The sequence below is a fragment of the Taudactylus pleione genome, unplaced genomic scaffold (assembly GCF_031769625.1).
Source record: "Taudactylus pleione unplaced genomic scaffold, aTauple2 ptg000903l, whole genome shotgun sequence".
NCBI classification, from domain to species: Eukaryota; Metazoa; Chordata; class Amphibia; order Anura; family Myobatrachidae; genus Taudactylus; species Taudactylus pleione.
In genome coordinates this window covers 4,258,958-4,403,136 of record NW_028285304.1, presented here as the reverse complement: position 1 = coordinate 4,403,136, position 144,179 = coordinate 4,258,958, and the positions used below count along the sequence as shown (strand labels likewise).

The 144,179-nt window shown below is 46.9% G+C and overlaps 1 protein-coding gene across 1 annotated transcript; it reads left to right on the top strand.

Moving 5' to 3' along the window:
* Window positions 1-39,144: 39,144 nt before the first annotated feature.
* On the top strand, window positions 39,145-141,938 carry FAM180A (family with sequence similarity 180 member A). Its single transcript, XM_088459237.1, has 4 exons — window positions 39,145-39,280; window positions 101,596-101,885; window positions 134,795-134,895; window positions 141,086-141,938. Exons 2-4 carry the CDS (start codon window positions 101,810-101,812, stop codon window positions 141,431-141,433), a joined length of 525 nt encoding a protein of 174 aa, XP_088315363.1. The 5' UTR covers window positions 39,145-39,280; window positions 101,596-101,809; the 3' UTR covers window positions 141,434-141,938.
* Window positions 141,939-144,179: the final 2,241 nt, after the last annotated feature.

The following is a 144,179-nucleotide window of genomic DNA, read 5'->3' as shown; positions in this document are numbered from 1 at the left end:
TAGTCAGGATCGGAAGTAGTCCTGCAGGCCATGTCACTGGCATGACTGACTCTCCTATCCGGGATTCCTCTGGAGGATCCTGCATTGCTACGCCTACTGCTGCCGCTGCTGCTGTTGCTGCTGCTGGGAGTCGTTCATCATCCCAGAGAGGAAGTAGGAACACCACTACTTTTACTAAACAATTGACCCTCCAACAGTCCTTAGCGAGGAGGATGAAGTACGACAGCAGTCATCCTGAAGCAAAACGTATCACTGAGGCCTTGACTGCTATGTTGGTGTTAGACGTGCGTCCGGTATCCGCCATTAGTGCAGTGGGATTTAGACAATTGATGGAGGTAGTGTGTCCCCGGTTCCAAATCCCGTCTAGATTCCACTTCACTAGGCAGGCGATACCGAGACTGTACAGAAACGTCAGAAAAAGTGTCCTCAGTGTCCTGAAAAATGCCGTTGTACACAATGTCCACTTAACCACGGACATGTGGACAAGTGGAACAGGGCAGACTAAGGACTATATGACTGTGACAGCCCACTGGGTAGATGTATCACCTTACGCAGCAACAGCAGCAGCGTCACCAGTAGCAGCATCTCAGAAACGCCAGCTCGTTACAAGGCAGGCTACGCTGTGTATCACCGGTTTCAGTAAGAGGCACACCGCCGACAACCTCTTAGAGAAACTGAGGGAAATCATCGCCCAGTGGCTTACCCCACTTAGACTCTCCTGGGGATTTGTGATATCTGACAACGCCACCAATATTGTGCGGGCATTACATCTGGGCAAATTCCAGCACGTCCCATGTTTTGCTCACACAATAAACTTGGTGGTGCAGAATTTTCTGAAAAGCGACAGGGGCGTGCAGGAGACGCTTTGGGTGGCCCGAAAAATTTCTGGCCACTTTCGCCATTCAGCGACTGCGTGCCGAAGACTGGAGCGCCAGCAAACACTCTTGAACCTGCCCCGCCATCACCTGAAGCAAGAGGTTGTGACGCGGTGGAACTCAACCCTCTATATGCTTCAGAGGATGGAGGAGCAGCAAAAGGCCATACAAGCCTATACATCCACCTATGACATAGGCAAAGGAGGGGGTATGCACCTGACTCAAGCGCAGTGGAGAATGATTTCCGTGTTGTGCAAGGTTCTCCAGCCCTTCGAACTTGCCACACGTGAAGTCAGTTCAGACACAGCCAGCTTGAGTCAGGTCATTCCCCTCATCAGGCTTTTGCAGAAGCAGCTGGAGAAAGTGAAGGAGGAGCTAAGACGGAGCGATTCCGCTCGGCATGTGGGACTTGTGGATGAAGCCCTTCATTCGCTTTGCCAGGATTCCAGGGTGGTCAATCTGTTGAAATCAGACCACTACATTTTGGCCACCGTGCTCGATCCTAGGTTTAAAGCCTATGTGGTGTCTCTCTTTCCGGCCGACACAAGCCTGCAGAGGTGCAAAGACCTGCTGGTGAACACACTGTCAGCTGAAGCGGAACGTGACACGTCAACGGCTCCTTCTTCATTTTCTCCCGCAACTGGGGCTGCCAGGAAAAAACTTAGGTATCCTAAGCAACCCGCTGGCGGTGATGCAGGGCAGGCAGGACCAAGTTTGGACATCTGGTCTGGACTGAAGGACCTGGCAACAATTTCTGACATGTCTACTGTCACTGCATATGATACTGTCACCATTGACAGAATGGTGGAGGATTACATCGGTGACAGCATCCAAGTAGGCATGTCAGACAGTCCATACCTGTACTGGCAGGAAAAAGAGGCAATTTGGAGGCCCCTGTACAAACTGGCTCTATTTTACCTGAGTTGCCCCCCCTCCAGTGTGTACTCCGAAAGAGTGTTTAGTGCAGCCGGGAACCTTGTCAGCGAAAGGCGTAGGAGGTTGCTTCCACAGAATGTGGAGAAGATGATGTTCATCAAAATGAATTATCAGCTCTTCCAGGGAGACCAGCCTCCAGAAGGTACAGAGGGACCTGTGGTGGTGGATTCAAGTGGGGACGAGTTAATACTTTGTGAGGATGAGGATGTACACACTGAAGAGGGTGAGGAATCGGTGGATGAGGAGGATGAGGATGACATCTTGCCTCCGTAGAGCCAGTTTGTGCAGGGACACATTAATTGCCAGCTTGTTTTGTGGGGGCCCAAACGAACCAATCATTTCAGCCACAGTTGTGTGGCAGACCCTGGCGCTGAAATGATTGATTTGTTAAAGTGTGCATGTCCTGTTTATACAACATAAGGGTGGGTGGGAGGGCCCAAGGACAATTCCATCTTGCACCTCTTTTTTTCTTTGCATTATGTACAGTTTGGGGCCTAGTTTTTCTAACTGCCATCCTGCCTGCCACTGCAGTGTCACTCCTAGATGGGTCACGTGTTTGTGCCGCCCACTCGTGTCGCTTAGCATAGTCATCCAGCTACCTCGGTGCAACCTTTTGGACATAAAAACACTATTGTGAGGTGTGAGGTGTTCAGAATAGACTGGAAATGAGTGGAAATTAAGGTTATTGAGGTTAATAATAGCATAGGAGCAGAAAAACCTACAAATTCTGTGATTTTAGCTGTTTTTATGCTTTTTTTCAAAAAAATACAGATCCAAAACACAAAACCCAGAACCCAAAACACGGAAGGGTGGTTTTGGCAAAACCAATCCAGATCCAAAACACGAAGAAAGATCCAGATCCAAAACCAAAACACAAAACACGAAAAGTGGCCGGTGCACACCCCTAATGCGAATACCCACACAGAAATGTGCAATTTATTATTTCTCCACTCCCAGCTTGCCAAACACTTAGCAACCGGCTTATAGCAGCAGACCGAAATGAAAACCATTACCCCTCATTACCTGGACATCCTTTCCGTGGACGGGGGTCCGTGACATGAGCAGCGGGACAGACCCTGTGTGAGAAAGATCAAAGAATACCGTGTAAAATAAATAATCAGTATTTTGGAGCAATGGATTCGGTAACAGTGAAACATCTGAGGTAATTATTATTCATGACTCGCCAAAGTCGCTCACAGACTGTACATTTCAAACTTTCTTTGGCTTGGGAATGCCAGGAACAGGCTGGCACTTGAGGAGGATTTAAGCAATATGGCAGGACGTGGTCCCCAAGTGGCAGCCATTGACGAAAAGTCGAAAACATGACTAAGGTGGCATCAGATATCAGCAGGGGGAGTGATTGTAATTATACTGTCTCTGACAACATTTATCAAATCAACTAGAGAATTCCTCTTCTGGCATTTAAACTAGAGAAAAATCCTTGGCAGACCATTAAGCCTGACGATGATACTCAGGGGTCTATTTACTAAGCAGTGTTAGGAGACAGAGTGAAAAAGTGATAAGAAAGTGATAAGGTGCCAGCCAATCAGCTCCCAACTGTCATCTCACAGGCTGTGTTTGAAAAATGACAGTTGGGAGTCTCCTAACACTGCTTAGTAAATAGACCCCTTATTGATGACACCGATAACGGTTGAAGTTACTGTTAAGACTTTTGGGGCCTTTTACAATCTGGGGTCCCCCGTCCATCCAGCCTGAGCATCCCGGAAACCAACCATATTTGACTACTCGTCCGGAATGTATGGGAAACTCCCGAATTCTCACGCACTCCCGGGAGAGCAGTGACGGAAAAATTGTTCCTGACACCGGGAAGCAAAGTATCCTACATCTCCCCCTTCCCCCCCTATTTCACATAACATATGGGGCAATGGGCCCGATTCAGAAATGTGAGAAAACCCGATGTTTACGGACATCGTCAATGTTTTTAGATCTGCTCGTGCGCCATACTGTGCGTGCGCAGAACCGGGGCTGCGATGATGCTTGCAGGGCCCCAAACGCTGCAGCATGATTGACAGGCTGCGAACATTTGGGGACGGCAACAGGCAGCATTAATCGGTGGTATGTCGACCCAGGTTTCTGGGCGTGCTGAACCAATGGCTGTTTCCTTGGACACGGCTTCACTGGCCCTGGCAGTGTGATTTTGCCAGACACCTTGAGTAAGCTGAGGGGTCACTCAGATGTCCTATTGGTCATGCGGTTAATCCGATGTTGCTGCATTAACATTAGACACAGCTGCTGTGTGTAATTCTTCCTACCCTCCAACATGACCCCTTCCTTCAGGTACAAAAATGCTCTGCTCCTGGGCTTCCAATTGCAGCCACCTGTGTTGAACTAGATAAGACGGGTGTTTCAAGTCAACACAGGTGGCTGCAATCACTAATTAAGAAGGAAGACCAGGAGCAGAGCATTTTGTCCTAATGGAATGGGTCATGTTGGAGGGTCTGATATGTACAACATTGATTAAGGACCAATGTGCCCTACACCGACCCATGTTTTCCCCCTCCCCATTTCTCTTACCTGTCTAAAGCTGGCCACACATCTAAAGATTATCTGTCCAACCAGCCAACTAGTTGATTGGTTGGAATGAAAATCTGGTAAGGAATACAGGGGCCTATTCATTAAACCTAAAAATTCTCTAGAGATAATTAGGTTTAGAACTCGCATGGAGTTCTACCTAATTATAGGTGGAATTCATCATTCCTCCTCTCCATAAGTATCTATTCCGAAAAGCTGTCATTTTTGCGATGACAGCTTTTCGGGAAATAGATACTTTTCCCTGCCTACACTACCTTATCGCATCTGGAAACAGTGCTGCGCATGCGCTGTTACATCTGTAAAACCAGCGCATGCGCAGCACTGCCTACAGATGCGTTAAGTTTGTGTACCCCCCGACTCCCCCACTTCCCCCGCTCACCTTACCCCCCCCCCCCCCGACTTACCTGTCCGCGCAGCAGCCTCCGGCTCCGTCCTGCTGGTCTGTCATGTGGTTTCCCAGCAGACCACATGACAGATTAGAAGAAAAAAAAACTTTTTTTCTTTTTAAACTTTCTTGTTCTCTGCTGGGGAGCACACATGTCCGACCAGCCTCCGGAGCCTGAGGACGGAGCAGAGCGCCGGAGGGACTCGTCGGGGGACCTGCACACGCGGATACAGGTAAGTCGATTCTGCTATTCGCCACCTCACAGTGGCGAATAGTAACTGCATCAAATTCCGAAAATTCATAATTTTCGGAAATGATGAATACCACAATTTCCACATCCCCATACTAATGTACTAATGTACTAATGTACTAATGTATGGGGAGTGTGGAAATTAACGCAGGGGAACTTAGCAAGGAGATATCTGTGATATCTCCTGTGCTAAGTCTGAATAGCAAAATAACGTTATTTAAGGAAAATGTCCTTAAAAACGTTATTTTAGTGTTGATGAATAGGCCCCACAATCAGCAATTTGCTCCCAAACGCGGGAAAATGGACCAAAACTGTTGTTTGAACAAATTGTTTAGATCAAACATTTAACAAACTTGTCTGAACGACCATTTTCATCTGTTTTCTGACATTTAGGAGCAAATTGCTGATCATCAGTTACTCCCAATCAACAAGTTGGCTGGTTGAATGTAAGTTGGTCTAGTGTGTGGCCAGCTTAAGGAACTGCAGAAAGAGGCAGGGATGTACAGATGCACAATGCCTCTCTAACGCTACAGGCAGTGTGCGGCTCCCCTGTCTCTTTAGGCCCCCAGGTCAGGGTCGGTGACTCCATTAGGCAGCTGCCTAAGGGCGTCAGCACCTGAGGGGGCAGCACTGAGGCTACTGGGATAATAATAAGGATGTCTCTCAAAGAGACATCTTTAATTTACTTAACACTGGCAGCGGATCCTACTAGCCGTGGCTGCCGTCCCCACACTCATCAGCTGCTGTCTGGTTGAGACTGCAGACATGTCATGGACTGACAGTAGCAGCAGCGCCCGACGCTCCGCCTCTTCCCTCTCTGCAATAGGGCTGCTCCCTCCCCCACGACCAACCACCAATGTACTGCTATCTATCTATCCATCCCTTCTCCCATCCCTATATGTCACTTGTGAGCAGGCCCGTCAAGAGCTGCGGCGGGCCCGGGTAAAAAGGGGGTGTGGCCTAATCGCAGGAGGTGTGGGCACGCCCCCTTAGGTTAAAAAAATGAAAAGTTTTGCAGTGCCGAACGCTGGCGAGGGGGTCGCAGTGAGCCCCCTCAGCCTAGCGCATAACCAGTGGGGGCATCGGAGACTGCTTTGGCGAGCAGTCTCCCAGTGCAGCCCAGCACACAGCAGCATGGGCTGCTATGATGGAAGAGGAGGGGGGGATCGGTGCCGGACCCATGCCCCTGCAGGGCCCCTCCAGCAAGCCCGGGCCCGGGTAATTATTACCCACTCCCCCCCCTCTCGGCGCCCCTACTTGTGAGGGTATTTGAGGAGTGGTAGGCTAAAATTTTGCCTAAGGCGCCATGACACCTTGCACGACCCTGCCTCTGCATACCTACCCCCAACGCCTGGCACCCATAGGCCAGCATTTCCATTGCCTCCGTGAGTAACGCCACTGCAGGAGACTTTATCATCTTCCCATTACCCCGGCCACTCCTCATTTGCAGTAATGAGCAATCCTGAGGCGTACAGTACTGTATGCTGCAACTAATGAACAGTTCCATCTACAAGTAGATACGTTGTTTTAGTGGAGTGTTCTTAGCAGGCACAGCAAATAACATAACAATATATTACAGTCATGGCCGGTACACACTAGACGATGTCTAGTGTGTACCAACATCGTGCGCGACGGGACCCGGCGGGGTGCCTGCATCCGCAAGTGCGTACAGACTTGCCGATGCCGGCAGCGACGGCCAGAGGCCATGCTGCATGCAGGTATGACGGGCGATGTCACTGACTGGAGCGTGCACCGTTAGCGGCATAGAGGGTACACACAGACAGTGTGCCCGACATGTCGACCGTTCCGGGTGAATCGGACGACATATCGTATAGTGTGTACCCGGCATTAGACTTTAAAAACACTAGTAATTTAGCATTCCCCTTAAAGAGGTTACAGTCACCTATATCCTCCCCCCTCGTCCCCAGCCCCCAAAGCTGCAATGACTACTCACAAAGTTTCCAGGACTTATTGCACCAGTAGGTGGCCTTGTTGTGCTGGAAGTCTTGGTTGGTCCAGAACACAAAACCACTGGAAAAGACTGCAGAGAGATGTCATTCATGTGCGATGTTTGAGAGGGAGGGTGCATCTTCCTGGCTAGACTCTGATAAGTGGGCACCAATCTCAGGCAGATGAGTGATCTAGCTACCTCCCTGCTGACCCCACAACATCATGGGAACCAGACCAGGCATAAAAGTGGTCATCGCCCCATCCCCAGAGTTACGCATCAGCAGTTCTGACTAGGGATTGTCACTCCTGTAGGACTGATTGGTGGATTATGCCGATTTGCTTGGGCTGCGGAGGGCTGGCAGTCTGCTAAAATGGGGAGACATTGGACTGGGTCCCTATCAAGCTGGGAGAGGAGTAGAAGACCATGGGGGTAAGCAGCCGGGACAGCAGCATTGATTAGAGGGAAGTATAGCGCTTTTTATATACCATTATATGATAGGTTTGGTGCGGTGACCCATATACATATATATATATATATATCAATAATAAAAAGTGCAAAAAATCAGCCATTTGATACCTTTTAAGAATCTCCAGTACTTTCCTTATTTCCACCATCAGCCTTCTGTATTATTATTATTATTACTTTTTATTTATAGGGCGCCACAAGAGGTCAGCAGCGCCGTACATACAGTACAGGGTACACAGGACATTACAATACAGTAGCCAACTTATAAACAGAACACAAGTAACAATTAGCAACACAATTCTCCATAGAGGTGCTAGAGAAGAAGGCTGTGACAGTGGGGAGGAGGACCCTGCTCCTAGGAGCTTACAATCTAGGGATGGTCCTGCTATCTCAGTTGTCACTTTTTTGGGGTCCAGGGTGGTTTCCCCACTTTTTCATGCACTTCTCCAAGGATCTCGCAACCTCGCCACCATTGGATCTCGCGTTTCTCGGTTGCATACATTTGTGCGTTGTCTGCGAGAGAGTTTCATGGAACAAACTTGATTGGGTTGAGCCCAACGTCTGATGTTATCGCCGCACACACTGCGCAGAGTTAATGAATCCCATCTGCCCTCTTTTTGCCATATTTCAGGACCTGAACTCAAACCACCCCAGTGATGCAAAACTCAGCCACTATGATGTCACGTGCCCCTTTTTATTTAGGTCTTTAAAGCTATTGTATTGTATTTTTCTTTTAAATGGTGTCTGCAACTTTATTAGATGTCAGTGGGCCTGATACAGCTTAGGGCGGAATTGCAAAGCCGCACGCAGGCAGTATCGCAATTCCGTCCTTGGGATTATGGTATTCCAGCAGGAGGGAACACGCCTCGCATGCATTTATCCGAGCTGTGTTGTACAACGCAGCATCGGATAATCTGCGTGAATACCGGCCAGCTAAGTGACCCATGGGTTCACACATGCCAGCTTCCGCAGAAGAGAGATAGAGACCAGGATATGTCCGTCTTCCCTCCCTCCCAATGGCGGCGACATGCCTCCGTTTTGGGAAACAGAGGGCATCGCCTCCCCCTCCCGCCCACAAACGGCAGCAGACTGTCATTCCCTAACAGTCTGCTCCTGGACTGTGGGCCTGATTCAGACCCGCTCACGAGCGCATAGTGCTCGCAAGCGGGTCGATGTTTGGCCACTGCTCACGCGCCGCCTCCGGCGTACGCATGCATGAGCCCCAGCGTGCTCACTACAAGACAGGGCGGCTGTCGATGTTGATTGACAGCTCGCCCCGTTTTATAGGCGGGGAAGGGGGGTGACTGCACAAACGCAGGCATTCCCTTAGGAACGCCTGCCGTTTGTGGGCGGCCCTACTCACATCACCCGTGAGGTCAGTAGTGGACTTCCTGCTCTATTAGAGTAGGGAGTCCAATCTGGCTTGCAGGAGCCGAGACCCTCCCGCAGGGTCTCGCCGCAAGCCCGATGGTCGTGATAATCGCGACCATTGCCAGGCCACTCGCACAAGCTGTGGGTGGTCACCCACAGTTGTGCGAGTGGCCTGGAGGCCGGAAAAAAGAAAAACAGAAAAGGAACGCCCTGATTCAGAGCGAGCACACGCAAACAGCGCTGCACCTCTGAATCAGGCCCTGTATGCGATTACACAGGACCCTGCACGTTCCCACTACAGGTCGGCTGCCTGCGCAGAATCCCGACCTTTGAGAATCTGCGTTCAACAGGGCACGCTGAATCAGGCTCAGCATCCGCAGAAGAGAAGGAGACACATATGCTAGCCTCGCCAAGTTGTCCTCATCTTGGGCTTAAGCGCGCACATTTGTTTCGGAACGCATTTGCTCTTGCGAGCCAGATGCCAATGCTGTCCAACTCGATGTGAGCACCAAAGGGTTTATCTCGCACAGCCCATCGCTACCTAGAAGCAGCCAAAGTGATGAGGGAGAAGGGTGGGATCGGCAGCAGGCTGATCTGAGCTACAATGCAGGATAAACTAACTAAATAGGAAGCGTTCTGTTTGCTACACAATACTGATGCTTTAGATCGGATCCGTACTCGGACGAGCGATGCTGATAATGGCACACTGTCGTTCACTGTTAATTATGATGTGATTAGGATTAAACTAAAGTTTTCTGGCAAAACTTTCCCAAAAGTAAAAAAAAAAAAAAAATCAGACTGAAATTCTCTTTTAAATTTCCAACCACACAGGTGGGCCAAATGTTAGGTAGACGTGTGAAGATCCCGGCTGCCGTGGAGGGTACAGGACACTGAGGTGTAAGCTAGCTGCGCTCCTAAAATCATTTGGCAGAGATTAGAGGTACTGAAAAGACATCTCTGGATGATTAGAGCTGTGTTTCAATCCGCTGATGGATTAAGTTAAGGGAGAAGGATCGTCTGACCCATGGTGACAGACTACACAGTTTATCCAGACTTAAGACTGCTGCCTTAGACATTACATTAAATTAACCTTTCTTTCATTTTTGTGTCCTTAGCACCATTATTAAGACGGTCAGCGCTGTTGGAAATATTTGTGTGTACAGGTTGATGATGTAGCAGAGATTCTGGGCCTGATTCAAACCCGCTCGCTAGATGCGGACGTTCGCTCCCTGCGTATGCAAATTCAGCTAAGTGATGTCAAGGCAGATGATCGCACGGCAAGGCATAAGCACGCCCACTATGTATTGGCGAGCGATCACTTTGTGTATGCAGACGCCTATAAGCGTATGGTGAGACACCCACTAGCGCACGTCATTTCCAGGAAGTGTATTAAAATACTGGTACATCGAAGGGCCAGCGGAAGCGTTTGTGGTTGCCTCTACCCTACCGCAAGCACTGCGAGGATTTTAGTGTAAAAAAAAAAGCTGGTGACGTGTACTATGACGCTGCCTGTTAATTATGCACGCCTGTGAAACGGCGTTGAGACACTCAGGCACGCCTGCGTTCGCTCCTCCGCTCCCCCGTTTTCACTGGACTGCCCCTGTTACCACCCACAAATGGCATCTCCTGTCACTCATTACACTGGGCTGTCTTTGCTGGGCGAGCGAGTGGGTCCCTAATGCTATGAGTACTGCGATGTATGCGCAGATTAGCGAACATCGGCAGCAGAGAGCTGACGCTTTCTAGCGACCGGGTCTGAATCAGGTCCTCTGTGCACTCCTGGGGATGCCCTGAGACTACGAACAGCCTAGAGGCTTAACCAGTGGAGTGGTTTTATTGAAGGAATAATTGGTACAGCCGTACTCACTGTTACACACTTACCGGTACATGAAGTGGACAACTGTCTCCCACTGTGACACTCCAGACAGTAAACAAGATGGCGCCGCACATGCATTGTACTTAGGTCAGGGGCCATCTTGGAATAGGGAATGAAACCTCCCTGGAGGATCAACAGGATGCATCAGTCTTACATCATGCCCATCAGATAAACACAGCACCTGTTTTGTGGACTGAACCAATATTAATCTATTTTCTCCAGGGACCCTTAACAGGTACTGAATGCTCTGGGATGTCATTAGTTCCTAGGGATTTTATAGGCTAATAAGTTTAGTGCCTTATGCCTCAGTGATGTCACTAGTTCCGAGTGATTATATAAGTGGAATATTGATTCAGTGCCTCATGCCTCTGTAATTTTAAAGGTATAATATTAGTTATATCAATTCCTCAGGTCTCAGAGAGGCCACTAGTTCCTAGTGATTTTCTAAACACAATATAGGTTCAGTGCCTCATGCCTCAGTGATGTCACTAGATTCTAGAGAAATAATAGCTGTAATATGGGTTCAGTGCAGTGGCGTCACAAGGGGGGCCTGGGGTGGGGGCTGCACTCGGGTGTCACTTGCCGAGGGGTGACACCAAAGTGCAGACTCCCCCTCAGGGGGATGAGCTGGGTGCTGCACTGTAGAATGACATGCAGCACCCGGCTCCTGTCACAGTAAGGGAGCCAGCACTACAAGTACACAGGTCCCCGGGGGCAGCCTGCAACGGGACCCCCGGAGGGACTAAAACCGAGGTTTGGGTGTGTGGCCTCACCCCACACAACCGAGGCCACGTCCCCTTGTCACAAGGTCACGCCCCCATTTGCTGGCGCATGGCGGTTCCGCGCACACTGCTGAGCTACCCGCACCGGGTGTATCAGAATGTAGGGACGCCACTGGTTCAGTGCCTCATACCTCAGTGATGTCACTAGTTCCTAGTGAATTGACAGATATTGGCTTCAGCGAGAGACCAGTTTTTATTTAAAAATATACTTCATACCTAATTGGGGGTTTTTATCAACGTATTTTACTATTACATACATATTTAACATTTGCAAAATGCATGTAAATGGGTTGACACAAGAAATCAATAGGTCAAAAATTTATATATTCATTGTCATCCTCACCTCAAACATGCGTTGAGAACATGTGTTTTTGCGAGTTTTATTCTAATTCATTTGTTTGCTAGTAGTAAAAAAACTCATGTAAAATACTATACCCTAAAAGGTGCAATTGAAATCCAAAAATTATGAACATTCTGAGCTGTGCAAACTCATTTTATACATTCAGGCGCCGTTTGTATTCCAGATGTCATTTTCCCTTTAAAAATTGGCTGCAGGGGTGAAAAGTCAGAGATTGGTGAGAAAAAAAAAATCAGTTCTGATAGCACCACAAAACCCAATGCAGCCCAAGGTGGTGACTAACTTCGGCTCTATCCCAGGGCTGTTTCTTCTATTTGTGTTTCTCGCCATTGCGAAGGTGCAGCTACAGCTCTAGCCTAGAGGACAGAGTAAGATCTAGCAGTCCCTGTACAATCTCTGCCGCGGATCTGCAACACAGAACTTGTCAGGATATTTAAAGTAGGGATACATTTCGAGAAATCAAAAAATCCAGAACTGACAGAGGACAGCATGACTTTCAGGAATAAATTCCAAGCAGTTGCCTTTTATTCCGCCAGCCTCTCTCTCTCTGCAGGTCCTTTTATCTGCTCTCCATGCTCAGTATTTATCACGCTCCCTGGGTATATTCAATTGCGGTTGAGCTCCTTTAAAGATGGACTGCTGTCTATTTCTTATCTCATTGTGTGACAGTGTAGAATTATCACTTTAAAACCGAGACCCGCTATTTATGACCCCACACCAAACAAACGTACTACTGTGTATAGCTAGGCTGAATCTTTGTTTTCGTGAGTTTTGTGGCATTTAAAGAAAATTTTCTTTTTTTGTTATGGGTTTTTGTTTCCACTAAATCATGTACAAAAAAAACAGGGCTGCAATTTGTAAGACTAATGTATTTCTGTTGCTGTTTTTAGTGATCGAACATGGGGCCTGATTCAGACCCACTCGCGAGCGGCTGTCCGCTCGCAAGTGGGTCGATGTTATGGACTGAGCATGCGCACGACGGAGGGAGCTCCGTCGTGCGCATGCGCCAGACGCGACGAGCGAAGGAAAGTCCTTCGCTCGTTGTGTCCGATCAAAGGGGGCGTGCTGTCAATGTTGATTGACAGCACGCCCCCTTTGGTGGGCGTGCCAGGGGCGTGCCTCCCTGACGGGGGCGTTCCCACGGGAACGCCTCCCGTCAAAAGCCGGCCCACTGACATCACTAGTGATGTCAGTGGGAGTGATTTTGGCTCTGATAGAGCCAAAATCACTCCGGAGCTTGCGGTTGAAAACCTCAACCGCAGGCTCCGGCTCGCAATTTCGATGGTCGCGATGGTCTCGACCATCGCGACCATCACAATGCACGCTCGTATAGCCTGTGGGTGGTGACCCACAGCTATACGAGCGTCCAGGAGGACGCTCCATGAAAATGGAGCCCGGCCCTCATTCAGAGCGTGCGCTCTGCTCAGAGCGTACGGCTCTGAATGAGGGCGATGTGGTTTTTAAGTAACATATTTCACCCAGACTATAACATTATACTTCTAAAAACAGAGATACATCTAACATATCCATAATCCGAGTCTCTCTCCTGTTTTATATTCAGATCAGTTTGTTTGGGTGGTTGTTACAGATAAATCATTCAGCCCTTGTTCAAAACCTTACAGAATAGAGATCTGGAACATGGCTAGTAAGATATATACACAGGGCCGTAACTAGCTTTGGGCGACCGATGCCGTTGCACAGAAGCTCTGTGGGCGGCAACGGTCAACCTCGCCCCCCCCCCCCCCGGGCCTTGCTCCCGGCTAGCAGTGTACACCCTCAGTGGCGTCCCTCCTCGCGGTGTCACCCGGTGCAGGGAGGGATTCTGTGTGCGTGGTGAAGCCGCGTGCTGTTGAAAAAGGGGGCATGGCCTCGTGGGCATGGGAGTGGCCTCATGGGAAGGGGCATGGTCTCGCAGCCGAACCCCCGTGGTCCCATCACCCTGTTTATTACTGGGGGCCAGGAGTGTGGAGGAGGTGCGGACTGCCGGGCCGGCTCCCTCACAGTGTCAGGAGACAAGTGCTGCACTTAATTATACAGTGCAGCACCCGGCTCCTGTCACTGAGGGGAAGTCTGCACCTTGGTGTCACCCCTCGGCAGGTGACACACGGGTGCGGCTCGCGCCCCCCTTGTGATGCCACTGTGCACACTGCAACCAGGATTGCTGCAGCAGAATCCGCCATGCGCAGTATATCTAGCTGATTGGACATGCTGAGGACGCCCAGTCAGTGCTGCACTTATCGGAGCAGCCGGTCACGCCCCCTTCTGTGCCACATAATAACTTCCAGCACGCTACGTCATGACATCACACGCTCAGTGAGCAGGGCCGACACAGAGCGCAACGGTGCGTGCTGTTACGGCTCTACCTGTTCCAATAGGCAGGAGGTCACAAAGACGTTTTGAAGACCTTTCAGAACTTCTACACATGCTCCAACTATCTATAAATGACACAAAAGATTGGTATGGGTGGTGGGCGCTGCATGTAGGGTGGAGACGACTGCCCACAGGCCAGGGGCGGTACAGGAGAGGGTAGGGCCTGTGTGCAGCCTTCGTGTGCCCATCACCCCTTCACCACCACTCTTGCCAATGCATGCCCTCAGTAGACTCTGGCGCTGTGACAGAACCAACTGCGCATGCGCTGGTCTCCAAAAAAATGGCACAGGCACCATTTCCCCAGCGATTTCTGCCGCTATGTTCCTGGTGATATCTGCGGCACCTGCGATAATATCGCCGATTTTTCACCAATATTATTGATTTTTCTACATTTTAAAAAAAAGAGAAAATGTGCAAAATCCCTATTTTTGTGTAAAAATGTGGGGATTTCTTTCTTACAGAACCCTTTGGACAGCCCCCCCAATGATACTTTAGCGGAAAAATGCGTTTAACGTATTGGGGCTGGTATTTCGGCAGACCATAGAGATGCGCCAAGTGTTCTAAACATCGCACGTGGCTGGCGCATGTATTTTTTTTTGCAGTTTTAAAAAACCACCTGCGCCAGCCACGTACTATATTTAAAACACTTGGCGCATCCTTATGGCACTCCAAAATACCAGACCCAATACGTTAAACGCATTTTTCACGAGCCCTAGGCTGGAGAAAAGTTTTTTGCCGTCGTTGGTGAAATTGGCCGCAAATCGGCTGATCGCAGCCGATACATCGGCCGATCGGATGTCCGATTCGCAAATGACGGTGAAAACGGACGATATCGTCACAGGCCCTAGATCACTACTTACTGGACATGGACATTCTTCATAGCAGATCTACTCACGCATGCAAAGAAGAAACCATGCAATACATCTATACAGGCTAGCCTAAAGAGCATTCACATGTGTCTATCACACTGGCCTCTTAACATGAGCCCTTGTGTGGTTGGTGATTTTGGACACTTTACCATTGCCGATTTTTCAAAATACATATTGCACAAAATATTAACCCTTCCAGGCATCCTTCATACGTATATATGGCTAAATCCATGTATTTGTGTGCAAATGAGCCCTGTTGTCACCGGCACACACACCGGTATTTATGTAGGTTATGGTTAGAGAGGAATGCCGGCAGCAATATGTAAAGCTCGGCAGTAAATGAAGCATTGTGCTGTGTCCTCTTCAGTCAGTTTATAAACTTACTTTAGTTAATTCACTCTTAATACTTAATAATTTAAGCCGATCTCAGCTGCAAAACGGTCTTTTTGTTGCCCATGCAAACATACAGTATGGTGGCACCTAAACTTGTTGACTCTATGGGCGGTATTTCGCACCCGGTGGTGCTATTCAATTGGCGCTCCTGACGGGCGCGATTAGCTGCCGCCGCACTATTTCAGGTTGCACCTTCCAGGGGGGCGAGCTGAAATGGGCAAAAAGTGACCCGTTTGGCCATCCAATCTGCACTTTTCGAAATCGCGCCCGGCACTTTGGTCGGGGGTAGCCGGCCTCTATGGGCAAGATCAGCACGATAATCGGCATCAATTGAATAGCACCCTGCAATCTACCATCACTTTAGACTGCCCGGGGGCTTGATAAAGAGTTTGGCTTTGAATGACTTACCTATTCACTATTCCCTGAGGAGTGCATTATGAGGTATTTAAGTTGTTTATTTGTTGTGTGTTTATATATTAATATCAGCTCCTCATCCAGGTTTAATGCTAGGTACACACTGTCCGATTTTTTTGATCGGGCCCACAAACAGGGCGATTTTTCTCCAAATCGAAAGCCCCGATATCTGTGCAATTTTTCATTAGAAGTTACCGATTTTTGGTCACAACAGGCATTTTGCATAAGTACGCCCACAAGAAGGCTGACGTAGTCACGGGAGAATGTAGGAAATACGGGCAGATTATCGAGAATGCACAAACGCTGCTCGTTATCGGGAGATTGAGGCCCAGATCTTCTGCCTTGGCCGACCAATCAGATAATCGAAGGAACGTGTTTGTCGATGTTTTTTAACCATTTGAATGAACCACTGAAACGCTCATGCATACACAATTTGCACTAAATCAGGCTGATCCACTATTTAATGGCAAATTGGACCAATATTTGCATAGTGTGTACCTAGCTTAAGGGGCCCATACATCGGCAATCACAAAAAAATATTAACAGATTCTGTGATTTCCCCCCCCCCCAAAATTTAAAGATTCCCCAATCCACCCATCCGCCCCCATACGTTACAGATCATTATCAGCGATTTGCAGATCATTTTCAGGAAAGACGGATCGGCAAATCTTGAAAGACCCATACTTTTACTAGCAATGGTCGGCCAATCTGCTGATTGTTATTGTTACCATACACTAGCAATACACAGCCCAGATTGTTTTGTGTTGGTCTGATTTTTTTACACAATCATCTGCAAAATGCAAAATTGCCCCAATTGATTGCTGATGTATGGGGGTCTTAACGTGTTAGTCTGTCTTCCTCTGAACCCCCCCCCCCTCAGAAAGATAATATGCAATCACCATGCATCATTAGGCCACAGCTGAGCGGACACCTGGTAGAGGGGCTGGCAGCATTATAGAGAATGAGGGTGCAAGTTTTGTTCTTGCGAGATCCAGGAATTGCTGTCCAGCTACGTTATGGACATAGGTATGTCCATCAACCGCTCTGCATCTAATAATCAATGGTTTTAAACCATTGACAAGTAATCATCAATATTTTAACCATCAATGGTTTATCTATGTGCATGCACAGATGGTGCCTATGCATACACAGACCGCGGCCGGCACTAATCAGCGGGACTCCACTATGGATGTTCACCATATGGCCTCTCATCGATGGTGAAGCTAGCCACCATCACCAACCAGGGGCGTTTCTAGAGAGGAGGGGGCCCATGTGCAGTCTCCGACACGGGCCACCTCCTCTCTAGAGTTATAGACTCTGGGCACTAGAGTGCGCCCAGAGTCTATAGAGTATGCGCAGGTCACCGGGAAACTTGCTGCGGCGTCCATATTCCCTGTACTGGGCATGCGCAAACGACGGTAAAATGGCCGTGGCGGCCATTTTCCAGTCATTATTATAGCGCCGGAGCCCCGCGCTGACGTGGGACTCCGGAGAGGTAAGTTATACTATGGGAGCAGGGTGTGCGGTGCGGGGCCCCCCTGGACCCAGGGGCTCGTGTGCCCCGCACACCCTGCACCCATTATAGATACGCACCTGTCACCAAGGGACCATCAATGGTTGCTAATCATTGATGATCGATGACCAACCCTACATGGAAATGCTGAGAAAATGTTGGGACAGCTAATGCCATTAGCTTTTTATCGATGTAGGTGTCAGGGTGGTGGCCACCAAAGACTGGGGCAGGTACTGTAGCAATGCACCATTAAACGTGATATGACACTGAAAAGGGATAAAGTACCTCTGTAAGGTGTAAAAGTCATCCTATTGAAAGTAGGGGTGTGCACCGGCCACTTTTCGTGTTTTGGTTTTGGATCTGGATCTTTCTTCGTGTTTTGGATCTGGATTGGTTTTGCCAAAACCACCCTTCCGTGTTTTGGGTTCTGGGTTTTGTGTTTTGGATCTGTATTTTTTTGAAAAAAAGCATAAAAACAGCTAAAATCACAGAATTTGTGGGTTTTTCTGCTCCTATGCTATTATTAACCTCAATAACCTTAATTTCCACTCATTTCCAGTCTATTCTGAACACCTCACACCTCACAATAGTGTTTTTATGTCCAAAAGGTTGCATCGAGGTAGCTGGATGACTATGCTAAGAGATACGAGTGGGCGGCACAAACACGTGGTCCATCTAGGAGTGGCACTGCAGTGGCAGACAGGATGGCAGTTTGAAAAACTAGGCCCCAAACTATACATAATGCAAAGAAAAAAAAGAGGTGCAAGATGGAATTGTCCTTGGGCCCTCCCACCCACCCTTATGTTGTATAAACAGGACATGCACACTTTAACAAACCAAACATTTCAGCGCCAGGGTCTGCCACATGACTGTGGCTGAAATGATTGGTTCGTTTGGGCCCCCACAAAACAAGCTGGCAATTAATCTGTCCCTGCACAAACTGGCTCTACGGAGGCAAGATGTCGTCCTCATCCTCCTCATCCACCGATTCCTCACCCTCTTCAGTGTTGTGTACATCCTCATCCTCACAGAGTATTAATTCGTCCCCGCTGGAATCCACAACCACAGGTCCCTCTGTACATTCTGGAGGCTGGTCTCCCTGGAAGAGCTGATAATTAATTTTATGAACATCATCTTCTCCACATTTTGTGGAAGCAACCTCCTACGCCTTTTGCTGACAAGGTTCCCGGCTGCACTAAACACTCTTTCGGAGTACACACTGGAGGGGGGGCAACTCAGGTAAAATAGAGCCAGTTTGTACATGGACCTCCAAATCGCTTCTTTTTCCTGCCAGTACAGGTACGGACTGTCTGACATGCCTACTTGGATGCTGTCACCGATGTAATCCTTTAACAGACAGACGCACGCTTGTCGCTGCTGCTTTGAGGATGTAAGTGCAGCTACAGCCCACACAATTCACAAAGACAGAAAAAAGAAGAATATTTTTATTGTTTGTGTAGCACACTTTGAGGGTGTCACCACCCTTTAACAGACAGACGCACGCTTGTCATTGCTGCTTTGAGGATGCAAGTGCAGCTACAGCCCACACAATTCACAAAGACAGAAAAAAAAAGAACAATATTTTTATTGTTTGTGTAGCACACTTTGAGGGTGTCACCACCCTTTAACAGACAGACGCACGCTTGTCGCTGCTGCTTTGAGGATGCAGGTGGAATCTAGACGGGATTTGGAACCGGGGACACACTACCTCCATCAATTGTCTAAATCCCACTGCACTAATGGCGGATACCGGACGCACGTCTAACACCAACATAGCAGTCAAGGCCTCAGTTATACGTTTTGCTTCAGGATGACTGCTGTCGTACTTCATCCTCATCGCTAGGGACTGTTGGAGGGTCAATTGTTTAGTAAAAGTAGTGATGTTCCTACGTCCTCTCTGGGATGATGAACAACTCCCAGCAGCAGCAACAGCACTAGGAGGAAGTGGTTCTTGATCTTTCCCTATTTTATTTTTATCGGAGAAAGTTTGGTCCTCCATTTATGTTATATTGATATATACGTGCGGCTAAGGCGCACACAAACACAGAAAATATTTTTTTATTTTTGCTGGAGAGTAGTGCACTTTGTGGGTTACACCACCCTTTAAGAAATGAGCCAGCCGGCTCTTTACTTAAGGGACACAGGCGCACGCTTGGCGCTGCTCCTTTGTTGATGCACGTGCAGCCACAGTGCACACAATTCACAAACACAGAAAATATTATTTTTTTTGGTTTGGACTGGAGTGTACTTTGGGGGTTACAGCACCCTTTAATGGTCAAGCCAGCCGGCCCTTTACTTATGACACAGGCGCACGCTTGGCACTACTTTGTTGATGCACGTGCGGCTACTGCGCACACAATTCACAAACACAGAAAATATATATTTTTTTGGTTTGGACTGGAGTGTACTTTGGGGGTTACAGCACCCTTTAACGGTCAAGCCAGCTGGCCCTTTACTTATGACACAGGCGCACGCTTGGCACTACTTTGTTGATGCACGTGCGGCTACTGCGCACAGAATTCACAAACACAGAAAATATATATTTTTTTTGGTTTGGACTGGAGTGTACTTTGGGGGTTACAGCACCCTTTAATGGTCAAGCCAGCCGGCCCTTTACTTATGACACAGGCGCACGCTTGGCACTACTTTGTTGATGCACGTGCGGCTACTGCGCATACAATTCACAAACAGAAAATATATATTTTTTTGGTTTGGACTGGAGTGTACTTTGGGGGATACAGCACCCTTTAACGGTCAAGCCAGCCGGCCTTTTACTTATGACACAGGCGCACGCTTGGCACTACTTTGTTGATGCAAGTGCGGCTACTGCGCACACAATTCCCAAACACAGAAAATAATTTATTTTTTGGTTTGGACTGGAGTGTACTTTGGGGGCTACAGCACACTTTAACGGTCAAGCCAGCCGGCCCTTTACTTATGACACAGGCGCACGCTTGGCACTACTTTGTTGATGCACGTGCGGCTACTGCGCACACAATTCACAAACACAGAAAATAATTTTTTTTTTGGTTTGGACTGGAGTGTACTTTGGGGGTTACAGCACCCTTTAATGGTCAAGCCAGCCGGCCCTTTACTTATGACACAGGCGCACGCTTGGCACTACTTTGTTGATGCAAGTGCGGCTACTGCGCACACAATTCACAAACACAGAAAATATATATTTTTTTGGTTTGGACTGGAGTGTACTTTGGGGTTACAGCACCCTTTAATGGTCAAGCCAGCCGGCCCTTTACTTATGACACAGGCGCACGCTTGGCACTACTTTGTTGATGCACGTGCGGCTACTGCGCACACAATTCACAAACACAGAAAATTTATATTTTTTTGTTTTGGACTGGAGTGTACTTTGGGGGTTACAGCACCCTTTAATGGTCAAGCCAGCCGGCCCTTTACTTATGACACAGGCGCACGCTTGGCACTACTTTGTTGATGCACGTGCGGCTACTGCGCACACAATTCCCAAACACAGAAAATATTTTTTTTTTTGGTTTGGACTGGAGTGTACTTTGGGGGTTACAGCACCCTTTAACAGTCAAGCCAGCTGGCCCTTTACTTATGACACAGGCGCACGCTTGGCACTACTTTGTTGATGCACGTGCGGCTACTGCGCACACAATTCACAAACACAGAAAATATTTTTTTTTTGGTTTGGACTGGAGTGTACTTTGGGGGTTACAGCACCCTTTAACGGTCAAGCCAGCCGGCCCTTTACTTATGACACAGGCGCACGCTTGGCACTACTTTGTTGATGCACGTGCGGCTACTGCGCACACAATTCACAAACACAGAAAATATATATATTTTTTTGTTTGGACTGGAGTGTACTTTGGGGGTTACAGCACCCTTTAATGGTCAAGCCAGCCGGCCCTTTACTTATGACACAGGCGCATGCTTGGCACTACTTTGTTGATGCACGTGCGGCTACTGCGCACACAATTCACAAACACAGAAAATTTATATTTTTTTGTTTTGGACTGGAGTGTACTTTGGGGGTTACAGCACCCTTTAATGGTCAAGCCAGTCGGCCCTTTACTTATGACACAGGCGCACGCTTGGCACTACTTTGTTGATGCACGTGCGGCTACTGCGCACACAATTCACAAACACAGAAAATAATTATTTTTTTGGTTTGGACTGGAGTGTACTTTGGGGGTTACAGCACCCTTTAACGGTCAAGCCAGCCGGCCCTTTACTTATGACACAGGCGCACGCTTGGCACTACTTTGTTGATGCACGTGCGGCTACTGCGCACACAATTCACAAACACAGAAAATATATATTTTTTTGGTTTGGACTGGAGTGTACTTTGGGGGTTACAGCACCCTTTAACGGTCAAGCCAGCCGGCCCTTTACTTATGACACAGGCGCACGCTTGGCACTACTTTGTTGATGCACGTGCGGCTACTGTGCACACAATTCACAAACACAGAAAATAATTTTTTTTTTGGTTTGGACTGGAGTGTACTTTGGGGGTTACAGCACCCTTTAACGGTCAAGCCAGCCGGCCCTTTACTTATGACACAGGCGCACGCTTGGCACTACTTTGTTGATGCACGTGCGGCTTTTGCGCACACAATTCACAAACACAGAAAATATATTATTTTTTTAGCACTTGGGGGGAGCACCCCTGATGGACAGAGCACCCCCTGGACAACACTACAACACCCCTTTAGGACTGGGATACTGCACAGGACTTTGGAGTGGACACAGCCCCTATGGAGAACTGACTGCACAACACAGTCCAGCCAGCCCCTATGGACTTTGAAGTAGTGGACACAGCCCCTATTAACAACAGCAGCACAGCACAACACAGCCAGCCCCTATGGACTTTGAAGTAGTGGACAACAGCAGCACTACACTACACTACACTACGCAGCCCAGCCAGCCCTAACTCCCACCCTCCCTCTTCACTGTCCACAGCCGAGTGAGAAAATGGCACCGACGCGGGTACCTTATATAGGATCCAAAACCCGCGAGACTCGGAAGGCGGGATGATGACGTTTTGCCTCGATTTCAGATCCGAGTCAGGCGGGAAAAGTCGAGCCTGACTCGGATCGGACTCGGATCGGGGGGGCTCGGGGGGGTTCGGATTTCAGAAATCCGAACCCGCTCACCCCTAATTGAAAGTATTTAGCAAATGTCAAATAACAATACACCCGAAAACACAAGAATATCCACCCCTGCAATCTCATTTAAATAATATTAGGCATGATTCAGAGGTGTTTTAAACCTCCCATCGTCTGAGGATTGACCAGTGCGTGAATCATTGACAATAAAACATACTCAATTGAAATAAAGACACAGAGACTTGTATTTGGCAGAATTGTTAGCTATTTTATTTAATTAACAGATAATGAATTAATTGCTAAAATTAATTAAATTAATTTAAATATGGTGGCAAAGAAAGAACGGCTAACAAAAGCCCAAGCCTAACACTATAAACACTCTAACCACAACACATACACTCAAGCCTTCTACCTTGACTACCCACCCGGAAAGGTGATGATGCTGCCCCCGGCGGGGTGGTCCAGCAGACTTTAACAGTCAACGAAGGTGAGCGAAACAAAGAGTAAACCAATATTCACAGTGCTAATAGGTAACCTGCCATTCTTTACCGCCTAAAATAGCAAACGAAGAAATCACCAAACCCAAATCAAAGAGAGCCCGTAACGTAAAATTTAGGGAGGGAGGGTGGGAAGACAGGAACAAAAGAGGCTGACTCCGCCTCCAACAATCTCTGATATCCCTGCTAAAACCTGCAATCCTAAGAACCCATAGGCCCTAATTATCACATGATTCCCCACACTGGTCCGCCCCCAGCCTAGGAGGTTTAACCCCCTCCACTCCTATACAGTCATTTAGTTTATCAAATCTGCGCTTGCGTCCGTGACACACTGTGCATGCACCGTGGGACACATATTGGAATTCCATGGAGATCCATGCAATTCCGATAGGCGTTCCTGAGCAGTGACTGGGGGTGGCATTTGCCAGCGGGCGTGTCGGCGGCGTGCCGGTGTCAGGGAATGCGTCGGAAGATGCGGTTCCACTGGCACTGGCTGCCATGTACCTCCTGACCTAGGGTTGCTCTAAACTACGATGGCGTGGCTGACGATCGATAAGGCGACTATTTGCGCTCCACAGCAGATCACAGTCGCAGCCTGTGAGCGTCTCAGTGGCGGCATTAGCATAAATTTTCAGTAGCGGCATCCACCCTGAATCAGGACCATTGTCCTTCAAAAACGAAATCTCGTTTTAAATGTCTCTCGATCGAACTCGGCAAGGAAGACCCCTAAGTGTCCGGATACCCTGCTCAAACCTCAAACATACTACGCTTTGCATTTCTAAAGGCTCACATTTGCGCTTTTACACTATGTAGACAAAAGTGATTGGACACTGCCAGCAAATAGATCAATGAGAGGTTATTGACGTCAGTACTTTGTAGGTCCACCACGTGCAGTGATTACTGCAGACACCCTTCTTGGAAACCTGTCCACAAGTTCCTGTACAGGAGCAGGCGGTATGTTCTGCCATTCCGCCTTATGTACAGTGACCAACTGTGACACTGAGGAAGGTCGAGTCGAGCTAGAACGCCCCCGTCGCTCCAATTTGTCCCAGAGGTTCTCAATGGGTTTAGGATCTGGACAGTCCATCCGGGTCACCGAATTTTCTGTATACCAGTCCAGCGTCACCCTGGAAACATAACAGGTGGCATTGTCGTCCTGATAAAAACATTCATTGTTTCCGTAGAACTGCTACAATGTAGGGAGCACAGAGTTATCTATACTTCTCAGAGTTAATGTAACCATGTAATACAACAAGTGGAACCATGCCAAACCAGCTGAAATGTGGGGTTGCCAATCACTTTTGTCTACTGTGGTGAGAGGGGCTGTCTCTCACCTGAATTGCCCACATTCTGGTGGCATAAGCACCCTCCAAGGGAGAGGAAAACAAGACTGGCACATTCTGCAGTTACAATAGAAGTTTGAAATTCCAGGTTTTGTGGGCTGCACAGCTCCAAGTGGAGATATGGAACTCCTTGTTTTCCAGGTCGCCCAGAGCCAGCAGGAAGTCAGCAGCACAGGAAGGGTTTAAAACTCTCACACACCTGTTGCTCATTGCTCCTGATGCCGGACAAACTGGCCAAGCGATAGGCCGGGGGTGGTGGTCAGCATTAGGGTGCCAGGATGTGGAGGGTCCACAGATTTTGTAGCCGCTGACTGTTAAGCACAAGGAGTGCTGAGACATTTACTTTTATGTTGTTTGCTTATTTTCTCTTATGTGCTTTGTGTATCCAGACCTATGCTCACATATGCTAAGGGTCAGAGGGTCTGATTCAGAGCCGGACACTATTTGCGCTCGCTCGTCCAGAAAAAGGGGCTGGCTATTTAAATTGACCATTCGCTCTTTGCGGTCTGTTGACGCATCTATGTCTGAACGAGCGAGCAAAACTTGCGGTTGTTATTTTGTAAAAAACGCCCCCTGGCCGCTCGCATCATACGTCATCTCCGCTAGATTAATCGAGTACATCGAAAGGCGTATGAGCTGCTCGCTATTCTTGTGGTAGCATTTTCCTACCGCAATCATGCGAGCAGTTCAGGCTAAAAGACAACCAAGTGACGTGGTCGATGACGCTGCTTTGTTAATTATGCACACCCATTAAACGCCCGTTTTGACCGTTTGGCACGCCTGCGTTTGGATCTCTACTCCCCGTTTTCAAGCACCTTCCCCTGTTACCACCCACAAACGCCTCACTCTGTCACTCAAATTAGCAGGCATTCGCTATATTGCGAGCACACGATTTCTGACCGCACTGACTGGTTCGCACATGCGTACTAAAACCCATACGCATGCGCAGATGTGCGAGCATCGCTCGGAACAAACGAGCGGCCGCTTACGAGCGGCTCTGAATCAGGCCCAGTGTTTGCTTCTATTAAAAACCACTGAAGTATTAAAAACCAAGTACCTGCCTGTCTTGAGTACTCATATCAACACCCCGTGTTATACTACATAGTGTAGAAAAATACCTTTTCAGACAGAGAGCTAGCCCTATTTTTGCCACACACGGTTTACGGGGTTCTGCAGGCTACAAAAAGGCACCATCATAAAACAATGTTGTAAATATTATTTTAATAACACTTTCCGCTTCCCCCACAGCTGGAAGATTTTTATAACAAGGTCAGAACCTTTCTCTCTGCTTCATGTGAGTGTGATCCCTGCCTGCGTCTTTGGTCCCTGGTCGATGACTCACCGTCCTTTCTCTGCGCTGTTTATGATGTCGCAGATCAGTCAGGCTGATCAGATTGCAACATGGCTGCTTGCCAGAGAGCATGGGGGACACCATATGCACTGCTATTCTCCCCTCCGGGGTCCCTTGCCCTGTGACAACACAGTCCAGAAGCTGGAGCTCCTGTGTGTCTGTACTGGGTTCTCCTGTATGCCAGAACCGTACCAGGTATGACCGAGAGGGATAACTGATGCGTTACCGGGGACTCAGGCAGTGCTTTGGTTAATCTCCCTTTTTATATAGAGTATTCTACTTAGAACCAGGAGCTGTGCTGAAGCCTGAATAATCTCTTCTGCCATGATGTAGATATTTCCTTATACAGGATGGAGAAAACCAGTATGAGCCTTAGGGGTCTATTTACTAAGCAGTGTTAGGAGACAGAGTGAAAAGTGATAAGGTACCAGCCAATCAGCTCCTAACTGCCATCTCACAGGCTGTGTTTGAAAAATGACAGTTAGGAGCTGATTGGCTGGCACCTTATCACTTTTCACTCTGTCTCCTAACACTGTAAATAGACCCCTTATTCTGAGTTGCACGCAATGCCGATATTCACGGAAATGGTCAATGTTTTTTTTAAACTGCGCATGTGTCTAAGATGCTAAAAGGTCGCATGATGCACGCGTCCCACAGTGTGTGCACACAGAGGCGCAGTAGTGATTGAGAGGCGCGGTCTCGGGAATATATTGGAAATGTATTGGGCGTTCCTGGGCGGTGACTGTGGGGGTGGTTAGTCAGACCCTCGGAGATGCACTGTCTTATAGGCGTGTTATGGGAATTTTGCGGGGCCTGCTGCTTAACTGTTTGTGTGATCAGATGCTTATTCGCTTATATTGGAGGCCATTGTCTGATGGAGAATCTGAACCTAGCATGGAGGCTGGTGCCAGTTTTGATGGCATGACTGATGATTGCACCTAAAGATGCACAAAGTGGGCGTCCCAGTGCTTGCACATTCAGACGCACGGCTGTACACCAGGGGAAGGGCTGATAATAGCATCAGCATAGACTCGCAGACATGACTACGGCAAAACACGCTAAAATGGTTGCCGCACCGTGTAAGTCTGAATCGGGCCTTGGGCGGGATGTACTAAGGCTGCGTTGAACGTTCCGCCAGTTACCACAACCTTCTAATCGCATATGTACTAAGTATCACAAAGGACAGCTCCTGCGATAAGAGCTGCCCTTTGCGAAGCAGCCGATGCCGGGTGAGGGGGTCTCCGTGGGACCCCGCCCTCTCCGAGCCCCGGGAGCTTCCTGCTGGTCACATGTGCAGGAAGTCCCGGGCTCCTCCTCCTCCTCCCTGCACCCGAGAGAAGATTAGGAGGAGGAGACGGAGGACCCAGGAGGAGTACGGGCCGGCATGCAGGAGACTGAGGTGAGTGGGGGCCAGTGCTGGGCGACTGTGGGGCAGCAGCAAAGCATCGGATGCGGTAAGAAGCCCATAGGCTTCTATTTGGTAACGCCAAGTTACCCTCCGCGCCAATAATAGGGTGGCTGGGGCTTAGCACATATGGAAATGTGGTAAAAACCCAGAAAATTGGGTTTTTACTGCATTTTTCCTTTAGTACATCCCGCCCCCTACCATTCCTGTTATATATGGGCCTAATTCAGAGATGTGCGCTAACTCTGATTGTGCCGGCCTGCGCCAGCGCAAGACCCGTACTGCGCATGTGCAGTATGGGTCCTGCGTGTTCGCACGCAGAGCGGCAGCAGACTGTCAGTGATTGACAGTCTGCTGCCATTTGTGGGCGTGGAGGGGGGGGAGGAAAAAAGCCAGGATCTCCGTCGACTGTCCCCATGGTTACTTAGCTGGCACAGGATCACGCAGTTGTTCCGATGGACGCAGTTTGAAACAGAGATACAGCACAAAGCATGACACCTCCTGCTGCATTACCATAATATAGTGCTATCGCAGGTGCAGCAGCTATCATGGTAGCAGCTGCGATAGCAATACCGTGGAACCTTGAATCACCTCCTATCTCCACTATATATTATATACCATGTACTGTGTATACAGAGCCTGATTAGGACCCCACTGCTCCTAGGCAAGATACCGGATACTGGTTTGGAGCCCCATCCCCTTTACCTTTGTCAAAAAACAAACAGGTTTCCTACTTTTGTAAAATAATTTCAGGGAGATTGGGAAAGTAGCACCTATGAGCGTGGCGGTACAGTGGGTGTGTACGGCTAAATCTGAGAGGCGTGTCATAAAAGTGACTTACATCCACGTGTAAATAAGCCCCAAAGCGGTTAGTAATATCTACTTCTTTCAGAAAATGCATGTAGCCATAGGGATCATCTCAGGATGCTTTACTGTTGGCATGACACAGGACGAAGACTTTTGGAGGATGGCCTGGTGTCAAGAAGGGCAGCAAAGAAGCCACTTCTCTACAGGAAAAACATCAGGGACAGACTGATATTCTGCAAAAGGTACAGGGATTGGACTGCTGAGGACTGGGGTAAAGTTATTTTCTCTGATGAATCCCCTTTCAGATTGTTTGGGGCATCTGGAAAAACGCTTGTCCGGAGAAGGAAAGGTGAGCGCTACCATCCGTCCTGTGTCATGCCAACAGTAAAGCATCCTGAGACCATTCGTGTGTGGGGTTGCTTCTCAGCCAAGGGAGTGGGCTCACTCACAATTTTGCCTAAGAACACAGCCATGAATAAAGAATGGCACCAAAACATCCTCCAAGAGCAACTTCTCAAAAAACCATCCAAGAACAGTTTGGTGAGGAACAATGCCTTTTTCAGCATGATGGAACACCTTGCCATAAGGCAAAAGTGATAACTAAGTGGCTCGGGGAACAAAACATCAACAATTTTAGGTCCATGGCCAGGAAACTCCCCAGACCTTAATCCCATTGAGAAATTGTGGTCAATCCTCAAGAGGCAGGTGGACAAACAAAAAACCTACAAATTCTGACAAACTCCAAGCACTGATTAGGAAAGAATGGGCGGCCATCAGTCAGTATGTGGCCCAGAAGTTGATTGACAGCATGCCAGGGCGAATTGCAGAGGTCTTGAATAAGAAGGGTCAACACTGCAAATATTCACTCTTTGCATAAACTTATTGTAACTGTCAGTAAAAGCCTTTGGGCTCTATTTACTACAATCCGCATTAGTAATGCAGATTGTAGTGTGATATTACCGACTGAATTTGCATTGCGAATTCCGGCAATATCACAGGGATTTACTATAAATCCCTTGCAGGGACAGAGCTTGCGATAAAGCTCTGTCCCTGCGGATCCCATTCGCACCCATGCGCCGACCGACCACCGCTACTACCCCCCCACCGACGCTAAGCCCCACCCCTTGGCGCTAAGCACCGCCCCCCGCGACCCCCCCCTCCCTTCATTACACTTACCTGCATCCTCCTGGCCTCCGGTGATCTTCTCCGGGCTTCCCGATCAGGTGATCTCCCATACTGCACTGGGACCCGATCACCTGATGACCGGGCCCCAGTGTGCTATGGGAGACCAGCTGACCGGAGAGGAGCCATCACCGGAGGCCCGATCACCGGTCCCTGGATTCAGGTAAGTAAAAAAAAAATATTTAATTTTTTTTTTTCTTTTTTTTACAGCAATCAGCTTGCGGTCTGCTTAGACCACATAGCTGATTACTAGTACCGGCTCCCGCCTCTGCTCTCCCCGTTAGGGCAGAGTGGGAGCCCGTTAACCGGGGGAGACCCTGGATAACGACACCTCCAGGTGGCGTTATTATCACAGGGCTTCCCCCGGTATTTTTTTACAATTTATTTTTAGTAACTTAGGTCGGATCACATTTCCCATTACAATTATGGGAAATGCGATCTGCTTTACTAAAAATAAGTGATACTGGGGGTTGGAGTAGAATTTTACTAATTCTACTCCAATTGCCCTGTAATAACTACAGGTGAAACTAAAATAATGTGAAAAGGGTGTGAAAACACCCTTTTTCACTTTATTTTAGTAAAAATAATGTTAATAAATAGAGCCCTTTAACACTTATGAAATGCCTGTAATTTTACTTCAGTATACCATAGTAACATCTGACCAAAAGGGCTAAAAACACTGAAGCAGCAAAGTTGTGAAAACCAATACTTGTGTAATTCTCAAAACTTTTGGCCATGGCTGTATATTTTCGGAGCTTGATGAATTCTGTCCCCATAGTAGTGTATGGGGACAGTGGGCCATTCCACAAAAGGAAGGTAATCAGGAGATATCTGTGATACTAGTGTATGAAGTAGAGATGAGCGGTTCGGATTCTGTGGAATCCGAACCGCTCCGAACATTGGGGATCCGAGTCAACCCGAACCCTGTTCGGGTGTTCACCGCCTGACTCGGATCCCCGTTCGGGGCCGAACGGCGGCCGCCTGATGTCGGATTCTCACTAGAGAATCCAACATCAGGTCTCCTCGCGTGTAGGGCAGAGCGCAGTGATAGCGCTCTGCCCTACACAGACACAGACACACAGCCGCCAGCGGCAGCTGTGTGTTTGTTATAGCAGCCAATGAGAGTCACAGACTCTCATTGGCTGCTGCACGGAGGGAGCCGGCTGGAGCTCACACATGAGCTCCGTCTTCCGGCTCCCTCCTCAGCGTGTGACAGAGCGGACGGCGCGGGAGCGGGGAATCAGGTAAGTTTTATTTTTTTACTTGTCAAAGGTCCGGGGGCGCTACTGGGGGGGGGTCTGCTACTGGGGGGGCTATACTACTGGGGGGGCTATACTACTGGGGGGGCTATACTACTGGGGGGGCCATACTACAGAGGGGCCTGCTACTGGGGGGGCTATACTACTGGGGGGGGTCTGCACTACTGGGGGGGGTCTGCTACTGGGGGGGGCAATACTACTGGGGGGGCCATACTACAGAGGGGCCTGCTACTGGGGGGGGATATACTACTGGGGGGGGTCTGCTACTGGGGGGGCCATACTACTGGGGGGGATCTGCACTATTGGGGGGCCATACTACAGAGGGGCCTGCTACTGGGGGGGGGGCTATACTACTGGGGGGGTCTGCACTACTGGGGGGGGTCTGCTACTGGGCGGGGCTATACTACTGGGGGGGCCATACTACAGAGGGGCCTGCTACTGGGGGGGCTATACTACTGGGGGGGTCTGCTACTGGGGGGGCCATGCTACTGAGGGGCCTGCTACTGGGGGGGGCCATACTACTGGGGGGGCTTACTACTACTGGGGGGGGCTGCTACTGGGGCAGCCTACTACAGGGGGGGCCATACTACAGGGGGGGCCCATACTACAGGGGGGGCTACTACTGGGGCAGCCTACTACTGGGGGGGCCTGCTACTGGGGCAGCCTACTTATGGGGGAGCCATACTACTGGGGGGGCATACTACTGGGTGGCATGCTAATGGGGGGCATACTACTGGGGGGGCCTGCTAATGGGGGGCATACTACTGGGGGGGGCCTGCTAATGGGGGGCATACTACTGGGGGGCATTCTACTGGGGGCACTGCATAGTGGACCCTACTACTAAGGGGACTGCATAGGGGGCACCACTGCTGGGGGACATTGTGTAAGGGACACCGCTACTGTGGGCATTGTGTAAAAGGGTCACTACTGTGGGCATTGTGTAAAAGGGGCACTACTGTGTGTCGTAACATAAATAAGAGATACTACTTTATGGTGTAATGTGAATCAGGCCCTATGTGCGGTGTAATGCTAATAAGATTGTGCACTGTGACTCCTAGGGCCGTAGCCCACTTTGTAAACAAGTACTGTGACTCTGCTGGCCGTACCCCACTGGGTGGGTGCACTACTTTTCATTTCTGCCACTGCTGTGTGGCAATGTGTCATAGATGTGCTTTATACTGTGGTGTCTGTGTCGTTGTGCCGCTGCTTTGTCGCTTAGTAACCAGTCAGCTCACTGCAACCTTTGGCCAATAATGTTGAAAACAATATTATAAGCTGTGATATGGTCTAAATTGACTGGAAATTAATGTTATTGAGGTTAATAATACTCTAGGAAGAAAAAAAAGACCAATTTATGTGATTTTAGCTTTTTTTGTCAATTTTTGTAAATAAATCCAAATCCAAATCCAAATCCAAATCCAAAGCCAGTCACCGCAGTTTGGCAAATCCAAATCCAAATCCAAAGCCGGACGACGAATTAGAACCAAATCCAAATCCAAATCCGGCAAAAATGGTCCGGCGCACATCCCTAGTATGAAGACAGCGGGCCATTCCGCAAGAGAAAGGTAAGCAGGAGATATCTGTGATACTAGTGTATAGGGACAGCGGGCCATTCCGGGAGAGGAAGGTAATCAGGAGATATCTGTGATACTAGTGTATGGTAACAGCGGCCATTCCGCCAGAGGAAGGTAAGCAGGAGATATCTGTGATACTAGTGTATGGGGACAGCTTCCATTCCGGGAGAGGAAGGTAATCAGGAGATATCTGTGATACTAGTGTATGGTAACAGCGGCCATTCCGCCAGAGGAAGGTAAGCAGGAGATATCTGTAATACTAGTGTATATGGGGACAGCGGGCCATTTCACCAGAGGAAGGTAAGTAGGAGATATCTGTGATACCAGTGTATGGGGACAGCGGGCCATTCCGCCAGAGGAAGGTAAGCGGGAGATATCTGTGATACTAGTGTATGGGGACAGCGGGCCATTCCGCCGGAGGAAGGTAAGTAGGAGATATCTGTGATACTAGTGTATGGGGACAGAGGGCCATTCCAGGAGAGGAAGGTAAGTAGGAGATATCTGTGATACTAGTATATGGGGACAGCCGGCCATTCCGCCAGAGGAAGGTAAGTAGGAGATATCTGTGATACTAGTGTATGGGGACAGCAGGCCACTCCACAAAAGGAAGTCAAGTAGGAGATATCTGTGATACAGTATCTCCTGCTTTACCTGCTGGATGAATGGCCCGATAACTTAATTTTTACAATTGCAGGTGAAAATTTGCTTTTTCACCTGCTTTTGTGAAAATTAAGTGACGATGAATATTCCCCTAACTGGGTTATATATTACATGCTTGGAGAAATGGATAAAAACTCATACTACAGGCATAACTGCCGGACACAGTCCTGACTCCCTCAAGCACCATTTGTGCAAAGATGTTAAAAAGGTGTCAAACGTGTAACTGGTTCGTATTGGCCAAACCCCTCTGATGTACAGTACAATTGCCTTTGTACAGGTGTTCACACATGTTCCCAGTGAGTGTATCTCAATGTAACCCACGCTGTCTGTCTGGTGGATGTTAGTGTACTTTTCCATTACACCTACTTCTGTAGTAGCCTTGGGTCAGGTACCCAGCTATAGCTCATTTTCTGTCACCTCAGGCTCCTGTGATTGAACAGCAAACAGGTGTCTCCGCACATACAGGTATAATGGCAGCAAAGTGCCTGCTAGTATAGCATTGCACCGTTACCAGCGCTGACAAGAATATGCTTCAGGCCAATTCATATGAGGAAATAATGAGGTAGTTTATTTATACGCAATTATAAACCCCTTCCAGCTTCACTCTCCCGCACATCACTTTCAGTTCTATGTGGCAGTAGCATCAATTGGCCTAATGGGCTGAATATTGGTTCAGTCAACAAAATGGCTGCCCCTATTCTGTGTGGCTGACAGGACTACCTGCAGCAGCGCACAAAAAAAGAAGACAGCTACAGTATTGTATGAATTACATTTTCTATCCATAAAAATGAGCAGACAATTAGGTATTTCTGGAAGTGACAGGTGATTTGGACACAAAACATTAAGGTCTCTCTCATCACCAGAATGTGAAGGGTCCATGGAGACTGAAGCAAGAGATTTCCAAGCCACAATAATGTAAATGACAGAAACATATAAGGCCTGACTGAGTTACACACCAAGTAGAGATGTGCGCAGACCGCCGTATTTTTGGTTTGTTTCTAAAAATCACCCTCAAGAGTTTTGGTTTTGGTTCGGCTTTGGATTTCTTTAAAAATTTATAAAAACAGCTAAGGTCGTGTAACTTGGCTCTATTTATGTTTGTAATTGTATTATTAACATCAAGAACGTTCATTTCCAGTAAATTTTGACCACCTCACAGCACCTGAAATCATGAGGGAGGGACTTAAGGGCTCGATTCAGACCCGCTCGCTAGTTGCGTTCACACGCAATGAAAGCATGCAAATCTGCGATCGCACGGCAAGGCAATAGCATGCCCACTATGTCTTAGCGTGCGATCGTGGTGTGTATGCAGACGCCCACCAGCCTGTCTTAAGATGCCCAGTTATACATGTCATCTCCAGGATGTGTATACAACCATCGGTAGCATCAAGTACCATCGGAAGCAAATGCAGCACTAGTGGTCGACCATACCCTACCACAAGCACTGCGAGTGATTCAGTGTAAAATTCAACCATGTGACATGTACTATGACGCTGCGTCTTAATTATGCACGCCTCTGAATCGCCGTTAAGACACTCAGGCACGCTTGCGTTCACACCACCACTCCCCCATTTCCATCGTCCTCCCCGTCACCACCCACAAAAGGCTTGTCCTGTCACTCAGGCTTGCGAGCTGTCTATGCGCAGCGAGCGAACGCTTCCCGATCACATGGACTAGTTCCCGCACGTGCACTGCGTACGCATGCGCAGAATGCAAACATCGTCAGGCTGCGTGCAAACACAGCCTAGCGAGTGTGTCTGAATCAGACCCTAAATGCGATCCAAAACACCCAACATCCTGGTTTTTAGCTCTGAGTTCAAAACTTGGCGAGATGGCCCGAGTCGGGACTCGGTTCTTCTACTCGGATTCCCAAAGTGATCTGTGGCGGGATGCATGACGCATCGCATTCGGGATGGAATACATCCCACCAGCCTTAGCGTGCATGCCAGCGTTAGTAACGCCGGTATGCATGAAGAACACCGTAAAGGACAGCTCTCTCGGTAAGAGTAGTCCCTTGCGAATGAGGAATTTCCGGCTTTATGTTGCTGCCTAGGTGACACCCAGATATGCAAAGATGCACATGTTAACTATGGCGCCTGCACAGTTTTATAAAACTCGCTAGGTGCGGCTGCATTCGGACTTGCCTGGGCGGTGCAAGCCAGGCTCAGGCTGTTTCAATTTTAGGTTCATTGTAAATAAACAAAGCTTTTGGGTGTTGAGAGCCTCAGGTCAAGTTATGATACCCCTTTTATTCCCCTTTCCTCTTCTTCTTCTCCAATTTTTTTCCTTTTTTGCTACATGTCATCGGTTTTTGTTTATTCTTTGATCTTTTGCTTTTCCGTTGGTGCTCATAATGTATATTGGTGGCAACGACTGGGCATCCTGTAGCTCATGGATATGAGGGTCTCCATCTATAGTGATTTGGAGAGGATTGTGGCTTGGTGGCTTTTTGCTGGGTGCTGTGGGCGGAGATTATTCCGCAGTGGGTGTGGGGAGGCGTTTTTTGTTGTCGGGGGTTTTGAGTGTGGCCTGGAGGAGGGTCAACTTTGTGGTGGGTCCTGTGTTTATTTTGGATGGTGTGGTCATAGCTTATCCATGGTTGACCAGATTTAGGGATGTCCATCTTTTCAACCCAACTGTGTTCCCTATAATGAGGAGGGATGATTACTGTTTATTGAAGCTTTAGTTGTGGGGATTTAGGAAGTCAGGGGTTAGTGTTTGGGGACGGGGTGGATCTTGGTTAAGAACCTTGGTTGGCGGAAGAGAACGGTAGCAGTCGCTATCTGCTTTTAGATCTTGAGGTGCTTTCCCTACCAAAACATGGGTTAGGCTGATTCTACCCTACTGGGGTCAGCGGTGCCACCGGTCCAGTGAGCCTTTTTGTTGTGCCATTGGTGTGGGAGGTGGATACCTTGAGTGGTGGTGATGGGCTGGCACTTGACCTCCCTTCAAGGTCTACATGGAAGTTAGTGCAGATGGTGATCCTTTTCTCCCGCTTGCCCAATTATGTAGTCGGGTAAGTATTTAATGATTTATTCTAAAATAAAACTGTCCTTTCTTTTCCATATATAAATATATATATATATATATATATAAATAAATATATATATATATATATATATATATAAGATATGTGGCGCCTGGTCATTATTTTATTATAGCTATGTTTAAGTTGTTTACCTTGCATTGGGGGGGGGGGCAATCACATATCAGACAATAAAACATTAGAAGCTGAGCGCCTGGATAAACCTTTATATCTGTATGAGGGGTCAGAAATGCCAGCATTCAAATGACAATTATCATGAAATTGAAAAGACAATGGAAGTTGCACATAATATGTATTAGGAACATCCTATAGAAAAAAAACAACACAAGAGGATTTATGCTGATAAATAATATAACTCCTGCAGATGAGTGTCTTTGGGCACGTGCTCAATCACATAAATGAAGCAGGCCAATAACTTGGCAGAGCAAGTGCTTGTGTTCTGTCTGTTGGTATATTTCTGCTACTGCACCTCCTCCATGTTGTTCCATACCTGAAGCATTTGTACCTAACCAAGATGGCTGCCATAGGTTAGTCTAAGCATGCGTAGCACCATCTTGGTACTGAGTTTGAGCCCCGCAGTGGTAGTCACTCCGCTCCGCGGGGACCTGCAGATACCTGCATTTGTCCTGTGATCCTGCCTACATACATGACCGGCTGGTCCTCTGTATGCTCCGTGCCACCTATATTGTAAGCTCTGCTCCATCACCCCCAGGGTCGTAGAGCACTGTGCTGGACCCTGGTACGTTTGGGGAGCAAGGCCTGTTGTAAGGAGCAGTGATAAAAAAAATAGAAAGAATTACTATATGCTGCGTCGCAAAGCCATGTAGGAAGGGGAAGGCGTTATCAGTGTGATGCCACTCCTCCTGCACAGCCAGAGGAGCTGATCAGCGGCCTCCCTGGTCCCACTGCCGCTGACAGGTAAGGGAGGGAAAGTGTGTGGCAGAACCAGGCCCCCTGCTGAGCCCCTCCATCAAGTCCATGTTATGGTTCCTGGAGGGACTCGAGGGTGAATGTAGAGCCAATTGGCGATAACCTTGAGGGCTGGTAGTGGCCTTTATAGTCGTGGCCAATGGACTGGTGATGTGAAGCAGCCTTGAGGCTTTGGAGCTGGCTTGGAGGCTGATTGTGGCCTTTATAGTCATGGCCAAGGGACTGATGGTGGGAAGCAGCCTTTGGGCTGATGAGACTCAGGTGAGGTATGCAACAGAATGTGGGGCTGCTACCAGTGCCGCTGGGATGATACTGGCGACGGTGTGTGAGGTTGCGCACCTGGAACGCTGAGCTGCTACCACTGCTGCCGGGTTGACACTGGCGACGGTGTGCTTAATAGCGCACCTGGAACGCAGAGTTGCTACCAGTGCCTCTGGGATGACACTGGCCACTGTCACGATCCGGTGCAAGTGATCCTCTGTGGAGGACAGTTAGCCGGGGGGTCCGGGTGACTAGGGGAGTGACTGTGGCTAGGTCTCCTAGTTGCGGCCGAACCCAGGTTTGGCTAGACCTGCCCAGAGGCGCGGAGTCTAACTCACTTGGTGGTTTTCTCCAGTGACCCCTCCAATTGGGATTTGGTTTTCCGCTGCACCAAGTGAGCAGGTCGCGGCCCTCTGGACAGGTACCTGGGAATGGCAGAAGACCGGAAACTATATTGAATGCTATGATACTGGAGGTGAACCGAATGCTTGAACTCTGGAGCTGGATCTGAATGCTTAGAAAACAGGGAAAAAATCTGGATGCTAGAACACATGTAATGAACTGGAAATACTTAATATGTTGGTGCTAATTTGCACAGACAAGATACAGAGCAGAGTGGATAAAGGCAAATACTGGGAGTGCTGGAAATGCTGGTACTGCTTTGCACAGACAAGACACAGAGCAGAGTGGACAAAGGTAAATACTGGAAGTAACAGATTCTGGAGCTGATTAGCACAGTGAGACACAGAGAGAATACAGGCATATACTGGGAAAGCTAGGAATGCTGGTGCAGATTTACACAGACAAACACAGGTCTGTAGACTGGCTGGGAATGCTTAAAGAGGCAGCTGGGAGCTAATTAGTACTAGCAGGTAATCTGATACCTCAGTAGCACATATACAAAGACACACAGATATAGAAAAACATGGTACTAGGAGAGAACTAACTCTCAAAGGGCTCTATTTACTACAATCCGCATATTGAATGCGGATTGTAGTGTGATATTACCGAGTGAATTCGCATTGCGAATTCAGGCAATATCACAGGGATTTACTATATTTACTATAAATCCCTTGCAGGGACAGAGCTTGTGATAAAGCTCTGTCCCTGTGGATCCCATCCACACTCTAGTCGCGGTATTTTCTGAAAAAATACCGCGACTAAGAGCTCGCGCATGCGCCGACCCACCATCGTTGCTACCCCCCACCGACGCAAAGAAGTTGAACAGCAGTTACTTGTTCCTGAAGTCATACTTCAATAACCCTGGGTGGCTGATCATTGGATCAGAGGATCAGCTGAGTGACCACAGAACTATCATTGGGAGAGACTAGTCAGGTGATATGAGCCAACATGGCTGCGCCAATGCCCAGCACCCCGGAAACCAGGACGCATGCATGAAAGCCCTAGCGGACCCCAGGGAGAATACTCAGTCACCATTCACCTCCACTCCCAGCGTCTGGACACCTAAGCCCAAGGACCCCAGCACAGGGGTGAGTAGCGGCTGATTCCAGGCCGCATCCTGACAGCCACCGGATGATGATAAACGCTTCTGGGATAGGAAGCGCTCCGTGCTGCCCAGATGGTACAAGCGGCACGTGTGGATGAGATGCAGGTGGAGCCGCCTGGATGGAGTAAACGGCACATACGAAACACAGCTAGACTGACTCAGGAACTCAACTGACAAGCAGGAGACAGGAACCGGAAGTACGAAAAAACTTCTATCACCGGCATGGAGTGCTGGGCTGGCTGGAATTTAACAGAGACAGAGGGCCTGATTCAGACCCGCTCGCAAGCGCTTGAACGCTCACATGGTGGGCTCTGCGCACACGCAGTGGCTGCACTGCGTGTGCGCAAGCCCCGGAGACAGAAATTCTCTCGCTCCGTGGCTCACTACAAGAGGAGCAGCTGTCGATGTTGATCGACAGCTCGCCCTGTTTTGTAGGCGTGGTGGGGGGGTGGCTTCACAAACGGAGCCGTTCTCAAGCGAACGAATGCCGTTTGTGGGCGGCCCCATTGACATCACCAGTGATGTCAGTGGGAGAGCTTCCGGCTCTATTAGAGCCGGAAGCTCTCTGGGGCTTGTGTCCACGAGACCCTACCACAAGGGTTTAGTCGCAAACCCCGATGGTCGCGATGGTCTTGACCATCACGACCATCATCCTGGCTGCTCGCAATAGCTGTGGGTGGTCACCCACAGCTTCGCGAGCGGCCACGAGGCCGCATAAAAAAAACGCCCTGATTCAGAGCGTCCTTCTCTGAATCAGGCCCAGAGTCCAATCAAAGCAAGTCTCCCTTAATGACAGATTATAGAGCACCTGGGCTCAGACAGAATCATGGTGCATCAGCATCAGGTGCAATCAATGTGCACCTGATGCTGCACACACAGACAGGCAGTAATTAATGCTGTGCCTCAGGCTGGAAACTGCAGATTCTAACAGTCCATGCCCGGGTAATTAGTATCGGCCACAACCCCCTCCCTCTTGGTGCCCCTGATCACCTCTATCTGTGCACAGAACTGTGAGTATGGCTGTACTGTCACTGAGCACTACAATAAACACTAGTTCTATGTTAAGTCTATCTGCCTGGCGTGTCTACCAAACTATTATCCGCTGGTGTCTACTAATAACATCTAGTATACAAATATCAACACCCGACCAACCACCCTCCTGTTGTCTCCCAGCACTGGTCTTCTTCAGATGCTCCTGTTAGGGGTAGTATTGCACTGACCTTCCAATGCTCATCTGACATAAATTTGGCCATCCTGGCCTTTTGGGACTTAAAAGTGATGCTACTGTAATAATGATTTAGAAAGTCTGAAAAGTTTTCATTCTAAATGCTTTATTCTGGCCTAGTGTTCTGTTCCATTTACACTGTTGCAGCACTGTTCAGGTAGATTTGATAACACCCGCTGTTCCCCCCACCTGCTGAGTCTCTAATCTTTAATGGAACTATTGATGAGTTGGGTCATTTAATTTTTTTATGTGTTATACAAACAAAATATATTCATTTCACCTCTAGAGTGACATGTCAGCACCCAGCATGGGTCACCTGTAATACTATGCGTTTTCCTCTCTCCGGATAAATATAATGAATCTTGTATGAATTATAGAAACATCTTAATCCTATGAACTGGTTCCTCATTGTGCGGAGGGGGGGATTAGTGTGTTAAAAGCATATTAACCAAGAGGAGGGGGAGAGCCGTGTCTGGGTCAGAGGGCTAACCATTAACAGATAACATAAAATGCTGCTTTTAAGGGATTGCTCTGTGCTACATGAAGCCTTACACCTGTGTAATACGTCGGTGCTGCAGTGCGCGAGGTCAGCACGGCATTGCACAGGGACTATCTGTAAAGAGGACCAGTGACCATTTTATTTACAGCAAATAATAGATGTTATTATAATGTACTAAGGGGTCTATTTACTAAGCAGTGTTAGGAGACAGAGTGAAAAGTGATAAAGTGCCAGCCAATCAGCTCCCACCTGCCATCTCACAGGCTGTGTTTGAAAAATGACAGTTGGGAGCTGATTGGCTGGCACCTTATCACTTTTCACTCTGTCTCCTAACACTGCTTAGTAACTAGACCCCTATGGATTTTATTGCAGCTCAGACTCTTCCGTTATCTGCAGTCTCTATAATTCCAATGCTCCCAGTCTCCGAACAGGAGGCAGCAGAGCGAAGGTGAATATCTTCCATTTTGCTTCAAAGTCAGTCAAATCTGCCATGAGAAATAGTGGGCCCCGAGGTTTGAGGGCCACTAGTGGCCACACTAGGAATTTCAGGCCCCATTTGTAGATGCTGCTGTGTAGGCATGGTCATTGACCATTGGTGGTTAAGAACAGTGGTGCAAGTAGATTTTGTTTTTTGGGCATGGCCATGCAGCACAGGGACATGGGCCCTCATTCAGAGCCACTCGCTAGCGGCAGTACGCTCGTTCCGAGCGATGTTCGCACATCTGCGCATGCGTACGGTTTTTAGTACGCATGCGCGAACCAGTCAGTGTGGCCGAAAATCATTTGTACGCAATATAGCGAGTGCCTGCTATTTTGAGTGACAGAATGAGGCATATGTGGGTGGTAACAGGGGAAGGTGCTTGAAAACGGGGAGTGGAGATCCGATCGCAGGCGTGCTTAAAGGTCAAAACGGGCGTTTTATGGGTGTGCATAATTAATACAGCAGCGTCAATGTCCACGTCACTTGGTTTTTTTTAACTCAGAACTGCTCGCAAAATAGCGGTTGAAAAAACCAACCACAAGAATAGCGAGCAGTTCATATCCTGTTCGATGTACTCGATTAATCTAATAAATAGCAGACATGACGTATGGTACGAGCAGCCAGGGGGCGTTTTTATAAAATAAACGAGCGTATGTTTTGCTCGCTCGTTCAGACTTAGAGGTGTGAACAGACTGCAATGTGCGAACGGATCATTTGCATAGCCACCCCTTGTTTTTGAACGAACGAACGCAAATAGCGAACGGCTCTGAATGAGGGCCATGGTCCCATGTTATAGGGGCATCTCCGCAATACACGTCCCCCGTTTCTCATCACTCTAGGGGGAAGCGACTAGTAATTTCTTAATGGTACACTGTACTAGCCCATACCGCCTTACTTGCACCACTGGTTAACAACCATTGACGGTTTGCCACCAATGGTCAATGATTTTTCCATCAATGGCAGATCCGATGGTAGTCCGCCATTGATGGCAAAAACTCAAAAATTTATTTTTTTTTTGCCAATGCAAGAGGAATGGACCCCCCCCCCCATTCACACACACGCGACACAGTGCTAAGCCCCCTCACATCGCCGATCGGTCTAACGCCCACTCTTTAGGGCAAGCAGGAATGTCCATTGATGATTGAAACCATGAATGATTTCTCGCCAATGGTTTAATGTAATCGATGCGTAGGAGACCATCGATGGTTAACCCTCCAATGGCAATCCCTACTGCTTTAAGGGCATGGCTGTGCCTCTTCACAGACCTGCACACCTCTCTGTGCCGCCGGCCCCCTCTCTTTGCCCATGGCCCCACCCCCATCACTCATTATTTTTATCTTATAACCTTGACAATGGACAAGACTTTGATGCGAGTTCTAGGTCCATATAGACCCTGCACGTACTTAATGCTCATGTCACCACAATATCCTGCACTGAAGGGTCTAATGATCATCTCTAGGGAGGTAGTTTAGGGCAGTTACCTTCAGAAGAAAGAAATGAATTAGTCAGCAAAGGTTACTACTTATTTTCCCTTGTGTACTCCCCGCTGGCATGCACAGGGAAATACACAGTGGGAGGGGCATCGACAACACTACAGCCTGTATGTTTGAGGTCAGCAGGACTAGCAGAGTCAAGGGAAGATGTAGCAAATCTTCTAAAGAGGCCAATTGGAGACGTCGTTGCAGCAGGCAACTTCTCCACTTGTCCTGTTTAGCAGGTTTGATACACCTCCCCCTAAGAGCGCTCCTCGACTGTTACAGATTTCAAGGAACCAGGAGTTCAAGAAGACAAGCCATCAGAGGTAGGCAGATTGGGATTCACTGTGTTAACTTTAAAGCCTGACTATACTACATTTTTTCCACCTTTTAAACGGCCTTAATTTATTACCTTTCACATGTTCTCCTGCAACTTTTACTAACTATGTTGCTACAGCTTCGTCCTGTACCATTGAGCCACGTCTATATTTCTTCTGGCAAAGTTTCGGTTTCCCGGAATACAGGACGGAGCTCCTCTCTGGAAACGAGTTATCTACAGCGCAGACAGCACAGTGTAGTATATAGGTCATAACTCAAATAAACAACTACTTCTGAATATATATATATGGCTAAAAAGTACAGAGAGAAGCTAGAAAGATAAAGCAATACATTTATTATAAGCTGCAGGAAGATGTGTGCAAGTAAATCATTGAAAGTCGCCTGAAAGCAGACAGCTCTATGAAGTTTTAGATGTTGAGTTGTTCTTTGAAGGCCCTTGATACATACAGTACTGCTCTATAACATAGTCCTTTTGTTATTGTCCAATTCTTTTATTACGTCCAGTTGTTTAACAATCATTTGTTACTTGAGGGTTACATATCATCTGACAACATTCGAAAGGTGTTGCCTGACCCTGCTCCTCCCCTCATCCCTTTAGCTTGTTGATCCTTTCCATTACTGACTTTGCGTTGTGACATGACCACTCTACCGTATTATCTATTATGGCTAAGCTGTGGCAGCTCCGTGTACCTGATCTTGCTTGTTGACAATTCTCCAAACTATCACGCTAAGGACCAGCTGAGGGGCGGCGAACTGCGTGCCAGGTGCAGCACAGTCCAAACTTCCTTGCCGGGGTTCCTGGTGAAAATATATGGATTCACCAGTAAAACCGCCATTACATAAGACTTTGGGCCTGATTCAGACCCGGTCGCCAGCACTGAGCGCTCGCAACCGGGTCGATGTTTTCCCACTGGGCATGCACACGACGGAGCCGGCTCCATCATGCGCGAGACCCGGCTAGCGATGGTGATTGACAGCTCGCCCCATTTATCTATTAGAGCCAGAAGCTCTTTGGGGCTTGCGGCCACGAGACCCTACCACAAGGGTCTCGTCGCAAGACCATCTAGACCATCGCGACCATCATCCTGGCCGCTCGCTATAGCTGTGGGTGGTCACCCGCAGCTATACAAGTGGCCAGGAGGCAGCACAAAAAATCAAAAACGCCCAAATTCAGAGCGTCTGTCTCTGAATCAGGCCCTATGTTCCTTTGTTATTGGTAGAGCAAATACTAGCGGGTGGTAGTATCCATATATCTGTACTAACCCATGACAAAGGTGATTGGAAACACAGGGTATGATTGGGATAACTTTGCACTTCTCTCCCGATTTATGCCGTCCACAATAGCCAGGACTCCCATATCTAGGTTGTGGTCATACCAGACAAGGGCGTGGTTGGGTTTTAGTATGTGGGTCAGGGTGTGGCGATTGCTGATCATGGCATGTCCTTTTGGGTCCTACGTTTTTGCCTTGGAATGTTGGGTCGTAAGGATTTTCATTGTACGTTTACCCGCAAGCTGAGTAGTAACAATTGTTTTTAAGGACTCCAATATAGATTCTACATTGAGGTATTCTAAATGTACTAGGAAGCTTCCTGCAGGACAGGACTGTCTGATGCATAATGAAGAAGACATTGACTATGAGAAACGTTGTATAAAATCCTCCATCCACCTTTCAAAATTTTGAATGTTTCTTATACCCCCAAAAGATAAAAAAAAATTTGGTTGGATTCCAATATTTTGTGTTATTCCAGGAGAATCATTGCCTGGGAATCTCACTCCATTAAATTGGTACCCACTTGTTTGGCAGGGTATGACCAGGCTCTCCTTATTCTTGACATCATTGTGTTGGCAATCAACAGAGGGGGGTAGGGTGGGTACAGTGCAGTATACCCGAGCCTGGCAGGGGGCCCGGTTCAGTCAGCGAGAGACATACAGGGGTCTATTTACTAAGCCTTGGCTAAAGATAAAGTGGATGGAGATAAAGTACCAGCCAATCAGTTAGTAACTGTCACTTTACAGACTCGTGTTCGAAAAATGACAGGAGCTGATTAGTTGGTACTTTATCACCATCCACTTAATTTCTCTCCAATGCTTAGTACATAGGCCCCTAGGCCAGGGCCAGATTAAGGGGAGGGTGACAGGGGCAGTCGTCCTGGGGCCCCAACACACAGAGGGGCTCCCACACTAGAGCACACAGGGGGGTTTCTGTGTACCTAGATACACCCCCCTGACGGTCCAATTCCCCCCGTCACCGTCCGTAATAGGGTGGAGCCAATACGTCAAGCCCAGAGCCCGTATCACCCGGGAATCACGACATTACGCTGCAAGGGGCGGGGACCTAGTGATGTGAGGTGCCCGCCCCCATTAGCAACTTGCGGCTGCTGCATACAAATGTAAGTGTGTCTGTGTACTGTTTTATTGTGTATATATGTGTATGTGCTATTGTATATACCGTTAGTGTGTGTATTCTGTGTATGTGTTAGTGTGAAGAATGTGTTTATGTGTGTGTATACTTTATATGTGTGTGTTAGTATGTTATATTTAATATATACGTTTGCTATATATATATATATATATATATATATATATATATAGTGTGTGTGTGCACGCATGTTTAACATACATGTTTCGGTAGGCTCCGTGTGGTGGGTGGGGGGAGTAGGCTCCATGTGGCTTGGTGGGGGCTCCCACAACTTAGTTGCCCCAGGGCCCCCCAAGCCTTAATCTGGCCTTGCCCTAAGCAATGCCCACATTTCTGCATGCGCATACTTCACATTGCACAATAGGCTGAGCAGGGTATGACCGTGTCCCCATGATTGGCTACAATCTGTCCGACATCTCGGCAGCCCCGGCTATCAACACCTGTCGGACGGTATCCTGATCCTCCTCCCCTCTCCCTAACCCTCCCTCCCTAATTCCTAAACCTAACCTTCCCCTCCCCGCACCCTAAACCTTACCCTCCCTGCTTAGTGCCTAACCCTAACTCCTAACCCTCCCCCCTAACCCTGCTACTTACCTTCCGGATGCTGGCGGTCGGGATGCCGACGCCGGGATTCTGACAGGTGTCGGATTCCGGCGCCAGTATTCTATGCACCGTCATCCCCTGCGCCAGGATACTGAATGTAGCCCTTACAAACAACTAAAATCCCTTCTAGAAAAATCCACTGAAACTGGGCCAAACAGATGAATAATATATAAGTATATAACCTATTTCACAGAGTAGCAGCCTAAATTGTATGCCCAAGGACAAAACGAATAATTTTAAAATACTACATAGTACATACATATCAGTATATATACATATTCATCCACTTTACTGTAGCAGTAAGAATAGGCTGAACAACATCCAAGCATTGGACTTTTTACTAAAGAGCCTAAAGAACTTTTTACTAAGGGGCCTATTCAATATTAACATGCAACCTCGGCGCACAAATGATGCATCTGACTAGCCACGATTTGCAGTGTCAGATGCAAATTAATGGGAACAATTCAGAATCGCTCCGGGGCCATGGTTTTCCCACGATCCATAACAGCAACACTTTCAAAATTAATTAGTAGCGGAGACGGTTTTCACTGCCACAGAGTTATTGTACAAGCGTGATTAGGTCACGCCTGCTGCGCACAGCTCGGGCCGGAGGAGGCAGAGGGATCTGATTGGATCCCCCTTCGCACTCAGGATTTCCTTCCTGTAGGAAGAAGGGGGGCCTCAGTGGGCTAAGTCCATCAGAAGATGCCGTTATTAGTACCCACATCAAGCTCCGAAAACTTTCATTAATCAGAGCTTGATGAATGGACAGCGGGCAGATTAGGGCAGTAATAGGTCTCTTATTTAAAACATGTGGAAATGACTGCTCCAGCATGTATAACGGACCCACTGACCTTGATGAACAGACCCCCTAATACATAGAAATCTGTTGCCATATAAAAGCCCAACACTGCAGGCTGATTACTCTTATACAGGTCAGATTTTGGGGTTTATTTACTAAGCTGTGTTAGGAGATAAAGGGCCTGATTCAGAGCTGGACGCTCTAACAGAGCGCTCGCTCTGAATCAGGGCCGGCTCTCTGTTTTTTTAGAGCGGCCTCCGGGCCGCTCGCATAGCTGTGGGTGACCACCCACAGCTATAGCGAGCGGCCAAAATGATGGTCGTGATGGTCAAGACCATCGTAACCATCGGGCTTGCGACAAGACCCTTGTGGTAGGGTCTCGTTGCCGCAAGCCCTAGAGTGCTATCGGCTCTATCAGAGCCGAAATCTCTCCCACTGACATCACTTGTGATGTCAGTGGGGCCGGCCCCAGACGGTAGGTGTTCCCATGGGAACGCCTCCGTCTGGCCAGCCACGCCCCCGGGCTGCCCACCTAAGGGGATGTGCTGCACTCAACATCGACAGCACGCCCCCTTTGGTACGAGACCTGGAAGGACGGCTTGCCCGTCGCTATCCGGGTCTCGCGCATGCGCACGGCTCCGTCGTGCGCATGCTCACTGGGCCAACATCGACCCGCTTGCGAGCGCTTAGCGCTCGCGAGCAGGTCTGAATCAGGCCCAAAGTGAACGGTGATAAAGGTACCAGCCAAACACAGCCTGTGACATGGCAGTTAGGATCTGATTGGCTGGTACCTTACCTCCGTTCACTTTATCTCCTAACACAGCTTAGTAAATAGACCCCATAATTACAATCTATTCATTCTGCGGATACATGCATCTCTGTGCTGGCCATCGATGGGTTTTAACCATCAGCAGAAAACCATGAATGGTTTTTTCAATGTGGGGGAATCGCCATCGATGGCATTAAAGTAAAAAAAAAAAAAACACTTGCCATCGGTCATAGGGCCTGATTCAGCAAGGAACGCAGATGCTAATACGCACGCAATTGGTCGATGTTTGTGCTCTGCGCATGCGTATGCCTCACATTGCGCGCGAGCTAGCAATTGCGATGGGAACTGCGTCTGCATAGGCTACGTGGACCCAGAGCACAGTGATAGACAGGAAGTGGGGGGTCGGGCAAACGCAGGGGTGCCAGTGCGTTTCTACGCAGGGGTGCCAGTGCGTTTCAACGCAGGGCTTGTGCAAGTGTGTATATGGGTCCGATGTTACCGATGGTTTCGCTATGTTCCCCTAGTATACGGATGTGAGTAAGGGGAAGTGGGCGTCCTTATGTCAGGTTGCGATCGCAATGTGAATGCAAATATTTACATATCACCGCTGATATTAGCAACTGTGCTGCGTGCATATAAGCAGAATAGCGATCTGTAGTGATTCAGGTCCATAGATGGTTGCCAAACCATCGATGGTCAATGGCCATCCCTAATGCATCGTCGTTCTAAAGCTAAAACGACAGCACAAAGCACCATGGGGCCGCTGCCCCAACTCTTCACAATCCCCAGGAAAGCTGCTGCACCGTCACTTAACATCGCACAAGCAGTCGCACTAAGCTGTAAGTGTAAGAAGCCATTTCTGGGAGATAAACTGGGATTTTATTTTCCGTCTGCAACGCTTCAACAAGTGCAGCTGAGTCACGGGCGTACATGAGCTGCGGTGGGATCTGGCGCTACGCTCAACCGACGGAACTGCCCAAAGCAATTTTCCCTCCCTTGCTTCAGTAAACTAATAAATTGCTACACACACATCATTAACATTTAAAAGATTAAAACTGTACAAACAGAATATGGGCTATTGGCTACAAATAACAAACCTTATTTTTCCCAAAGTTACTAATGCTCATTTGCAAACCAGCCGGCAATAATAATTTTTTATTTATGCGAGTGCCTCTGCTTGTTCCAGCACATTAGAAGGGGGGCACGGAATCATCCGGACCCATGAGCACCTTAAATATTCAACTGGCACCAAGATTTGCATATTTGTGGATACACCTGAAAATATGGCACCATGCACAGAGGCAGAAGCGTAACTAGACTTTTTTGTGCCCTGTACCAGAGAGAGCATTGGTGCCCCCCCACCCATTTTTAAATAGGGACATAAGAGAGCATACCTGAAAAAGGGGCATGGCCTCATGGGGAAGGGCCAGGGAAGAGATAGGGGAGGCCTGGAGATGCTGGGGATAAATAGGGACATAAGATAGTGCTCCTGAAATAGGGCCATGGCCTCATGGGGAAGGGCCAGGGAAGAGATGGGGGAGGCCAGGAGATGCTGGGGATAAATAGGGACATAATATAGTGCACCTGAGAGAGGGCCATGGCCTCATGGGGAAGGGCCAGGGAAGAGATAGGGGAGGCCAGGAGATGCTGGGGATAAATAGGGACATAAGAGAGTGTACCTGAGAGAGGGTCATGGCCTCATGGGGAAGGGCCAGGGAAGAGATAGGGGAGGCCAGGAGATGCTGGGGATAAAAGAAGAGGAAGCTACAAGTGAGAATGATAATAAACAGTACAATTGACAGGCCCAAACAGCGCCCCCTGCCCTGCGGTGCCCTGTGCCATGGCACTGGTCGTACTACCCTAGTTATGGCCCTGCACAGAGGGTCAAGACAAAAATCACCGGGGCAGCAGAGGAATAGTCACCTGCTCCGGTGATACTGGCCGGGTGAGGTGAGGGTCAACCAGGGCTCTAACTAGGGGTGTGCAACCAGTTTCACCACTGCTTCAGTTCTGGGGGACAACTTATCACTTCACCAGATGAGTTACAGCCAATATCCACATGCTTGAGCCAGATACCTGACTTGTGCATGCAAAGTGAATATAGGGCCTGCTTCTGTAAGGATCGTAATTGCAAAGCTGCGATCCTTTGCATATATGGTAATGCAGTAGGAGACATCACGCCCTCTGTGCATTACTTAACCGAGCTGCGTTGTTCAACGCAGCATTGGTTAACCTGCGCACCATCGGCCGCAGTTTACAGGAAGAGGCCAGGAAATCTCTGTCATCCGACGGAGATCCTGGCCTCTTCTCTCCCCCCCTCCCCAATGGTGGTGACACACCTCAGTTGCGGGTAATGGAGGCTGTCGCCGCCACCTCCCCGCCTCCAATCGACAGTCTGCTGCCAGTTTGCAAGCGAACTCGCAGACCCGTTCTGCACATGCACAGAATGGGTCTGGCGCCTGCGCAGATTTCCGAACATCAGGAACCTGCGTTCAGCAGTGCACTAGCGAATCAGGGCCCATAGTGCCCAGATTTAATAAAATAAAATATTTTAAAATATTTTTACATTAAAATAGTGCATTTATTCAAAGAGTAGTGAATAGAGGGGCCTGATTCAGACCCGCTCGCGAGCGCATAGCGCTCGCAAGTGGGTCGATGGTGGCCCAGTGCACAGTCGCAGCGTGTGCACTGTATTTGTGCGAGCCCCGGAGCGAGCGCAAAAAGCACTCGCTCCGTGGCTCACTACAAAAGGGCTTGCCCCGTTTTGTAGGTGGGGCGGGGGGGGGGTGGTTTCACAAATGGAGGCGTCTCTTAAGGAACGCCTGCCGTTTTGTGGGTGGCCGCACAGACATCAGCAGTGATGTCAGTGGGGAGCTTCCTGCTCGATCAGAGCAGGAAGCTCCCTGGGGCTTGCGGTTGCCGAGACCCAACCGAAGGGGCTCGTCGCAAGCCCCGATGGTCGCGATGGTGTTCACCATTTGCGACCATCAACCTTAGCTTAGCTAGCGACCAGGAGACCGCACTAAAAAAAAGGAAGCGGCCGCCCTCATTCAGAAAGAGCGATCGCTACTTGCGAGCGCCTCTGAATGAGGCCCAGAGTCCCAATCTTCGTCACCTTGGAGAATGTAGAAAAATAATGTCCTGTTGCCAGCGTATAAAGGCAGGTGTGGTATATTTTGTCGACAATCATCCTGTCGACATAAGAATGTCAACATTGGCCAAGTCAACCTTCGGCTGTCGCATCTCTGAGAATTCCCCTGTGTGTGCTTTGAGGGGATAATATAAACACTACTGATGTTTGGAAGAATCAATGATGTTTATTGACACAGGGTATAGTGCAGGAAAAAGCTGAAACTAAGCAGGATGAATAAACAGGATACAAATGAACCAGTAATGAATTCAGTCCAGAAATGGATACTCAGTGAATAATATGGGAAAGTCCAAGAGTGCACTTAGGCAATAACTCAAATGGTACCAGACATTGGATAATGGCAGTACAGTTATATATACACAATATAACCGACTACTGCAGGTATAAGCTCAGGAGCAGGTGGTGATAATAACACAGCACTGAGCTGCCTGGAAGCAGGGGGTGAGACACAGGAACAGATAAAAGAACATGGTAACTCACTGCTATAGAACTGTCCAGGAACTGGAGCAGGTTTTCTGAATAGCACTGGAGTTGATTGCAGAATGCTGAGGAGCAATACTGAGAAGATTATCAGAAACTGACATGATGATCTGGCTCAGAAAGAACTGTGGAGCAGGTTTAAATAAGACAGTCAGAGGTGCAGCCCATAGCTGCTGGATCATGTAATTAACACAGGCGTGTAGGATCACCAAACAGCATATGGAACCAGATTGACTATAACATTGCGATGTAGCACCACTGGTAGAACAGCGGTACTGCAGCGGTACTGCACACTGTACAAACATCTGCACTCCCTGACGTTACAGACATCTTGCAAATGTATGAGTTTCTGGGGCACACAGAGAGGAGAAAGGGTTGGTTATAGAATACGCAAGCCCAGATTACTGCATATATGATTTTATTATTTGTAATAAATTTGCAGTAAATTAACCATTTGGAATATTTAACCCTCTGAGGGCATGATTCAGCAAGGAATGCAATATAGCGTACGCACGTAGTTCACTGCGATAGTATGCTAATAGTGTTCGCAATGCCGCAGCAGCACTACATAAAGACGCCCACTTTACTTTACAGGCACATCCATAATGGTTAGCAAGACTGCGAAAACATCGGTACAATCGAGTAACATCAGACCCATAAGCACAGTTAAGGCCGCACTCAGGAATTGCTTCAGCGCACGCTAAGAAGCCTCAGGCTGTGGTGTCGCAGTGGATAATTTATGCATGCCCAACAGTGTTCAAATGCACTGGCACACCCACAAACGGCGCTTCCTCTCACTCACTCTGCGATGGTTCTGCATCGTCACTGCAGTCCTGATAGCAATGACTTGGTCGCTCACGTGCAATGCGATGCATACGCTTGCGCAGAATGCAACAATCGGACGATTGTGTGAGTATAAGCAACTGCGATCCTTGCTGAATCAGGCCCCGAGTACGGAGTACGGAGACTCACTGAAATGTAGTAAGTAAGAGGAGCACAAAATCAGCACCATCACTTGAGGACAGCATCTCTCCAGCATAGGTTGAACATGTAGTAATTAAGGGGAACACAAAATTTGCACCATCACTTAAGAACAGCATCTCTCCAGCATAGGTTGAACATGTAGTAATTAAGGGGAACACAAAATTAGCACCATCACTTAAGGACTGCATTTCTCCAGCAGAGGATTCATTCGCCAAGTGGCTGTGGGTGGCAACGGGGGGGTGGCGACTCAAACACAGGGGCGTGTCACAATTGTTTCTGGGATAAGTCTCAGTCTGCGACTGCGATCCTGTACGCCATACAAATGGCTCCGGTACCTCAATTCCAGCGGCCTCTCTGTGCAACCATAGGTTAACCGGCGACACAGCTTATGGGCGTCAATATCCTATTTTTGCAGGCGTCTTCATTTTTTGTGGGTTGCGAATGTGTCCAACACAGTATGAGCCCCATTGTGCTGTCATTATTCTCCTGGCATTTAACGTTTATATAATTTTTTTTTTTTTTTCTTCTTCACCCTTTGGGATTTCTAAAATTAGCAACCTAGCACATGCTATTAAAAAGAAACACGATTTTTCATTTTCAGATGCAATTTGTGAGTCTACATAACCGGTGCAGAATTTATATCACAGGACAAAACCCACTTTTTTTTTTTTAGTTACTTCTATGCTCACTTCCTCTTTCTGCCTCTCCCTCGGGTTCCTGGAGAGGAATAATAATAATAATAATAATTACAGTTCTATTCCTGTACAGCAAAAGGATTCTTCTGAGCAATATCTCCTGTCAAACATAGTCTGTCCTCAAGAATCCTGCAAGGAGCAGATTATTATTTGATAAAATCAGTAATTGGCTAAATATGTCAGGAAGAAGACTTGGACTGGGCAGATTGCTGAACAAAGAAAAATCTCTTTTCTGAACTTGCAATTTGCAGTGGAAGCGGTTTTCCTGATAGCACTGCAGGGTCTGAGCAGAAACCACTGGATGACGCAGTCAGCCAAATGCAGGAACCCGTTGTCCCATCAATCTTGGCTTTACTGTTCTCCTGGTACGGCGATGGCTATTTTATGTTTATATACTTATGGTTTTAAAGGGGTCCTGCTACTCCTAATGGGGTGGACGCTAACTGGTTTTGTGTACGTATTTTGCGTGTTTTTGCACACGTCTGCTCTGGTTATGAGCCTACACAATGATGGAAAATGTGAAATGCGTGGCACTCCTCTCTCCCTCAAAACAGACTCCTCCCTTATTTGTGGAGCTGGCCAATGATATAACGGCAGTTGTAGTGGGGCCCCAGCTGATATCACTGCTACGTCTCTCCACCCCTAGGAGCTAGGCCAGGATGGATGTCTGCCTATCCCAACTTCCTCCTGGGGTTGCTGATGTGGTGGTGCTGGATAGGATCAGCTGTCGACATCACCGATGAGCTACCTTGCTCACAGGTACACTACCGTGATCACCAGGCCGTAGCTAGGGTAGTGCGGCTGGTGCCATCGCACAGGGCACCACAGGGCAGGGGGCGCTGTTTGGGCCGTAGTCAAATTTCTGTTTATTATCATTCTCACTTGTAGCTTCCTCTTATTTCATCCCCAGCGTCTCCTGGCCTCTCCTATCTCTTCCCTGGCCCTTCCCCATGAAGCCATGGCCCTTTTTTGGGTGCATTATGTCCCTTTGAAAAATTAGGGGGACACCAATGCTCTTTCTAGCATAGAGCACCAAAATGTCTAGTTACGGCTCTGCGTGATCAGTGTCTGCCAATCCCAGTGCTTACAGCACATACAGGCGGTGTTGAGGCCACCTTAATGGTGTACAACACACCCACTGCACACCCCGTGCACATGTCAATGGATCTACATAAATCACATCTCCACGTGCGGCTGAAGGGGCGAAACTGGTAATGGGGGGGTGTGAGGGCATGGCGAGGGAATTGTGGACAAGGCAGAGTTGCACATACACATAAATACGCCTGTTTTCAGATTGAACTATTGCACCAAGTATAGGCTGGTACCAGTGCGCACTGATAGCGAAGATGGTTATGGAACCCAGCGTACGCTTAGAGATGGTCCAGATATATTGGAAATGACGTACATTAAGTCTATGATCTCTACCAAAGTGAGCAATACATTGTTGAGCATGCAGAGTGCGGCACAAATTGTACATCAATGGAAACGCGTTCCTTTGACTTTTAAAAAAACATGTTAACAAAACAGGTAACAAAACAGAAAAGATCTGCTCAGGCCGCATACTAACAGGGCAGAGTGTTTATTGCATCAAGTCACCGACTTGATGGATACGTGAGATGAACATTCTTAAAAGTTTAGCAGCAAGCAGTGAGCGTATTATACTTTATTTTGAGTACAGCAAGTAGAGAGACACATAAAAGAACCCCCCCCCTCTGTTGTGGGCCCCATAGGGGCTGCACACATGGTAGTTACTCCCTTTTCATTGAGTGTTACTGGATGGATTAGGCACAGTAAGCTGAGGGACACGTTCTTACGTTCATAAAGATGCGTATGTAACGCAGGGCGCAAGCGCAGTAAGAAAGAATTCACTAAATGCGACCTCATCTGGACCTAAGTGCGACTCTCCCTCTTTGGTTAGCTAATCCCTTTCCTCCCACCCCCAATATTAACTCACTTGAAACCACCACAAGCCTTGCAATAAGTTTATAATAAATTCCAGAAGAATAAAAAAATAGAACTGTGACCCTTGAGATAACGCATCACCCCAACTTGCTACACATTCACACTCTACAGAGCAGGCAAAGACCACAGCGCCACCATCAGGCTCTGCAGGTGAGGTGCACAAAGCATAATTTAGACCACACCCCCCACCTTTGTTGGACGTACAATTCCTATCCTCTTCTAATAAATGAAAAGTTTTAAAAACATCCTTTGCGAAGAGATCTTTCAACAGAAGGAATGGCATAAAATCCTGTCCCCGATAGAACAACCCCGGTCTATTGCTCACCTGTAATAAGTATTACATATCTTTAGGAGCCATTATTGGGACTGAGAGAAAGCTTTGCAGAAGTTCAGCCACTAAATACTGCCTGGAAGGCTCCTCCAGGCGACTTGAATCACACCGCCTCTTGTAACCTCACAACAGCTGCTGTAGCCCCTTCCCTGTGCATTATTTATTGTGTCAGTTTATGTCATTGCAGAAAACTTAGAAATGAGAATTTGGTAAGTTAACTTACAGCCTATAAAAACTGAAAGGGCTTCATTTAGCGCTGGATGTGAGAAATCTGCTTTGGATCACTGCGCAGCGGAGAAGAGACTGACGTTTAATGGGAGGCATATTGCGCCTTACAGTTGCAGTTTGGCAGAGAATTATGGGCCTGATTCAGACCCACTCGCGAGCGGCTGTCCGCTCGCAAGTGGGTCGATGGTCTGCACTGCGCATGAGAACGATGGAGGGAGCTCCGTCGTGCGCATGCGCGAGACGCGACGAGCGAAGGACTTTCCTTCGCTCGTAGTGTCTGATCAAAGGGGGCGTGCTGTCGATGTTGATTGCCGGGGGCGTGCCTCCCAGACGGAGGCGTTCCCAAGGGAACGCCTACCGTCAGAAGCCGGCCCCACTGACATCACTAGTGATGTCAGTGGGAGTGATTTTGGCTCTGATAGAGCCAAAATCACTCCTGGCCTTGCGGTTGAAAAACTCAACCGCAGGCTTCTGCTCGCAGTGGCGATGGTCGCGATGGTCAAGACCATCGCGACCATCATCCTGCACGCTCGTATATGCTGTGGGTGGTGACCCACAGCTATACGAGCGTCCAGGAGGACGCTCCATATTTATGGAGGTGAGCCCTGATTCAGAGCGAGCGCTCTGGTCAGAGTGTCCGGCTCTGAATCAGGGCCAATATTTCCACTTCGACCATGGGCGAGGATAAACCAAGCTGTATATTGAGAGAAAATAGTTTTTATTGATCAAAACAGGGTATTGCGAAAGTAATAGGAGGTATATGTGAGATTTACATTGATGCATAGTGCGTCTCATTAGATTGTTCCTTCACCCTGCGGGCCTAGGAGTACCGAATGGACATGCAATTGATGGGCAATCTCAAAACCATTAGCATGTTCACAAATTGGGCTTTAAGCATGATGCATAAGACCATAGGTTCTCAAACTCGGTCCTCAGGACCCCAAACAGTGCATGTTTTCCAAGTCTCCTCATAGAATCGCAAGTGAAATAATTATCTCCACCTGTGTCCAATGTGTCAGTGAGTAATGAATACACCTGTGCACCTGCTGGGTGACATGGAAAATGTGACCTGTGTGGGGTCCTGAGGACCGAGTTTGAGAACCACTGCATAAGACAATATAACTAAAGAAATAAACAAAGTTTACTTTGAGACACTGAGCAAAAATGACTGTTATCAGAAAATTGTGCTTAGGGGTAAATTTACTAAAGTGAGAGTTTTTAGAAGTGGAGATGTTGCCCATAGCAACCAATCAGATTCTACTTAACAGTGAACCAGCACCTTCTAGAAGATAATAGTTAGAATCTGATTGGTTGCTATGGGCAACATCTCCACTTCTAAAAACTCTCACTTTAGTAAATTTACCCCTTAGCTTCATCTGGGTGGCATTGAGGATGGTAGCGCCTCTATTTATCCATGTTTCTTCTGCTTGGCAGCCACCAGCACTGGTTCTGCCAACTATATTATCTCACTCACAGGGGCCTATTCATAATCATTTCATTTTCACAAAACTAGGTGAAAATGCACATTCATCAAGAAGGAGATATCACAGATACCTTCTTCTTGCGGAATGGCCGCTGTCCCCATACATTAGTATGGGGACAGAATTCATCAAGCTTGACTGCGGAAGCATTCGCCATGCTCCGGCATCGCAACCCACTCCTTCCCTATGGTAAGGAGGTCCGGGTTGCGATGAGGGATCCCTCCGCCCCTGTCCAGCTCCTTCCGCCGGACGTCGGGGCGCTTGTGCGCATACGTGAAATGTAGGTCACGCATGCGCAGTCCCGTCACTGCTACAAAAAGGAAGCAGCTCTCGGGGACAGTGTGGGAGCTCCAGTAGCTGCAGCGAGTCAGAATGTTAATTATCGGGGTCCATTCAGACCCCGATAATTAACTTCTTGAATAGGCCCCACAGTCGCTACCATTTGTCCTGCAGGACTCCCGTAGACTACAGGAGACCTGTAAACCTAATTCTGGGTTAATGTATGATGCAACAACTTATACATATATGGCCCCCATCAGATGCTACTTGATGCGTCAATATCATTTGCAGCAACCGTATTGGTTTTAAAGAACCAAGAACCAAGGCAGTGTAGTGGCGCAGCTTCACAACCAGCTGCGCCACTACACTGCCAGGGAGACTGGAGATGGCCTAATACAAACCACCACTGCCCCAGGCGGCCCCATTAGGCTACTGGACTACTGAGAAAAGTTAAAGTCTATGGCCAGTCCATCCAATGCTTGCAGCGAAACTCTGGGCTTTACATTAGATAGTGGTATAAGATTGCAGGTTCCCCGGGGCAGCCATATAGACTGCACAGGAGCGATATCATACTATAGATCCAGTGGCGTAAGTTCATTCCAGATCCCCCGGAGGCAAAGTATAATTTGGTGCCCCCCCACCATCGCAGCCTTTGACACAGTAATGCAGACAGGCTATAGCTAGACGAAGGCAGGAGCTGATGGTGATATGGACCGCTACACTAGTGTATGGCAGGGTTGCCTACCCTCCCGATTCGGGCGGGAGCCTCCCGATAAACGGGTGCAGCTCCCGCCCCCCCGGAAAGGCAGGCAAGCCTCCCGCCTGCCGCCGATCCCCCGACCCCCCCTCCGAATTACCTGATAAACCCCCGCAGCGGGGGGGCCGCTGACGCGATTCGCGTCATTTTGGCCCTGCTCCCTGCTTCGCAATGCCTTTTTTTCCTGCATTGTGTAGCAGGGGCGGGGCTAAAATGACACGATTGTGTGGCCCCGCCCCTGTCACGCCCACAAACCGACCTCGCCTCGTTTGGACCGCCCCCTTTTGCCGACCACGCCCCCTGTTCTGCCGATCTGGCTGCTCCCTCCCGGAAGGAGCAGCCAGATTGTCGGCAAGTATGGTGTATGGTGACTTTTCAGGTGCCGGGAAGAGGTGCCATGTATTGGGCTGCCGTGACGGTACACTCCGGGTACATAGTTATAGCCCTAAGTGGGGTGAATATGTTGTGGATAATGGAGGAGGTGCCCCTTCAGAGCTAGAGCCCGGCGGCAGGCGCCTCCATTGTCTCCCATAGTTCTGCCCCTGTATAGATCATGCCGGGAGTTTAGTTCAACAGCAGCACAAGAAACAAGGGTTTGAAAAACAAAATATTCTGGTCTACAGTTAAGTTCAGTACATGTGGTATTCTGACAAACAGATCTGTTATCAATCAATGTGCCTGCACTCTGTAAGGAAGTTTGGCCAATGGAGATTTCAGTGCTCACACAGCTGGAGCAGGCAGTAAAAAAATTGTCAGTACGTCTTGTACTGAGATGTTCTCAAACATATGTGCGGGCCTTTGACTGTCTGGTTTAGGCAGCACAAGCGCTGGAAGCACAAAGCGAACCAAAAGTGTTAAAAAGCCTGTGGCATACAATCCATGGATGCTTATTATTTAAAGATAAGAGGCCTGTTACTCCAGCACCTTAGAAACTTCTGCCAAAGACACAAATGTCAATAATTGTGTTACTTGTTACAAGTCACATTTGAGGAAATTGTGACACCTGTAGGGTGACATGGGTACTGCAGGAAGAAAAAGAGATACAGTAGCATGCAGCTTTCCTTAAGCTAGGTATACGCCAGAGGACTTGCAAACGATGCGATGTCGTCAACAATTTCTCTTGAACTCCCGGGCAAACGATCTAGTACATACACACTGTGCAATCTAACAAACAACCAAATTATATATATCGTGCATCGTTTGGTGGTTAACTCGTTAACTATATAATGTAACCATATCGCCTGATCGTTCCGTAGTGCATACACACTGCACGATCTGAGGGGAATCGTTAACGAGATTGACCGCTCTTCCTGCATGTACAAAAGATCTGAAGATGCGATGAACGACGCCGCGAGAGCGTGCATAGTGCATACACACTTGATGATTTGAACGATGTGTCATTCCGATGTGTCGGAATCGGCCAAATCGTTCAAAATATCGTCTAGTGTGTAGGGGCCATTACAGTCTACATACACTGACAGCAAACTGAATAGGGACATAACTTCATTAGTGATTTGGTTGCAACACTTACGGCGGCGGAGGGCCCCAACTGTAGGGTGAGAATTGAGACCGGCTTCGCCAGCCCTGACTTTCTATGATACATCCCACATTCTGTAGGTGCATCTTCTACATCCAACCTTTGTCATATAAAGGTCTGTGCAGGTGCTGTGGGATTATATGACTGTCAGAAAAGAGAACACACAGGAGGGGGCGCCACAGGCCTGGTCACAGCAGCCCTGTAACATCTTGCAGCATAACTTATGTTTTTATTGTGGATCGGAGGCTGTAGGATATAATGCAGTCTGGTGGGAACATAGGCCCTGATTCAGAGGCACTCGCAAAAAGCGAGCGCTCGCTCTGAACCAGGGCGGGCGCTTGTTTTTTTAGTTGCGGCCTCTTGGCCGCTCGCACAGCTGTGGGTTACCACCCACAGCTTATGCGAGCGGCCAGGTGATGGTCGCGATGGTCTTGACCATCGGGCCTCGACGAGACCCTTGCGGTAGGGTCTCGTTGCCGCAAGCCCCAGTGGACTTTCTGCACTAACAGAGCAGGAAGTCCACCTACTGACATGATGAGTGATGTCAGTAGGGCCGCCCACAAATGACAGGCGTTCCTGCAGGAATGCCTCCGTTTGCCCAGCCACCCCGCCCTGCCCTCCAAACGGGGCGAGCTGTTGATCAACATCGACAGCGGCCCTTTTTGGATGCGAGCGCCGGAGCGAGTGCTTTGTGCGCTCGCTCCGGGGCTCGTGCACGCACGTGGCGTGCGCACTGCCTAACAATCAACCCACTCGGTCTGAATCAGGCCCATAGTACAAGCAGTGTAATAGCTTATGGGGCTGATTGTAATTTGGACCAATCCATTTGATACACCTCCCCCCATAGAGGCTTAGTTTTGGTGAAGACATGGAAGTGGAAATAAAAGGCACCGCTGAATTTACAATCATGGAATATTAGGATTTTTTGCAATCCCTTAATGTTCACTTTGTTACTGCACTGCGGACGTGAAATAACTGAATCTGTAAATTGAGATATTCAGAGGAGGAACAGTTGCAGGTGGGCGGCGTTAGTTTTCCTTTCGTTCTATAATAGTTAATTCCCTAGATCACGTACTTGGGGGCTTGTCCGGGTGAGAGGTCTGTATGCGCTATATATTCTCAGTTCTGTGTCAGAAGGTTCCAAAATTAGGGAGAGATTAACCTTGGAGAGAGATAACATTGTGAGAGATAAAGCACAAACCAATCAGCTCCAAACTGTCATTTTTCAAATACAGCTTCTAAACTGACAGGAGCTGATTGGTTGGTGCTTTAACGTCAGCATTATTTATCTCTCTCCAAGCTTTATTAATTCTCCCTCTTATTCCTTTAAACAGACAGATTAAGAAAGAAGGGGGCAACTGCCTGGCTCTCCACCCACTGCTATGTGTTTGAGTATAATATAATTTCTTCAAGATCTATCCTTGACAGCTCTCGGTGATTTCCTGGGAATGGCACAAGTCATCAGTCTTGGTTGCAAGAGCGTCTGCCCCATTGCTGGGCATCGTAATCTCAATCCTGACGTCATCAACCTGCTCTCTTGATTTCCTGCTGAAATGTCGCTGTTTGGTAATTGAGCTCAACGAGTCTTGGAAGCTCCCGCCGGGCTGCTGGGATTGTGGAGTAGCCTTATCTTCTATCATATAGTGATAGGATTGGAGGCTATGTGTCTACAATTCCATGGCATTATCAGGCCTTACTTACGGTTGGACCAGGTTGTACTAGAACAGGAGCAGGATTTCTATGAGAATTTAGGCCAGGAGGAAGAGTACCATACCTGAATGAGCTGCTTTATAAGAACTATTGACTCTGTTAAAGAAGATCGGTACTGTAAAGATCTTTATCTATTCAGTTTCCACTCAATATTGCTAGATGGATTCTCAGTTGTGGGCCCAAGTGATGAAGTTCATAACTGGATCAAGTGGCTCACCAGCAGTAGGGCTGAAAGCACTTTGGTCATTTACAGTGATGAATTGCAGGAGCAAGGATCCCTCACAAGAGCTGGCAGGTGGATAAGTTACTTCATGATGCCAAGTCATGGAGACAGAGCAGTGGCTCTGTATGAAGTCACCAAGTCACTGAACTCGGCCTGTGGAGGACCATTGAGTCTTAGGCCTCATAAGGCAAAAAGGGTAGGAAAGGGTTTAGGGCTAATTCTCAGCTCCGCATTTATGCTGGGTACACACTGGCTGATATATTGTACCAGCGATATGTCTGTGAACGACGTTGTTCAAAAACATATCGCGTCAGCTGTGCAGCACAGCCGATATTGCAGATATATCGGGACATCGTGCTGTGTGGATGAGTGGTCAGCCGACCGCCAGTACACTTACTGCAGAGGCCGCCGGTGACTGACATCACAACTAGAGATGTGCCGTTCGGTTCTCCAGAAATCCGAATCCACCCGAATGTCGTGAATCCGGGTAAATCCGAGTCATGGTTCTGACCTTTTCGCGGTTCGGAATTCGGTTTTGGATTGCATAAATTACATGATTTTCGCTGTTTTTAAAACTTTTTATCTATTTTTTAATTAAACAAATCCAGATCCAAAACCAAAACACTTGAGGGTGGTTTTGCAAAACCAAATCCAGATCCAAAATTTTGAAGGCGATACAGATCCAAAACCAAAACGCGGGGTCGGCGCACATCCCTAATCACAACTAGGCGCCCAGCACGACACATCGGTCCGACGATTGGTGTGTATGCACTGACCAATAGTCAGATAGGAAGGCCAATCAGTCACCCTAGTGTGTACCCAACTTAATGATGGGCAAAATGCTCACAGGGGTCTGTTACTGAACGCCATGGGTGCTCGTGTGCAGGTAGGCAGGCCAATGGCCTCTGCGATAGTGGTGGCGGGGCCAGTATTCCGTGGTCCCACTAAGTTTTGGTTTCTGAAAAGTCAGAGCAGAGTTCACCCAGTCATCTTGGGCACAGTTCAATCACTAGCTCTCTACCCCCTCCCCCCGCAGGTAAGTTGCCACCAATGGCGCTTTGGATGCTGGCAGATTTTGAGCTTGTGGGTAGGGACTCCCCCAAATTTGGAAATTCCAGGAGAGTGAGCAAGAAAAGGGTTATTCTGAAGTGTTAAAAGGTTAAACTTTTTTAGTTTGTAGAGGATGAGATCAGCAAGCACCTGGAAACCCGCTGGGTGGAACATCTTGACGCCGGCGATCCTGTGTGTTTCCTAAATGATGTCACATTTCCTAGTTAGAACTAAAATACTTATCCACGTGTTCTACAGTTCAACTGCTAATTTTATACTGAGCAGACCTGAACTCTGTTCCACCTTTCTGAGCTCAGCAAACAAGGGATTAAGATATTTTCTATTATCCGGAATCCGTTCTTCCAGTATTAGCGACTGTAAAGCTTAGTATCGGTTTCCAAGAACTCAGAAATGTGGATATTTCACAGAAAGGCAATGAACAGAGGTGCAGAGATATCTCAGGGTATATGTTTCATATAGACGTTATCTGGGTGCATGGCAAAGAGATTTCTGTGCATAGGCCTGGGTATAAATCTCCATCAGTGATACAGTAATGCTGCTATCTAGGGCCCCGTTTCCTGGCTGAATAGGTCAATTATATTTTATTCCTGTACTTTTCCCACACAAATAATAACACTTTGTGGGCAATTCCGCCGTCTATGAAATCACATGCTGCCTCAGCACAAACGCCAGAAGCTGTTTATACAAACTTCTTTAATCTTCTATTGTAGTCATCAATTTTCATTGTGTTGTTGCATTCCTAGGACATTATTGCATCCTCTGAAAGAAAATCCATCCCAGACTGGTGTTTTGTGTTCAATTGTGTGTATGTAAATGTTTTCCATACATTGGTGGGACTACAGTAAGTGGTGCTTCTAGCATGAACAGGGGAGACACTTTCTCAATCTTTCCTCTGACAGGAAAAATAATCTTGTTAGGAAGAAAATGCCTTTTACGTGTGGTTATGTGGGTGTTCCCCTCCGCTACCCAATAGTTTTCTGTAATGTTCATTTAGGAAAGTGCTAAAATGCAGTCCTGCAGTTACATACCTAAATATGTGGAAATGTACCCGTCTTTCCGCGGAGCGCATGGATCTACGAGCAAAGGTGGCGGCATATTCCCAGAGCGCAGGGATCTACGAGCAAAGATGGCGGCATTTGCACTGGTGCGGAGTTTGCAACCATCTTTGAACCTACAATAGGGGTAAATTGGTGGACCGTGGGTGTTCAATGCGGAGTAGGGATTAGGCTCATGAATGCACTAACTGATGAGAGAGTCTGATGCTTTGGGAGGCTAAATTACAGTTGTAGAAAAGGGTTGGGTATGATATCCCGGCTGTCTGGATGCCGCTAGTCAGAATACTGACAGCGGCATCCCGACAGCCATAGGAGTGAGTGGTGAGAACTCCTACCCTAACCCACCCTTCTCGGTGCCTAACCCTAACCCTCCCCTCCTAGTGCCTATACCTAACCTCCCCCTCCCTGCACCCTAAACCTAACACCAAATGCAAAGCTGCACGCAGGCTATAGATATGATGTATGCACGCAGGCTATAGATACATGATGTAATGCACGCAGGCTATAGATATATGATGTATGCACGCAGGCTATAGATATATGATGTATGCACGCAGGCTATAGATATATGATGTAATGCACGCAGGCTATAGATATATGATGTAATGCACGCAGGCTATAGATATATGATGTAATGCACGCAGGCTATAGATATATGATGTAATGCACGCAGGCTATAGATATATGATGTATGCACGCAGGCTATAGATATATGATGTAATGCACGCAGGCTATAGATATATGATGTATGCACGCAGGCTATAGATGTGATCCTTGCTATTATGCAAATGCAGCAGGAGGTGTATGACACCCCAGCTGCATTTGTGATCCCAGCACTGTGATGGATGTCGCAGGCTGGGCTCACCATTGCGACCATTGGTGGTCCATGGTCGTGATGGTGGACCACGCTGGCCCACCTGCCAGGACACTGCATTGATCAACGCAGACTCTGGGCTGGCCACTCCCAGAAAACTGGGCGGACATGCCCCCGTTTCAGGGAACACCGGCCAACCCTGCCCCCGCACCGCCCCTTAAATGCCTCTGCCTGTCAATCAAGCAGAGGCATTCAAGGGTCTGCGTGTGACTACGTAGGACCCATTCTGCACACTCGCACTGCTCAATCAGGCTCTATGTACTAAGGGCCTGATTCAGAGCCGTTCGCTATTTGCGGTCGTTCGTTCAAAAACAAGGGGTGGCTATTCAAATGATCCGTTCGCAAATTGTAGTTTGTTCACGCCTCTAAGTCTGAACGAGCGAGCAAAACATACGCTCGTTTATTTGTTAAAAACGCCCCCTGGCCGCTCGCATCCTACGTCATGTCCGCTATTTATTAGATTAATCGAGTACATCGACCAGCGTATGAACTGCTCGCTATTCTTGTGGTTGGTGTTTGCTACCACAAATTTGCGAGCAGTTCTGGCTATAAAATAACCCAGTGACGTGGTCAATGACGCTGCTGAATTAATTATGCACACCCATAATACGCCCGTTTTGACCTTTAAGCACGCCTGCGTTCGGATCTCCACTCCCCGTTTTCAAGCACCTTCCCCTGTTACCACCCACATACGCCTCATTCTGTCACTCAAAATAGCAGGCACTCGCTATATAGCGTACAAATGATTTTTGACCGCACTGACTGGTTCGCGCATGCGTACTAAAAACCGTACGCATGCGCAGATGTGCAAACATCGCTCGGAACGAGCGTACTGCCGCTAACGAGCGGCTCTGAATGAGGGCCTAAGACTAGGAGAGAGATAATCAGCTCCTAACTGTCACTTTACAGACTGTTTGAAAAACGGCAGTTAGGAGCTGATAGGTTGGTACTTTATTTTCATCCACTTTATCTCTCTCCAAGGTTTAGGACCTGATTCAGCTTGGATTGCAACTGCAACAGCGTACGCAGATGGACGATTGTTGCGTACTGGGCATGCGTATGCCTCACTGCGATCAGGTGGCAGTGACCACACAGACCCATTGCAGAGTGATTGACAGGAAGTGCCATTTGTGGGTGGTGACGGGGGGGTGGTCAGACGAGTGCAGGCGTGCCAGTGCGATTCAACGGCGTTGCAGGGGCGTGCATAAATTAGCCACTGCGATGCAGTACGCAGCCTGAGGCCTCATAGCGTGCGCTGAAGTTAGCAATTCCTGAGTGAGGTCTGACCTGCCTTCACTGTGCGTAAGGGTCCGATGTCACTCGATGTTACCGATGGTTTCGCTATGTTGCCCAAGTGTACGGATGTGAGTAGGGGAAGTGGGCGTACTTATGTCAGGCTGTGATCGCAATGCGAATACAAACATTTACATATCACCGCTGATATTAGCAACAGCGCCGCGTGCCTATAAGCAGAATAGCGATCCTTGCTGAATCAGGCCCACTGACCCCACTGTTACTATCAGACAGAAATCCAATGGATGGAAGATCTCGTCAGCTACATACCATTTAAGAATCATAAAGCATCCTCCTTAGGTGCATTTCACCGTTCATACAGTAATGATACAGAGGATATATTCCTATGGATCTTTAATATTAAGCACTGTGCAAATTAAAGTGTCCCTACTTGGAGCACTCTGGAGCAAGTTCTAAGGCTCGTAAGATAAATTTGCATAATAGTAGATCAAAGGATGCGCCAGCCATTTATTGGAGAAAACAATAAGCTACAAATGTTGCCACCAGGTGGCGATGTGATGATACAAAATCAATTGAAAAGCAGTAACGGTTCTAAGGCACCACTTTACCGAAGAATAGGTCATCACCTATCAGCCATTACATTCGGACATCTTGGCTACCCTGATCTCCAGATCTCACCATACAGTATGTGACTTTCAGTTTTGTTTTTTTTAAAGAACTAGGGGGGGGGATGTATGACGTTGGCGATATGGTGGAGGAGACGGTAGCTGCACATGTTAAATGCTATGCACCCCTATCATTCTCTTCAAGATAGGAGCGCTGATGTGCAGGCAGATGTATGAATTGTCTGTGGCACTGACCATTCCAACAGCTGCAGCTATCGATTTCGACAGTCGCAGCTGTCTTCTGATGCATAGCAACGTCCCTGGCTGCCGGTTCCGACGACCAGTGACTGTGCATTAGAAAAACAAAATGTTTTTGTTTTGTTTTTTTAATGAGCCGCGGGTGCTGCTGGGTGGGGAGGGGGTTTCTAACCAGTGCATGAGCAGAGCACCGGTCAGAAGCAGAAAGAGGGAGAGTGCATATTTGACGGAGAGGTGAGTTAACACTCTCTCTCTTCGGCAAAAGTTTTGTAAATACATACAGACATTATCAGGGCCCATTTCACTCTGATCCGAAGGTGAAGCGGGTCCACACAACTAACGGTCGATAGGATGTCATACCCTGTCAGATCTGAAGTCAGCAGTAGACGTCATTTGCTGGCTATTTCACCTGACATGTTACGTTCTGCTGTAGAGAATGCTGTTCTTCAAGTGGAAACTGTTGTTGACCACAATGGAGGACACATTTAACAATTGTAGAGCTCTTCAAGTGATTTGTATCACCACATCGCCACCTGGTGACAAAACTGTAACTTATTATTTTCAATAATTGACGTTCATGTGGTACAAATTTCTCTTCATTACGAGCTTAGAATTCACTCCAGTTACCCTTGAATAGCTATACTTTAATTTTAACAGTCCTGTTTATACAATGTTGAAAAGCACCTGGAATGAGTGCCTGGCACTATTCAATTGTCCATATCGCGCCCAGTGCTTAAGTTGAAAGATGCTGTTTTACCACGCCGAATACCAGGGGTTTATTGGTGGTAAACGACATTTTATGGCTTAAATGCTGGGCACGATGCCGATAGTGCACGCGGTAAGCTGGCAACTAGCACCGCAGCCCCTGTCATTTAGCCCCTCCCTGCGGATCCTTGAATCATGGAAGTTTGCCACGACGGGAATGGAGCCTAATGACGTGAGAGCCTGGCGACACCTCCCAAAGTAGCCATCCTGCATCCCCTCTCCGGAAGAAGCCCAGAGAGGGGATGCAGGATGGCTACTTTGGAACTTAAACTTTGCATCCATTTATACACTTGGGGGGAGATGTACCAAGCAACCAACCAGCGGGTAACTGCCCTTTCAAAGACGGTGCTAGATAAATGACAGCCTGAAGCTGATTGGTTACTATAGGCCACTTCTCCACTTCATCTCACTCCAAAGCTTGATACATCTCACCTTCTGTGTTTCAAAAACTCCTTAGCTGGAGATTGTTCCCACGTTCATGGGCTCATTTTGTTCTCTCTTGTCTCTGAGATCCCAGATTTGTTCTCCAAAACCATTATTTTTTTTATCAATGTCTTCAAATAAGGCTTCATCATTATGAGACCTAACCAGTAGTGAATTTTACCCCAGAAAAATCCGCCACCCCCCAGTGAGCCAGTGAGTCTGTTCTCAATTGGAAGCGCTACCTGCCAATCACACACTGGATAGGCAGTCCCAGGGGGAGGTGTTTTCTCCTGGGACGGCCAGTCAGGACTGCGATGAACAGAGACAGCGCTTCCGATAGGAAGCCACTCCTCTGCCTTTTGGGCAGCCCTCTCCGGCTTCTAGGGGCTGCAGCCTAATGTAACTATTTTGCCATTATTAACTGCATTTGAAACATTCAAATTTGATTTAGCGTTGGGAGGGGATTGTCCTAGCTCATACTTGCCCACTCTCCCGGACGTTGCGGGAGACTCACGAATTTGTGGGCAGTACCCCAGACCCCCTGGAAGAGTAGGTGGCCCTCCCACACCCTGCCCACTTCATGGCGAAGTGGGCACTACGGGAAAGATAATGCCTCCACTTGCGGGTAAACAGGAAGGGGACGAGGCCAATATGACATGTTTCTATGAAAATCTTGTCATGTTGGCTCTGCCCTCTCTCAATCAACCCGCCATTCACAGCATTCCCCGCGAGGGGGTGGGGCAAAGTGACGCGTAGTGCCCAGCCTCGCCCCCAGCTCCAGTCAGCTGCATCTCTGGGCTTCTCCCAGAGGAGCGAATGCAGAAATAGACAAGTATGTCCTTGTTGGTCTCTAAATTGCATTGTAACAGTAACGCTGCCCAGTATTTGTGGGGTACATACAAACAGATAAATAATAAGTGTACTCACACTCCTTTTATTTAACGGTCAGTAACACATATGAAAGATGTACCTAAGCCCAACCAGCATGTGTACTCCACGTGTCTAGCTGTAAACGAACGCTATGACAACCCTACGCTGGAGCCCTTGGAGTTTTCATTCCTGTCTTCCTGAGCTGTGTGACTCCCTTGTTTGGCGATGCCACGCTGGTACCCGATTTCCTCCGCTCCTATGGAGGGAGTGTGGCTTTAAGTCAGGGAACAATGCAATAATGCGTTAAGTGGCAGTGATATGCCTGTGCGGTGTTTGAGTAGGCGATGATGACTGAACATTACATCCCCTTTAATTAAATTAATCCTGTTATGAAATGCTGCTGTAATTAATGCTTTCCCAGGTGACTCCCCGACTTCCGGATTTCATTAAATGCCTTCATATTAACCCTTTGTTGAACCAGGTAGACCTAAATTTAAAAAAAATACCACACAGATCTTGGCTCACAGGCGGCCTGAATGAGTTCCGGTTTCCAGAAAGACGGAGGGTGGCAAAGGGGAGACTTTTTGGGGGGGGAAATAAGGAGAATGACATAAAGGGGATAAATGAGGAAGGAAAATAATATATTATGTATTAATGGTTCTAGAACTGCTAAAGGTGGGTACACACCCGACAGATATGTCTGCAGATGGCGGTCGTTCATACACACTGAACGGCCATCATCTGCTTGTGCCCTCAGGTCCCGGCGGCCAGGGTGCGGGAACCGGTGGCTGGTGGGCGGGTCGGGGATGTGTCCCGCCCCCCTACTCGCGGCTGCCACTGTGTGTGTAAGGGCGGTCTGCAGACAAATCTGTCCATCGGCTGTGCAGCACAGCCAATGCGATATGTCGGTGGGTACACACTGGCCAACAGGCAGCAGATACATTGGCCGATCAATTGATCAGCCAATGTATCTGTCAGTGTGTACCCAGCTTAACACTGTAACTGGGCACAACATTCCTGAAAGAAATTAAGTGCAGGAACTCTGGCCGTGCTCGGTAACATTACGGGAAAGTGCAAGCCTCATTAAATGCAGCCTACTGATCCTTAATCCTTACCAGCAAGAATTTGTATTACTATTTACTATTAAGTTCACCAGATGAAGAATATGTACTCTGCAGGGGAATGCGCCAAAGCTAGTTGCGACAGGAACATGGCCATTGTTTATTGATTATGTTGGCAAGGAAAAAAGGAACTTACTGCAAAAAAAAAAAATGTTCCCATTACTTCATGAGCATTCTCTAAAATGAAGAGGGAAATCCAGTAACCTGGCCATCTGTCTGAGCGCAGTATCTGCAAAGACGATAATATATTTGCTGCAGTATTTTATATATACACAAAACTAAGGGGGAGATTTATCAAAGCTTGGAGAGAGATAAAGTGAACAAGTTGCCCATAGCAACCAATCAGTTTCTGTCATTTACCTAGCACGGCCATAAAAACGACAGTTAGGAGCTGACAGGTTGCTATAGGCAACTTCTTCACTTTATCTCCAAGATTTGATAAATCTCCCCCTAACTTCATCCAAATTTCATTTTCTTTATCTATCCCTTAATTAAAGTGATTTAGGAATGGCAAGTGCAGTGAAAAATTAGGTATAGTATCTGAATCATACCTCACCTGCTAAGATTCAATGGGAAGCACAGTGCATCGTAATCGCTAGTCACGCCTCCATGACATGTGGCTATGTCCTCATTATGCGTGACCACGCCCATTACTCCCACTCCAGCCACCATAAATGTTAGGTACAGCCAAATAATGACCTATCAAACAGTGAGAGTAAACTAAAAGAACCTGAGGAGTCTATTTACTAAGCAGTGTTAGGAGACAGAGTGAAAATTGATAAGGTACCAGCCAATCAGCTCCCAGCTGCCATCTCACAGGCTGTGTTTGAAAAATGACAGTTGGGAGCTGATTGGCTGGTACCTTATCACTTTTCACTCTGTCTCCTAACACTGCTTAGTAAATAGACCCCTGAGTCTCCTCTTTGTTATATTGTTTGAGTGGGAACCTTTGAACCAGAGGGGCTCACCCAGGACTAGTAAACCCCCAATGACTAACTCAGTGAGGGGGAGATTTATCAAAACTTGGGGAGATAAAGTACCAACCAATCAGGTTCTAACTGTCGAGTTACAGGCTGTGTTAGAAAAATGACATAATAGAAACATAGAATTTGACGGCAGATAAGAACCACTTGGCCCACCTAGTCTGCCACTTTTCATTTATCCTTTTGGCAACTTCAACCCTATTTGCTCCTTAGGTCTCTCTTAAGGATATTTCTATGCCTATCCCAAGCGTGTTTAAATTGTTCCACCGTCTTAGCTTCAACCACCTCTGATGGGAGGCTATTCACCTTATCCACTACCCTTTCTGTAAAGTCATTTTTCCTCAAATTTCCTCTGAGCCTCCCTCCCTCCAGTCTCAGTGCCTGTCCTCGTGTTCTTGTACATCTCTTCCTCTGAGCCTACCTCCCTCCAGTCTCAGTGCCTGTCCTCGTGTTCTTGTACATCTCTTCCTCTGAGCCTACCTCTCTCCAGTCTCAGTGCCTGTCCTCGTGTTCTTGTACATCTCTTCCTCTGAGCCTACCTCTCTCCAGTCTCAGTGCCTGTCCTCGTGTTCTTGTACATCTCTTCCTCTGAGCCTACCTCTCTCCAGTCTCAGTGCCTGTCCTCGTGTTCTTGTACTTCTCTTCCTCTGAGCCTACCTCCCTCCAGTCTCAGTGCCTGTCCTCGTGTTCTTGTACATCTCTTCCTCTGAGCCTACCTCCCTCCAGTCTCAGTGCCTGTCCTCGTGTTCTTGTACATCTCTTCCTCTGAGCCTACCTCCCTCCAGTCTCAGTGCCTGTCCTCGTGTTCTTGTACATCTCTTCCTCTGAGCCTACCTCTCTCCAGTCTCAGTGCATGGCCTCGTGTTCTTGTACATCTCTTCCTCTGAGCCTACCTCTCTCCAGTCTCAGTGCATGTCCTCGTGTTCTTGTACATCTCTTCCTCTGAGCCTACCTCTCTCCAGTCTCAGTGCCTGTCCTCATGTTCTTGTACTTCTCTTCCTCTGAGCCTACCTCCCTCCAGTCTCAGTGCCTGTCCTCATGTTCTTGTACATCTCTTCCTCTGAGCCTATCTCTCTCCAGTCTCAGTGCATGGCCTCGTGTTCTTGTACATCTCTTCCTCTGAGCCTCCCTCCCTCCAGTCTCAGTGCCTGTCCTCGTGTTCTTGTACATCTCTTCCTCTGAGCCTACCTCCCTCCAGTCTCAGTGCCTGTCCTCATGTTCTTGTACATCTCTTCTTCTGAGCCTCCCTCCCTCCAGTCTCAGTGCCTGTCCTCATGTTCTTGTACATCTCTTCCTCTGAGCCTCACTCCCTCCAGTCTCAGTGCATGTCCTCATGTTCTTGTACATCTCTTCTTCTGAGCCTCCCTCCCTCCAGTCTCAGTGCCTGTCCTCATGTTCTTGTACTTCGCTTCCTTTGAAGAATGCTTCCCTCCTGTCCCTCGTTAAAACCCTTGATGCATTTGAAAGTTTCTATCATGCCCCCCCTTTCCCTTCTCTGTTCCAAACTATACATATTAAGATCTTTTAGTCTTTCCGGGTAAAGGCACACATCCACTAGACGATTAAATTGAGCGATTGAACGATAACGATATCGTTATCATTCGATCGTTCGATAATCGTTTGAAAAACATCAGATTGTTTAAAAAATGTCTAAAACGACCAGCGATGTGTTCTCCCGCTGGTATTTTAGACATCTATCATCGTCATGTTTGCAGATGATTGATGTACCTTCACTGAACGACTGCTCGTTCAGTGAAAGCACATCACAGGCAAACGACTGCACGATTATGACATTGTAATCATGCAGTCGTTTGTCTGTCATCTAGTGGATGTGTGCCTTTAGTTCTGTGCTGTAGGCCATGCACCATCTTCTTTGTACCGTCTATATCCTTCTGGAGATATGGCCTCCAGAACTGAACACAGTATTCTAGGTGAGGCCGTACCAAAGACCTATACAGTGGCATTATCACTTCTTTTTTTCCTGCTACTGATTCCTCTCCCTATGCAACCAAGCATCTGACTTGCCTTCCTCAATGCTTTGATGCAAGCTTTTGCCTGCCTTCAAGTCATCTGAAATGGTGACTCCTAAATCCCTTTCCTCCTCTGTATTTTCCATTATAGTGTCCTTGATACTTTATTTAGCCTTTAGGTTATTGAGACCCAAGTGCATGACCACAAGGGTCTCGTCGCAAGCCCGATGGGCGCGATGGGCTTGATGGTCGCGACCATCATCCTGACCGCTCGCATTAGCTGTGGGTGGCAACCCACAGCAATGCGAGCAGCCAGGAGGCCGCTCCATAAAAAAAGAAAGATGCCCTGATTCAGAGCGAGCGCTCTGTCAGAGCGTCCGGCTCTGAATCAGGGACATATTCCACAGCGCTTTACAGAGAATATTTGGCCATACACTAGTGGAGCTTACAGTCTATATTCCATATCACATGTACATGGACACATATACACACTAGTGTTAATTTTGTGTTTGGAGCTAATTAACCTACCAGTATATTTTTGGAGTATGGGAGGAAACCGAAGTACCCGGAGGAAACCCACGCAATCACAGGGAGAATATACAAACTCCACACAGCTAGGGCCGTGGTGGGAATTGAACCCATGACCTCAGTGCTGTGAGGCAGTAACCGTAACCATTACACCGTCTGTGCTGTGTTTGGCTTACCCATCCTGGTTTGTCTACCCTGTTGCATACTTCTGTGTCCTCTGTGGTGCTTTACTATGAAAGGACAAATTAGTGTAATTAGTCTAATCGGTGTGAAAGTAATGGGCAGAATATTTGTGCCGTTTATGGCCACCTTGTCGACTAGAAGTTGCAGGGAATGAAGAACACTGCGCTTAGACCAACTTTCTTGTATTTGCAGGCAGTGTGACAGGGTCTTTTTTAGAGATGAGCGACTTGGTTTTGACTCGGTTCTTTTTGCCAAATTAGCGCAAATTTGAATTAGTTCAGATTTATCTTATTGGATATTCAAAACACCTGAGAGCCAGGTAGCCAATATGATGCTATTTTTGAAGATCCCAACATAACCAAGTAAAACCGAACCACACATCTCTAGTTTTTGTAGGCTTTTTCAACTCACCAAGGGGCACATTTATCAATTATGTGTAATTGCAGTCACATTTTGCAAAGTGTAGGCTACAGTGGCTAACTCCAACTTCCCAATATAAGCAGCAATACCACTTATGGCCACCAGGGTGCAGATGCCTTCATGTGAAAATATTTATTGTACAACATAATTTATTTATACACTAATCTAGGGTGGGATTCATATCTATCATATTTTTGTTTCATTTCTATGTGCTGTATGCATGATAAAAAATTTTTTAAAAAGCACTAAATAAGAAGGTAACCACAAGTACAAAGCCCACCTGGGTAATCCGTCTTATGGAATATATTAGCGAAATAAAATAAACTTTGATCGACGGAAGGAAATTGCACAAAATGAAAAGAGGATGGAAGAAATTAAAGGAGCTGGTTTGAAGTGAGAAAGAACTTGGATTACATGGAAGAATGTGTATGGAATGGCAGGAATGTCAGGTCAGCAGTGGTGCAATGATTAAATTGCTACCTCACAGCACAGAGGTCCTGGGTTCAATTCCCACCAAGACCCTATCTGTGTGGAGTTTGTATGTTCTGCACATGTTTGTGCGGGTTTCCTCTGCATGCTCAGGTTTCCTTCCATAATCCAAAAATAAACTAATAGGTTAATTGGCTTCTGATAAAAGCAAATAGCAATCCTAGTGTACAGTGTTAACAATACATACAGTAGATTGTAAAATAGGGAATAGGAAATATAGATTTACAATGGTATGTACTGCTCCCACAGCTGCAATTTTCACAGCTGAGGATGTTCAAAAATATGGTAATGTCACAGCGGCCAAGACTTGTACTGAGACACCCACATGAGCCATCGCAGCTGTCTGCAACCGCGTACACATATGCAGCATTGGACGCAGATCATGCAGACATCGACTCCATGAGTGAGGCTATGGTCACTCAGAATGGAGGGCTGTAACTGATCCATGTTTCCTGCGTACAGGATCATAGAAGCCGTCAGTGACACACCTGGGTTTGCAGCCGATGCTCCCATACTGTTAATCACACTGCGAATAATGACTCACGGCGAGCGATTACAGTAATTTACCTTGACGCATGCGCAGTGGAAAAAAAAATCGCTTCATTTGCACAAACATTGGCATTGCGTAAGGCTCTGAATGAGGCCCACAGATTGTAAGCTCCACTGGGGCAGGGACTGATGTCAGTGACCAAGTATTTCCTATAAAGCGCTGCGGAATATGTGTGCGCTACATAAATACACTGTAACTGGTAATAAATAAAGAAAATCTGTACTCTGAGGGCCTGATTCAGCAAGGATCACAATTGCAAAGCTGCACGCAGGCTATAGATCAGGAAGAGGCATAGAATGGTCTGCGTCATACTTGCCCGGGAAGAAGAAGCAGGTAGGATGTGTTGGGGGCAGGGCTGGACCGGTCGCGTCATTAAGCCACGTCCCCTTGCGACAATTTGTTGCGAACTACGCTTATTTAAGGAGGTGGAGCCAAATTACGAGATTCTAATATAATCGCGTCATTAGGCCGCGCCCCCTACTCGCGGACCGGCCGGTCCACAAGGAAATTTTCCTTATTCTGCCCACTTCACTAGGAAGTGGGCAGAATGTGGGAGAAGTGCCTACCCTTCCCGAAAAATCGGGAGCCTCCCACAACTTTCGGGAGCGTAGGCATGTATGGTCTGTGTACGTCTACGTAGGATCCATTCTACTCACTCGCAGAATGGGTCCTGCACATGCGCAGATTCCCGATAATCGTGAATCTACGATCAGCAGTGAACTTGCGTCCACTGCTGAATCAGGCCCTGAGACCTTTAGCTGCGCCTGGCTGCACTGAGGTCTGCGACTACAACAAGAGTGGCTATGTGTACTAATTTTATATTATTAGCTCTTTATAAAATCAATATAATAATGAACTCTAATAATAATTATAATAAGCAGAATATATAGGGATGGTAATAAACTCTAATTGAGTAAACAGGTTTTTACGGCATCTATCCTGCAGACAAATATGTAGGGTAGCAGCGTGTCCCAGCGACACTGAGCCTGGCAGGATAGCACGTTACCACTGAGCCAGCAGCAGACTGAGCAACCATAAGTCTCGGTTCTGGAATGTCTTTCAGCAAACATGTGGAACACAAATGAGAAACACCGTCCAGATGGGCGCAGCCGCCAGGAGATGCTGCTGAGCTTCAGCATAAACAGAGATTAAAGTTTATGTCACAGATAGTGAGAAACGTTATGGTTCCTCCTCCTCATGGCGAGACCTCAAGTTGGGGACTCACATGATCCGTCAGCCTCATATAGTTTATGTTACAGATACATCGTGTTCTGTAGTTTGCAGGTTCTCTTTGATGTACATCACAAGGCTTCCTGGAAATGTTGTGTTGATTCTCCGCAGTGTGCAGCCTGGCAGCCTCGCCTGGCATATACCTCGCCACGCTGTGCCACATACCAGAGGGCAACCTGACGCTTCCCTATACAGGTTCTTACACACCTGCCAGCAAAATGTGCCTCCTTAATCAATATGTGCTAAATTAGTCTATCTGTGCACCCCAGTCGTCCATGCTGGGTTGTCTAGTGCCATCTCCTGCATCATTTTAGCTGCAACTATGGATGGCATGACATGATTATGCAAAGTCTCTGAAACAATGCCCCGTGCTCAGTGGGTTGTGGCGTGGATGGAGCATGTGCTCTGGTTGCAGGATAGGCTGCAGGGGTGCTACATACAGTCAGTGACATAAAAATATGTCATATAGATCTGTTGATTATTCATCATTTGAGGGGTTCACTATAAGGAACAAGTTCATTAAGTAAAAGACATATATAAATAGTTGTCTGTGTCCTGGATTGGATCAGCAGTGTTTCATGCTGCTTGGTTTTGCCTTTTGAACTGTTTTGGTTCACCAAGGCCTCCATATCTGCTGAGATGTGATAGTGACGACAGCTACTTGAACAGGATTGGTTGCCGGTACCTGGGACTTGATTGGAGAGTGATGATACACACTTTCCAAAAGGGGGGTCATGAGGGCTATTCATCCAGAGAGCTTCCAGTTCAACGCAACCCAGCACTCTACTTAAAAACCAATCAGGTTTCCTTCAAAGGCTCGCCACTGTTTTGCTTCTGTACTGAAGTAAGGTGATAGTCCTTTAGTGCAGGGATAGGCAAACTTTGGCCGTAGTGCCACTAGGAGGCACTCAAGGATGTTTAGAGTTGCATCTGTGGGGTCAGTACCTCTCCCACTAAACACCCTGCATTGTTCCTCCCCAATCTATTTTCTCACTCACCAGTGTCCCCTATGGACCGCCCCGGTCCTCTGCTCGCTTGCAGGACAGGTGGGATGTGTGGCTCCAGCATGTCTGCTAAAGCACATTCTTCTCAGTAGGATGCCTACTGCCTGCACATAGATACAATAGCCACAAGTCATTTTACAGTACACAAACAAAAGGCATGTTTACACAATTGTAGCAGTGTGTGCAACTCCACTTAACAACATTTAAAAATTGTGCAAAAGACATAAAATACATACATACTATACCAGCAATATTAAACACAGTTTGAACAAGAAAGGGCGTCAAGTTGGCTAAACTCCTGTTTTCAAGGTCCGGACACCCCTATCAGTCAGAATAAAGCTGAGTTGGCTGTCTGCGGCAACCTCAGATAGGGAGAGAGATTGTGAAAGCTTGGCAGAAATTCGCTCACATGTATTGAAGAGCACGTGTGTGACGTGAAATATGAGGGATAAATCTGCTATCATGTGCTTCTGTTTGGGTGCCAAGCAAGTGCAATAAAACTTTTCCAGGAAGCAAACATTACTTTTATTTTTAATTTTTACTCACTTCAGATGTCTGACTTATCCGTGTGACAATATCAAATGACGGGATGCAGTCTGAATGGCTAAAGTTACAATGCCGACCCAGCGCCGCGATGCTGACAAGCTTAGAATGCTACAGTACTTACAGCATTTTAACCGTGCGGGCACCAGGAAAATGGCGCGGCGGCCATTTTCCCTGCGATTTCCCTAGTGCGCATGCGCACAACAGCCGCGGCAGCCATTTTTCAGGTGTTTTGTCCAGCGCTGCAGCCCGACGTGGGACTTTGGAGCGGTACGTATTGAAACATATGGGTGCAGTGTGTGCCCCCCTCCGGACCCAGGGGCTCATGGGCACCGCACACCCTGCACCCATTATAAATACACTCCTGCAGTGGTGCAACTGTCCCGTAAAGGCCGGAAAACGTGCCCCAGAATTCCATGCGAACAGCAGTCTGGAGCGCATGCCCTGGGGATCAAAGTGTGAGGAGGGGAACTTAGTTCCTTTCTAAGCACTATTTGGCTGATCTCTGCTAGTGCACAGATCAGCAGCAGCAGGGAGGACTGATCATCACTCCACCATGACACACGCTCCGCAGCGCTCTGCAACATACATGCCAACTCTACCTCATCATCAGGGAGACTCCCTGAAATAGCCGCAATCTCCCTGTCTCCCTGAAGAGTCTACCAATCTCCCTGAGTGCCCATTACCCCCATTATGAAGCTGTTATATATAAAATAAAATAAAAAGAGATATATACTTACAAATGGGATCACTAGTACCATTTCCCTGCATTGGGTATAAGGCACAATGATCTCTATGGCTACTGTACATGCATTTTCTGAGAAGTATCAGTGTGTTTTCATCAACAAGTAGATCTTACTGACTGCTTTGGGGCTCGTTTACATTTGGATATAAGTCAGTTATATGACACGCCTCTCAGATGTAGCTGTACACGCCTATCACATGTATGACACACCCCTCAGATGTAGCTGTACACACCTATCACATGTATGACACACCCCTCAGATGTAGCTGTACACACCTATCACATGTATGACACGCCTCTCAGATGTAGCAGTACACGCCCACTTTACCGCCACATTCATAGGTGGTGTTTTCACAATCTCCCTGAAATTCAATTTCATAAGTAGGCAAGTATGCTCTGCATGTGCGGGAGAGGGGGTATATGCCTATGGGCAGGGGGCTAACCCCTAGGGGGGATCTAGTATCAGTGGGGGATTGGGTAAAATAAAGCAATATGATGCTGGAGAGGGGAGGGGTGTAAATTTATATTTGTTAATAAAATGACACTGGTCACATGGTAGGAGAAGGAGGGCGAAAAAAAACAGGGGCTCTTTACTGGGGGGGGTGTTTGGTTTATAAAACAGTGATTTTTATTTTTTTTAATACTCAGGGGTATACATATTTACTAAGGTGTGGGTTTTTAGAAGTGGGGATGTTGCCAATAGCAACCAATCAGATTCTAGCTATTATCTTCTAGAAGGTGCTAGAAAAATTTTAAGTGGAATCTGATTGGTTGCTATGGGCAACATCTCCATTTACTTTAGTAAATATACCCCTAAGTGTGTATGGGGATACTGTTATTAGGATTTTTGACTACTAGGTGGGTCTATTGCCAATGCGGGGTGTGCAGTTATTTTATAATAGGGGCATATGGACACGTAGTGGAGTGAAACACATTATTTTTTTCAATAAAATATTTAAATATATTTTTAAAAACACTTTTTAATCCTTTATTAAACAGAAAGAGCAAATGGCAATTTCTGACCCGTTTTGTCTTGAAAAAAATCACGAGTTCAGTGATTAAATCTACTAGCAAGGAAACTGCCACACATTGAGCCTGATGAGGTAAAATTTTATTTTTTTGAATGAATTCCCTCACATTTATTTTTGCTGTTCCCCCTAAATCTGTTCCATGAGACAGCTTCACATCTGCCTTTTTATAGACTCACTCCTACCAGTCACCTAAGTAAGTAAGGTGATAATTAGGGGTATTACATAGAATTTGTAGGAATATTATAAAGGTCGCTTCTGGAAACTGGTGCACGCCCACTATACATCTAAATAAAGTGCAATTGTAAATACAGGCAGATGTATCTATAGGGGCCATATCCAATTAGCCATGGGAGTTCACTCGCGGCTAATTGTCACGCTGATCCAATTCAATTAGGGGGGATTCCTCGCGTGGGAGTCCCCGAGACCCCGCGCGAGAGTCCCCGCAGTCTGACTTTACCACGCACCTCATGGAGGTGGGAGGTAAAATTTGCGTAAAAACGTCCTATTCGGCCTCGCACGCAAGGGAAAAACACAGATTCTGCCATTTTCACGGAATCAGCGTGTTTACGCGCACGAGCCCCGATTTTACGGCGCGGGGAAAAAGCTATTTAATTGAATAGCTAATCCCCGCGCCGCGGGACTTTTCCCACGGCTAATTGAATATGGCCCTATGTCTGTTATTTGTCAGCAATGAATACTATTTTCCTGATAATATACAGTACTGTATTTTTAAAGGGCATCTCGGCAAGGCAGGCGTTATACGGGCTGATCTAATATTCAGGGGAATGCATCATAAGCATTATTTTGGAAACGGGGACATAGGCTACTATGGGCTATTTCTATCAAAATATCTGATGTGCCCCTGACAGAGCCGTAAATAGACTTTTTGGTGCCCTGTGCCAGAGAGAGCATTGGAGCGGTGGAGAGTCTGATATTGAGAGAGAGAGAGAGAGAGCATTCCAAAGGTAGGGAGCTGCACGGGCAAAATCTTGGATGTGGGAGGAAGTAATCAGTTGGCAAGAGAGGCGGCATGCATTAGATGAGCGAAGTGGATGGGTGGGAGTGTGAGGGGAGAGAAGGTCAGAAATATATGTGGGGGGGATGATTTGGTGAGGGCTTTGTAGGCGAGTGTAAGAACCTTGAATTGGCATCTGAAGGGGAAGGGGAACCAGTGTAGGGCTTGAAGGAGAGGGAAAGCAGAGGTAGAACGTCTGGAGAGGAAGATGAGCCGAGCAGCAGGATTGAGAACCGATTGTAGCGGAGAGAGGTGAGAGACTGGGAGGCCAGCTAGGAGAAGGTTACAGTAGTCCAATCTGGAGATGACCAGTGAGTGGATGAGGGTTTTAGTGGCATCCTGGGTGAGGAACGGTCTAATCCTGGAGATATCTTTTAGGTGGAAACTGCAGGACTGCGAGAGCCGCTGAATGTGTGGTTTAAAGGAGAGGGAGGAGTCTAGGATAACTCCAAGACAGCGCACTTTGGGGCTAGAGGAGATCGTTGTGCCATCAATAGATAATGAAATTGTGGGAAGTGAGGTAGTGGAAGAGGGTGGGAAGATGATCAGCTCAGTCTTAGACATGTTAAGTTTAAGAAAGCGCTGGAGATACGGGTAAGGAGTGAAGGGGAGAGCTCAGGGGTGGAAAGGTAAATTTGAATATCATCAGCATAGAGATGATATTGGAGGTCAAAGGAGTTAATGAGTTCACCTAAAGAGGATGTGTATAGGGAGAAAAGGCAAGGTCCAAGAACAGAACCTTGGGGAAATCCTACTGTTAGTGGAAGTGGGGGGGGGGAAGAGGAGTCATGAGAGGACACAGAGAAGGAACGATCAAGGAGGTAGGAGGAAAGCCAGGAGAGGGCAGTACCACGTAAACCAAGAGAGTGAAGGATTTGCAGGAGGAGAGGGTGGTCTACAGTGTCAAAAGCAGCAGAGAGGTCAAGGAGAATGAGCAGAGAGTAGTGGCCCTTGGATTTGGCAGCAAGGAGGTCATTGCTGACTTTCGTGAGGGCAGTTTCTGTGAAGTAGAGAGAACGGAAGCCAGATTGAAATGAGTCAAGGAGGGAGTGGGAGGAAAGGAAGGTGGTAAGGCGGTTGTAAACAATACGCTCAAGTAGTTTTTTAAGCAAAAGGGAGAAGAGAGATGGGTCGGTAGTTGGAAAGTATGTTAGGATCAAGGGTAGGTTTTTTAAGAATGGGGGAGACAAGGGCATGTTTGAATGCAGAAGGGACAGTGCCAGATGACTGGGAGAGATTAAGTAGGTGAGCAAGATGGGAACAGGCAGAAGGAGACAGGTAACAGAGGAGACGGGAAGGGATAGGGTCAAGAGAGGAGGTGGAAGGAGGGGAGGACCTGATTAGGGCCATGACTTCCTCTCCAGAAACAGGGGAGAAAGATGTCAGGGTTGGTGAGGCAGAATTGGAGGGGTGGTTAGGGAAAGGAGGGGGAGGAGTGCTGAGGGTCTGGGACATGATGTCCTTACGTATGGAGTCAATTTTAGATGTAAAGTAGGTGGCAAAGTCAAGGGCGGAGAGTGAGGATGGGAGGCGAGGAGGGGAAGGGCAGAGGAGGGAGTTGAAAGTGGCAAAGAGACGCCGGGGGTTTGAGGACTGGGAGGAGATGAGGTTCTTGAAATATGTTTGTTTGGAGAGGGACAGGACAGCACTGTAGGAAGAGAGAATACATTTGAAATGGAGGAAGTCAGCCTTAGAGAGTTATTTTCTCCACTGACGCTCGGCAACTCTTGAACACTTTTGCAGGTACCTGGTGCATTTGGAATGCCAGGGTTGTGGTGTGGACCTGCGAGGATGAGTAGTTGCCAGAGCGACAGAGTCAAGAGCAGAAGTAAGGGAGGAATTGTACCGTGAAGTAGCTTGTTCAGGACAGGAGAGAGAAAGGATAGGGAAGAGTCCATCAGGGAGGAAAAAGCAACAGTGTCGATAGCCTCAATGTTCCGCTTAGTAATGGTAGCCTTAGGAGGTGAAGGAGAGAGGGATAGGTTAAAAGAGAGAAGGTTATGATCAGAGAGGGGGAATGGGGAATTGGAGTAATCAGAAATATCACAACGGTGAGTAAAGACCAAATCAAGTGATTGCCCACTCACATGGGAGGGTGATGAGGTCCATTGGGTGAGACCAAATGAAGAGGTGAGGGTAAGGAGTTTAGCTGCAGAGGGTTCTGTGGGAATGTCAATAGGAATATTAAAATCACCTAGGATAATGGAGGGAAGATCTGAGGAGAGAAAGTGAGGGAGCCAGGAAGCAAAGTTGTCAAGGAATTTGGAGGGAGAGCCAGGGGGACGGTAAATGACAGCTACTCTGATGTTTACTGGTTGGAAGAGGAAAATAGCATGAACCTCAAATGTTGGGAATGCAAGGGATGGTTCAGAGGGTATTAGTTGGTAGGAATAATTGGTGGATAGAAGGACCCCAACACCACCACCATGGTGACCCCCAGGCCGGGGGGTGTGGGAGAAGGTGAGGCCCCCAGTGGATAGAGCAGCAGGAGAAGTGGTGTCAGAGGGTGAGATCCAGGTTTCAGTGATGGCTAGGAGATTCAGGGAGTTGGAGATGAAAAGGTCATGAGTGGGGACCAGTTTATTACAGACTGACCTGGCATTCCAGAGGGCACAGGATAGAGAGACTGTGTTTGTGGGGGAGATGTGAATAAGATTATCCAGGTTGCTATAACGTGAAGGTAAGATAAATTTGGGGGACCGATATGAATAGAGGTTAGTGATGGTGCGGGCACCTGAGCTAGAAAGGGAACCTGTAGGAGGAATCTACTAATGTGAATGTGTGTGGGAATCTATTAATGTGAATGTGGCAGGGCAGATATCTATTAATGTCAGTGGGGGAGCTAGGGTGTTAGCCTATAGGAATATATACGCCCATAGGTGGAGCTAGACACGCCCTTTGGGGGAGCAGATCATGCCCTCACAATGGCGGGCTGCGTTTTCTACAGCCATCTGCCATCTCCCTCAAAGACATTTTCAAAAGTAGGTAAGTATGATTGGAATAACATACATTTCTGAATCAGGACCAGTGTTACTAAAATAATGTGTTTGGTGCGGTTTATACAGATATATTTGCGCATTGCCGTTTCCGTTTCCAGTGTATTGTTGTACTTTTGCTGTACAGGTGAAATGATGCATAATTTACCTGCAGTGCGATCCGATCCGTCCGTGATTTAAGACAAATGTCATCCTATACTCGTCCGAACTATAACTTATCCAACAATCTAATGATAAAACTGCTGAACTAGACTGGAGGGATGGCAATGTGCAAAGTACTGTAAGTAAATAAAAATTCAATATTTCTTGGAAATAAACAGCGCACATTTTATTTTACTAAAATACTGCAGCTCCACCTGCTGGTAGACACGCATCATTACACACAATGCCGCTCCATCAATAACCTTGAGATCACAGCAAAATATGTCAACAGAGAAAATATCTCGTAGATGAGAGAAATTCAGTTCCTTTGAATATGGATTTCCACATCATTTACATTAGTTTGCATTTGAGAACGCTGCCTCTGCTAGGATCTTAGGGCCACTTCAGACCCGCTCGCTAGATACGTTCGCACGCAGCGAAAGTATGCAAATCCACGATTGCACGGCAAGGCATCAGCACGCCCACTATGTCTTGGCATGAGATCGTGGTGTTTATGCAGATGCCCACCAGCCTGTCTTAAGACGCCCACTTATGCACGTCATCTCTGGAATGTGTATGCAACCATCGGTAACATTGAGTACCATCGGATGCGATCGCAGCACTTGTGGCTGACCATACCCTACCGCAAGCACTGCGAGTGCTTCAGTGTGTAAAACAACCATGTGACGTGTACTATGACGCTGCGTCTTATTTATGCACGCCTCTGAAACGGCATTAAGATGCTCAGGCACGCCCGTGTTCGCACCACCACTCCCCTGTTTCCTTCGACCAACCTCTGTCACCACCCACAAATGGCTTCTCCTGTCACTCACTCTGGCGAGGTGGCTATGTGCAGCGAATGCTTCGCGATCGCATGGACTGGTTCGCGCACACGCAAACATCGGCAGGCTGCATGTGAACGCATCCTAGCGAGCGGGTCTGAATCAGACCCTTTCTTTAAACGCTTTGAGCCAGAGCCAGCCCATCCATCATGCCGCCTAGGCTCCTGCCTTGGGGCCTCAATCCGAAATGGACACTAATGCGATTTTTACGCCGATCGAGCGATTGTTTGCCATTGCGCATACGTGTAAGCCACATTGCGCACACGCTGTGATTGTACAGTGAATATGTACGCACAGAGGGTCCACTTGCAAAGTGAGTGACAGGTTGTCAGCATTTGGGGGGGTGGTTAATAAAACGCAGGCGTGCATAAATTAGCCCTTGCGATCTCCTACACAGCAGCAGAGCCATCTGCGTGTCAGGAGAGCTACCAAGTCTGTGGCTGGTCAGACCTGGCGCAATGGCAAGATGGCCGCTCGATGTGCGTCGATATTCCCGATATTTACGCTGGTAAGTGACCTCGTACACATATGAGAAGGCAGCGGTGGGCGTCCTTATGCTCGGGTAAGCTTTGGAACTATTAGGATATTTTCGCAGCAGCGTACCGTGCGCAATCGCAGCTGCCATCGCATTTCTGAATGAGGCCTAGGTCAGTAATCTATCCTGATCTGATCACACTCCACCACAAGGGGGAGCACTTGTAACTGGGATTCAGTGGCCAGTTCATTCAGTCGTCTGTTATTGCCAAGTACAGAGATAATGATTTCTTCTATGTTCAGCCAACCTCTCACCCTGAGAACACAGGACCAGTCATAAGACTGCTGTGCGGATTCTTTTCAGCTCCTGGAATCTTGTCTGGGCTCACACTTTGGACGATGGCTGCGTCTATGGCCAGGATATGATAACACATTACAAACAGTACAGTTATCGTCTGTGACCCTGTATAGACCCACGCAGGGCCTGATAATGAGTCGCAGGCAGTGCCGAGGTCGGACGCAGTGGACCGATTTTTCTCTTCTCTGCCTATGTCGCACTGCGAATGTGCCCAGATAGCATTAGCGCAGAGTAGGAGTTCAGGCTGAGGCGCACAGAAGACGTGGGGTCTCAGAATTGCGTTTAAAATGTGTTGGGCGTTCCTGGGATGGTGACAGGGAGGTGGCTTAGCGGACGCACGGAGACGGGAGTGTTATGAGGTAGTCACTGGCGTGTCATGGTAGCGACTGCGTACACAGGCGCTGAACTGCTGACATAGGAGGCCAAACATGGATGGAGTGACTACTCCTGCCATGGGGCTGGCGCAAGTTTCTATGTGCATCCGATGGTGGCGTTTTAATCATTATTTCAGTGTCTACGGAGGCTGCCATTGGGCGGCTACGTCCTTGCACAGTCGGGCGCACGAATGAGGACTGCGCCCATACAGCAGGGCATCATCTAGCAGTGTTATTTTCAATAGTGTTTAAAACAGTATTTATTTGATAATCCCCAAAGTTACCTTATTTAACCTAACCTAGGGCCGGCCATCGGTTACTGATGTTTTCAGTCCGATGGTGATGATTTTGACATTAGATTTCCGCCATAGCTTGTTCCCTTCTGATGTGTGCTTTCCTAATGTTTGGTGATGTAATAAACCACAGTGAGTGTCACGGTCTCAGCTGTAGCGCTCTTTTGCGCATGCCCAAACCAGCCCCGTCATTTGCGCATGATGAGGAGTGTATCACCGATGGCTGAAGCCATGGAATGGTTTAGAAACAATGAACACAGGGCCTGATTCAGACCCGGTCGCAAGCGCTGAGTGCTCGCAACCGGGTCGATGTTTGCCCACTGTGCATGCGCACGACGGAGCCGGCTCCATCGTGCGCATGCGTGAGACCCGGCTGGCGACGGGTGCTCCGTCGCTCTGGGTCTTGTACCAAAGAGGGCGAGCTGTCGATGGTGATTGACAGCTCGCCCCGTTTAGTAGGCATGGCCGGGGGGTGGCTTCACAGACAGAGGCGTTCCCAAGCGAACGCTTGCCGTTTGTGGGCAGCCCCACTGACATCACCAGTGATGTCAGTGGGAGAGCTTCCGGCTCTATTAGAGCCAGAAGCTCTCTGGGGCTTGCGGCCACGAGACCTTACCACAAGGGTCTCGTCGTAAGCCCGATGGTTGCGATGGTCTTGACCATCGGAACCATCAACCTGGGCGCTCACTATAGCTGTGGGTGGTCACCCACAGCTATACGAGCGGCCAGGAGGCCCCTCAAAAAACAAAAAAAACGCCCTGATTCAGAGCGAACGCTCGTTCAGAGTGTCAGTCTCTGAATCAGGCCCACAGTCCATCGCTAGGCATGGAATGATGGCATGGGATGCCGACTCCAGAATACCGTATTGGGGGTTAGGGTTTGGTTTAGGGGTTAGGCACTAGGGGGGAGGGTTAGGTTTAAGGTGCGGGGAGGGGGAGGTTAGGTTTACGCACTAGGGGGGAGATTAGATTTAGGCACCGGGGAGGGTTAGGGAGATGGGGAGGGTTAGGGTACTTACCCTCAGGGGTCCCATATCCAACCCAGCATGCTGCCCAGCATGAGCCCAGTGCCAGTACGCAGTATGCTGCCCAGCATGAGCCCAGTGCCAGTACGCAGTATGCTGCCCAGCATGAGCCCAGTGCCAGTACGCAGTGTGCTGCCCAGCATGACCCCAGTGCTAGTACACAGTGTGCTGCCCAGCATGACCCCAGTGCTAGTACGCAGTGTGCTGCCCAGCATGACCCCAGTGCCAGTACGCAGTGTGCTGCCCAGCATGACCCCAGTGCTAGTACGCAGTATGCTGCCCAGCATGACCCCAGTGCCAGTACGCAGTATGCTGCCCAGCATGACCCCAGTGCCAGTACGCAGTATGCTGCCCAGCATGAGCCCAGTGCCAGTATGCAGTGTGCTGCCCAGCATGAGCCCAGTGCCAGTATGCAGTGTGCTGCCCAGCATGAGCCCAGTGCCAGTACGCAGTCTGCTGTCAGTGTAGCTCAAATGTGCTTGTTATGTTTTCATGTTTGCTGTAACCTGTATTTGGGTTATTTTTCATGTTTTCTTGTGTTCATTTATACATGTATATATCATTATATTTCATTTGTGCATGTGTGATTTGTACAATGGGGGGGGGGGGGTAAATCTCCTTACAGATGATTTTTGATTTGCCTTTTTAAGTGTTAGTAAATGTGTGATCTATTTTAGCCCCAGAAACACAACATGGATTAACATCGATTTGAAATCGATTACAATCAATTGAGATCAACCTTTAGTAAATTTACCCCTGAGTGTCCGGCGCTGCGGAATTTGTGGTGTCTTACAAAAGAAGCGGTGATGATGAGGGGGGCGGAGGACGGTAAAGTCTGACATCACAGACAGTAGGCAGCGCAGCGTGCCGCCAGTATGGAATGCATAGTACATACTACAGCATCACAACCCTGGCCCTCCCACCTGGTCTTAGGGGTTAGGGTTCAGCATACTTTAAAAATGCAGTGTCTACATTGTGGCCACGTTAACATTATAACAGTGCCGACATACTGAATATCGACAAGGTGAATAGTCACTGTCGGCCTAATATACTTGTGGGTGGCTGGGGATGGAAAACCAGTGGGCGACCCAGCCATCCGCATGGACACAGCTGTAACTTGTAGCATCAGGAGCCTCTCTCCAGCCAGTTGATCATTGGGGGTCTCGCGCTGTACAGGCTCGGCTCCAGGTGTCCCTGCTCGCTCTCTGCCGGTGGGGGATTAACCCCTCCACTGCTGCCTTGCAGCACAGCGAAGAGATATTACATTTTATGCATTTCTCTCGCGAAAAGGAAACCCCACACCCTACACAATGTACAGGCGTCATAGCTTCAAGGTAATTAGCAATCAGTAGCTTACAGGACGTTTAACTTGCAAACTAGGGGCCTGATTCAGAGCCGGACGCAATTAGCGCTCGCTCGTCCAGAAAATAGGGGTGGCTCAAATGAACCGTTCGCTCTTTGCGGTCTGTTCACGCCTCTAGGTCTGAACGCGAACAAAACTTGCGGTCGTTTTTTGGAAAAATACGCCCCCTGGCCGCTCGCATCCTACGTCATGTCCGCTATTTATTAGATTAATCGAGTACATCGACCAGGGTATGAACTGCTCGCTATTCTTGTGGTTGGTTTTTGCTACCACAATCTTGCGAGCAGTTCTGTCTATAAAATAACCCAGTGACGTGGTCAATGACGCTGCTGTATTAATTATGCACACCCATAAAACGCCCGTTTTGACCTTTAGGCACGCCTGCGTTCGGATCTCCACTCCCCGTTTTCAAGCACCTTCCCCTGTTACCACCCACATACGCCTCCTCCTGTCACTCGAATTTTCAGGCATTCGCTATTTTGCGAGCACATGAATTTCGACCACACTGACTGGTTCGCGCATGCGTATTACGATCCGTACGCATGTGCAGTTGGGCAAACATGGCTCGGAGCGAACGAGCGGCCGCTTACGAGCGGCTCTGAATCAGGCCCTAGGCTTCATTTCAGCACTACGTTCACATGTGTACGATTCTTTTCCATATAGCGCAGTAGAAAATATTTAGAATCCGTGGTCCTTTAGAAATGCTGATTAATGACAAACACATATGCTGTAATGTATACAGACTATAGCCTAGTGACCCCAACTGTATAACTCAGCAGCAGGAGGAAACAGTCACTACATGTACAGAGCTTCTGTTAGTTTGGCTTTTAACAAATCATTATAAAATATTTAATCCTGGGTGATAAACAGTCCCAGGAAGTAGACATGATACATTTGCATCCATTTAATAAACACAAAATTCAAGTGATAAATAGAGAAGATATTTCTCTCTGAAGAATGACATAGAATAGCCGACATAATGGGACTTATTGAAAGACGACCTATATCAGGGGCGTTTCTAGAGAGGAAGGGGTCCGTGTGCAGTCTCCGACACGGGCCCCCTCCTCTCCGACGGCGGGCGGCAGCGCACTGAGCTGTGCGCGGCCAGCGCCGGAGTTATAGACTCTGGGCACTTGAGAGCCCCAGAGTCTATCATGTATGCACAGGTCACTGGGAAAATGGCCGATGCGGTCATTTTCCCTGTACTGTGCATGCGCATACGACAGCCAGATCCCCCCTTTCTTGTGTCACATAAATAAATGCGGCATCACGATCCCGAGCTGACTCGCAAATACAGCGATCTGGATCAGCTGGTCGTGACGCCGGCGCACCTCGGTCACTTACCAAAATACACGATTCTTCTGCCACCACGCAAGTCTCTTCCTCCAGAGTCCTGCAACCTCTGAACAAATTATTAATAAATCTCTTTCAGGTACACACAGGTATGTAGCGTTGGCCTCACAGGATCGCAAGTTCAATAAGAATCACGGGGAATATGGTAGATTAAATGTGTTTAATCCAAAAAAATATTTTCAAGGCTTAGTTACATAAAATATGAATGAAAATGAAACACAGATTATATATGCACAAAATTTCAGAATATAAAATAAAAGGGAGGAATCAGAGAATCTAAATTTACAAGTAACATTTAAATCTCTGCGTTTAGGAGCTCACAAATTTAGTTTCAGGTGCATCTTAACCCCAGAAGGCTGCTCCCCGGAAATGGACATTGAATGCTGGATGCCGGCATTTCTTTCTATAGATTTCTAATTCTTTGTTCCTACTTAAACAGGTTCTCCTTATCAGATCAGCAGGGTTTGAGATTAATAGAGGGCCCTTCTGATTTCCATTACAGGGTTACCTGGCCAAACCAACAGGGTCCCTGTTATAAAGATTTGTGACTGGATAACTCAATCTTCAACTCCCCCCTTCCTGGGTCAAAGTAAACATAACAGTCCTTATCTCAGCTTCTATAGAACAACTCAGATGCATACAGGTTCCTTTAGATGTGGAGAACTGGACCTGGTTTTAGGATTTACAATCCAGGACACTCTGACTCCAGGGGTCATAAAGGGAGAGGCCTAGTTCTCCACACATGACCTCATATTGTGAGGAATATTCATTCTTTTTGCTATCTGAGAGCCATCCACTAGATTACAGCTTACAATTACCTTTTGCTAGTCACAGTCATTGCTGACATGCACACAGAATAGCAATGGACACACCATGTTTATACAGAATATAAAATGACAGAATATCACACAGAATAGACTTTGACATGCTATGCATTTTGAGAATATCATATTTTGTGAGGGTCTATTCGCTACATGCGGTATGTTTTCACTTTTCACATTACTTTACAGGTCTGGTGGAATTTTATGAGAATGCAGTATCACCTGAAGAAAAAAAAATCAAGCTATAAATTTGGGTGGGCACTCTTAAACAAAATTAGTAATATTGACGTTGGAATGTGACCGTCACAAGCATCGGGGAAATGGGCTCAGCACAGGGTGAAGGAAACTGCAGTAAAGGAGTTAAATAGGCTTAGCCATGAAATTAGTAGGTTTAGCCATAAAATGAATAGCCATACCTATGGAATGAATAGGCTATCCCATGAAATGCATAAAAATACCCATGAAGTGAATAGGCATAGCCATGAAATGAATAGGCATACACATGAAATGATAGAAATACACATGAAATGAATAGGAATACCCATGAAATGAATAAAAATACCCATGAAATGAATAGGAATACCCATGAAATGAATAGGCATACCCATGAAATGAATAGGCATACCCATGAAATGAATAGGCATACCCATGAAATGAATAGGCATACCCATTAAATGAATAGGTATACTCATTAAATTAATAGGAATACCCATGAAATGAATAGATATACCCATGAAATGAATAGACATACCCATGAAATGAATAGACTTAGCCATGAAATGAATAGGTATACCCATGAAATGAATAGGTATACCCATGAAATGAATAGGTATACCCATGAAATGAATAGGCATACCCATGAAATGAATAGACATACCCATGAAATGAATAGGAATACCCATGAAATGAATAGACATACCCATGAAATGAATAGACTTAGCAATGAAATGAATAGGTATACCTATGAAATGAATAGGCATACCCATGAAATAAATAGGCAAGCCCATGAAATGAATAGACATACCCATGAAATGAATAGACTTAGCCATGAAATGAATAGGCATACCCATGAAATGAATAGGCATACACATGAAATGAATAGGCATACCCATGAAATGAAAAGGCATACCCATGAAATGAAAAGGCATACCCATGAAATGAAAAGGCATACCCATGAAATGAATAGGCATACCCATGAAATGAATAGGAATACCCATGAAATGAATAGGAATACCCATGAAATGAATAGACATACCCATGAATTGAATAGGAATACCCATGAAATGAATAGACTTAGCCATGAAATGAATAGGAATACCCATGAAATGAATAGACTTAGCCATGAAATGAATAGGCATACCCATGAAATGAATAGGCTTACCCATGAAATGAATAGGCATACCCATGAAATGAATAGGTATACCCATGAAATGAATAGGTATACCCATGAAATGAATAGGCATACACATGAAATGAATAGGAATACCCATGAAATGAATAGACTTAGCCATGAAATGAATAGGAATACCCATGAAATGAATAGGCATACCCATGAAATGAATAGGCATACCCATGAAATGAATAGGCATACTCATGAAATGAATAGGAATACCCATGAAATGAATAGATATACCCATGAAATGAATAGACATACCCATGAAATGAATAGGAATACCCATGAAATGAATAGACTTAGCCATGAAATGAATAGGTATACCCATGAAATGAATAGGCATACACATGAAATTAATAGACATACCCATGAAATGAATAGGCATACCCATGAAATGAATAGGCATACCCATGAAATGAATAGGAATACCCATGAAATGAATAGACTTAGCCATGAAATGAATAGGAATACCCATGAAATGAATAGGTATACCCATGAAATGAATAGGTATACCCATGAAATGAATAGGTATACCCATGAAATGAATAGGCATACCCATGAAATGAATAGACATACCCATGAAATGAATAGGAATACCCATGAAATGAATAGACATACCCATGAAATGAATAGACTTAGCAATGAAATGAATAGGTATACCTATGAAATGAATAGGCATACCCATGAAATAAATAGGCAAGCCCATAAAATGAATAGACATACCCATGAAATTAATAGACTTAGCCATGAAATGAATAGGCATACCCATGAAATGAATAGGCATACACATGAAATGAATAGGCATACCCATGAAATGAATAGGCATACCCATGAAATGAATAGGCATACCCATGAAATGAATAGGAATACCCATGAAATGAATAGGAATACCCATGAAATTAATAGACATACCCATGAATTGAATAGGAATACCCATGAAATGAATAGACTTAGCCATGAAATGAATAGGAATACCCATGAAATGAATAGACTTAGCCATGAAATGAATAGGCATACCCATGAAATGAATAGGCTTACCCATGAAATGAATAGGCATACCCATGAAATGAATAGGTATACCCATGAAATGAATAGGTATACCCATGAAATGAATAGGCATACACATGAAATGAATAGGAATACCCATGAAATGAATAGACTTAGCCATGAAATGAATAGGAATACCCATGAAATGAATAGGCATACCCATGAAATGAATAGGCATACCCATGAAATGAATAGGCATACTCATGAAATGAATAGGAATACCCATGAAATGAATAGATATACCCATGAAATGAATAGACATACCCATGAAATGAATAGGAATACCCATGAAATGAATAGACTTAGCCATGAAATGAATAGGTATACCCATGAAATGAATAGGCATACACATGAAATTAATAGACATACCCATGAAATGAATAGGCATACCCATGAAATGAATAGGCATACCCATGAAATGAATAGGAATACCCATGAAATGAATAGGTATACCCATGAAATGAATAGGCATACCCATGAAATGAATAGGAATACCCATGAAATGAATAGACTTAGCCATGAAATGAATAGGAATACCCATGAAATAAATAGACTTAGCCATGAAATGAATAGGCATACCCATGAAATGAATAGGCATACCCATGAAATGAATAGGCATACCCATGAAATGAATAGGAATACCCATGAAATGAATAGGCATACCCATGAAATGAATAGGCATACCCATGAAATGAATAGGTTTACCCATGAAATGAATAGGCATACCCATGAAATGAATAGGTATACCCATGAAATGAATAGGTATACCCATGAAATGAATAGGCATACCCATGAAATGAATAGACATACCCATGAAATTAATAGGAGTACCCATGAAATGAATAGGCATACCCATGAAATGAATAGGCATACCCATGAAATGAATAGGAATACCCATGAAATGAATAGGCGTACACATGAAATTAATAGGAATACCCATGAAATGAATAGGCATACCCATGAAATGAATAGGCATACCCATGAAATGAATAGGAATACCCATGAAATGAATAGACATACCCATGAAATGAATAGACTTAGCCATGAAATGAATAGGCATACCCATGAAATGAATAGAAATACCCATGAAATGAATAGGCATACCCATGAAATGAATAGGTTTCTGCACGGCTGCCGACACTTGAGACTCCTGGAAGGAGTCAGGCCTACTGGGCACTATAAACTGATGTGGTTTTAGGAATGACCTGTTCATGGAATCTCAGTAACACGGAATAAAAGTAATTAGAATTTTTTCACAGGCAAAATATATAGCAACGTTTCACATAGAGTCTCAACACAGAAGTTCAGATATGCAGTAGTCAATATAGGAGTAAACCCCATATGTAAATAAAGTCTCTGATACTAATGTGGTGGGGAACCCCGAGTCCAATATGAGGCTAAGACCTCAGGATGGTATAAAGGACGTTACTATGGTTGAGCCCTGTAGTGTGATGAAAATCCGGAACAGGGTTGAGCCCTGCAAAGTAGTGAAGATCCAGAACAGGATTGAGCCCTGAGACGTGGTGAAAATTCGAGACAGGGTTGAGCCCTGTGATGTGAAGCAGGGTTGAGCCTGTGATGCAATGAAGATCCGTGACAGGGTTGAGCCCTGTGATGTAGTAAAGATTCCGGAGCAGGGTTGAGCCCTGTGATGTAGTGAAGATCCGGGACAGGGTTGTGCCCTGACATGCGGTGAAGGTCCGGAGCAGGGTTGAGCCCTGTGATGTAGTGAAGATCCGGGACAGGGTTGAGCTCTGAGAATTAGTAAAGATTCCGGAGCAGGGTTGAGCCCTGTGATGTAGTGAAGATCCGGGACAGGGTTGAGCCCTGCGATGCAGTGAAGGTCCAGAGCAGGGTTGAGCCCTGCAGCGTGACGAGGATCCGAAGCGGGGTTGAGCCCCGCGATGTAATGAGGGTCCAGAGCAGGGTTGAGCTCTGCGGCGTGATGAGGATCCGAAGCGGGGTTGAGCCCCGCGATGTAATGAGGGTCCAGAGCAGGGTTGAGCTCTGCGGCGTGACGGGGATCCAGAGCGGGGTTGAGCCCCGCGATGCACGCACGAAGGGTCTGGCGACGATAATTGTAACAGTGCAGTTTATCTTTATGTACTGAGATAGTCACAGTCCTGACCGTTTCCCCATGAAATGAATAGGCATACCCATGAAATGAATAGGCTTCCCTATTAAATGAATAGGTCACCTAACCATGAAATTAGTAGGCTTAACCATGAAAGTTGGTGAATCATACTGCCCCCGTGTTTCATATACTTACAAGTAGCATTCCTTTTTTATTTTTGGGTGGGGGGGGGTTGATTAAAATGTTAAGTTTTGATTGCACCAAAGCATTTTGCTGCCTAGATCAAAGGCTTATTGCCAGTCAGCTGATGTGATTGCCCCAGGACCTCAGCCAGCCGCTGCAGTTATAACGTAATATGGTATTAAGGTATTAGGCCCTCATTCAGAGCCGGACGCAATTAGCGCTCGCTCGTCCTGAAAATAGGGGTGGCTATTCAAATGAACCGTTCGCTGTTTGCGGTCTGTTCACGCCTCTAGCTCTGAACGAGCGAACAAAACTTGCGGTCGTTTTTTGGGAAACTACGCCCCCTGGCCGTTCGCATCCTACGTCATGTCCGCTATTTATTAGATTAATAGAGTACATCGACCAGGGTATGAACTGCTCGCTATTCTTGTGGTCGGTTTTTGCTACCACAATTTTGCGAGCAGTTCTGGCTATAAAATAACCCAGTGACGTGGTTAATGACGCTGCTGTTTTAATTACACCCATAAAACGCCCGTTTTGACCTTTAAGCACGCCTGCGTTCTGATTTCCACTCCCCGTTTTCAAGCACCTTCCCCTGTTACCACCCACAAACGCCTCATTCTGTCACTGAAATTATCAGGCATTCGCTATTTTGCGAGCACATGAATTTCAACCGCACTGACTGGTTTGCGCATGCGTATAACGATCCGTACGCATGCGCAGTTGGCCAAACATCGCTCGGAGCGAACGAGCTGCCGCTTACGAGTGGCTCTGAATCAGGCCCTTAGTTTCTAACTTGCAGCTTGACAGACTATAAAACTGATATACACAATCACAGCTACCTTCTGCAGAGCATCTTCCCCCTGTAACAGCGGTTACACGGCGTCGCACGGACATTCCACATCTGACATGTTTTGTTTCTGGTAATTCCGCATTAAATTTCTGCCGTTCTCAGCAGGAAATATTACAGAACAACATCTCTGCTTCATATATAGCATTCTCACATGGCACGGCGACAAAACTATGTCACATAAGATAACACAGGGGTCATTCCCCCATCTGGCTGATGGAAAGCAATCTGCACAACCTCCAATCGCCTGCATTCCATAGAAGGAACAGGCGTAAAGGAGGGTTTGATAAAGCAGCTAAACTTTCTGGGAAGCAGAAGTTACTGTAGCAGGCGCCAAAGTTATGGGAAGAATTTCCTGTATTTTCTAAGCTGTTTCTAAGCCTTTATCGCCACAATATGGAAACATAATAGGCTCAGATTGTGTTTTATATATGAAATCATTAGATCAGTATTTCCCATTATAAGTTTTCTCTTTTATCACTGATGTTGTCTGCATAAAGATCTAGGGGCCTATTCATTATCCGTTATGAGCCCATTACACAGGTCTGCGATGAAAAAGCTTTTTTTATGTGATACTTATAGATTTTTGGATTCTGACCACAAAAATGACTCCCGATTTTGCATATCACATCATGTTTTTCTGCAAAATGTGTATTTATGAATGTAATTTTTTTTCATATTCTTTAAAGTAATAAATGTATTCTGCCTACATTTATTATAAAACTGAATTTAGTCGGTAGTATAGAACATTTCAGTTCTCGTCATAAAACGTCCCCCCCCAACCAGTGTCAGATTAAGGTCCACATGGGCCTGGAGCTGAAATTTACAAAGGGCCTAAACCCCATACTGTCTAAGGGAACATTGCACACACACAACAACTAGGTGAGCTGGCGAAGGTGGAACCAAATACAACAGAAGCAACACAGTTTTGCCTTGTGGCGGCTCTTTTTAACCCCTGCCTACCACCACATACACACACACACAGTACACACTACACACACACAGTACACACTACACTACACTACACTACAGTGAAGAACAGGGTGAACGGTTCCACCAAGACGTTAAAGATGTAGAAAGAAGATACCAGGGTCGTAGGGACATCAGCATGATGGCTGACTACTGCTGGATGATACACAGAGACGACACAGAAAAAGCTTATAAGCGAAAAGCGACAAAACGAAGTTTGAAGACAAAAAAAACAAGATAGTAACGATTTTTTTCAATAATTATGGTTTTGTTTTTATTATTGTTTGATTTTATTCTTATTTTGTTATGTAATTAAGACAAAAACAGTGATAGTATCTACACTTCTACGTATTTCACAATAAATATGTCAAAAACAATTAAACTTCTTGTCTTTTCTTAAAAATGTATGTAACCCCCGTATAGGTAAATGTGATGTGGTAATATTTTTTAATATACTATTTCTTGATGTACACAGAAGTATAATTAAGAATATAAGAGTATTATTAAAAAAGCTTTCAATAACTTAAATTTTGCAGACCTGTGCTATTAGAGGACCGATGGGGCTGTCTAGTATTCAGAAAACTCAGAGTTTGTGGGAGGCGTTGGTTCCCGGAGCCCCGCCCCTTCCTATATGTAGATCCAGGGTTGTGAAGAGGGATCTGAGTGGTCTCACTGGGAAGGGACATGGCCTCGCGGCACTCCCCCCCCCCTCCCCCGATTTAATTTCTTGGGGTGGGCTACAGCACTCCCGGAGATGCCGGGCTGCCTCCAGAGACTCTCCTTGCAATGTCAACTCTTCCTCAGTGATAGGGAGCTGGGTGCTGCACAGTAACATCACAGTGCAGCACACGGCTTCAGGTCACCGAGGAGGAGCCGGCATTTTGATGTCACCCCCTTGGAGAGTGGCACCCAGTGCAGTCTGCACCCCCTAGTGATGCCACTGAGCTGGATCCTTTTAGGAGTCCTGGAGTACAGGTGAAGATAACCACCTCCCACCAAATACCATGAGCAAAACTTAGCGGACCTGTGGAGAAGTTGCCGATGGCAACCATTCAGCTCCTACTTATAATTTTATAGATTGTACTTAATAAATGAATAGCTGATTGGTTGCCATGGGCAACTTCACCACTGGTCTACTTCACAAAGTTTTTCAATGCTTGATAAATAAACCCCTAAGAATGATGGGGAGTATTCATGCCCCAGTGTGGCCACACTCCCTGAACTGGTGCCCGCCAGCCAGATTAAGGGCCACATGGGCCTGGAACTGAATATGATCAAGAGCCTACTGTGAGAAGCGAAGGGGATGTGGCCAGTGCTGTGTAGGTGTGGCCAGTGCCATGTGGGCGTGTACACCCTCTACACTATCAGCCCCAATGTCTATATAAGTACATAAAAGTTTAATATAATATCCTTTGATAAATAGGCCCCTTTATCTCTATACTTTATCTCCCCGCAAGAACTGATAAATATCCCTGTTATGAAACACCAGAGTATTTGTATAAGTCCCCTACAGCCACACTACAGAGGTCTTGCCACAAACGCTTCTGATAAAGAACCGAAATAGGGTTTGAAACGCGTTAAGCGGTGTGGCTGCATTAACTGCCGGCTGATGTGGGGGACTCATTTACCTGGGCTGACTGAGGGATTGAGGAGTATCCGGAACTCTGTGCAAAACCCTAAACAAGACCTGGATCGATGAGTATACAATGTCTCCATACACATGCTGATGTGTTATATGCTTTCTTCGATGTTATGTTTGTGAGTGCTTTTTTAAAAATTTAATTTTTAACCTCATCAAAGGTGTTTACACTACTGGTTCTCTTTTCTCTGGTTTTTATGTGCATCCTACATTTATGAGTATCTCTGGCTGAATTTATATGTCAAACTATCTTTTCACTACATCACATGTTTGAACTGAGAGGACTGGCATTCATTGAACTACACATTCAAAAACTACAGAGAGAAGGATTTGCACTCTTGCAAAAACTCTGGACATTAAGGGTGATTACTGATTATATCTTTTTATGATTTCATGATTACAGGTTTTGCGCAAAAGTTGCATTATATTATTTTCTGTTTATTGCTGTTTAATTAGTCTAATGTGAACCTCTTTTTTTAATGCATGTGCTGCATAGTATAACCTATTTTTGTAGAACTTTTTTTCTAGATGGTAATTTAATAAAGAAATGCAGAGGCTTAAATATACAATGGCTCACAGGTGTAGAGACAGAGGGCCTAATTCAGACTTGGGAATAGAGAGAGATATGTCTCTCAAATGATCATCTTGGTGAGACCATGCTGCACTGCAGATGGGCAGATTTAAAATGTGCAGAGAGATTTAGATTTGGGAGGAGTGTTTCCAATCTGACATATAAACTGTAGAGTCATAATAAAGCTGTGCAGTATTTGTGGGCTACATGCAAAAGCAGCCAGTATTTACCCTACATGCAAAAAAAAATAATGTATTTACACCCCTTGCATTGCAACATGGTTTGTCCAGGTTCACAGTTAAGTGCTATCTCTCTCTCTCTATTCCCAACTCTGAATCAGGCCCAGAGTCCAGGTTCCAATCAGACTGGGGATCTCCAGGTACACAGACCAGGCAAGGCATGCGCACGAAAGACACCAGGACACAGTAATCAGGATCCAGACCAGAGGCTTTCACAGGAGCATAAGCTATAACAGGCATTGGTGTGCAGGGCTGGCTGCACCAATAGCAGGCAGCCAGTGACACCAGCCCCCCTGATTAATAATTCTGTGCAGCTGCTGAGCTGTATGCAGAACTGGCATCCCAGCTGCTAATCCAGGCCGGTACCACAATCCCCTGCTGCCACCCGGCGTCCCCTGGTTGCCAAGCAACCAGCGGAACCATCCATCATTGAGGCTGGGGAGACCCGGCGTTCCAGCTGCCTAGTGACGGCTGGGGCCGCATTAGTAATGGGTCGCAACGGCGGCTCCTACCAATCCCCCTCTGTGAGTATAAGTGTTTATAGAAAGCTCTTTAAATTGATATCTTCTATATTTTGAAGATATTAAGCAGAGATCAAATTGTAAAATAAATAAACCATTTTGCAGCAATAAAAGTGCTATTAGTTTTCCAACAGTCCGATGGTTGTCCTTTATAGTCTAGCAAGCAGGCCCAGCTATCTGTAGAGGCTGCACAGGCGCCCAATGTTCGTTTCGTTTCAGTGCTAGTACAACTGACTTTCTTCAGGGAATATTCCCAAAACATGCTTATCCAGTTCACTAGGTATGTCATCACCTGACCCAATTACTCCTTCCATCTGTGCTAATGGCTGCTACCCTGCAAACGTGACTATCAAACCTATGCACCTTGGCAGAACTCTAGGTGCGCTTACCCACGCCGCAAGGTTCATGCTGGGTCCAAAGCTGCATTTAGACTGCGAGTGACCATTTTGTGCTTCAGAATTTTTCTCCACTGACCCATAGTTTGAAGCAATGTGTGCGTCTATTGGTTATAATACTATAAGTACATTATCTCCAGCTACTAATTGGAGTTCACATTAAACAGAGGGCCTGATTCAGAGCCGCTCGTAAGCGCCCACTCGTTCGCTCCGAGCGATGTTTGCCCAACTGCGCATGCATACGGATCGTTATACGCATGCGCGAACCAGTCAGTGCGGTCGAAATTCATGTGCTCGCAAAATAGCGAATGCATGAAAATTTGAGTGACATGAGGAGGTGTATGTGGGTGGTAACAGGGGAAGGTGCTTGAAAACGGGGAGTGGAGATCAGAACGCAGGCGTGCTTAAAGGTCAAACGGGCGTTTTATGGGTGTGCATAATTAATACAGCAGCGTCATTGACCACGTCACTGGGTTATTTTATAGCCAGAACTGCTCGCAAGATTGTGGTAGCAAAAACCAACCCCAAGAATAGCGAGCGGTTCATACCCTGGTCGATGTACTCGATTAATCTAATAAATAGCGGACATGACGTAGGATGCGAGCGGCCAGGGGGCGTATTTTTCCAAAAAACTACCGCAAGTTTTATTCGCTAGTTCAGACCTAGAGGCGTGAACAGGCCGTAAAGAGCGAACGGTTCATTTGAATAGCCACCCCTATTTTCTGGACGAGCTATCGTTAATTGCGTCCGGCTCTGAATCAGGCCCAGTGTCCACAGCTAACACATAAACATATAGGTCCTCCATACACCAGGGCTAGCTCCTGAGATAAGTAGCTGTAAGCAGTAGCTTTGTAGTGGCAGTATAGTGGGTAAAAGTGACTGCACTATGGGCCTGGTTTAGATAGATGTGGACGCTAAAGTCATCACAACAGCGAATTCTCACAGATCCCAGTTGCAAAAATATGCTAATGACTCACCCGCCATTCAGTGCTTAGAGGCGCCCAGTGAAAGCTTCTCACGTCCGCCGCAGTCATCAGCCTTCTGAGTAAGTCTAAGCTGCCGCAGACTGGATGCAGTTATAATCCCAACAAGCGGGATGCAAGCACTTAGAATGTTGGGATGCCAGCGTCAAAATTCTGCCCACCTGGCTTCCGAGCGCCGACATCCTGTGCCCAACCCGCCGCAGGCATAGCTGGTCTCCAGGCACACAGAGGACTCTCCTTCTGCGAGCAAGGATGCAGCAGCTAATGTATGGACCCCCAGAAAAAAAGTGTTCAAACGCTACCGACACGCCTGCGTTAATCTAGCACAGCCCATTACCTTCCCCCAAACGCTGACTACCTGTCACTCACTTTGCGAATAACTCCTCTACGTAAACATAATCAGAAAACAATCCCTGCACTTGCACATTGCAGCTTACGCATGTGCGCAATGGCTAACAATCGCTCAATCTGCATAAATATTGTTACTGGCCAATAAATAAGGCAGCTTCCATTACTTGTTATGTAAGTCAGCTCCCATTGGCCAATATAAAATATTTAGCATTGCATAGAATATAATACACTATAATAAAGCTCCATCTACACAATGTACAGTATAATGTATATGAGCTGGGCTGTACTGCAAACAGAATATTGCCAATGGGATCTGCCTCTTATATTGGCCAATGTTACCTGTATTCTCAGTTGGAAAATGGGATCTGCTCTTTATAACTGTAATAGGCCAGCTTGTTATATGGCTAATGTGTATTATGATAGTTGGTTTCAGCAAGACATTGAATAGGTGAGCGGGTGTCTGTGGGTTGGAGCCTCCAATTACACCACTGGGCACACAGGTGAATCTCACAGAATTCAGACACTTTGTAGGGAGTTTCCTGAGTTTCCACAGAAGTTCTGTGTCAGGGAAGGCGGCCGCTTCCCAGAGGGGTGTTTATGGTACAGACAGTGATATGGAGGGTGGATAATGTTTGGGTTCTCTCTCACTGCAGAGCTCTCACATGCTGCAACCCTGACTCACTCCAGATGTGTGTGAGGGGGGGGGGAAGAAATATCTGGTACAGTCATAAGTCAAACTACAAGCAGCTTGAGAGATCACAGAACTAGGCTACTGAGAGACTCAGGAGCAGCAGCAAGAGGAGCAGGTTCTTTTTCAAAAGGAAAACCGAGACCCCACACTCAGTCCAGGCGCGCTGCGGCGATATAATGTACCTACAATCCTGCGTCTTACTGCTGCTCTATAACTATGTGGAGGCCAATTTCACCAACAAGTGGCAAAGAGGTAAATATATTATATATGTTGGAGTTTGCATTTATTTTATAAATTTAATTTTATATTATCATTTGTAAAACATTATTATTATTATTATTATTATTATTATTATTATTATTATTATTATTATTAATAATAATAATTAATAGGATTATTTTACTTATTTGTTATTCAGTGTAAAAACAAACCAGGACATATAAATTTGTGATTTTTTTTTACTTTCTTAAAAGAAAGTGAAGAACACATTTATAGATTTTCATTTAGACTCCAGAAAACCTCCCAAAAATAAATATCACAAATTGGATTATACATCACAAGAAATGTTTTTTTTTTTATTGGCAGGTAAGGAAAATGTGCATATAGATTTTTTTGTGAAAGCACCACTTGCTAATTAAAAAAAAAATAGTAATCACCGAGGGGAAATTCATTTATTATCTTTTACATTAATGTGATACGTTTTCACAGAAAGAAAATAGTTACTGGTACTATAGCTAGCATAATATATATAGAAGGCTGGGATTCACTAAGTAGAGTTTCCTGTGATTTCCCAGATAATCTATAAGATTTATTTGGGGATTGTGTATAAAGGGCTAAGGCTTGCAGAATACATACCTTTTTGTTTAATTTAAATAATTGCTTTCCATATACAGTAGGGTCATATGTCAATCTATTTGAATTGGATAGCAAATCAAGTAGAATTTTTTGCATTATACAGTGTGTGTATGTGTGTTCATTAACTAAATATATTCTCAAATTAAAGTGGTGTTTTGTTAAAGATCTACAACTGTTGCACTTGTAAAATTCAGCAACCTATAGTTACTTTGCTACTAATGGAAAACTTGACAGCTTACAATGTTACAAAGTATCAGTGGGCGCTTGTATCTGTCTAAAGTGTATATGTCCGTCCTACAAATGTTATCTTGGGACTTTACACATGGACATTACCCCCAAAAAAGTTGCATAACAAAACCTTGTACTTTGTTGTCACAAAGATAAGACAAAGGGCCTGATTCAGACCCACTCGCGAGCGGCTGTCCGCTCGCAAGTGGGTCGATGGTGTGCACTGCGCATGCGCACGACGGAGGGAGCTCCGTCGTGCGCATGCACGAGACGCGATGGGCGAAGGACTTCCTTCGCTCGTTGTGTCTGATCAAAGGGGGCGTGCTGTCGATGTTGATCGACAGCACGCCCCCTTCGGTGGGCGTGCCGGGGGCGTGCCTCCCAGACGGGGGCGTTCCCAAGGGAACGCCTACCGTCAGAAGCCGGCCCCACTGACATCACTAGTGATGTCAGTGGGAGTGATTTTGGCTCTGATAGAGCCAAAATCACTCCGGGCCTTCTCAACCGCAGGCTTCGGCTCGCAGTGGCGATGGTCGCGATTGTCAAGACCATCGCGACCATCAACCTGCATGCTCGTATAGGCTGTGGGTGGTGACCCACAGCTATACGAGCATCCAGGAGGACGCTCCATAATTATGGAGGTGGGCCCTGATTCAGAGCGAGCGCTCTGGTCAGAGCGTCCGGCTCTGAATCAGGGCCAAAAAGTGTCCATCTACGGTATGTACTGTACATTGTTCTTTGGACTACAAGCATTCTCTCCATAGTGTTGGTTGCCTGGAGTACATGCATGTGTGGCTACAGCTCTCAATAACCTGCAGATGAATTACAGTGAAATGCGTGGGACCTGTTTCTGATACATTTAGCAGACACAGCTATAAACAGATGGCACTAGTGGCCAAACAGTCTACGCACTCGTGACTTTAGAGCCTGATTATACGTCTCACACTTATCAGTCCTATTGAAGGTCCTAGAATTGCACTGGTCTTTAGTACAGCTGGGTAGGGGTGGTCATCGGAAACCAAATTTTCGCAACTATCGATCCAGTGGTGATGGTTTTGCCATTTGAGTCAAGGATTGTGATGGTTCTGCTACTGTATGATACTTTTCAAAGTGTGTTCTCCTGATGTATGTAGTGTTGCAATACACCACAGGGGAGAAACACAGACCCATAGGACGTCCTCCTTTGCGCAAAACTGTAACGTAGATGAGTTACACCATCAAATAGTTGACAAACAATGGTGGCACACCATCAAAAGGAATTATGCTTCAGCGATTCCACCCTACTGTTAATTGGTAGATAAACAGAATATGTTACAGTTGTAATGGGACTGGTGTAGATTATCACATCAGTGAGAGAACTGGTCAGCGGTGGTCGTATTTCTGCTCCCATTTCACTACCCTGTAGCTTCACACACGGGGCCCGATTCTCCTGATTCTGAGTAGCACGCAAGGCAGGTTTTCATGGAGTTGAGTGATTTTTTGTTCTTTTGTCACTGCGCAAATATGTCTAAAAACTCCTATGGCGCATGCGATACCCAGAGGCGCCATTGCAATTGCGATGCGCATTATCAGAATTGTACTGGAAATGCATTGGGCATTAGTGGGCAGTGGTGGTTATTAAGACGCCCGGAGATGACCCATCTTGTGGTTGTTATGGGAGTGTCGCAGGTGTGTCGCTGAGGTGGTTGTGTAAAACAACGCAAAATCGCTGCCACACTCGCGGCCATACTCAGACAGAGAATCTGCACATAGCATAGGGCTGACATAAGTTTTCATGAAGTGACCGATGGTGGCGTCTAAAGAAAATGGCGTCTGTTTTTGAACCAAGCTCCTTCAACCTGCCCAGCTCCTTACCAGCAAATCTCATTACCCCCAACAGGACATGTTTGGAAGAGTTCTGACTGTGGAATCAGGTGGGATAATTACTGACCCTAGCACAATAAATGAAGTCCCCAGTGAATGATTAAAGAAATCCACAAAACATGGCCTGTTGGTCGTGCTTAAGGAATGTGTTGAAAGTTGCTGCCTTGACCCATACCGTGTGCAGCGTTATATGCATCACTGCATTTGGGCCGCCCCTTTCCATACACTTGCTTTAATAACTGGCACTTGTGGCGGATTTTACCTAGGGGCGTCGGGGCTGCAGCCCCCCCCCCACCAGTAAAATCCTCCACTTCAGCAAGCCAGTGCAGTCCGTGACTGCACTGGCTACACTGTGACTGGAGGTGGCTTCCTATTGGCAGTGCCATCTGCCTGTCACGCACAGAACAGGCAGCCCCAGGGGGAGGAGACACTTCTGCCAGTCCAAGCTGCCATAAGCAGAGAGTGGCATCCAGTGGAAGCCGCTGCTCTGCCTTTCGGGTAGCTCTACAGGGCTTCTCGGGGCTACTACCAATGCAGCCCCGAGAAGCTGGTGTAAGGTTATGCACAGGCGCGGCGCAAGTCCCGGTGCCTGACATTCATTGTGCAGGTGCCGGGACCAGAAGCAGCGGCAGCCCCCCTCAGGAAAGAGGGCAGAATCCGCTGCTGACTGGCACCATCATTTGTAGACCCCACCATTGATTGTACCATAAAGCCTTGTCCGAGCCCCATGCTATCTGCTGATGCTCTACCAGAGTATGCTCTCTGCGGGAGGGGAGGGCTAGGGTTAGGCTGTGGGAAAGGGGCAGGATTAGAAGGGTTACCTTATTTACCTGCAGGCATTGGCATTTCGACCGCTGGCATTGTGTGCACTAGGATCACGACCCAACCCATCTAGTGCTGGGTATACATTGAGATATATATCAGCCATTCAAACAGCTGATATATCGCAAGAGTGTCGGGAGATATGTCAATGAACAACATCGTTCACTGACATATTGTGTCGACTGTGCAGCACAGCCGATGGGTGATATATGTGCAGGTATATCGCCTCATCTGGCTGTGTGTACGGGCGATCAGCTGACCGACTATACAACTTGCTGCAGGAACTGACATACTGTCAGGGCTCAGCCGGGGATCGGCTCCCGCTTACCGCGCCGCCAGCTTCCCCTGTCATCCTGGGTGGTCGGGCAGCTGGCGCGGCGGCAGGGGAGAAGCTGAGTATTCTCCCCGCATGCAGTGGCTTCCTGGTGGGCTGGTGTCTGGCATCGCAATTCCAGACATGGGCGCCGCCATGACAGTCGGCCCATGTGACAGTATCTTCTTCCCAGGATAGGTGAGTGATCAGCTGATGCTGTGCATCTATCAAAGGGTTCCCCTGGGTATATAACTGTTCCACAGGTTACAGGAAGTTGCCTGAACAACGGTTGTCTCCTAGCGTGCCTTAGTGAGTTTCCGGTCCAGGTTCCTAACCTTCCTTACAGCAGCAGTGTTATCATCTCTACCTGTGTGCCTTCCGTCTCTAGTAAACATCCGTGCAGCAGTGTATACCATCTCTACCTGTGTGCCTCCCGTCTCTGGTGAATATCTGTGCAGCAGTGTATACCATTTCTACCTGTGTGCCTCCCGTCTCTGGTGAATATCTGTGCAGCAGTGTATACCATTTCTACCTGTGTGCCTCCCGTCTCTGGTGAATATCCGTGCAGCAGTATATACCATCTCTACCTGTGTGCCTCCCGTCTCTGTTGAATATCCGTGCAGCAGTGTACACCATCCCTACCAGTGTGCCTTCTATCTCTGGTGATTTCTCAAGTAACCGTGAGTCTCCACTTGAACTTCTTATTGATATTTGATCTACGTGTCAAGGTATAGTTATTGCACGGTTAGGGTATTGCTAGTGCCTATCCAGGCATTACCTCTCTGTGCCACGGGTGTTGTGTCTCTATTCCCGCAGGGCTTGGGTACCTGGTCAAAGGACCACAACCTGCTCATGGGGTGCAGCTAAGCCCAAATCCCAATTGGGGGGGTCACTGGCGAACACCATCCTGTGGGTTAGATTCCGCACCTTTGCCCAGGTCTCGCCAACATTCAAGACCTGTGGATGAGGAGAACATATATCCAGGCCCCTCGTCTCTGCTTCCTCCCACAACCTAGGCCCTCCACGTCTCCTACTCCAGTCTCAGACGTGACACATCTGCTGTGATGTCAGGACGACATGTAGAGAGGCAGATCGGTAAGTGTGTATACTTACCTAAATCGACCGCTTGGATGGCGCGACAGCCAGTCGGCTTTCAAGTCGACTTAGCGTGTACCCAGTATAGTCTTCAGTAAGATCCCGGGATGTTGTACAAAGGCCCATAGTCTGGAGTCTTTGCCGTCCTTTTTACTATTGGATACTTCTTCTCTGTGCTCCTAATGACGAACATCAATGGGCTAAATTGTGGACCACATGACAGCTGGACTTTCTGAGCCCATGATGCTTCCTGGCTCTATGGAATACACTATGAAAGCCTTTGGCTCTGCTGGACTCCAAGAGATATATATCAAGGTTCTTAATAGGGCTTATGTGTCCCCGACTCAAAGAAAACATATGGTTGTGCAGGAAACGGGACTCTGTCCTAAATGTAAAATACAGACAGCAACTTATATATAATACGGCTCCTGTCCAAAATAAATACATTCTACTATGATTTCGGTTATAATTTTAATTTATAGTATTTGTCTTCTAAATTCCATTTTTCATATTCAGCTGTCTGAGGACACCAATGCATTGTTGCTTACAGACTTTACTCCTGCCCATGTCATATCTATCTATCTATCTCATATCTATCTATCTATCTATCTCATATCTATCTATCTCATATCTATCTATCTCATATCTATCCGTCTGTCTGTCTGTTTGTCTGTCTATCGAATACTCTCATGTAAATGAACCCTTGTAACCTTGAACTAGAATAAAAGTTTGTGTAATTGCCATATTCTGTATTACACCTTCCTATTCCCAGAGTGATTCATAGAATCAATGTACTATATTTGATAAAAGTCACCTTTATGACCACATAATTATGTAGAATTGTGCGTATTATCCTTGATCCAATTAGACAAAGTGAGTCACAGCCCAGACTTATTACCAACTGTTTCAATCAATGTCACATCATGATCTATGAGACAGAGCTCTGTTACCTGTTAGGAGCATTTAGTAATATACTGCTGATGCCACATTCCAGATGGGAGAGAAGTGTACGGGCATTGGGGCCACTGACAGGGACGGTGCTAGACTTCTCTGCCCCTTCCCTCCTCCGCACCTTCCCCATGAGCGTATACCCAATAATGCCAGCGGGAGGGCGAGGGGCAAACTTTGCGGAGCTGCTGCCGGCCGATGGTGAGCTCAGGCTGAGAACAGGGCTGCGCCCTTTAGGCTATGGTGCTCTGGGCGACGGCCCTGCTAGCCCGTGCCTTGAGCCGTTACTGGCCACTGATGGATGGCAGAGTTACATGAATGGCTGAGTTACTCCTAAACCACTCCAGTATAATCTACATTGTAAACTACTGTTTCTGGTATTCTGAGTGAAGCCTTACTGACAAAAGCCAGTGTACATCCCCCAGCTGTTTGTTTTTACATTTTTGTCCAGAATAGTCTTATCCAGTAATAACCTTCTACATAATAGCCTTGTCCAGTATAGCCTTGTCCAGTACAGCCTTGTCCAGTATAACCTACTACATTACAGCCTTGTCCATCCTAGCCTTGTCCATCCTAGCCTTGTCCAGTACAGCCTTGCCTAGTATAGCCTTGTCCAGTATAGCCTTGTCCAGTATAGCCTTGTCCAGTATAGCCATGTCCAGTATAGCCATGTCCAGTACAGCCTTGTCCTGTATAACCTTGTTTAGTACAACCTTGTCAAGTACCACCTTGTACATCATAGCCTTGTCCAGTATAACCTACTACAGTATAGCCTTGTCCAGTATAATCTTGTTTAGTATAGCCTTGCTCAGTATAACCTTTTCCAGTGCAGACTTGGCTGGTATAACTTTGCCTGTATAGCCTTGTCCAGTACAGCCTTGTCCAGTATAACCTACTACAGTAAAGACTTGTCCATCATAGCCTTTTCCAGTATAACCTTGTTTAGTATATCCTTGCCCAGTATTTCCAGTGCAGCCTTGGCTGGTACAGTCTTTTCCAGTATAACCTTGTCCATTATAGCCTTGTCTACTACAGCCTTGTCCAGTATAGTCTTTTTTAGTATAGCCTTGTTCATCATACCCTTGTCCAGTATAATCGACTCCAGTACAGCTTTGTCCAGTATAACCTTGTCTATCATAGCCATGTTCATTATAACCTTGTCCAGTATAGCCTTGCCCAGAATAACCTTGTCCAGTACAGCTTTGTCTACTATAGCCTTTTCCAGGACAGCCCTGTTCAGTATAGCCATATCAAGTATAGCCTTGTCCAGTACAACCTTGTCCAGTATAGCCTTGTCTGGTATAGGCTTGTCAGTCTAGCCTTGTCATTATAATCTTGCCCAGTATAGTCTTGTCCAGTGTAGCCTTGTCCAGTAAAACCTACTACAGTATAGACTTGTCAGTATAACCTTGTCCATCATAGCCTTGTCCAGTATAACTTTGTTTAGTATAGCCTTGCCCAGTGCAGCCTTGGCTGGTATAACTTTGCCTGTATAGCCTTGTCCAGTACAGTCTTTTCCAGTATAACCTTGTCCATCATACCCTTGTCCAGTATAATCGTCTCCAGTACAGCTTTGTCCATTATAACCTTGTCCATCATAGCCATGTCCATTATAACCTTGTCCTGTATAGCCTTGCCCAGAATAACCTTGTCCAGTATAGCTTTGTCTGATATAACCTTGTCCATTATAGCCTCGTCCAGTATAACCTAGTTCAGTACAGCCTTGTCCAGTATAGCCTTGTCCAGTATAGCTTTGTCAGGTATAGCCTTGTCAGTCTAGCCTTGTCAGTATAATATTGCCCAGTATAGTCTTGTCCAGTACAGTCTAGTCCAGTGTAACTTGTCCAGTATAACTTTTTCCAGGATAGCCCTTTCCAGTATAGCCATGTCCAGTATAGCCTTGCCCAGTATAGCCTTGCCCAGTATAGCCTTGCCCAGTACAGTCTTGTCCAGTACAGTCTTGTCCAGTACAGTCTTGTCCAGTGTAGCCTTGTCTGGTACAGCCTTGTCAGTATAATCTTGCCCAGTACAGTCTTGTCCAGTGTAGCCTTGTCCAGTACAGTCTTGTTTAGTATAGCCTCTTTCAGTAAAGCTTTGTCCAGTATAATCTTGTCCGATAACAACTGTATGCCCAGTAATATAGTAATTGTAATATTTGTAATATACAGGGGTATCAGAACGTTTTTATGTTGGGGGAGGGGGGCTAGATGTAATTTAATTTTGGCCCTCCCCTTCCAACTTACCTGTTGCTGAGGTAGGCAGAGGCTGCACCATGGGGGAGGAGGAGGCCACCACCACGGAAGAAGAGGGGTGGGACCACCAGGGAGGAATAGGTCGCACCACAGTGGAGCAGGAGGCAGGGGCAGTGCATTAGAGCAATAGGCTGCACAGCCCCTGCACTGCATGGAGGAGGAGGTGTAATGTGCGGTATTTTAATTTAAAAGACTGCACATTACATCTCCTTCTCCTCCGTGCAGTGCAGGGGCTGTGCAGCCTATTACTATAATCAGCCCCTGACCGTACATGGCCAACGTGCCTCTGAAATGTTTGGGGGTAGGGAGCGGCGAGCCATTCCTTTGCCCCCCCCCATGCCTGCGCCTGTGGTAGTATAGTATCCAGAATGTCTTTTAGCCCTACATCTAGTGTGTAGTACAACCCCACTGTCCAGTATATGTAGCACTATATCCTGGACATAGGTCTGACCTATTTACTGTACTATACTTTATACTGTAGTCAACATATACGGTATCTTTACCATTTCGTGGAGCTGGTGGTGATGGGGGCCGGGGTGTTGTAGCTAAATGACTAGCTAATATGATTTTTAGAAGTGCATGTCTGGCTCCAAATGTAATATGACAACATTTACCCTGTGCAGTGTTGTGTTTTGTGGTGTTTATGTTGTTACGTTCCACAATGTGTGTTACAGGATCTTTGCTTTGTATAGTCTGCAGATCATGCTAGATGTGAATGGAATAAATTGTTTTAACAATCTTTGTTACACTACATAACCCAAACATCAGACCTGTGCGCCAGTCACACATCGTAATCCGCCGCCCGCCTGTCCACCTGGCATCTGTACAAGGCTCTCTCTATGCACACCAAGAAGATCAACTACCGCGATTACAGAACAACATTATTATCATGGGAACTAGGATCGGTAGGAATATATATAAAGGAGGATAGATAGATAGATAGTTAGAAAACAAATGTGCGGCCCCTCCCATTAATAATTTGGACAGTGCTGTGGCCTTTATGTGACTGTGAGCTGAGGATTACTGTACCAGTAGTAACATATATTTGCATAATGGACCTAAATTAATGTCACTAGCTATACTGAGAGTAGCAAGCTACTCTCATGTATGGGAGACTTTTTTTATTTCATTCAGACCCCGCAATTTCGTAAAGATTTCAGGGGTCTGTCCTGCCATCATGTTTGTCCCGATTTGCGGGAGGTTGTGATTTTATTTCCATGAAAAGACCATAAAGATTGAATTTTTATGTGAAAAACGGCAACTGCGGGCATGGCCATACAGTCACAGACTAATCCTGCATTGCGCTCACTCTGTGACATCACTATACAATCATAGACTAACCCTGCACTGTACTCACTCTATGACATCACTATACAATCATAGACTAACCCTGCACTGTACTCACTCTATGACATCACTATACAATCATAGACTAACCCGCCACTGTACTCACTCTGTGACATCACTATACAATCATAGACTAACCCTGCACTGTACTCACTCTATGACATCACTATACAATCATAGACTAACCCTCCACTGTACTCACTCTATGACATCACTATACAATCATAGACTAACCCGCCACTGTACTCACTCTATGATATCACTATACAATCATAGACTAACCCTGCACTGTACTCACTCTATGACATCACCATACAATCACAGGCTAACTCTGCACTGTACTCTCTCTATGACATCACAGTACAATCATAGGCCAACCATGCACTGTACTCACTCTATGACATCACCATACAGTCACAGACTAATCCTGCACTGTGCTCACTCTATGACATCACCATACAGTCACAGGATAATCCTGCACTGTGCTCACTCTATGACATCACCATATAGTCAAAAGCTAATCCTGAACTTTGCTCACTCTATGACATCACCATACAATCACAGGCTAATCCTTCACTGCACTTATTATAAAACATCACTATACAGTACAATCAGACTAATTGTGCACTCTGCTCACTCTGACATCACTATACAATCACAGACTAATCCTGCACTGTGTTCACTTTATGACATCACCATACAGTCACAGACTAATCATGCACGGTGTTCACTCTATGACATCACCATACACTCACAGACTAATCCTGCACTGTACTCACTCTATGACATCACCATACAGTCAAAGGCTAATCCTGCACTGTGCTCACTCTATGACATCACCATACAATCTCAGGCTAACCTCGCACTGTACTCTCTCTATGACATCACCATACAATCACAGGCTAATCCTGCACTGTACTCACTCTATGACATCACCATACAATCACAGACTAATCCTGCACTGTACTCACTCTATGACATCACCATACAGTCACAGAATAATCCTGCATTGCGCTCACTCTGTGACATCATCACCATACAATCACAGGCTAATCCTGCACTGTACTCACTCTATGACATCACTATACAATCATAGACTAACCCGCCACTGTACTCACTCTATGACATCACTATACAATCATAGACTAACCCTGCACTGTACTCACTCTATGACATCACCATACAATCACAGGCTAACCCTGCACTGTACTCTCTCTATGACATCACAGTACAATCATAGGCCAACCATGCACTGTACTCACTCTATGACATCACCATACAGTCACAGGCTAATCCTGCACTGTACTCACTCTGACATCACCATACAGTCACAGGCTAATCCTGCACTGTACTCACTCTATGACATCACCATACAGTCACAGGCTAATCCTGCACTGTGCTCACTCTATGACATCACCATACAGTCACAGGATAATCCTGCACTGTGCTCACTCTATGACATCACCATACAATCACAGGCTAACCCTGCACTGTGCTCACTCTATGACATCACCATACAGTCACAGGCTAATCCTGCACTGTACTCTCTCTCTATGACATCACCATACAATCACAGTCTAATCCTTCACTGCACTTATTATAAAACTTCACTATACAGTACATTCAGACTAATCCTGCACGGTGTTCACTTTATGACATCACCATACACTCACAGACTAATCCTGCACTGTACTCACTCTATGACATCACCATACAATCACAGACTAATCCTGCACTGTACTCACTCTATGACATCACCATACAATCACAGGCAAATCCTGCACTGTGCTCACTCTATGACATCACCATACAATCACAGGCTAATCCTGCACTGTGCTCACTCTATGACATCACCATACAATCTCAGGCTAACCTTGCACTGTACTCTCTCTATGACATCACCATACAGTCAAAGGCTAATCCTGCACTGTGCTCATTCTATGACATCGCCATACAATCACAGGCTAACCCTGCGCTGTACTCTCTCTATGACATCACCATACAGTCACAGGCTAATCCTGCACTGTGCTCACTCTATGACATCACCATACAATCTCAGGCTAACCTTGCACTGTACTCTCTCTATGACATCACCATACAATCACAGGCTAATCCTGCACTGTACTCACTCTATGACATCACCATACAATCACAGTCTAATCCTTCACTGCACTTATTATAAAACATCACTATACAGTACAATCAGACTAATCCTGCACTGTGTTCACTTTATGACATCACCATACAATCACAGACTAACCCTGCACTGTACTCACTCTATGACATCACCATACAATCACAGGCTAATCCTGCACTGTGCTCACTCTATGACATCACCATACAATCACAGGCTAATCCTGCACTGTGCTCACTCTATGACATCACCATACAATCACAGGCTAATCCTGCACTGTACTCACTCTATGACATCACCATACAATCACAGTCTAATCCTTCACTGCACTTATTATAAAACACCACTATACAGTACAATCAGACTAATCATGCACGGTGTTCACTCTATGACATCACCATACACTCACAGACTAATCCTGCACTGTACTCACTCTATGACATCACCATACAATCACAGACTAATCCTGCACTGTGCTCACTCTATGACATTACTATATAATGCAATCACAGACTAATCCTGCACTGTATTCACTTTATGACATCACCATACAATCACAGGCTAATCCTGCACTGTACTCACTCTATGACATCACCATACAATCACATGCTAATCATGCACTGTGCTCACTCTATGACATTACTATATAATGCAATCACAGACTAATCCTGCACTGTGCTCACTTTGTGACATCACCATTCAGTGCAATTACAGACTAATCCTGCACTGTACTCACTCTATGACATCACCATACAATCACAGGCTAACCCTGCACTGTACTCTCTCTATGACATCACCATACAGTCAAAGGCTAATCCTGCACTGTGCTCACTCTATGACATCACCATACAATCACAGACTAATCCTGCACTGTGCTCACTCTATGACATTACTATATAATGCAATCACAGACTAATCCTGCACTGTATTCACTTTATGACATCACCATACAATCACAGGCTAATCCTGCACTGCACTTATTATAAAACATCACTATACGGTACAATCAGACTAATCGTGCACTGTGCTCACTCTATGACATCACTATACAATGCAATCACAGACTAATCCTGCACTGTGTTCACTTTATGACATCACCATACAGTCACAGACTAATCCTGCACTGTGCTCACTCTATGACATCACCATACAATCACAGGCTAATCCTGCACTGTACTCACTCTATGACATCACCATACAATCTCAGGGTAACCCTGCACTGTACTCACTCTATGACATCACCATACAATCACATGCTAATCCTGCACTGCACTTATTATAAAACATCACTATACAGTACAAGTAGACTAATCGTGCACTGTGCTCACTCTATGACATCACTATACAATGCAATCACAGACTAATCCTGCACTGTGTTCACTTTATGACATCACCATACAGTCACAGACTAATCCTGCACTGTACTCACTTTGTGACATCACCATTCAGTGCAATCAGACTAATCCTGCACTGTACTCACTCTATGACATCACCATACAGTCAGACTAATCCTGCACTGCACTTATTATAAGACATTACTATACAGTACAATCAGACTAATCCTGCACTGTGCTCACTTTATGACATCACCATATAACCACAGACTAATCCTGCACTATGCTCACTTCATGACATCACCATACAATAAAAGACCAATCCTGCACCATGCCCACACTGTGACATAAATCAGAGTATCACATCACCATACAATCACAGACTAACAATTATCTAAATAAAAAACTACCCAGAAATTGCTGCCAAAATCTTATAACAGTGACCTCACTTTGAAAATAAAACTCAATAACTACAGTAAAGGTGCAAGTCTCAGGCCTCTACAGTTTGGACTGTTGGTCATTTCATATTGTGAAACCTAGCGGTTCCTTAAACCTGAACAGTAGAATCTATGTATATGCTGAATCTTCCTTATTCTCTTAGAAGCTTGCACAACCATAAACGATCCACAGCGAACACTGCTAAGCATGCACTAGCTAAGTATTAACTTTATGCCGCAACTTATCTTTATCCTTATCCATTTTCTCCATTCAGAAACTTTCCAAATGATGAAAGATTTCCCACAGTGCTCTGCATTCCTAATGCCCAAATGAACTAAAAGGCAAAAATAAATCAATAAATCCCACATGTGTATTGTAGATCATTTTACAAAAGGAGGAACACTTACCATTTAAATTGCACTTACATAATTTAGCTGTTTTCAGTGCCTTCAATAGAGGTGGGTGTCTTAGGGGAATCGATATGATATTCCGGCTGCCGCGGCAGCCCTACAAAACAGCAGTGCCCAGCAGCGGAAGCCCGACAGCGCTGGAAATCCCGATCGTGGTAAGGTAAGTATCTACTAATCTAACCCCCCTAACCCTACACCTCCTTAGGGGTGCCTAACCCTAACCTGCCCCCCAAGTGCCTAATCCTAATCCCCCCCTTCCCCACTGCCTGAAACCTAAGTTCCCCGGGGGGTTGCCTAACCCTAAGTCCCCCCGGGGGTGCCTAACCCTAACCCTCCCTGCCCCTAGCCTAACCCTAACCGTCCCGGGGGGGGGGTGCCTAACCCTAAATCCCCCCTGGGTGCCCTAAACCTAACCCCCCCTCCCGCGGCTGTCCGCTCGCGGCGCCTGGCATCTGCTTGATCGGGATGCCGGGCACCTGTCTCCCGGTGTCGAGGAAATGAGCGGCGTCTCGATATAGACGCCCGTCATTTATCCCACGGCGAGATAAAGCAGTCGGGTAGCCGGCTGCCGGGATTCCGGCAGCCGGCTTCCCGATTGTATACTGTCTTAGGGACATATTTAACAAATTTTCCCCCCCAAAAAAAATCCCTAGCCACTTTTGAATCTGCTGTCTCAATTCTTCTGTTTATGCGCATTCCCTGAACGGAATTCAACACATGCGCATAAGTCCCTAGTCCCAATTGTGAAGTCTATTGCATCTCTTGTATCATGATGTGATAGATGTTTCATGGTCCTGTCACCGCTGCGACAGATGGATATCGGAGATATTGTCTCAGCTGGTTTGCTTTGATACATTCCAATGCTGTGTTTCGCAATGTCACTGGTAAACGAGGCAATCTTAGGGCCGTATTCAATTTGAGGCGGAAGGTCAGTTTCAGCGAAAAAGTATTGTGTGTGATGTCATTTCGCCAGGCGGTAACTTTTCGCCGTATTCAATTTCAAAGAATTTTCGCCTAGGTGGAAAGTAAATGCAATTGGACCCGGCGGAAAAGTTTCGCCTATGAATAGCAGACGGAAAAAAGTGCAGAATTGGGGTTTTGGGGTGCAACGTAGCGGGAACCCCCGTGGAGCCTTAAGACAGTCCCCCAAAGGTAAACTGCATCAAAAATGTTGTAAAAAAACACTTGAGAACCCCACAAAAAAGTACTTTCATTTTGGGGTCGAAGAAAACCAAAGTTGGGGGACAAAGTTAAAAACTAGCAAAATAGACTCCAGGGGGCTCCCCAAGTATGCCCCAGGTGCTTGCGGAAGGTGGATTTTGCACGATTTTTTAAACTTCACTGTAGCAACTTTTAAATATGCTACCCCCCATTTTCAGGTACCCCAAATTTGCTGGGACTACTTATCTTCTAAAAAAAACCCCTGCTAAATGCTATTCTTCATATGCAAAGACGCTAATTAGAACCTAATGCAGGATTACCGACATTTAACTCCCTCCTTCCGGGAGGGAGCTGTCGGGCAATCACAGGGGAAAGTCTCACAGCAAAAAGGGGGCGTGTCGCGGGAGAAAGGGGGCGTGGTTATGAGAATGACACACCATTGGGGCGGGGCATGGGGCGTGACAGCACGATTGCGTCATCGTAGCCCCGCCCCCTCTTCACAATGCCGATATTAATGGCATTGTGATGCAGGGGGGCGGGACTACGATGACGCGATTCAGCGCAAATCGCGTCATCGCCCCCCCCCCCCCCCCCCGCTGCCGGGGTTTATGCAGGTGGGTCGCTGGGGCCAGGAGACTTGCCTACCTTTCTGGGGAGCCGGGAGCGGCACCCGATATTCGGGAGGCTCCCGGCCGAATCGGGAGGGTAGGCAAGTATGACCTAATGAGGATATTTAAGTACCCCAAATATCTTCAGCAGGCCTATTCAGGGGTATCCATAGTGATCTCCCATGTCAGTGCATCTTTTGGGGGTAGTCAGGCTGATTTCCCCAAATCTGACAGGACTTTTCACCTGTTTTAGTTTCACCGGGTGCCGTTTTCGCATTCCTTTGAAATTGAATAAGGCGAAAAGAGGGCGCGAGCGCGGAAATTGTTTTCTCCAAAAACACGCAATGTAGGCGGAAAGTCTCAAATTGAATACGGGCCATAGTTGTAAGTTTACAGGCTTTTTTTGTGATTTATAAAACATATGCCTGGCCACGCGCTGCTATGTTGCAGCTCATAGTAAGCCTTAAACCCACTATCGCTAACAGCCCCCGATACCTAGTTATACTGTATTCAAAATTAGTTGACTCATTTTTCGGCGTGTTGGTAAATACAGTTGGAAGACGAGCAGTGTGGGGTTGTTTCAGATGCAAATTAAAATATCTTTCTTAGCATCCAGTTACTTAACATTGCACATAATAAAACTGTTTAAACACTAAAAGATAAAAAGAATAAACTTTGTGTCATGGTAATGTCTATTTAAAGCTGTATATGAACAGATTGCGCCCTGGGGCTTTTCTGAAACCCATTGAAAATAAGACTAAAATAAGACAACCTTTAGGCTACATGCCCAAGATCAATGCATGTTTATAGTATACAAGATCTCTTGGGTACGGTATCCTCTGAAAATACATATGTTCTAAATAAGCTTCTGTCTGACTTCCCTGTGTGATCCCTATGAATTCTGATACTTCAGAGAAAGCACAAACGGTTTTAAAAAGGTCTTTAGGAACTTCACAGAGTCGAATAATGTTTAGTGCGGTAATGTTTTGTCATCTCTCTATATTGGTTTCAAAGCTTTCTATGCAACCAGGGCTTTCTCTGCAACAATTGCTTTATCTGCAATTAGAGTTTTATATGCAATCAGCGCTTTCTCTGCAATTGGTGCTTTCTCTGCAATCAGGGCTTTCTCTGCAATCAGGGCTTTCTCTGCAATCAGGGCTTTCTCTGCAATCAGGGCTTTCTCTGCAATCAGGGCTTTCTCTGCAATCAGGGCTTTCTCTGCAATCAGGGCTTTAACTGCAATCAGGGCTTTAACTGCAATCAGAGCTTTCTCTGTAAGCAAGGTTTTCTCTGCAATCGATGCTTTCTCTGCAATCAGGGCTTTCTCTGCAATCAGGGCTTTAACTGCAATCAGAGCTTTCTCTGTAAGCAAGGTTTTCTCTACAATCGATGCTTTCTCTGCAATCAGGGCTTTTTCTGCAATCAAAGCTTTCTCTGCAAGCAGGGCTTTAACTGCAATCAGAGCTTTCTCTGTAAGCAAGGTTTTCTCTACAATCGATGCTTTCTCTGCAACCAGGGCTTTTTCTGCAACCGGGGCTTATGGAGCGTACACACGGTCAGATTTGTCAGACTTGTCAGATTTGTCTGATGAACGATTGAACGATTAAACGATCTGAACGATTTGAACGATTTTACCAAAGTTTTGAACGATTTGAACGATTTGAACGATTGAACAATTTTTGACTGCATTAAAATGAATGGAATCGTCCAAGTCTGACTGCAAACCCATCAGATGTCAGAAATCGTTATCTGACCATCGGGAACGCGCATCGTTGATCGTCCATCGTTCAGGCATGTCAGATATGAACGATTTTCCTTCAGATATGAACGACTGAACGATTTTTAAATCGTTATCGTTCATATCTGAAGGAAAAATCTGATCGTGTGTATGCACCATTACTCTGGGATTAGAGCTTTCTCTGCAATCAGGGCTTTCTCTACAATCAGGGCTTTTTCTGCAATCAAAGCTTTCTCTGCAAGCAGGGCTTTAACCGCAATCAGAGCTTTCTCTGCAATCAGAGCTTTCTCTGCAATCAGGGCTTTCTCTGCAATCAGGTCTTTTTCTGCAATCAAAGCTTTCTCTGCAATCAGAGCTTTCTCTGCAATCAGAGCTTTCTCTGCAAGCAGGGCTTTAACTGCAATCAGAGCTTTCTCTGCAATTGGTGCTTTCTCTGCAATCAAGGTTTCTCTGCAGCCAGGCCTTTCTCTGCAACCGGGGCTTACTATGGGATTAGAGCTTTAGCTGCAAGCAGGGCTTTATCTGCAATTAGAGCTTTATCTGCAATCAGAGCTTTATCTGCAATCAGAGCTCTGCAAGCAGGGCTTTCGCTTCAATCAGCTTTCTCTGCAAAGCTGGGCTTTGACTGCAATCAGAGCTTTCTCTGCAACCAGGGCTTTCTCTGCAATCGGGGCTTACTCTGCAATCAGCTTTCTCTGCAAGCAGGGCTTTCGCTGCAATCAGAACTTTCTCTGCAACCAGGGCTTTTTCTGCAACCGGGGCTTACTCTGGAATCAGAGCTTTATCTGCAATTAGAGTTTTCTCTGCAAGCAGGGTTTTCACTGCAAACAGAGCTTTATTTGCAACCATAGCTTTCTCTGCATTCAGGGCTTTCCCTGCAATCATACAGTAGCTTTCTCTGCATTCAGGGCTTTCCCTGCAACAAACTTAAAATTGCCTCAAGTCTGTTTTCAGAAAGTTACCTAGTTTATTTTACTGAACCTTCATACTGTGTATATGGAAATATACATTTTAAAGTTCAGTAGTCCTTTTTGAGGATAGTTTGTGATTACCATGGAGATACCAAACTGCATTTTTTGCAATTTTGCTCTTGTAAACCACAAGTAGCTCCTCGGTCTTCAATGGGATGCCAGTGCCCGCCACCGCTTACAACCTGTATGTAATGTTTCATGTTGCAGTTGTCACATGACACCCATTACATGCGCATGACACTAAACTGCCACAGGTGCCCATATGGATCATATTCCCTCGGTGTTTGTGAAGTTGTGATCAAAGGCTCAATCTGAGCGGAGATTTATAAGGAACTGTAATGAGTCAGGGGACCTTAGACCCTATAACTCCACATGCTGTGCACATCTGCTGGCCAGGCCACTGTCCACATAGTTAAATTTTGTTTGACCGCGCAACAAAATAATAGATTTCCAGGCCACAGCCGTTTGCCTAACTTCTGATAACTGTATAACCAGCGGTATTCTCTACACTGATATGCTGACACATTTTTATTATAGAGACAGTCTAATTACCTTTCTAGGTCATATTACCAGGGGAGCTGATTTCAGTTGCTTAAGAACAGGAGGAGATCAAGATAATTACTTCCAGCAAGAGGATCAAGGGCGATTGCTAATAAATACAGAATAAGGCAACAGAAAGACTGCATATACTGTAGCTAGCAAGGGAAGCGGTACTGTGCAGCTGTTTATAAATGCATGCAAAGAACAACTGTAAGAAATATCTATCTAATTCTAAATACATACATATATACTAGCTGATTACGCACGCAGATCTGCTGCGAAAATATGCTAATGACTGCAATCGCAATGCAATCGCACAGCCAGCATAGAGACGCCCACTACCGCGATCTCGCATCCGTAATACTTTGCAGTCCTGCGTATACATCGGGAACATCGAGTAACATCGGCCCGTCACGCACAATTACAGCAGGTCTGACCTTACTCAGTAATTGCTAACCTCGTCGCACGCAGTGAGTACACAAACTGCGTATACGCCGTCGCAGTGGCTAATTTATGCACGCCCATGCAACGGCGTTCAAATGGGCACTTTTCTCCGACCACTCCCCCGTCACCTCCCCCAAACGCTGACAGTCTGTCACTCACTCTGCGATGGCTTTGAGTGAGCTGCGTAATTGCAGTGCGATCGCAGTCCTGTGGATGCGCACGCACACTGCGATGCATACGTATGTGAAGTACCCCACCATCGCCCATCTGCGCATGCTTTCGCAGTAGCGATCCGTAGTGAATCAGGCCCACAGTTCAGTCGTTTTTGAGTTAAACCAGAACAAGAAAACAGACAGACAGGCAAAAATTCTAAAAATGGCGAATTCGGTCTGGAAACACTACCCCATTTATAATAGAGTGCCAGGTCCGTCCCGAGACTTCACAGCCTGTTTTCACTGCACTTCAATCCGCGTTATTCCCAGGTCGGCCACGTTCACAGTCCATCCGTGTGCTGTGGAATTCTTCTGCCTGTGCTGGGAGATTACCTCATTTCCAAGCGCCAGGAGATCTGGATCCTCCCATGCTGTCAAAGGGACCCGGATCATCTGACCCGAGTTACCTGTTTACACTGCCCCTTAACCCGGGTCCTACCCATGTCCAACCCTGCTTGCTTCCCGGGTTGGATTGCCGGGTCGCGGACCCAAGTTATTTTTTTGGGAGCCGTTCCCACTGAGGTTTGACCTCATAATTGATGAGAATGCATCCAGCCCAGAATGTCGACAGTCTCTGAGGTTGAAATAGTCAAAATGTTCATAATATCGACATTTAATATGGTCGACACCAGAATGTTGAAATTTTTTCTTTACTTAATTTAGCCAAAACTTAACCCTAAAAATAACACAAAAATGTACTGTCAGCATTCTAGTAATGAATGCAAAAATAGAGAGGATATTATGTTATGTTAAAGCTCTGGCTGATACAAGTTCCTTGGTGGACAACTTACAACAATAAGATCCCTTTATTGGAATGTGACTTGGACATGACTTGAGGACTTACAGGTTCCACAGTAACCTGCAATGACCCTGCTCACGGGAAGAAACTTTTGGACACCAGAGAAATTCCGAACTGGGATTTTGGCAGAACACTGTGACCTGGTTTGAACTACCTTGTGCCGATCCAGGGAAAAAGCTACTGGACGAGCGCTGAACATAACGCCCTGTACGGAGGCTGGTGCCGGGCCCCAGGTTGGGGGTTAATGCCCATGGTAGGGACACACGCTGAGGATTGCCAGGGCTGTTGGAGTAGATGGCGCAGGGATGCCCCTGGCACATAGAGTACAATGGCCCCATTTAGCCAGTCCTTCACCCACTGGCACACTAACCCACTGGCGTCTGTGTTCCCAGAAGACACACAGCTAATTACCAGCTTCCTGGGAAAGTATATTTAACACACTGGCATCATTCAGCGCTCCCTGGGTGAGGTATGGAAACCCATTGCGCGCCAGCCGAGTCACATTTCTTTTTTAGAACTGCAGAAGCTAATTTTATTTTCTCTGAGCTCAGTCAGTAATAAATTCCTACAGGGTAATGATTCTGCAACTTTTCACTTTCTGTACAAGAAATGAAATTTGTTCTAAAACTCACATAAACCAGATAAGAAGATGATTTACAACGATTTGCTATTATCACATCTGCTGCCTTGTTGTGACAAAGAAAAAAATTGCCTAAATATTAAGGTGTTTTCCTTCAGGTGACAAATGCATTGGTTTATATGAGCCCTCCTGCAACTTTTACTATAAATACATTTATATGTATTTCTCCAGCTGTCATATGCTGCGATCTCTGGGCTCGATTCAGACCCACTCGCTAGATGCGTACACTCGAACCCAGCGTATGCAAATCCGGCCAACCCACAGCAAGGCACGGCAAGGCATTCGCATGCACACTATGTCTTGGCGTGCAATCGCTCTGTGTATGCAGACGCCCACTAGCCTGTCTTAAGAAGCCCATTTGCGCACGTCATCTCCAGGAAGTGTATGCAACCATCGGGTACCATCAGATGCGATCGCAGTGCCTGAGGCAGACCATACCCTACCGCAAGCACTGAGAGCACTTCAGTGTAGAATCAAGCCAGGTGACGTGTTCAATGACGCTGTCTCTTAATTATGCACACCTCTGAAACGGCGTTGAGACGCTCAGGCACGCCTGCGATCGCACCTCCACTCCCCCGTTGTTATTGGCCAGCCCTTGTCACCACCCACAGACGGCTTTCCCTGTCACTCACTCTGCTGGGCTGTCTATGCGCAGCGAGCGAACGCATCCCGATCTCTCGCACTGGTTTGCGCACGTGCACTGCAATGCATACGCATGCGCAGAATGCGAAAATCGGCCAGCTACGAGCAAACGCATCCTAGCGAGTGGGTCTGAATCAAGCCCTCTGCTTTGTGTGACCCAGTGGAACAGTAATTTAAACAACTGTGGCTGATGGCTGTAATGAAAAACTCCCACCAAGAAAGCTAACAATATATACTAATAAAAGATGATTTAGTGAAAGCTGCAGAATGGGGTGAACAAAGGCATAAAGATATGACCGTGAAAAATACCTTTAAGTCATGTGTGACCTATCTACTTCTGAGCTGGAGATTTCAGATGATGTATCACTTCCGCGTCAAGATGTTTGAGCTTCCACATTTACGTTCTTTCCCTGTTCCTGTGCCTGATTCAGCACGGACGCTATTGCAATGGCAGCTCCGTAATCGCACGCAGTGCTACTGTGAAAATATGCTAACGTCTGCCACCGCTCAGCCAGCATAGAGACGCCCACTATTGCTTTTTCACATCCATAATACCTCGCTGTCTTGCATACACATCGGTAACATCGAGGAATATCGGCCCATCCCGCACAATTACATCAGCCCTGACCTGTCTCAGAAATTGCAAGTCTCGGCATGTCTCTGAGTCGCACCGCGCACTCAGACACCTGTGCGGTGTGACTCAGACACCTATGCGGTGCGACTCAGACACCTGCGCGGTGCGACTCAGACACATGGGCATTGCAACTCAGACACATGACCGGTGAGACTCAGACACATGACCGGTGCGACTCAAACATGCCCGGTGCGACTCAGATACATGCCCGGTGCGACTCAAACACCTGAAAACAGATTTTTACTTTCTCAAACATGTGCAACACAAAACAAAACTACTAAAATCCATTTTTATACAATAATGAATTATGATACACACCCGATTTTACATGACTTGCGAAAAGTAGACTTTGACCCATGGTGCCTGCAAATGAAAGAGTTATGTTCCCTCATATATACAGTAAATGGAAATACATTCCTGCATGCCATTCCTGTTATACCTGGCATGCAGCGCTTGGCTGGAACACCAGTAAATCTCAGCTCCTGTCCAAAGATCCCAAGCTCCAATAATACTTTTGGCTCCTGGCACTCTTGTAGTGGCACGCCCCGCTCGCACGTCCGCTGGGCCCGGGCCTGTGATTTATACACACACACGCAGGCGTTATACTTGTACATCCAACACACACACTATATTTAGTACAGACTGCACCTTGTTTTATATACACGCAGATGTACCGGCTCTGAGACACACATTCTGTGACTCACGTCAGAACCTGTGTTATATGGACTCGTATATGGGAATATATTCATGTCTGTACATATGCTTCCAATTTTCCTCTCAGGCTCTTGGCTTTAACATTGCTGTTAAACTTCACAGGGTTTATCAAAACAAAAGGGAATTTAATGCTGTAATAAGTAAGAATCTGGAGTTCATTGTGATGCAAATGTCTGGTTTTAAAACTGGCATAAATCTGCGCTACTACCTACAGTAGGTGGGAGAGCACCAGATCCTTATATATTTTACATTTTTACTGAAACTGCTACTGGAAGCCATGCGAGAATTGGGGTCCCAGTAATTGGGGGGATACTGGGCCCCCAGGAAAAAGCTGCTCTTTTTGGGACTTGATAAATTGGCCTCTTAGTTGTTAAGATCTTTGCTATCGAATACTTATACATTTTCAGCCTACAATTTCCTGCTGGAACTGTCTCCTAGACAAATATTTTTATAGTGCTAAGTCGATTCTATCCTACTGGACGGACTAATACTTTGTAGCGAATACTAATACTTTGGTTTTTCTTTACGTTCTAAGGAAATTATGTGCACCGGAAAAAGCATGGACAAGAAAATAGGCATTTTTGTGGATGTGTTCAGAGACGTTGAAAAGGTGGGAGTGTGTATTAATTACCCGGGCTCGGGCTTGTTGGAAGGGCCCAGTGGGGGCCCAAGTCTGACACCACCCTCCCTCCCTCTTACCTTTTAGTAGCACAGCTCGTGCTGCTGTGTGCTGGGATGCAGTGAGAAACCAGGAAGATTGCTGCTGCTGAGCAGAAGCAGCAGTCTCCTCTCTTCTGCCTGTGCGAAGGATTGATGCCCCCCACCTCCCTGGATATGCACCGGGCTGAGGGGCTCCCCAGTGCAGAGCATGGCTTCGCGGTGCTGCAAATAGTGTTGTTGTTGGGTTTTCTTTCTGTGGGGGCGTGGCCATGCCTCCCGCAATTAGGCCATACCCCTGATAGTAATGGTGCCTGGGCCTACTCTCTATGGCCCTGAACATGAGCAGCCACTAGCCTCTGAGAAAGTGTAGAGATACAGGGGCCTATTCATCAACACTAAACATTTTCCTTAAATAACGTTATTTTGGTATTCATGAACAGACTTAACACAGGAGATATCACAGATATCTCCTTGCTAAGTTCCCCTGCGTTAATTTCCACACTCCCCATACATTAGTACATTAGTACATTAGTATTAGTACATTAGTACATTAGTATGGGGATGTGGAAATTGTGGTATTCATCAAATTCCGAAAATTATCAATTTTCGGAATTTGATGCAGTTACTATTCGCCACTGTGAGGTGGCGAATAGCAGAATCCACTTACCTGTATCAGCGTGTGCAGGTCCCCTGACGAGTCCCTCCGGCGCTCTGCTCCGTCCTCAGGCTCCAGAGGCTGGTCTGTCATGTGTGCTCCCCAGCAGAGCACAAGAAAGTTTAGGAAAAGAAAAAATTTTTTTTTCTTTTTTCTAATCTGTCATGTGGTCTGCTGGGAAACCACATGACAGACCAGCAGGACGGAGCCGGAGGCTGCTGCGCAGACAGGTAAGCCGGGGGGGGGGGAAGGTGAGCGGAGGGGGGTGGGGGGTGGGGGGGTCCGAAACTTAACTCATCTGTAGGCAGTGCTGCGCATGCGCTAGTTTTACAGATGTAACAGCGCATGCGCAGCACTGTTTCCAGATGCGATAAGGTAGTGTAGGCAGGGAAAAGTATCTATTTCCCGAAAAGCTGTCATCGCAAAAATGACAGCTTTTCGGAATAGATACTTATGGAGAGGTGGAATGATGAATTCCACCTATAATTAGCTAGAACTCCATGCGAGTTCTAAAGCTAATTATCTCCAGAGAATTTTTACGCTTAATGAATAGGCCCCACAGATTTATCAGCAAATGCGAAGATCCCATTACCCTATTCGTACACAATATAATAGCAAAGTGCAGAACTTTTTCTGATGGTACTCAGGTGTACACAGTTCCTGCACCTTTTCTGGTGCAATTTTGTAACTTTTTTAACTATTTCCGGAAAGAGGGAGAAATCGGAAAAATAATTTAAGAAATGACTAAAATAAGAATCTGTAGACTTGTCATGAATGAGGAAGCCCCTATAAATATTGTATCAAGTTGTAGCTGTAGGTGGGAGAAGCCCTGACGAAGTGTTGTAGGCACACTGTCAGGACTGGGGATTCTGGTTTGCACAGAAGGCGCTCAGGTAACCGCTCACTGGTGGTACGAGAGGCTTGGTCTAAGGAGGGTCGTATATAGGTCCTCCTCAAAGATGGAATATAAGTAGGAGGATGCTATCACACAGGTTGTACAGTAGTAGCCACACCTAGGACTGGATCTTGGGATAAACACTGGATTATACTGAGACCAGACTTGCAGGTAGAGACCAGAAGGGAATGACCTGGGTGGACCTGGACTAATAATACACCATAGATGGACTAAGGTCAGACTTAATAATACACATGTTGGAGTTGGACCAGGCTTGGAGAATACACTGGTGGCGGAGTGGACCGTACTTCAAAGAATACACTGGTGGCGGAGTGGACCGGTCTACGAAGAATACACTGGAACTGGAGTGGACCGGACTTAGAAAATACACTGGAGCCGGAGTCGTCAGAGTGACAAGTGCAACTAGCATGGGAGCTAGAATAGATTCATGTATCAGCGATGAAGTTCAGGCACTGCTGTCAGGAGCAAGGCTTTATACCCACTGAGTCACAGGGATTGGCTGATGCCGTCACGTGGCCGCAAATCTGGATACCCATTGGGAGACAGAGCGGTCAACTGATCAGGATCAATATGGAGGCGCCCAGTGTCCGGATCCGACGGGCACGTCGCCGGAACTCCGAGCCGCCTGAGACCACCAGCACACAGAGGACCCATGAGTGACACATCTAGTCAGACAGGAGCCGCCATGACAGCGCTCAGTATCCGCAGCCGGCTGAATGCCGCTGGAGCCCCAAGACCACTGTTACGCTGAGGACCTGCCGGCAGCACTCTCCGTGTGACACCAGGCCGGGAGCGCCCTGCCAGGACATGAGCAGTGCGACCCCGGACTTGAGTACGGTTCCTGACACACAAGAGATTAGTGTCTAGACAGAGTTATTAATAACCATGAAAGTTGCATGTTCCATGTACTATGTAATTGCGTACAAACACAAAAACAAAACACAAATACCCATTTAATTAAATTAAATACAAACATCTGTTGTTTTCCCTTTCTGAAATCTAATGGGAATCTTCTCTCCTAGAGTAATCCAACCGGAAATGTCAATTAAGTAATGCGAGTAGACGTCGGCGATTTCATATAATATAGCCTCTACTCTAATGATTTAAGTGGTGTTGGCTGGAGGGGTCAATAGACAGCCAATCAGAGTTGATTAGATAGCGCAGTGATGTTGATGATTATCGGAAGTACAGTACTATCTTTGCAGCAGATCTCCATCACTTACAAGTGGCGCTCCTCCGGACATCTGCTGATGTGTCCGGTGTTACTACATGAACAGGACCTTACTGTTCATGTCCTAAACTTACCTGCTCACACTCCGCTCCACCAGTCAGAAGTGTAGGATGCGCCAAAGTCGGATTTCTGACAGATACACATTTTTTTTGGTGTGCATGTATTCTATGGAGTCAATCCAATTATAAGTGATGCATTCGCGGGTGCGAGTCATCGTGACAACGGCTGCACTTGACGGCAGCCTGAACTCGCTCAAAACTGTGCGCGTAGGGATGCCTACAAAATTGAGCGAGTACAGCTTGAAAGAGGGCCGCGAGGGGTTCGAAGTGCGGTGCCGTTGCCAGTGTTTGAACGCCGTGGCAATGGCAACACGCACCCAATTCACACCAATTGCGAGTCTAGACTAATCGGATTTCCCCCTATGTATGGAAATACGTCTCTTATGCAAAGAAAACAATATACGTGGATTTTTAAATGAACCCCTAATTGTCTATACTCTGACCTGCAGAAACCTTCATACTGTAAGTTATACATTGTATTCAGGATAAAAAATTAATTGAAACTAAGCTATGGCTGGTCTAATGCTGGGCATACATTATACAATTATCTGTCAGATATCTGTCCAATCTGGCTGGTTGGAATGAAAATCTGGTAATGTATGGGAGCAAATGACAATCGTCCATTTGCTCACAAACACTGTAAAACAGACAAAAATGGACGTTCAACCAAATTGGATAAATAAAACAAATGTAACCAATTTGCACAATTGTTTTTGTATGTTTTCCAGTGTTTAAAACCATATAATTGATTTGTTATTTGCAGCACAGCCAATGCGATATGTCGGTAAACGCCAACATTCACCGACATATCCCGGGTACACACTGCCCGACGGGCAGCAGATACATTGGCCGATCAATTGATTGGCCAATGTATCTGTCAGTGTGCACCCAGCTTACGGCTGGGTGCACACCTAAGGATTTTCTGTCCAACCAGCCAACTAGTTGATTGGTGGGAATGAAAATCTGGTAACGTACGGGAGTAACTGATGATCAGCAATATGCTCCTAAATGCCAGAAAACAGATGAAATTCGTCGGTCAGACAAGTTTGTTAAATGTTTGATCTAAACAATTTGTTCAAACAACAGTTTTTGTCCATTTTCCGGCGTTTGGGAGCAAATTGCTGATTGTCATTTGCTCCCATACATTACCAGATTTTCATTCCAACCAATCAACTAGTCAGCTGGTTGGACAGAAAATCTTTAGGTGTGTACCCAGCCTAAAGCTGGCCACACATCTAAAGATTATCTGTCCAACCAGCCAACTAGTTGATTGGTTGGAATGAAAATCTGGTAAGGAATACAATCAGCAATTTGCTCCCAAACGCTGGAAAATGGACCAAAACTGTTGTTTGAACAATAGTTTAGATCAAACATTTAACAAACTTGTCTGATGACCATTTTCATCTTTTCTGGCATTTAGGAGCAAATTGCTGATCATCATTTTCTCCCATATGTTACCAGATTTTCATTCCAACCAATCAACAAGTTGGCTGGTTGGATGTAAGTTGGTCTAGTGTGTGGCCAGCTTTACAGTCCAGGTTTTAGTGATATCCATGCTTGAGCACAGATGGTTAAATCAAAATAACTGAGGTTCTAATTAAAACACCTGTGGTTAAGTATGGCTATCCTTAAAACCTGGACTGTTAAGCTGGCCACACACTAGACCAACTTTCATCCAACCATCCAACTAGTTGATTGGTTGGAATGAAAATCTGGTAACGTATGGGAGTAAATGATGATCAGCAATTTGCTCCTAAATGCCAGAAAACAGATGAAAATCGTCGGTCAGACAAGTTTGTCAAATGTTTGATCTTAACAATTTGTTCAAACAAGAGTTTTTGTCCATTTTCCGGCGTTTGGGAGCAAATTGCTGATTGTCATTTGCTCCCATACATTACCAGATTTTCATTCCAACCAATCAACTAGTTGGATGGTTGGATGTAAGTTGGTATAGTGCGCAGGTTCTCAAACTCGGTCCTCAGGACCCCAAACAGTGCATGTTTTCCAGGTCTCCTCACATAATCACTAGTTAAATAATCAGCTCCACCTGTGGATCTTTTAAAATGTGTCAGTGAGTAATGAACACACCTGTGCACCTGCTGGCTGACCTGGAAAATGTGACCCGTGTGGGGTCCCGAGGACCGAGTTTGAGAACCACTGGTCTAGTCTGTGGCCAGCTTTAGTGTGCCTTGAGGACCGTGGTTGGTAACCTCTGCACTAGGGGGTATATTTACTAAAGGTCTAAACTCAGCCCTCGGGACCCCACACAGTACACATTTTCCAGGTCACCCAGCAGGTGCACAGCTGTAGTCATTACTCACTGACACATTTTAAAGAATCCACAGTTGGAGCTAATTATTTCACTTGTGATTCTGTGAAGATTCCTGGAAAACACGCACCGTTTGGGGTCCTGAGAACCGAGTTTGAGAACCTGTGGTCTATTTTAATCGATTAAGAATCATTCTAAATAGAGCAACATCAATGTTGTGTTATAGGGGCTAAATCGCACATTTACTAATACTTAAAAATCGATAACAAAAACTTGTCTGTTAGTAAATGTGTAATTTAGCCATTGAAACACAACAGTAAATCTAGTAAATTTACAAGTAGAGACGTGCTCAAGAAACTGCGACACAATCAGATTTAGATAAGTCAGCATATGCAGATGTTTATGCAGGAGTAGTCTTGTTTTATGGAATTGGTATGAAATACCGTCGGCCGCATGGCCGGCGGTTCGATTCCCGTCGGCGGCAGCCCGACAGAAGCAGAGTGCGACGCAGCGGAAGCCCAACAGCACTGGAAATCCCGATCGTGGATAGGTAAGTATCCACTAACCTAACCTAACCCCCCTAACCCTAACCCTCCTTAGGGGTGCCTAACCCTAACTTCCCCCCCAAGTGCCTAACCCTAACCACCCCCTTTCCCGCTGCCTAAACCTAAGTCCCCCGGGGGGGTGCCTAACCCTAAGTCCCCCCCGGGGGTGCCTAACCCTAAGTCCCCCCCGGGGGTGCCTAACCCTAACCCTCCCTCCCCCTAGCCTAACCCTAACCCTCCCGGGGGGGTGCCTAACCCTAAGTCCCCCCCGGGAGCCCTAAACCTAACCCTCCCCCCCTGCGGCTGTCCGCTCGCGGCGCCCTGCATCACTACGATCGTGATGCCGGACGCCGGTCTCCCGGCGTCGGGGAAATTTCACCCTTGCCGGGATAAGACAGTCGGGAAGCCGGATGCCGGTATTTAGGCAGTCGGCTTCCCGATTGCCTCCCTGTTTTATGACTTTGGGTGCAATGCATCCAACAAATGCTCGAAAAACCCCATATGTATTAAAATAGAGATATCCGCTGCGGACCACCGGGGCAGCAAGCCCCATAGAATTCTTTGGGGCTGCGATGCGCCTGTATGCTGCAAGCTCCGGAAAATGTAACTACTGTATACGGAGCTTCTGCCCAATCCTATCGAAAGAGCTACCCCAGGAAGTAGATGTTGATATTGCAGAGTTATATAGGCACACACCAGCCAATGGCTCACACAATGAACAGCCCAGTTACTTAACCAGTGGTGTTGGTTTATTGAGAGATAGTAGAAGCAACTGTACTCACTGTTATATGTACACTGGTAATGGAGCGGAGCGGGTTTCTATACAGCTCACCAGCCGGTGAGTGTATGCTGCAAATGGTTATCCATACAGGGAAGCTGGAACAGCGTTAAATGCAGGTAAAAAACAGGTTCTCTTTAGGAGCTACAGTAAGTAGGAGACTGCTGTCACCCACCATGTCACTCTACACAGTAAAGACAAGATGGCCCCGGCACATGCTCAGTAGTGATCATGGTGGCCATCTTGGGATATGGCATGAAGCCTTCTTGGAGAAACAGGAAGACTGGAGTCTGCGCAGTACCGCACTCCTTTTCAACAATGCATATCGGTGTTAGAAAACATGGTATACATGCGATAGAGGGCGGGATGTATTGCATAGTATATGCGACACCTGATTCATCCCGCCCTTTGGGCCTGATTCAGACCCGTTCGCTTGCTGCGGCCGCGCACTCCCTGCGTATCCAAATTCAGCTGACGTCAAGACAGGCGCTCCCTCGGCAAGGCATAAACATGCTCACTGTGTCTTGGCGAGCGATCACTTTGTGTATGCAAATGCCCAGCAGCGTATGGTGGGATGCCCACTAGCGCACGTCATCTCCAGGAAGTGTATTAAAAAACATTGGTACATCGAGGACCATTGGATGCGAACGCAGCGCTTGTGGTTGCCTCTACCCTAACGCAAGCACTGCGAGTATTTCAGTGTAAAAAAAAAAGGCTGGTGACGTGTACTAGGATGCTGCGTGTTAATTATGCACGCCCCTGAAACAGCGTTAAGACACTCAGGCACGCCTGCGTTCGCACCTTCACTCCCCCGTTTTCACTGGACTGCCCCTGTTACCACCCTCAAACGGCCTCTCATGTCACTCATTACACTGGGCTGTCTTTGCAGGGCGAGCGAGCGGGTCCCGAACGCTATAAGTAGTTTGCGCACCGCGATGCATACGCATGCGCAGATTAGCGAACATCGGCAGCAGCGAGCAGACGCTTCTCTAGTGACCCGGTCTGAATCAGGCCCTTTGGTTGTTAGTAGAAGTACAGTATTTTATATTGAACAAACAGAGCAGCGTAGAACGTTTTACAAGGAAATTAGGCGAGTCGCTGTTTCCAAAATAGATTGTTGGGGTGAAAATCTGGTTAGTGGGCACGTGAACATACATGAAATAGTGCAAATACTTAAGGTGGATACACACAGTCAGATTTGCCAGATGAACGATATCGTTGAACGATGAACGATATCGTTGAATGATGACCGTTTTGAACGATTTCAACGATATCTAAAGAACTATGGAGGTCATTCAGACCCACTCGCGAGCGGCTGTCCGCTCGCAAGTGGGTTGATGGTCCCCACTGCGCATGCGCACGACGGAGGGAGCTCCGTCGTGCGCATGCGCGAGACCCGATGAGCGAAGGACTTTCCTTCGCTCGGAGTGTCTCATCAAAGGGGGCGTGCTGTCGATGGTGACTGACAGCACGCCCCCTTTGGTGGGCGTGCCGGGGGCACGCCTACCGTCTGAAGCCGGCCCCACTGACATCACTAGTGATGTCAGTGGGAGTGATTTTGGCTCTGATAGAGCCAAAATCACTCCTGGCCTTGCGGTTGAAAAACTCAACCGCAGGCTTTTGCTCGCAGTTTCGATGGTCATTTTGCACGCTCGTATATGCTGTGGGTGGTGACCCACAGCTATACGAGCGTCCAGGAGGACGCTCCATTTTAATGGAGGTGGGCCTTGATTCAGAGCGAGCGCTCTGGTCAGAGCGTCCGGCTCTGAATCAGGGCGTATGAACGAAATCTGACTGCAAACATGTCAGATGCCAGATATCTTTCTCTGACAAACACGAAGGCGCATCGTTCATCGTCCATCGTTCATGGTTGCACACATTTTTCCATCAGATTTGAATGATTGAACAATTTTTTAAATCGTTATCGTTATCGTTCAAATCTGATGAAAAATCTGACTGTGTGTATGCACCAATATATGATCCAAATGTGTCATAATGTCCATGATTATGGAGTGTGTGTTCTTATCACAATTTGCAAATTTTTAGCTGTTTTTCAAGGCACTGACAGGAAACATTTGAACGCAACCCCCACAACACCAGACTACAGTATGATAAACGAAATGACTGTATAGGAGTGGAGAGGGTTAAACCTCCTAGGCTGGGGGCGGACCAGTGTGGGGAATCATGTGTTAATTAGGGCCTATGGGTTCTTAGGATTGTAGGTTTTAGCAGGGATATCAGAGATTGTTGGAGGCGGAGTCAGCCTCTTTTGTTCCTGTCTTCCCACCCTCCCTCCCTAAATTTTACGTTATGTGCTCTCTTTGATTTGGGTTTGGTGATTTCTTCGTTGGCTATTTTAGGCGGGAAAGAATGGCAGGTTACCTATTAGCACTGTGAATATTGGTTTACTCTTTGTTTCGCTCACCTTCGTTGACTGTTAAAGTCTGCTGGACCACCCTGCCGGGGGCAGCATCATCACCTTATCGGGTGGGTAGTCAAGGTAGAAGGCTTGAGTGTATGTGTTGTGGTTGGAGTGTTTATAGTGTTAGGCTTGGGCTGTTGTTAGCCGTTCTTTCTTTGCTACCATATTTAAATTAATTTAATAAATTTTAGTAATTAATTCATTATTTGTTTAAATAAAATAGCTAACAATTCTGCCAAATACAAGTCTCTGTGTCTTTATTTCAATTGAGTATGTTTTATTGTCAATGATTCCCGCACTGGTCAATCCTCAGACGATGGGAGGTTTAATAAAACATCTGTGTGTACAAATGCACTAATATATCTAGTTTTCACTATACAGCACCTATAATGGCCGGAATCCCTGTGACTCGAGTGCTAATTGCAGCCTGTAATATGTTGTGCACAGTTTATTCACCACACTACCTGTTCCCTTGTATCCTTAGTGGTGTTTTTTCCGTCTGCCCACCGGGTGCGTCGCTCCTCGGCCGCGTTCCTGGACCCCGTCCTGCAGAAGTCTCTGCCTGAGGTGGAGCTGCTGTATGAGGTAAGTGGAAAATCTATAGACGTTGTTATAATGTACATTGCAGGAATCCTGGAAGCTGATTATAATAACGGATCCACGCCCTAGTTCCCCGGAGCAGAGGCTGAGATTTACTGCGCTTACTGTATGGAAACATTGTGAGAAGTGTTTTGTTAGTGTATAATTATAATGAACTGGCCAGTTCTGCATGCCTAAAGGGGCTCTAAACTCAAACATAATATATATAACACACTGAGTACAGAGGAATGCACTTTATATACAGTATGTGTACAAGCTATGAGCTAAATTATGCTGTTATTATTTTATTATTATTATTATTATTATTATTATTATTTATTATTATTATTTTATTATTATTATTATTATTATTTATTAACAGTTACTTATATACCACCAGCATATTCTATTCTGTTGTTCTTTACTACTTAATCAAAACAGTAAAAAGATGAGGCTGGGTAACAGGCCGGCTCGAGGCATGTTCGACCAGTGCAGTCGAACCGTATAGAGGGCGCACCCCTCCCAGCCATTCCCGATTTCAGCAGGACAGTCCCTATTTTCAGGCACTGCCCCGCTGTTCCACCTGCGGGACGAAGCGTCCCGCGGGCAGTCGGGAACCTCCACCGCCGCAACTGTGCGGCGGTGCCAGCCCCTGGGAAGAAGAATGGATTCCACGCACATCCATTCAGTGCAGGGAGAGAGCAGGGGGCAGCTCAGCTACTGGCGTAGTGCTGGGCTCGCCCGCCTGCCTGACGTTAAATGGGAGGTGTGCCATACGGACACGCCCCCAAATCATACATGCCTACCCTCCCGGTTTTCGCGGGAGGCTCCCGATTTTTCGGGTAACCCCCCGCACCCCCAGAAGGGTAGGCATTTCTCCCGCATTCTGCCCACTTCCTAGTGAAGTGGGCAGAATGAGGAGAATATCCGCGGCGATCGCAGGTCTCCGTGTAGGGGCGGGGCTTAAAACGTGATTCTACATGGATCACGTAATTTGGTCCCGCCCCTTATGCAAATTTTAGCCAATCGGGGCAATTTTCCAGTGAGGGGGCGGGGCTTAATTATGTGAACCATCAGGCCCCGCCCCCATCGTCCCCCTCCTGCTTCTCTTACCCAGGCTTCTCCCGGGAAGAGATTTACAAAGGTAGGCGACTCTGCCCCAAATAGTCTAATTTAGAGGGCGTGACTAATTGTTATTAGGCCACACCCTCTTTTCGGGTCACTCGCTGCACAGGGCGCGGCTCATGCTGGAGCCAGCCCTGCTGGGTAATAACAGACAGACAGACAGACAGAAAGGTAGGAGGCCCTGCTCGCAAGCTTACACTCTATAGGGATTTTCATTCATAAGAATTATGTCCTACTATTTTAAGTAATAATTTGGCTATTTTGAGTCAGGCGCAAGTGGAAGTGCGGATGGTTCTTGCTGATTTCAGCAAACTGCGCGAGCGCCAGAAAGAAATCGGCAACTGCGCATGAGCCAAGTCAGACTGAAGCACGCAGATGGAGTTCGCTAGTGAATACGGCTTGATCCATCTGTTGGCGGACCGCACCATCTCTGGAATGGGCGGTAACTGGCTGGTGATCATGCAGTCACACGGAACTGGCCTATCTCGTGAGAGCGTCATGGGAGTGTCATACTAATGATGACGGCTGCAGACGTAAGATCGGTGGGCGGGAGAGGCTTCTACATGCAGCTGCGCAGATTTTTAGCATACACTGCCGGGTTCTCGGATTAGCATAATGTACTGTAGTTAACCGCCAGCCTCAGTCAGATGGACAATGGGCCGCAGATGCGTCTGACTCAAAATTGGGGCCTGCTGGGACCTGTAGTGCACCTGTAAAAAAGAATATTAAAATAAACACAGGACGCAGACACAGAATGTTGTAAAAAAAAATTTTACATAATACACAAACACACACACACACCTCTCTCATTTATTACTTGCACACATCCACAGAGAACAAGCTCTTCAGTCCAAGTAGCATTTAAGTCCTGGCTTGGCAAAAAAAAAACATTAACGCTGCACAACTTAAGGGACTGTCGCGAATACAGATGTGCGGGTTCGGATTTCTGAAATCTTTACACATCCGATGTTCCGAGTAGAACCGGGTCAAGGTTCGGATTCGGTTTCGTAACCGGGTCAATGTTTAGGCCCTGCGCACGCAGGGTGGTTACACAAACGGAGGCCTTAAGGAACGCCTGCCGTTTTGTGGGCGGCCGCACTGACATCAGCAGTGATGTTAGTGGGGAGCTTCCTGCTCGATCAGAGCAGGAAGCTTCCTGGGGCTTGCGGTTGCCGAGACCCAACCTTAGGGTCTCGTCGCAAGCCCCGATGGTCGCGATGGTCTTGACCATCGCGACCATCAACCTGGTTGGTCGCTAAAGCCACAGCTTAGCTAGTGACCAGGAGGCCGCACTTAAAAATAGAAGCGGCCGCCCTCATTCAGAACGAGCACTCTCTTCTTGCGACCGCCTCTGAATGAGGGCCTATGACTGGTCAGAGCGTGACTGTTCTCACATGCGGACCAATCAGAGCATGCCTGTCATTTCAAAGGAAATCACCCACCCAAGTGGGGCGGCGTTAATGTATTATTTGTTTTTTGCTTTTTTTTTTTTTTTTTACCAGCCAGGAAGCGGAATTCTCTTGGAACCAAGGGAACGTTCTGTAATATTATGATATTTTGCATGCGCAGATCGGCTTCGGAGCCCCTCTCCCTGCGTGTGAATTTTTTAGCACATTTGGGAAAATGTTAATTTCTATTTGCAGCAAATAGCGGCGATAAGAGATTGGAATTATCGTGTCTAAAACCTGATAATTAGTAAATATGCCCCCACGTTCCATCTTTTGTATCCCTGGTACTGAGATGAGCATCCTTTATTTCTTGCACATATACAGATGCGTACGCAGCAACGATGTAGCAGGACACATCTGTAGGGGTCTATGAAGTGGGCGGAGATAAAGTACCAGCCGATCAGCTCCTAACTGCCATGTACCAGGCTGTGTTTGAAAAATGACAGTTAGGAGCTGGTTGGCTGGTACTTTATCTCTGTTCACTTTATCTCCATCCAAGGATTAGTAAATAGACCACAAAGTACCAACCAATCGGCACTAACTTTCACTTTTCAAACACAGGGTGGGATGTACTAAAGAGGAAAATGCGGTAAAACCCTTGAAAATGCAGTTTTTGGGGGGTTTACCACATACCCCATATGTACAAAGATTTGTCCTGGTGGGTGACGCCATCTTCAGGTGGCGTTACCCAATAGAAGCCTATGGGCTTCTTTTTGGGACGCTCCCCGATAGGGATCCAATCGGATCCCTCCCATCACCCCCAGCGGCCCACGTCCTCCTGCAAATGCACAGAGACTTCTGAGTGTTAAACCCGGAATTCCCTCTGTCTGGGGCATGTACACCACATGCCCCAGACACATGCCCCAATGTTCACCACATTTTTAGGTACATACCGCGGTAATGAACCGACGTATGTACCCGAAGAGAGGCGGAATGTACTGCATTGCCGATGCGACTCTTAGTACATCGTGCTCCCTGCCTGTAAAGTGACAGGAGCTGATTGGTTGGTACTTTACCTACATCCGCATTATCTCTCTCCAAGGCTTAGCACATAGACCCCATAGAACCTAACGTGCCTTTGTGCGGTATGATTAGGACTTGCTATATCCCTTGGATGCTGAAATGTAATAAACACCAGGATTACACTGACATGAGTTACAGATAAAAACACATGAAACATGTAGTGAGGACGTAGCAGCAGGAGTCAGTAGTTGGATGTGATCCAGCTGGACGTGCAGGGAATTGCGCTTTTATGATAGAACATACGTTACGATTGCACGGAGCCGGTGCAGCATATTTTTACAGCTTAACAAATGAAATAAAAATATAGAAGGAATGAGAGACAGCGAGATCCCAGCTACAGGCGGTGCAGCGACCAATTCTACATCATAGCCTAAGAGCGCCATCTACTGACAAATTCATTCCATGACATTCACTATCTGCCGGGTGGTCAGAATGGTCAGAATGTGATGTCATTTAGCTCCTAGGAGTCACACAAAAGAGAAACAACCTAGTAGCCTGTCCTCGCTTTTATTAGAGCATTGAATGCTGTTCTTTGCAGTACAATGTGCAGGATGTCACCCATAGAGCTCCATTACATGGGGCTTAATGCAGAGTTGCACGTTATTAGCACAGTGGCTGCGATTTTGCATGCAGCAACTGTGCAATAATATGCTAATGACGCAGGAGGTGACTTGTAAATAGATGTCATCTGTAATCCGCTGCTGCGCCATATTAGGTCACCTGACTTCATCATCATCATTGCGTGTTGGTGCACCTGCTAGTGATACGTAATCCGTATATAATGCCGGCGGCTGTTTAGCCGCCGGATCAAATACCAACAGCAGCAGCCCGGTGGGTTGAAATCCCAACATCAAAGGTAAGTACCCTCCCCTCCCCTCTCCCCCCCCTAACCCTCCCTTAGTGGTGCCTAACCCTAACCTTCCCCCCTAGTGCCTAACCCTAACCTCCCCCTGTTAGTGCCTAAACCTAACCCCCCTCCCTGCACCCTAAACCTAACCCTAACCTTCCCATAGTACCCAACCCTAACCTCCCCCCGTTAGTGCCTAAACCTAACCCATCCTCCCCTCACCCTAACCCTCCCAGGGTTGTGCCTAACCCTAACCCTCCCTTAGTGGTGCCTAACCCATACATGCCTACCCTCCCGGTTTTCGCGGGAGGCTCCTGATTTTTCGGGTAACCCCCCGCACCCCCGGAAGGGTAGGCATTTCTCCCGCATTCTGCCCACTTCCTAGTGAAGTGGGCAGAATGAGGAGAATACCCGCGGTGATCGTGGGCCTCCGTGTAGGGGGCGGGGCTTAAAACATGATTCTACATGAATCATGTCATTTGGCTCCGCCCCCTATGCAAATTCTAGCCTATCGCAGCAATTTTACCGTGAGGGGGCGGGGCTTAATTACGCGAATCGTCAGGCCGCGCCCCCATCACCCCCCTCCTGCTTCTCTTACCCGGGCTTCTCCCGGGAAGAGATCTGAAAAGGTAGACAACTCTGCCCTAACCTTCCCCCTAGGGCCTAACCCTAACCTCCCCCCGTTAGTGCCTAAACCTAACTCCCCCTCCCCGCACCCTATACCTAACCCTCCGGGGGGGTTGCCTCACCTTAACCTTCCCCCCTAGTACCTAACCCTAACCTCCCCCCATTAGTGCCTAAACCTAACCCCCCCTCCCCGCTCCCTATACCTAACCCTCCCACCTAACTCTAACCCCCCTTTCCCTACCCTAACCCCTGGGGGGGAGCCCCACCCTAAATCCCCCCAGAGGTCCCAAAAGCTAACCCTACCCCCCACGGCTACATGCAAAGACACCCGGCTTACCTCCGTTCGGTAAGCCGGGTGTCGGGATTTAGTGGTGGGGCTAATGATAGGTGGGATTTTCGACGCCTATCTTTAGTCCCATGTCAGGATGTGGGTGTCAGGATAGTGGCCCGGTATCCTGACCGCATCCCAGTGATACATCTGACAATATTTTCATATGCGTCCATGTCTAGTTGGGGTGCATTTACATCAAAGTGCCACTTCTGTAATTGACCTTTGCTTCCCCGCCCTTACCTCCCTATTTAAGTCGTCATAAATGACAGCTGAGAGTTATGTAAGACAGAAGTTGCAATCCTGGTGTAAGGCTTACAGGATAACACCCATCTATCACTTATCTGTACATTTTTTAAATGAATGTTTTTATTTTTTAGCTGTTCAACATCTGTAGGAGCTACTTGTTACCGGCGTCGTAGATATTTGTGATGTGTCTCCTGCAGAAGTAAAGCCTACACTATAATAGCTATCACCACTAGTAATGGCACTTATACCTACCACATGCTAGAGGATGTGGCTGAAAATGGCGTGCACTCTGTGGACGCACGAATAGGTCACAACTGTCCACCCGCATCGGGCATTTCTCTTACATGCAAACGCCCAGTAATGTCTATTCACCCATCGTTGATAAACGACTGAGATGCTTACCACCCAGAACATTAGCTTCTTTAAGACGCATGTCGTCTACGACACGCGCTCATGCAGTAATACTCGCAGACGACTCAGAATCAGTTGTCTCAAAAACATTCCTGTAATTTATATCTTGATCTTGTTTTTTCTTCTTGTTCCCTTTAGTTTCTCTCAACTGGAGTCCACATTGACCGGGACAACCGGCTGGCTCTCCGCGACCCGGAGTTGTCCTCGCTAAGAAAAGCCACCGCCTTTGACGTCGTTTGCAATGACGTGATTCCCAAGTCTATCTCGGACATTCGGAGGCTGAATGATAAACTGTCCTATGTACAGGGTCCCCTGAAGAAAGAAGACTTTGAGAGGACACTTTTGACCATGGCCTACGCAGCCTTGAAAACATCAAAGTCAGACAACGACAACCAGCAGAAGGTCTGGATGGACACTGTCACCGAGCTCTTCATTGCATTGAGAAGAGACTTGATGTTCCCGTATAATAAAGAGGGTAAACACTGAGCCAAGATCTTGACGACCCATCGTCTATCAATGCATGTTATGTTACAGTTGCCAATATATTGGAGAATATAATTTATTTTACTTAATGGAAAGCGGAGATGCAATAAGCCTTTCCAATTTTGTGGTGGGTGGGTGACAGAACATCTTCTTCCCGCAAATAAGCCTCTTACTTCCACCACTCTGTCAGACAGCGGTCCCACTCCAACCCATCTAATCAAAGTAATTTCAATCTGGAAGACAAAACCCCATTTTTGACCGCTATTCTAAAAATAGGGGCACCCAAGCGCCTAATCCGGACTGCGAGCAACGCCCCTCATCAGCACAACTCCTCCCACCAGCCGTGTCTACTTTAAGCTAGTTTTCATCAGACATATGTATATTTTATATTTATGTGTAAACATAGCTGTACTGTATGGTTCCATGGTTATGTACTGTATGTGGACACAAATTTGCACAAGTTACATTTTTTATTAGATTATACTTATAAAGGTTCATAATTTTCGAAGCTGCAGTTGTCATCACAATCATGGTTGTTTTTACGGAGGATCAATGCCTTTTACACTCTTTACTGTGTTGCAATAAAAGCATCTGTCAGGAATGTAGTTATGATACCGGTGGTCGCGATGCCGCTGGTCTCAATAACGACAGGGAAATCCTGACAAGGGACTTAAGATAGGCGTCCAAATACAACGCTTATCTTAATCCTGACGCCGGAACGCGGAAGGACGCGTGCCCGAACGAGGTAAGTCCGGGGCGCCCTTAGTATTAGCTGCGGGGGGGAGAAGGGTTTGGTTTAGGGAGCATAGCAGAGTTAGGTTTTGCAGGGGGAGGTTAGGGTTGGGCACCCCTATTTGGGAGGGTCAGGGTTATGCACCACTGGGGAGTTAGGGTTAAGCACTAAGGGGGGAGGGTTAGGTTTAGGCACTAACGGGGAGGATTGGGGTTAGGGTGCGGGGTGGGGAGGGTTAGAAATAGGCTACAAGAATGGAGGCTTAGGGGGGGAAGGGGGAGGGTAAATATATTTACTCGACCCCTGTCGGGATACCAACCATCGGGATGCCACTCTCTGTATTCTGACAGGAGGCATCCTGACAGCCGGCATTACTTACCCATTCGATCTGTCGTATTTGTACTTAGCCAGCAGTGCTGTCTGTAGCTCAGAGACGTCAGTCCAATGCTCGGGTAAACAGAGTAATGCTGGGTACACACTGGCAGATATATTGGCCGATCAATTGATCGACCAATATAGAGCGGGTGCCTGTCAGCAAGTGTGCACCAGAGATATGTCTGTGAACGACAGCAGAGGCTACGGGGAGGAGGGCACGACAAGCCCACAGGCCAGCGGGGACCCACAGCAGATGACAGATGATGGTTTTTCCGTGTGTATGAACAACCATCATCTGCAGATATCTCTGTTCAGTGTGTACCCAGCATAAGACAGATCCCCAGGTGAGTCTGGCTGCTGTCCATGGCGCTTGCGTAACCAGGGCTCTTGGACGACCAGGGCTGGATTAACAATGGAGCAGATGGAATGACAGTCCCATGCCTCCGCATAAAAATAGACCCATCACCATGACAGCATAATAATGACCAGCTGCCCACGCAGTCTTCCATGAATCATTAGTATTGCAATTGTATTTCTATTTCCTTCACAAAATTATTCAATGTTTCTACTTGAATGTATTCACCATCAGACATTGTGGCTGATGATGAATAGGGTGTACAAGCCCACATGGCACTGGCCACACCCACATGGCACTGGCCACACCCACATAGCACTGGCCACACCCACACAGCACTGGCCACACCCACTCAGCACTGGCCACACCCACTCAGCACTGGTCACACCCACATGCCACTGGCCACACCCACACAGCACTGGTCACACCCACATAGCACTGGTCACACACAGCACTGGTCACACCCACACAGCACTGATCACACCCACATAGCACTGGCCACACCCACACAGCACTGGCCACACCCACATGGCACTGGTCACACCCACACGACACTGGTCACACCCCCTCCGCTTCTCACAGCATGACAATGGACCTGATTCAACAAGGAACGCAATGCTGCGTTCGCATGCAGCTGGCCGATGTTTGCAATCTGCGCATGCGTTTAAGCCGCAGTGCGCGTGTGCGCACTAGGTGCTGCGAAAGGGAAGGTGATCGCAGACAGCACGCAGACCTGCAACCCAGTGATTGACAGGAAGTACCGTTTGTGGGTGGCGACGGGGTGTGGTCGTGCGAATGCAGGCGTGTCAGTGCATTTCAACGCCGTTACAGAGGCGTGCATAAATTGAGCATTGCGGACCCTATGCAGCCTGAGCTCTCACTGCGTGCAGGAGATAAAGCAATGTCTGCGGGGGGGTCAGGTCACCCACTAGTTGTGCGTATGGGTCCGAAGGTTCTCCATGTTACTGATGTTACCGCTGTCTTGTCAGGTATAGAGGACGCAAGTAAAGGGAAGTGGGTGGTATTGTGTAGTGCTGGGCATCTGCTTATTCTGCTGCGATTTGCGTGCGTATATGCATTCATTAGCATATTGGGTACGTGCGTCTGCATCTGTGCGTTCTTTGGTGAATCAGGCCCAATGCACATTATTAACCAGGCTCCTCTGCAAACCCTCCACATGTTTATATGAAAACAGTGGAATGAAGACTGCAATAAGTGTTAGTGAGTCCCAGTTCTTCTGTGCTTTGCTGATACACAGACCCCTAACATAATGATTTGCTAACACA

Bases quoted from the DNA above. Each gene is read 5' to 3' on its own strand.
- FAM180A (XM_088459237.1), top strand. From the start codon at position 101,810: ATGTACCTACAATCCTGCGTCTTACTGCTGCTCTATAACTATGTGGAG. The intron at 101,886-134,794 runs GTAAATATATTA...TTGTATCCTTAG, and splicing joins CACCAACAAGTGGCAAAGAG to TGGTGTTTTTTCCGTCTGCC. The intron at 134,896-141,085 runs GTAAGTGGAAAA...TGTTCCCTTTAG, and splicing joins AGGTGGAGCTGCTGTATGAG to TTTCTCTCAACTGGAGTCCA.